General features: G+C 32.3%; 4 protein-coding genes across 5 annotated transcripts; 1 reads left to right on the top strand and 3 right to left on the bottom strand.

Moving 5' to 3' along the window:
- Window positions 1–35,842: 35,842 nt before the first annotated feature.
- LOC129946838 (cuticle protein 16.5-like) lies at window positions 35,843–36,510 on the bottom strand. The gene is made up of 2 exons (XM_056057195.1): window positions 36,356–36,510; window positions 35,843–36,292 (listed from the first exon to the last, which is right to left on the bottom strand). Exons 1-2 carry the CDS (start codon window positions 36,365–36,367, stop codon window positions 35,888–35,890), a joined length of 417 nt encoding a protein of 138 aa, XP_055913170.1. The 5' UTR covers window positions 36,368–36,510; the 3' UTR covers window positions 35,843–35,887.
- A 29,940-nt stretch (window positions 36,511–66,450) lies between these two features.
- On the bottom strand, window positions 66,451–75,180 carry LOC129947024 (actin-related protein 3). Its single transcript, XM_056057429.1, has 9 exons — window positions 75,042–75,180; window positions 74,890–74,978; window positions 74,548–74,728; window positions 74,256–74,462; window positions 68,052–68,159; window positions 67,691–67,982; window positions 67,382–67,626; window positions 67,230–67,313; window positions 66,451–67,159 (listed from the first exon to the last, which is right to left on the bottom strand). The coding sequence occupies exons 2-9, from the start codon at window positions 74,931–74,933 to the stop codon at window positions 67,064–67,066; spliced, it is 1,257 nt and encodes a 418-aa protein (XP_055913404.1). The 5' UTR covers window positions 74,934–74,978; window positions 75,042–75,180; the 3' UTR covers window positions 66,451–67,063.
- Window positions 75,181–77,537: 2,357 nt separating this feature from the next.
- On the top strand, window positions 77,538–89,728 carry LOC129947152 (syntaxin-7). The gene is made up of 6 exons (XM_056057599.1): window positions 77,538–78,071; window positions 78,179–78,248; window positions 78,384–78,528; window positions 88,252–88,512; window positions 88,587–88,742; window positions 88,808–89,728. The coding sequence occupies exons 1-6, from the start codon at window positions 77,975–77,977 to the stop codon at window positions 88,901–88,903; spliced, it is 825 nt and encodes a 274-aa protein (XP_055913574.1). The 5' UTR covers window positions 77,538–77,974; the 3' UTR covers window positions 88,904–89,728.
- A 5,306-nt stretch (window positions 89,729–95,034) lies between these two features.
- On the bottom strand, window positions 95,035–142,563 carry LOC129946223 (tetraspanin-18). Of its 2 annotated transcripts, none has more exons than XM_056056339.1 (7): window positions 141,790–142,563; window positions 111,684–111,759; window positions 111,372–111,470; window positions 104,062–104,190; window positions 96,259–96,333; window positions 95,903–96,190; window positions 95,035–95,816 (listed from the first exon to the last, which is right to left on the bottom strand). In XM_056056339.1, the coding sequence occupies exons 2-7, from the start codon at window positions 111,747–111,749 to the stop codon at window positions 95,664–95,666; spliced, it is 810 nt and encodes a 269-aa protein (XP_055912314.1). In that variant the 5' UTR covers window positions 111,750–111,759; window positions 141,790–142,563; the 3' UTR covers window positions 95,035–95,663. The 2 variants fall into 2 exon arrangements, with proteins under 2 accessions (XP_055912314.1, XP_055912313.1); XM_056056338.1 differs by having other exon boundaries at window positions 111,684–111,766; window positions 141,790–142,562.
- Window positions 142,564–144,179: the final 1,616 nt, after the last annotated feature.

Raw genomic sequence — 144,179 nt, 5'->3', positions numbered from 1 at the left:
TTCAAACACAACTGGTAAATGTCAACCCTTGTTTTCTTAAACTGCGACCAAATACATTAGTTTGCAAATGACAACTAAAGTTTTGATAGTTATCTTTAAACTGCAACAGTCGTATTTTGAAACAGTTTTTGTGCCAATTTGTAGCTTTTAAAGATTAATTTACTTTCCATTTTCAAGCAATGATGTACAGATTCAAGAACAATTTTTTGCAAAATCAACAATCTTCATTAGTGATTTACAACATAAACTTCTTGGTTTTCGTATTATCAGGGATATTTTTTCAATTGATGGCGCGCAGAATTACAATTTCTTGCAAGCAAATTGCAATGAATATACTCTAGTGAATAATAGTTTATAAAAATATATAGTAGAAAGACACATTTGAAAGATTTTATTGTTTTTAACTTATTTCTAGAAATTCAAATTTAGAAACTTAAAATTAAAATATATTATACTAGTATCATTGCCAATCGTGGTCCTTCTGAGATTTCATAAGCTGGTCATTCTTGAATTAAACCTGGAATTTCCTTTGTTTTCAAGGCTATTTCTTCAGAACGTTTCTTTTGTGTGGTCTTCAACTTGTGCTCCAATGTTGGAAATGGCGTGGATTATTTTTTAAACCACTTTTTGTCGTCGTTTTGGGGATATGTCTAACATATAAACAAAAATTTGAAAAATTAACAAAAACACAAAAACAATGTTTATACTTTTACAGACCTTTCCTTTCTTCCTCTTATTGAACGTAGGTAGACCTTTTCGACGAAGTCTAGCTTTGTAGTTTTAATTTTTTTAACATAATCTTTTTTCTAAATAGTTATATTTACTTTGGTTCATTCCCTAAAATCAAACAAAAAATTCAATCAAGAACATATATGTAGGTACGTGTTTTTTTTTGGAATTTTAAAAAGTAGTCAGATTTAAATTAAAATCCTTTTGAAAAGTGCAATTTTATGGCCAGGAAGAAAATGTTGCCGACCAGTGAAATAAATTAGTATAAGTATGAGCAAATTATCAGTGAAACTTCCATAGGCGAATTTGAAACTCCGAAATATATAATATTTTTAGGCATGACAAAGATTACTCATAAGGTTTTAGAACTTTAAAAAATAAAAACTGTACGACTCACTTTTATAACTTCTCAATGAAGTCTTTAAAAATTGTTCCTGATAATACAGACAAAAAGCAGTCAATAATATTTGATATAAAACTTTTTGCAATAAGAGAGATTGTATTTTGAATAGCTCGCTATTTAGGCAGCTGTCACCTTTAAACCTGTCATTTTCTTATTGTGTAATATATAAAAACTACATTATTGCTCATAATGTGAACAATACATGATTCAAAAATGTATGAAAATTGTTAAATATCACTACTGAAGTGGTGAATTTTTTACAATCATCGAGGTGGTGGTTGAAGGAAGTAAAAAAAAATAAATAAGTTCGTGCAACAGTCCGAGTCCGTTAATAACTAGGGCATCCTATGTGCGATTAATGTAGTCATTGATGGAGGAAGTTAATGAAAACCGTGCTCGTCGCATTAGAGCAATTAAAAATATTGATGCTGTAGTCCGTAGTTTCGACCAAAAACACTCTATATGCAAATATAAATTCTTCAAACATATCACCCTTCAAAACCCATTTGTTTACATTGTTGTATTTGTAATGTGGAAAATTCAACGAGAAAAATTAACGTGTTTTTACGTTTTACATAGTATCAACTACTAAATTTTGGAAGAAAATTTAATAAAATTAGAGGAGAAATCACACAAGATACTTAAATGAGTTTATGAGTCCGGTTTCCGGTTTAGTTTGGCTACCGAGGATTTATATTTTTATTTGATTATTTTTGGTTTTGACGAAAACACAAGTTTTTTGATTACTAGTCGATCTTTGGAATAAGGTATTCGAAAATCTTTATTACATCGTATTTTGCATTAAAACTTTGCACTTAACATAAAGCTCAGTTCATAAAACACTCTAAAGCTAAAATTAAGTATCTTAGCTGATTGGAAAACCTATAGCTGCAATATTTTAAATTCGGTCCGCTCTTTAAAAATCATAACTATTAAGTAAAATTTTGACTTAACAAAGAACAAAAGTTTGTCAGCGGTTTTAATTATATTAATTTTTTTTCATGGTCCGACTTATTCAAAGTTTGTAGTAAAAATTAAGTAATTTTTTCATTTTCAGTTTACGTTAACTATGAATTAGCTATCTAGAAATCATAACCTTTAAATCGATTAAATTTTAGGGATCCGAAAACTAAGAACTCATGCGCCGCCTAGTTTTGTTAAGCTATTGGAGTCGGATTTTTAAAATTTTAAAACTATTTAATCAATTAGTATAGCGCCTTAATAGTGCAAGTCATTGTAATAGTTAAAAATTACAATCTTTAGTGAATTCGAACTTTAAAATCGTAAATTCAGTTCAAGTTATAGATTGACTTCCTTCTTAAAAGTAAGACTTTGAAATTATTGCAATCTTTTTAGTTTAATCGACCATTCATTGGTTAAATCAACACTTTTATAATGTCCTTCAAAACTATTATTAGTATAATTTATAAATGTGTAAAAGTATTATTATTTTGCTGCTTTAAAAGTAGGTGTTTTTCGAAAATATACATGTCTTTTTGTAATTTTTTGTGTATCCTCTGCTTGAAGGTAAAAGCCATTAAGTAAAAAAATCATAACTTTTCAGGAGAGGAAAAAAATGGAGATACGCTCATTAAAAATAGGAAAATTATAAACAAAAAATGAATTTTCATATTCTCTGATTTGCATTTATAGCAGTTTTATTCACTTAGTGTCTTTTTCATATTTATGGGAAATGATTACATCGACACACAATGACTTTTTTTCGAATTTCGTAAAAATTGTACTTAGTGACTTTTACATCCAAGCAGACGATATGTTCGTATACAATTTCCTTTAAAATGCAAAATATTTTGTGTAAGAAGAACAAAAAGTAAAAAAAGATAGAGAGAGCATATTTTTCAATAATATATACAATTTAAAAATAAACAATATTTATATCTTTAAACATAAGTTCAGGTAGGTTTTCAAATAAATTGCCTCAAAATTTATATTCAAAGAGATAAACGTTAGTACTTTGAACATGTTTCAAATATATATTATTTTATTTTATTTGGACTTCTTTAATTTCTAACGATGTTTTAACAAAAATAACAATTTTTGTCTAAAACCAATGCTTGCCTTACCAAGAGCAACACACAATGTACTATACATATACAGTATATTATACACACATATACAAAATAAAAATTTTCTTCTTATCTTTTTATTTTCGTTTCGCATTACGAAAAGCAAACAATTACCTAATTATTTCGTAACACACCCCCATCAGCACGACACGACTTCTTCATGTTTACATTAGATTCAATAAAATTTTACCATTCTAATTTTATTTTTCATTTTTGTCCACTCATCAGCACCAACAGAGCTACTCTCTATTGCAAAAGGTGTGTACAATTATCCAAAACATACGAATGCAAATTAATCCCCCTTCAACACCTACGCCACTTTATAAAGAATGCTTGCGATTCCAAAAGAAAAAGAATTCCCAATCAATTTTCCACGCACATCCCGAGGGAAACTCCTACAAACCACATGTAGCTACGAGGAGTATTATTATTTTATTATTTGTGGTTTGTAGGTACTGACCAGGGCGCGTCCGTTTATCTCTATCCATCGTCAGTCATCAGTCTCTGTTCTACGATTCAGTTCCGCTACCTGTCAGTAGCAGCCTAAAATTCCTCAACTGGACCTATACATACCGTCTCGAGTCACATCGTAGTCGTAGTCGTCGCACGCAGTCCAAGAGAAATATGTTTTGGCTAAGTCCAAGGTTCGATTGGAAAATCTCAAACCAACCAGGAAATCCAAACCATATGAAAGAGATTAACCACCAAAGCGTAACCACATGACGCACGTTCCGTACCTACTAAAGATCTTCATAGACGCATTAAGGAGCATCAGAACCACCACTAGCACGACCACAAGCAGTATAGAAGCTGAACCGAACCGGGGCGTGCTGCACTCATCCTTATAGCGCGGTAGTAGGTAGTTTGAATCCGTCGTCATCATAATCATCATCAGCATCTTCTCGTCGTCTTTATGTAAACACAAAACGCCAAATAACCAAGTGAGTTTGAAGATTGAGTTTCTTCCCGAAACAGGCAAAGTAAAAAAAAAAAAACAATATATTCTAAGTCACCACCAAGTGAAGGGGTGAAACCGGCAGCCCCTTTTACTCCCATATATTCCAGCGAATGCTCTCGACACGGGATGCTAACGCCACGAAAGATATTCCGAGGCGCTAATAAATGCTTCTGGGCGTTGTGTTTACACCATGACTGTTGTACTTTTGCTCCTTTGGGTGTTCTTCTAATGTATGCATATTATGCAGCAAATATACCGAACCGATATCCACTTGCATCAGATGCCCTGCTGGGGTTGTCTAGGCGCTAACATATTCAGGTGAGAACAGTTCTGAAATGCAGCTTCTATATAAAAAAGAATCATAAATACATACATATGTATGTATATCTATTGAAAAGAAGAGAGAGCCCTTAATATATTTTAAACGAAATTCTCCTGCGGCGAATGCAGTTCACGGAACAATTAATTTATTTTACACTCTAAAAACTCACGCAGCGTATAGTATAGATATACTATATTAAAAAAAGAGGCTGTGATGCGACCCACACTGATAACTTCCCATCCCGTCTGGCGATTTGTCTTGCTTAAAACTTTAACAAGATATTCACAACAATATTTTGTGTGAGATAAATAAACATACATTCTCTAAATACTTAATTCTAAAAACCATTTCTTATCAGTTATTTGATATTTTTGTAGGTTTTCGTGTCAAAAAGTTGTCTGTTGAATTTTTCTAAGAAATTAATTACCAACAATATTTTGCATATGATGACACATTTTGATTTCAAAACCTATTTTTGCTACCGAATTTTTACCAATTTAAGAAGCATTTCGTGTAAATTTTCTAAATAAAAAATTACCACAGAATGAAATCATTTTCAAGTCAATACCAATATTTACGAGATATAGAGAACCAAATATCAATTTTTACCAATCACGAGTACTAATTTTTGTAGATCTTAATTTTTATGAAAAAAAGCTGACTGTCGAATTCTTACAAAAATTTGACGGAATGTCGAACTCAATATTTTTTATAAGACAAATTTCGTTAATTTTTAAAAAGATGGTTAAGTCGTACATGCTTAGAATTCTTACACGATAAAATTCTTTTTATATTACAAAACAATATATGCGTAATTCTTCAATTGTAAGTTTTCTTAAGTAAAATATTAATACTATTTTTTTTGTTTTTTACTTTCTGATCTTAATTTAATATAATTGTGAAAACATTTTTAAATTTCTTAAATTAACCCATTTTACGAGAATTCGATTTGATTTTGGGATGTCCAAAGGAAACAAAAAGTTCGTTTTTGCAAAACAATCGATTAATATTATTCATTTTCGAAGACATAAGATATTTAAGATTTATTTATTTCCTTTTTCATTAAACCAAAAGTTTTGTTGTCAAATTTTCAATTTAGTAAACAAAATTCATAATTTCAATGAATCACGATAATTTAAACAAATATGTAAACAACTCTTTGAAGAAGAAAAATTGGTATTTTTTTTTCGGCTTTGACTTAATCTCTGAGCAATTAGAGCAAAGCTCTGGGAAGATTTTATTCAGTCATTTTACTGTAATTTTTTTCCAAGTTGGCTCTTCTCAGCGATTCAATGCATTTACTTTTATACTGGGCAAATTGATCAAGATTTGAGCTGTGTAACTGACGTAACTTTTTGCTAAACGTCTTTTTATCACGATATGATTTAGATCGTTTAGATCGTTAAAGAAGAATTCTCCTAGGTAATTCTTGCATTTTCGAGCTAGAGCAGGGCATGTGCAGAGAAGATGAAGAACCGTTTCTTCCTCTTCCTCGTCCATACAGCTTCTACAAAAGTCATTTGAGAATACGCCTAGTCTCGTGGCGTGCTTTCCTATTAGACAGTGTCCGGTACCGGTTATGACACTATTATATAGCTTATATGCGATCTGCTTAGAGAGAGCAAGCACCTTGAACGTTTTAAATCCAGTGTTGGTCAGATGTTTTTTGTGGCTTGACACGTGGTGATGTTGGTCCACCTGGTGCCTGCCCTCCTCGCAGCGTCTTGCATTAGTAGCAGTTTACAAGTAGCGATTGGTATGCCAGTATGAGCCAAACGGGGTAGGATAGGCTGCACTGTACCGTTCCTGGGGAGTTCATCCGCCTTACAGTTACCTGGAATGTCTCTATGGCCCGGCACCCAGCAAAGGTGAATATTAAACTGTTGCGCCATCTCCATTAGAGATGATCGACAGTTATGGACTGTTATAGAGTTTGTAGAGACAGAGTCCAGAGATTTGATAGCGGCCTGGCTGTCGGAGTTTACTAAATATGTCAAGAGGTGTAAGGTAGAGCAAGGTGTCCAGTGCCGCAGACGGGGTCGTGCGAAGCGATCCGCTTATACATATGCAGGCTGAACGTTGGACTTTATTTAACTTATCAACAAGATTTTTAGTCGAAACCCAATTTTTACCAATTTTAGTATTAATAGCATTTCGTAAAAGTGTTTATTTCTTATATAAAGAAATACAAATTGGATGAATGAAAACAATTTGAAGCCAATATTTTTAATTTTTTAAAAGATATTTGAGGTAAGGTTTTGTTTAGGTTTTTATTTATTCTCCTTTGCTTTTTTTTCAAAAATATACTTGTTTGATATAGCGTTACAATATTTGTATTTAAGTCGCTAGACTTATTTATAAATTGCTATGAAAAAAATACACTAAATCAATTTTTCAGAGTCCTTTCTGCATCTTCTTGCATTATTAGCTGTATGACAAATTTTATTTAATGTCGATATTTCTGCCGGTGCTCACGCACGCACAGTCATCTCTCTAAAAATCTTTTATATAGACTCTAGAAAAATTTCAAAATTTCCAATTTGACAAATCGGACCGATTGCAAAAACTTACTATGGGAAGTTAAACTAGTTTTGCAGTACTCTCTGTTACAAGCATGAAACACCATAAAAGAAGAACTATATAATATTTTTTTTATTAATTGTAGTTTCATTTATTTGATCATAGTTTAATTTAAAAATTAGGTCTACTCTAAATGACCGACCTTAGCTTTAAGGCCAGCCTTTAAACGTTGTGACCTATAGTTGCACGCATTGTTTCTACTAATATATTTGAAACTTCTTCCGTCAACTCTATCTAAAGAGCTTAAAAATTCCTCTGAGAAGTCTTTTAAGCACGCTCTACAATTTTGACCACACAAAATAATCTTAATTATTGAAATATGGACTTCTCGAAAATCTATAATAAGATTCAATGTATTTTGCGATATTGCTCTTAATGCACTTTTGTGTTATCTTGGCTTTGTTTGTGTCATCAGAATCCTGTAGAAGCATTGAAAAGGATATTTTGTAAACCTTTTGCTAAACCCTCTATATACCACATCTCTAAGGTGAAACAACCGTTTTCAAATTTATTCCCAAAATTACGGTATGGGACATTTGACCCTATGGTTACGTTTGACCCCAAGAACAACAGTTAAAATTTGATACAATGATGTCGCATTAATGGAATTGTTTTCTTTTTTATAAATTTCTTAAATTTCATGCTTTTTTCTCGCGAGTCATATTAAAAGCCCTTTAAATGTTTCCACAGTAACTTTTTACAGTCGAGGTGTTAACAAATGATCTGATAGCTCTTTGTATGTAGATACTCCCTTATCAGCATTGAGATGGAACTGGTAAATATATGTAATTCTCTGGATATTATCTTTCTTTTCCGAAGGGGTTTTGGGGGTATACGTTCCCGTACTGTTTTCAAAAGCGTACAAATATGGGCAACGTGCGGACGACTACTTTTCGGGCTGTCATCGACTTTTGAATACATAGCAAACTGTCGGAGAACTCGATTCTGGAACATCATTGCGGTTCCCATTGATTTTAAAACAAGAAAATTTCGCCAGAGCTCATTCCTTACCTATGTTCTAGTTTTTTAAAAGCCTCATTCCATGGTAACAAAACCGAATCTGAAAGAAAATTGACACTTATTCATTGTTTGCTAACGCAAATATTCAGAAAAATAAGAAAACCATTTTATATCAAATGAATGCTTTGAGGAAGAAGGTCTTGAAGTTTTGTAAAAGAATTTATGGAACGACTAGGTAGACTCAAAGGGGATTTAAGACTTACATTTTTTAGAAATTTGATTCAGATATAATGATTGCTTGACATTTAAATCACATTAAGAAACTAGGTTTGGAGTTTAACATAGGTTTTAAGAAACTCAACAATATAGGCATTAGTAATGGTAATTGTAATAAATATAAAAATAAAAAATAAAATGCGTAAATTATGATTTCATTTTCCGATCTAATTGAATCAAAAAATAAATTTCAACTTCATAAAACATTTTTGTCTATGTTATTCTATCCAACAATAAATTAACTGATTATCTACCATCAATTTAACTCAAAACTAAAAACGTTATACTACGAGAATTTTCAGTTCTCGAATTTAAAATGTATTGAATTACGATCAATCAACTAAACAAATATACAATATTCAAGCAAATAATCATCGTTAAACGGTAGATACCAATGTATATAATTATTTCTAAGATATAATTTTTCATTTCGCTACTAATCAAATAGTTGAATTTATTAGATTTTGAAATGAATATCGGAAGCTAAAACGCCAGGAGATCCATTTCCATCAAAATGAGGCATAATTCAATTGAATTTGTATATACATAGTTTTGAGGTATGAAATAATAGTCATTTCTTCAATTCCGTACGATATTTGTATGTAAATTAGGTGATGAGGATATTATTTTCACCTTAAAACTGGGCCACCGTTTACTCATCAAGACCGCCATATTCCCAACAAAAAACAACGAATGTAATGACATGAAGTCACCACAGGGAGTCCAAAATATGCCCATATATTTTCTATAGTCGATTTTCGAATCGCTTAGTGGGATTTAATTTATTCGGTATTCCAAAATAAAATTTTCAAAATTCACAACTTGTATCTGAATCTTATATGTTGGTGTAGGATATATCGTAATCGGCTGAATGATGAGGAAAACTGTTTGTTTATGTGGTAAACAGATATGAATGTGAGAAAGCTGTGAACGGATATGCCACCTTGTTTTGGTTTGGAAATTGCATTATAAGTTTTAAAATTGTATAGTTCGATTTTGGTGTGATGGAGATAGTTCCCCCCCCCCTTTTCTTTCGACTTCGATATCGAAGCAATTGAATTTAAATTCAGTTTTCCATGCAGGTATTGATATATTTATTGATGAAATTTGTGATGTTATAAATTTTTGGAGAAGAAAAAAACATTTGTTTTTTTAACGATTTTGTATGTAAGTAAATATTTCAACAATTAATCAAGATGGAAAATTGAGAATGATAATGAATGGGCACAAAATGTGTACATAAATTAGGGTCAAAATGAGGTGAAAACTTAAAGAACACATATTGATAAAATTGGCCAATATTAGACTAACCTCCTTCCAATCACAAATTCTATATAGTGCACTCAAGAAAGATGGTTTGCAAGGCATCCCAAAATTACCTTACTTTTGATATTACGCAATACTTTGAAAAAAAAAGAATAAGTCCTAGTTTCTTAGGCACTTGTCAACATAAGTTGACCTCATTTTACTTTTCCAAACCATAATTCGACTGCTTACAATTAATCTTACTTTACTTGGCTTTATTTTACGACAAATTTCTCCAATTCGATCAAATGACATTTGAGCCTTATACATATAGTAAAAGATTTAATTTTTTTAATATTACACATGAAGTGTCAAAAATGACAACGACACTGGATCGATAAGTCAGATTTTTAAAAACATTTCGTAAAAGAAAAAAATATGAATAAGTTTAGAAAAGTATACGCCTGAGTGTGATTTTAGTCTTTAGTTTATACAAAAAAGTTTTCGAAGTCCTGTTAGCGAAACATTTGATTTTCAAATATTTATGGATAAAAAACAGAAAAACGCTCTATGGGTTTTGTTTGTAGGTATGTATACTTTTGTAGTTTTCCAACAACCTTGTTCTTGAAAACCAAATTAATAAAACGTTTTTTAATTAATTTTATTATTTTGTGTCAGACATAAATCAAATAAAGAATTTCAATAAATAAAATCAATAATCATGGACGAACTTTTATTAAAAACCACACATAACAATTATCTGAATAAAACAATACCCAACCAAAAACAAAACAAAACAAAAACTATATAAAATAATGAGATTTTAAAAACAAGAAAGAAAATCCAAGCGATAAAAATACGTTTTTTTTTCAGGAAAAACGAATTGTGTTTTTGAACATATCACACCCGCATTTAGTGTTTTCTCAAACAACAGTCTGATGTTTTTCTTATAAATATTTAAATATTTACATTAAGTAAACAAAAAAATGATGATGCTCTTCTTGAAAATATTTGCAGCAAAAATAAACCTAAAAAAATCAAAACAAAAGGAAAAAAAGTAGAAAATTCCTTCAAGTAGTCGACACAATGGCAAAAGCACTATATTATTATTATGAAAGAAGAGTTAAGAGTGACCATCTGTCTCATATTAAGTTTATAAATCTAGATTTTTGAAAGTGTAAGAAAATGGCTAAAAACTCTACTATTTCTTCATTTAGAAATTTTAATAAGTGTCTACATACTGTGTACATGATCTTAAATAAGTATCATACTTACTCGGAATACATAACTTTGACATTTATAGATTTCAAATTAAGAACACAAAATTAAAGAATTAGTAAAATCAAACAAAAGTAAAGAAAATGTACACAGTCAACGGGTTGGAGTAGATTTATTGACATTCGTAAAAGCAAATAGGCATTTGTACAAAAAAAAATGTTTTACTTTTTTTTATAAGATCGCACAATTCTCTGCTCAGCACTATCATAAAAGCTTTTCGGTTGTAGTGTCATTCCTTTTCCCTCTTTTAATATTTGTTTATTCAACACTTTAAGCCAAGTTTTTTGTAAAAAATGTCACTCTTTAAGGTGTGGTTCACAATATAATTTATTATTAATAAAATTTACTAATTTATAATCTTAAAACATTCTTGTAGTAAATGAACTGGGTTTATTTTACTTTAAAAAGATTGAATGGTCACCCTATAAATTCCCAAGCTGAATTGTTCACATATTTACAATGCATTCAAGTAGTATATTTGAAAGAGTGAAATTAAATGGGCCATTAGATGACTTCACGTAAACTAGCCACAGGCTGATCAAGCTAATATGATGCAAGTCATACGTACTGCATCACACATTTGTGAAAATCTATTTATGAGTTATTAGACGTGTATCGCTCAGTGGGACAGAGTAAAACTTTAAAAAATAGAAGGTAAACAAGTGTGTAATTATTCTGAAACCAAAAATGAACGAAATCATATGGAAGGATGTGGGTCAGTTCTTAAGTGTGGACATTTTTCAGTGTTGTTGGAATTTGATATTTCCATAATATAATTTTTGTTGTGAAAAATCACTGATTTTGTGAAAAGTAATACGGCATTTTACTGTTGCACTTCGAAAGACCAAAAAATTGCACCAAGACGCTGCTCTTAGTGAAATTACTTTTTACTTTAGAGTCGCGCTACAGTCCTGTGTGAACTATGACCTCACCCAACAAACTTCTCCATCTAGCTTGGACCTTAAGTAGATTTCTCCAGTTTCGGGCTCCAAGTTATGTGAATCCACTTTCCACTTGTTCTCCCCACCTGATCCGCGATCTTCCTCTACAGCGCTGTTCTGTAGGTGTGGATTCGAAGACTTTTCGGACCGGAGCATTGGTTCCCATGCGCTTTATGTGACCCAGCCTTCTTAGTAGCTGGACTTTTATCCTACTGGAAAAGTCTACATCAGTGAACAGCCCGTACAGCTCTCTCAAAACGACACAAGGTGCTTTCATCCGCTTTTGTCATATCCGATGCTACTGCACCGTATAGCAGGACGGGGATGATGAGGGTTTTATATAGCGACACTTTGGTCTTAGGCCAAAGAAACAGCGGTTAGCAAGATTTATTCTTTGTTTGATCTCAGCGGTGGTGTTGTTTTCTGCGTTAATAGCGGAGCCTAGGAAGACAAAGTCCTCTTCTACCTTAAAGTTAAGCCTATCGATAATGACAGCATGTACTTTGGTTTGCCCGCATTAACTGTTAAAACCATTTTTGCCGCCTCTGCCTCATTTCCCACAGAAGCCCCGTTGACATCACGCTGAGTTCTTCCGATTCTGTAAATTTCATCGGCGTATTCTAGTAATTGGACAGACTTTTGAAAGATAGTGCTTTAAGTGCTTATGTGTTAGCTCAGAAGTACGATGTCGAAATGTTCTGTTAAGTTGTTTCTACCCTTTATGGAGAAGCCTAAATTCTCCATGGTCATCCTGCACAAACGGACGAGTTTGGCAGGGATGCCAAAACTAGACATGGCTCCATACAGCTCGTCCCTGAAAATGCTGTCATACGCGGCCTTGAAATCGATGAATAGATGGTGGATGTCGATTTGATGTTCTTACTTCTTAATGTGAATGTTTAATCGACAGTGGTCTTAAACTAAACTGATAAGAACCTATCAGGTTATTGACGATGGGTTTTAGACGTAAATAAGAATATTAACAAAATAATGATGATGAGAAAATATTAACAAAACCATGACGTTTTTTCTACAGTGAAATATTTCTTAAACTGAAAAAAGGAAGATTTTTTTCGTTGCACCATGACAGATGATGAAGAATGAATTCATAAAAGTAACTCCAGAAAAATCGAATCATAGAGATACTTATATTTGGACGTTAGTTTGGCCTCTCGCACTGGTCTACATGTTTTTGTCCATGGCTATCAATCTGCACTTTTCCAATGAGTTATGATGGCGCTACTTCAATACTTATTTCAAAATTAATTTTTGAGGTTGTCTAAATTCATGAAATAACTTTTTTCAATAAAATTTGTTTTGGTTTTCAAAATCATTAGTCCCTTTCTTCAATTTTCGGTTGAAAAATGTATATTCGAAAAATATTCATATGTTGTTAGATTTTACCTGTTTTCCAAAAATCGGAAAGAAACCCTAAACAATTTTTGTTAAAACAGTTTTCAACAGAAAATTAGTATTAGAACTTGATCAAAAAGTTAAAATTAAAGTTTTGATTCGAAATCAGCGAAACTATCAAGTTCAAAGTATGCTTAAAACTTCATATAGACATAGAGTCATTGTTAAAAGATATATTGTTTTACTAAAAATCTAACGTAAAATAGAAATTTTAAGACAAGATTCGAATTCAGGATTTTTTACTAAAAGTTGCGCTCCACATAGTTTTACAATTGATAAGAATGCAATTGCATATAAATCTTTATATGACAGCTTTTCAAAATGTATAATGGGACTATAAAATCAAGTCCAAAAGTATGAAAAATGTGTCTTGTTTTAAGACGCTTATAAGGATAAATAAAATGTGGTCTGGTAAAAGACTCTTATAAGGATAAATAAAATGTGGTCTGGTAAAAAAATGTATTTTATTCAAAATAAATTTTAGATAACTTAATTTTATGTGTTAACAATACTGTCTCATATATTCCGATAGATAAAGTTACAGTGTTTATTTCTTAATATCTATAATTCATATGCTTAAAGTTGAGCCAATAAGGTCTGCCTATATATGTATATTCTCCCTTTTCGTTTATTAATGCGTTTGACCTTTTTTCTGCAATCCAAAACTCTACATACGAGTCTCCCTTCGCTATACCAATTATATCAACTATATTGCAACCTCTTAACGATATGGCTACCATTTGATAAAATAAATGTCGCCTTTCCATTTCCAGTGTGCTTCAGATTGTCATTCACACAGTGTACGTATGTTATGTACGTATATATTAGCTTCAAGAATTCAATTTCCCCTTGAAATAAGCAATTTCCTGCCTTGTCCTAAATAAACACACCACTATGACGACTTTGTCAAATCGATGGAAGATGGAACTCTAACTTCAGACCAAGCCAGCACGAGAAGAAAAGAAAAAAACTGTTAAAATAATAAAAACCGAATTCCGAAATGCAACTTCATCGGACCCAATATCCTACCACTTAATATGCACCACAATTATAGGACATTTGTGACAATGTATAGCATCAGTGCACAGAACTTCAGGCTGGTGGTAGAGACTATTAATCCATCTGAGGATATGTAATCGGCAGCCAGAATCATATCTGAAATTTAAACTCATCTATAAAAAAAATCCACTCTCAGGATATACATTTTTAAAATTAACGAGCCGAAGCGCTGTTGATCTTCTCATCAGCCCGTCTTGTGGTTGGATTCAATCTCTCGCTGCTTCTGCCTCTGCCTCACATATCATCAGTCAACAAATGAGTATCTTCAATATCACTCGTGCTTCGTATCTATGTAAATTTTGAACGACTTCCAATATTTTAATTTGTTTGTTCTTATTCAAGGAATTTAAGTTTTTTTCTGCGCCTTGATGGCGACAGAACGTCTAGTGGTTGAATACTTGGATATTATGGTATAGGCGGTTTTCATAATGAAGATAGAGTCTCTTTCTTTTGGATGTGTCCAGTAGATATTCTGGGTGAAATTCAATAGTTATATAGTGTTTTGGTACATATCTATTAGTTAAACAATGTCAGAATTGACCTCCATGAGTTGCCACCGCTGCACCACTAGTGTGGTCCTAGTGGACCATTATTAAATGGGGGTCGATTGAGACTTTTTCACTACTATACTTATGTAAAGAATGTGAAAATGGTGTTGACACAATCAATATATGTAAATAATTTTTAAGTTAAGCAGACAGTCATTTCTTTAATCTTATGAACATTATGATAAAAGTATAAGTAGAAGAATTCGTGATTTTTTTTTCAACTTCGTTCATAGTTATCACTGAACTTATCTTCAAGAAAATAAACAAATATTTTAATTAAGAGACGGAAGCAGTAAACTTTTATTTTTTTTTGGGCAAAGAAAATGTTACTTTTAATTTCCTAAATTTTTGGAGAGATGTGCATTGTTTAATTGAAGACTTACAGAGAAGCTTTTAAGAAAATTATATTTTTTTTTTAGTTTTGGGTTATAGCTATCAGCAAAATCCATCAGTAGAATTTAATTTTTAAATTTTCGAACATTAGGAGTTTTATTTTCAGCAAAACATAAATGCTAAGATAAATTCTAATATCAAGAATTTTTTTTGTCAAAAAGAAAAAATGAATTTATGTTAGATTAATTTGGAAAATATATTTTAATAATTATAATGGCATAATTTAGTTTTTATTGAACAGCTCGACTAAAAAAATTCAAAATTTTTTTACTGTTTTTATGGCATCAGTAAAAAAATGACTGGTGAAATCAACAGAAAGAAGGAGGTGCTGTAAGCTTCGGTTTCTCTAACACCTCTTATTTAATGATCTTTATTTATACTGATTTCTATGAAGAATCATCAATAAAACATTGCAGATTGCTCCTCTTTCATTTTTTACTGATGGATTTACTGATAGTAATAACCGGTCCTTAAGTGAAAGGTTACTTTTAATAGATGATACCAAGACTTTTCTCGTCTACTGTCATTTGGAGCTAAGAGCTCTAAAGATCAAAACGCCATGAGATTAGTGAGACAAACCGATTATACGTCCATATAAGAGCTTGTGGTCAGTACCGTAACTTGAGTCAATCGGAAGCTGCAATAGTTAAAAATGTCGGCTCAAAAAAACGGGGTCAATTCAAACACGGAATCCGAAGAACTGTAGTAAAATTTTGTTCCCGAAAATTCTTTGTATAAAATGCTTGTTTTTTTCCTTATACTTTTGCCAAGCTTTCAAAAAACCGCAACAATTTCAGATAAAATTGTTTCGAAAGAGCCAGCAATTATTAAAGTTTTTTAATTTCCAAAGACTAAATGTGCATGGAATTTATCTTAGAATCAGACAATATGTCCATAATAGAATATACTTTGTAAGATATAATATAATGCTTGTATATACAATATTGTTTACACCCGTTGTACAATTTGCTATCTTTTCTTTGCTTTTGTTTTTGATTCTATATAAGGTTTGGAGATCAGTAGTATTGATGTCATACATAAATGACAAATATTTAATATATAAAAAACATACATAATTAAAATCTCACAGCTTTCGGTAAATCTTATTTGTAAGTTTTCGCATATGACTGTTTATATACAATTTTTAAAAACTCTTGAACTTCACAAAGTGAATACAAATTTTTCGAAAGGTTTCCTCTTTCATAAACCATTTTTGGGAATTCGAAGTGGAAATATATTTCTCACACTTAATACACCTTATCTTCGAGTACAATGTAGTTTAAAAATTAATAGCTTTTTTTTCATTTTTCAATTGGGATATCTAAGAACCTAAACAAATTAATTAAAACGTTCTTCATTTGATGTAATAATCAAATCCAAAAAGAAGTTTAAATGAGACAAACATTACTTCAGTAATTATTATGTAAATATCTACATATATTCCGTTATAATTGCTATAAAATTAATGACTTGAGTCGAATAACATTTTAAAAACATATTTCACCTACTTTCACAAAAATCACTCATAAATCAATTAACAATGACGTTGGTCTTGGTCATTTCGGCTAGACTTTTGATTGAATCCATTTTCTCTTAAGACTTTCGCTTATCAATTTACCCAAATTCAACTTTAGTTCAACATTTTTAATACAGGTAGCCAAATAAATCGATCTTATCTCAAATAAAATAAGGAATACAACTATTTTATAAAATATCGAATTCAAAAAACCTTTTTTCTTTGCTATTTTCACAATAAAGTCTCTCTGCATTTATATTGTCAGTTTTTAACATATCTCATATGACGTAGCTAATACTCATCCCATTTTCAAAAACCAGCGCAAGCGTAATTTCGATTGAGTAATTTCATTATAGATGTCTCTAAAACTCCGTCGACTACGTCATTACCAATACATTTATAAACAAACTTAATAAATTTACCCCATATTGGCATTATTTTTCTTATAATTCCGTATAAATCATCATGATCATGATTATCAGTAAAGCGATTCTGCTGGCAATCTAAAAACAAAAGGCGGGGAAACAATCCAAGAATTTTGCCACGCCTTTCATAAATTTCCTGTTTTCCAAAAATTCTCTTCTTTAAAATATGTACACAATGACAACATTACTATACCAACGCTACGCGACGACGACAACGATGACTAGCGACGGTAACTGCGGCGGCCACAATATAGACCGAGACGCGACACTATACACAACACAATATATGATTCAATTCGATTTTCACCTTTTTTTTTATTAAAATTAAGTACACATTTTCTAATGACTAAAGAATACAATCGTATACATATATAAATTAAATCTGTTGTAAGAAATACGTCTTTTTAAAAATATATAAATCTGAAAAATTACTCAAATCATAAACAAACAAAAATGGTGATTTTTATTCAAAACAAGGATTTTCGAGGACTTTAAGAACTGGAGTAGGTCTCATACGATTTGTTCCAGTGTGAACTTTGGATTTTAGAGAAAAGAGATGCCTCAAATTGATTAATATGGTTTTAACTATTTCATGTGATTTTATTTTGTTTTAGTTTTAATCTGTTGCTAAAAAAATAAGAACAGCGAAATTTTAAACTGCTAAGTAAAAAGCATTTTTACCAATTTACTAAGCTTAAAAGATGATTTACCTAATTTTAAACGATTTTAACATCTTACTATCTCTTTACAATTTACTAAAATTGAAATCACAGAATGGCTACTCTAACTTTTAGCTATTTTAAAAATCCCTATGGCATCTGTACCCTTATTTTTAAGAGGAGTGAATAGAATGGTCCATTCAAAGGTTGGGAAATTGGAAAAAAAGTGTTTTTAAGGATATTTGCTTTGTTTATTTTTACGAACTGACACTTTTTAAACATATTGTGTTTATGCTCGTTTTTTAATAAAAGTCAATTACTAGCTAGCAAAACAAAAAAAAAAGATTTAACAGTTTTTTAATTTCCAAGGACTCAATGTGCATGGAATTTATCTTAGAATCAGACAATATGTCCATAATAGAATATACTTTGTAAGATAGCCAAATCAGGTTGGACTCCTTTGGTGAATAGCTATTTAGCAAATTGCTAATTAGCAAATTGTTAAAACCTTAACTATAGGTTGTTTAAAATTTTACGCTAGCGCTCCTAAAGTTTTAAAATGCTTCCTTAAAAACTACTCAAACAAAAATAAGGAACATAGTACCATTTTGATTGTCTTTTAATTAAAAAGTTATTTTTAAATGTTTGAAAATCAATTAACAAACTCTAGTTGAATTTGTAAAATTATGCAACTTCGACTTTCAGCTTCTTCTTTTAAGTCTTTAGTAAGTTGTATGATGTCAAAAACGACATGTAAAGTACAAAATTAATCTGATGGTAATATACGAGTAATATAGTAAAATGTTTGTTTTTCAGGGAATTACTATTTTCACATTTCAAAAAAATGGGAAAAAACAAAAATGTCAATTACATCAATTTAAATTCTTGAAACCATGAAACGTCGAGAAAATATGAACATTTTTAATTTTAAAAATCAAAATAACAGCAATAACTTCCAATAGGAAGTCAAAGAATTGATCTGTCAAGTCAAATCAATCATTCGTGACTATTTATATATGTATGTATGTGTTTTTAAAAAATCTGCAATGCAACACAACAAACATTTTTGTCTTATAGGCATTTTTGTTTACAGAAGATTTTGACCTTACAGATGTGACATTTTGTTCAAGTTTCTTTAAGCTCTCAATAAGTAATGACCTTATAACGTGTGTTTTTTAGAGATAGAAAACTTGAAGTAAGTAACACTATTTTAACTGGCTGCTATTTTAATAAATGTCAAGTGATTTATTTTTAGTTCGGTTTGGTATTCCAACATTAATAGATTGATACTTAAATGCTTACAAATTATAAGCGACTATTGTTTAAAGACTAAGCTTACTCTTGGTTAAATGGATTCATAAATATACAAAATGGCGGATAAGTGATGATAATCGTCAAGTGTATTTTGAGACACAGTTACATACACGAAAAATGACGTTTGGTGTGCTTTATAGTTTGGCACCACTGTCAATGGTGAACGCTATAAAGCCGAAAAAAATGACTTTTTATGTTATTGTAATCGGTCCGATCTGTCAAACTTTTACATTTCACGACCTAAAGTCGAAATTTTTAAGATAGATGTCTGTGCCTGCGTTTAAGTCCGTACGTTCGCGACGTTTTTTTCGTCGTCCATAGCTCAAGAACGAGTAGAAATATCGACTTCATCGTGGTGTTTTTTTTTACCATAGCAATTTAAAAAAAAGATGAACGTTTTGGTTGACTCTAAACATCTGACGAACCAATAACATCAGAGACTTAAATTAAATTGTATGTCATATATTATAACGTGATACCAGACAATGATAAAGTTCCAATCAACGTTTTTTTATTTAAAAAAAAAACTGAAAATAAAATATTTGCCACCTCGAAAAATGTATGAACAAAAAATTAATTTATCTTCAAAATAATTTTATGCAACGAAGAATAACGTTTTGAAATGCAATAAAATTTTGAGAAAAATTGAATTAATTGTTTTTTTTTTTTATATAAGAAATAAAACCCTAAAAAAACATTGCTAAAAGTTGGTATAAACATTTATTTTCGATTCAAATATCTTTTCAAGACTTTAAGATATTGGCTTCAAATTAATTTTTTCTTTTAAGAAATATTACTGTGAGCATTCATTAAAATTTTGAGAAAAATCGAATTGACAGTTTTCTTACAAAAAATAAAAACCTAAGAAAAATAAAAATTAAAAATATTGGCTTTAAACTTATTTTATGTCACAGAAAATATTGTTTTTGACATTCAGCACATTTTTTGTAAAAATAGTACGTAAATTTGGTAAAAATTGATGTTCGGTTCTTGATGTCGCGTGAACAATAGAAGATATTGACTTCAAATTAATCTCATTCATCCAATTTGTACATGTTTAAGAAACTCTTTTTCGACTAAAAATTTCGTTCACAAAAATAGATTTCGAAGTCATGTATGTATTTCATTATATGCTAAATATGGTTGGAAGTTTTTAAGTTATTAGGAATCATTCAACTGACAAGTTTTTTAACAAAACACGAAATCCTACAAACGCTTAAGCAAGACATATTGGCATAAGGGACGGGACGTTCTCAGTGTGGATCGCATCCCAGCCTCTTTTTCGTTTACCACGATGTGCAGGGGCTGTAGCTTCAAAAAAAGGACGCAACATGTCACACAGGACTTTGTGTAACTGCATAGTATCACGTTACGAACCCGGGAATCAGCCTCCAAGATCATGCGATTTAAGGTGCCGCTTGAATATTTTTTGTGAAGTTATGTGAAGTCGTTTTAATATAAACTAAACATATAAATGTTGTAAAAATATATCAAAAATTGGAGGTCTAGATTAGACTACGCCTGAGCCAGCCGTTGCGGTCATATGCCAGAACTCATATTTAAATTATAATTCCAAAAGATTATTCCTCTAGTAAAATAAATTGAATGTGAATTTAAAAAATCACCTGTGTTTGATTCCATTTCAAAGTTATACTCGTATGTATATTTGAAAAAAATTTTTGTTCGAAAACTATAAAACAACCGAAACAGACGAGGGTATCGGCAAATTTCGGTTCCAAATGGGTTCTATGTGGGTTTCTAAAAAATGTATGCATAGTATACAAACATAAAAGTTACATTTACTAGTATGTTTAAGAATGTATGTATCTATAAAGATTTAAGTAACTTGTGTCTTATCATTTTCTTAAAAAATGCTTGATCTTATTGGTTTTGAAATTTTCAAATACAATTATCTTACGTTCTTGGAGTGAATAGCTGTCATTTTTTGATGGTCGATTTTAAGCTGTAATAGAATAACCAAAAAGATTAGAGAATTCTGCATTTCTACAAGTGATATACTCAAACAAACTTTTTAACAACTTTCTTCTCGGGAAATAATCTAACGTATTTTATACAATTCTTTGGAAGTATTTCTTTTTTCAGTGATCGACATGGCATTTATATAGATATTTCAAATTCACCTAATTTAATTCAACTACAAAATTCTATAAATTCATAAGACACTAAAATTAATCTTCATCATGACGTATATTTTTAATACTATATAGCTAAAGCTATTGCCTATGCCTATGCCCTAGTAACACATTCCCACATTAAATTCCAGTTCTACTTTTTATGGTTCAGATAGAAAAGAAACTTACTTTTCATACTGAAAATAGCTACTCCCAGAAAATTGACAAACAAAATATCAAACGACCTTTTTGTAAAAAATCTGGATTGTAGATATTTTGTTTATCCAAAGGATAAGCTTCTGTTTTCTTTTGCTTCCCTTAATTGCCATGATGCGAACATCAGTTTTCCCCCAGGAAATTTTTTGAAAATTCATTCTTTATTTGTTATGCACCCCGACCGTCGCGTCTTCTTCATCGCATTCCACTTAATTTTTTAAGTTTAAAATAAATTTGTTTAGGACTGAGGTTTTAATATTGGTCCTGGTCGTGTGCATCATGTTAGAAGTTAATTATAAATAAAATATTGATTTAGTAAATGATGTGCTTGTTAAATGGGGATTAGTGGCTGAATTGAAACAAGTGGCATGCGGTGTCGTTTAACTATATACATAGTTGAGAGATTGATGGAAATGTTTATAGTGAGCATTATTATGCATTAAGGTCAAATAAAATTTGTTTAAGATTTGCGTTTAAATAAAATATTATATTTAACACTTAATAGAATGTATATTGTTCTTGAGATTGATAGTCACAACCATAAAAAGTTGTTCAATATTTTTTCCGATGTTTTTAAAAGTGCCTATGAAGACTCTTTTCAAACTTATCATAACTCGACTGTCGATAGTACAAATATTAGCTCACAAAAATCTAGAAATCTTTGGATCTTCTATACTTGGCAGAATTCTAAAACTTGACGAAAACCTGACGGAATGCCGTAATTTATGCCAACCCCATGTGTATTCTCTATTATTCCAATATTTTTAAGTGTTCCCGTATATTTTATGGAAATGCAAAAATATGCCTTTCTCAATTCAACCTAAAAAAGGGTCCTAAGCATTTTATCTTCAACTATCATCCTATAGCTAATTTATCTGTTTTAGTAAAAAGATGTAGACATAAAGTACTTTGGAGTTAATAGAGAAAATTGAACTATAAACATGACAAATTAATGGCTTAGATATCATCTTACCTCAATGATAGACATTATGGTGGTGACCTTAAAAATTACATTTCTAATTCTTTTATCGGAAATTCAGGTGTACGTTAAGGTATCCACCTTGGTCCGTTGTTATTTCTTAATATCATATCATTTTAGTATCTCACTTAGTTTCTTGAAATTGTTGCATACGTTTTGAGTCTTTATTTCACTATATGTGAAATTTTAAGTAAACCTTGAGTTTAATACTTTCATTGTTTTGAGAATTACGTTTCAGAATGAATATGCTTAGTGGCGATATTCAATCCGAACTTCTTGTTTTGAAAATTGTTTTTATATTTTAAATAAAGAGTTTTTCAATTGAGGCGGGTAGATTTTGGCTTCCCGTGGCGGCCATTTCGTTTTGGTGACATCATGGTAAGTTACACGATTGAACAGCACGTTCAACTGATAAAACTTATTATCATTTTACGGTAGACGTGGTGGCCCTTCACAGTCAACCTTTTAAAGTTTATTGGCCAAATTCGAGACAACCGGTTCAGTAAACAATCAGCCAACACGTTCGAGGAACGCAAGATCTTCAACTTGGCAAATTTTGAGTTGGGACTTGGGAAAGATCCAACAGACCCATGAGCTCAAAGTTCATGACCATAGACAACGCCGTTTGTTCACTGACTGAGCTTGGCATCGTTTGAAAGAGGACCACAATTTTTTGCCGAAAAATCATTTTTAGTGACGAGGAGGTTTTTGGATGAATGGCTCTGTTAACAAACATATGGGACGACACCAACCCACTAGAAATTCACCAGGTGATAATGCATCCTCAAAAAGCTACTATAGATTTTGGGCCGCCGGCAGCGCCGCGGTGGCGTAGTGAGGCGATCACTGTCAACTTGAAGCAAATGGACCTAGATGACATGTGGTTTCAGCAGCACATGCGCTACGTGCCACACAGCAAACCCCACGATTGACATTTTCATCATCTAACCACCCTTATTGAAAAATCCTTTATATTTCAAAAACTTGATATGGTAGAATTATTTAGACGACGGATTACCAGAACAAACCTACTTTTCTTGAGATTGATAGTCACAACCATAAAAAATTGTCCAATATTTTTGAAGATGTTTTTAAAAGTGTCTATGAATAGTCTTTTCAAACTTATCATAACTCGACAGTTGGTACAAATACTAAGCTCACAAAAATCTAGAAATCTCTGGATCTTCTATACTTGACAGAATTCTAAAACTTGACGAAAACCTGAAGGAATGCCGTATAATTTATGCTAATCTATTGTGTATTCTCTATTATTCCAGTATTTTTAAATGTTCCCGTATGCTTGTTTTATGTTAAAAATATGGATTTCTCAATTCAACCTAAAAAAGGGTCCAAAGTATTTTATCTTCAACTATCATCCTAAAGCTAATTTATCTGTTTTAGTAAAAAGATGTAGCCATAAAGTACTTTGGAGTTAATAGAGAAAATTGAACTATAAACATGACAAATTAATAGCTAGGATATCATCTTACCTTACTGATAGACAATATAGTGTCATCTTTAAAAATTACCTTTCTAATTCGTTTGTTGTAAATTCTGGCGTACCTCAAGGTAGTCACCTTGGTCCGTTGTTATTCCTTTATATCATATCATTTTAATACCTAACTTAGTTTCTCGAAATTGTTACATACGTTTTGAGTCTTTATTTGACTATATGTGAAGTTTAAAGTAAACTTTGAGTTTAATACTTTCATTGTTTTGAGAATTACGTTTCAGAATCAATATGCTTAGTGGCGATATTCAATCCGAACTTCTTGTTTTGAAAATTGTTTTATATTTTTAATAAAGAGTTTTTCAATTGAGGCGGGTAGATTTTGGCTCCCCGTGGCGGCCATTTCGTTTTGGTGACATCTGTCAAATCTTTTGTTTATTATTTAGTTGTTTATGCCAAATCATCATGGCAAGTTACACGATTGAACAGCACGTTCAACTGATAAAACTTTATTATCAAAATGATGGTTCGTCAACGCAAACGTTGTGCACATTGCGCCCATTCTTCACCTTTTGAGTTGGGACTTGGGAAAGATCCAACAGACCCATGAGCTCAAAGTTCATGACCATAGACAACGCCGGCCGTTTGTTCACTGACTGGGCTTGGCATCGTTTGAAAGAGGACCACAATTTTTGCCGAAAAATCATTTTTAGTGACGAGGAGGTTTTTGGATGAATGGCTCTGTTAACGAACATAGAGGTTCACCAGGTGATAATGCATCCTCAAAAAGCTACCTCTTGGTATAGATTTTGGGTAGTGAGGCGATCACCGTCAACTTGAAGCATATGGACCTCGAAGACATGTGGTTCCAGCAGCACATGCGCTACGTGCCACACAGCAAACCCCACGACATTTTCATCATCTAACCACCCTTATTGAAAAATCCTTTATAATTCAAAAACTTGATATGGTAGAATTATTTAAACGACGAATTACCAGAACAAAAATTACTATTAATCCGTTTTGCATTATTCTGTTAAAAAATGATTTAGAACATAGATTTTTTGATTATTTTATGAACTAAGTATTTCAGCTGAATATCAAAGAGAAAGTAATTATAGATTTGGAAAACCATCACCAATTTAATCGAAGAGAAACTAATTCATAAATGAACGTAGTCTAAAAAAGGTTTGTAAGCTTTTTTTAATTTAAAAAAGTATAATTTGAAAAACCTAATGTGAAAGAGTAACTTAAAAGTTGTATTTGGACTAAAAATATTGAAAAAGCTTTGTTTTTAAGTTTGTACAAAGGTTAAACACTTCCATCTATTGCTTCCATCTTCAAATAAATTCAATTTGAAAGTTCTTTAACCTAATTTATCCTTTTTTGTATTCTTAAACGCATCAAAATCATCAACACCATATCGCTTAAGTTTGAAAATTACGCTCAATTTTCGAACATTTCTCATTTGGCTGTGTAAACAAGCAATATCTTATACATGATCCACATGTTGACTTTTTGCTGCTGTGGCACTTCTATAATTTATTGTTAAATCGATGACCAAATATATGTCTATCCTATTATAGCCTTATGCCTTGTGTTGCCCTGTACTTGTGCTCCCCATGCCACATTGCAGACCTAATAAACTTAAATGAAATACACTTCTTCACTGTAATTTTGCCATAATTTGAAAATTTATTAAAAACTCCGATTTTAAAATCACTTTATTTTGCCCCGGTCTGGTTCTTGGGTGCAGTAGGCGGTGCAGTGCAGCACGGCTCTGAAGTTAGTGCCTAGTGCATCGCTGATATCAAAACACGCGGGCCGTTGCATTTTGGAATTCTATGAATTTATTGACGATGATGGGGGTTGGGTCGTGGGTGAGCAAGAGAATGTGACTATTTGTTTATGCAATTGCACCGGCGAGCACCGGAGATACATACTTATACTCACATAGGTGAATATAGACGTGGCTCTGCAAGGTAAGAGTCTTCGAAGCGAATCTTCTATTCAAAGGAGAGCACTCTCGAGGCCCATAAATCAACAAAATAAACAGGAAACTCATCAACATCATCGCACCGTCATCGGTTTTTTCGAGTTCGAGTAATTTGGAATTCAAATTCAGATTCGACCAAAAGGAATGATTATTCTTGAATGATGCCTCATTGCCTGCGCCCATTCTCTTTCTCTCTGACGATGATGCCTCAGCACTCGGCTTAAGGTTATGAATCTAATTAGGAATAATTTTGATCAGGTTTTCTTATGAAGATTTTCTTTCTGACTCGAAGACTAATCAGCTCCCCAACAGACGTTCTGTCGGCGTGCATGGCGGTAGCGCGAACTTTCCGAGAAAATTTTCTTAATCGATTGTTAGACAAAGGTGAACCTGAACAGTTACAGTTCGTACATACGTACATCGCATGGTTCTTGTTATGGAACAAGATGGTGCTTTGCTTGGTGCATCATCATCCAGAAGATAAATGCTTTATTATCCAAATTCGCTGGAACTAAGTGCGAGGCAGCATCTGTTTGCTGATGTGTAGATATGGTGTGTTTCTATAATGGGGGAAGTATTTTGTGAATGTAAACAAAATGAAGTTTTCGAATTTATAGTGCTCACGGCTCGGAACGGAACTCGAACTGAGGTAGGTTAGGGTGCGAGTGACTATAGAGTATCCCACGTCATTGTTAAAGAACAAACTCACCCCTGTCGATGTGCGGTTTTCGGTTAAGTCTTCTTGATACAACATTTCAATTTAATCGACTGAGTCAAGCATAAGAGTAAATTTCAGTTTATGTTGGGTTTTGGGTTGGTTTTAACTGAAGGGCTGTTTTTAGGGTGATTATACATTTACTTTATATGTATATGTACATATATTTGTTGACTAGAACGAATATTCGCAGTCTTGATGTTCTGTTTGAATAGAAGCTGTTTCGGTTCACAAGAGTAGAGGGGTTGATTGGCCTGGTCGCAATGAGGGTTTGATTGTTGGGCGCCATTTTTGTACACCCATTTTCAATGTCGGTTAAATAAACAATGGACTACTATAAAGAGCATGAACTTCCCTGTGGTTATATCATAAAGTGGGCATATTTTAGTATTTGCTTACGTATCCCTTTAAATTTTTCTCGTACTTATAGTAGAAAAAGTATACAAGTTAAGGGAAGTTACGACAAGCGGCATGGGTATTGGATTGACATTTGGGTGTGTTATTGTAAGGTTTTGCCTTGTCAGTTTGTAAAGTACTTATGAATACTGCCTCTTAAGATAAATAGCTAAATAGAGATAATAATTGAATAAGCAATTGAGGGAAAGAGGAATATTTTGATGAAACAGAAGCGATCTTTCTATAAGCAATCTGCAACTAAAAAAAACTTAATGTTTATAATATTTTCACTATTAATAAGACTAGTTTACCTTAATAATAAATATTTCTTTCAACTTCTGAAAATGGCGCAAATACTTTTCCCACTATATTCTGAAGAAAACGTATGCGTCACATATCTAGAATTTAACTACATAATGGCTTTCTCGGACAGTTGGGTTTCCGAAAAATAAAAACCCACGAAATAACTCCCGAACAAAATATGAAACAACTCCTGAGAAATTGTATAGTAATGTGGATTTAAGTTTTTGGGGACTAAGAATATGTATCCAAATTCGACTATGAAATTCAGGAAGTGCAATAAGGCTTAGTAGTTTCTCTTATTTAACTTTAACAAGGTAAAATAAGTCCAAATTATTTTTTATTTCACTTTTAACAGTTTGGTTTGTGCACAGCATAACAGCGAATTATAGAATTTGGGGGTAGGTGCGAGGTTGGGTGCATACGAAATTTAATTTACATTTTAAGAACCCAAAATAAAAACATAATATATGATGTTTTAGTCACTGTAATGCTGAGTGTTTTGCCTTTGGTGAAATAAGCTGGTCTTATATCTCAAAACAATTTGGCCTTATTTCACTCTGTCAAACCACCAACTGACCAACTTTCTAAAATGTGCGTTATTTCACTTTTGTAAAGTGTAGTTAGGTTTATTTTTTTAAGTTCAGCCGGCAGGCAGCGCGTTTGGTGTAGTGCATTACCGGAGGTCGAAACGTTCGACGTGACTGTCCCTTCTGGCTGAAAATATTTAAAGGAATTGTCTTAAAAATGTCACTATTCTACAAAAAATATTACGGTACGTACACATGACGCTATTTTGCACAACATGTTATCGAAAAATAGAATCGGTACTTCTTATGAGAAGAGAAATAAAAACCTGCTAAAAATGATACCAAACATTTGATTTCGACTTTATTATCTCGGAAAAAAAAGATATTTAATGATATTTTATTATATGCAAAATAATGTTTTTTTTTTATAAAATCCAATTGACAACTTTTTTGTACGATAAACAAAAACCTACAAAAACAAAAAAAAAAAAACGATTATAAGAAATTGTTTTTATTTTTACGACTTAAGTGTTATAAGAACAAGTAGTACCCGTGGCGTGGTGGTAAGTGCTTTGGACTGCCATGCCAGCGGACTTGTGTTCAATCCCTGCCTTTGCCATCTAATGTTTTTGTTACGCGTATTGCCTCCTGCAAAAATTGATCAATGCTCCAAAAGTAATTCTTGTCATGAAAAGTGCTTCCTCAAATTAGCCGTTCCCTCCCCGGCAACATTACTCACACACAGAAATGGTTGAGAGTTGTAAGTCACTAAGCCCTAGTTCTCAATTGACTGATGCGCCACCTAGTTTGTTAACATCCCATAGGAAGTAATTGTAATCGGTCCGATTAGTCAAATTGAAAATTTTGACATTTCTCGACCAAGGTCCCGAGAGTTTAAAAAAAGGTGCAAATTTTGGTTAAACCTAAATATCTCACGAACCAATATTGTTAGTTACTTGGATTAAATTTTATATTATATATTGTAACGTGATACCAAACAAGTATATATATTTTTTAAAATCCAATTTTTTTATAGATCAAAAAAACTGAACAAAAATTTGTCAACTCGAAAAATGTATAAACTAAAAATAAATTCATTTGCAAAACAATTTTGTGCAGCGAAAAGTAGCGTTTTTTAAAATCTCGTAAAATTTTGAGAAAAATCTAATTGACACTTTTTTTATAAAAAATAAAAACCTAAAAAAAACATTACACAAAGTTGGTAAACATTGAATTTCGACTCAAATATCTTTTTAAAAATTTGAATTGGAAAAAACTTTTGTACAAAAAATATAAAACTAACCAAAAAAAATTATAAAAGTAGGTAAAAATTTATGTGGAATTAAATATTTTTTTTTAAACTTTGAGATATTAGCTTTAAACTACTTTTAGCTCTTTTGAGAAAAATCTACTTAACTGACAGTTTTTTTTTTACAAAAATGAAAAACCTAAAAAAAACAATACTAAGACTTGGTAAAAATTTACTTTCGAATCAAAAAGCTTTTCAAAAATTAAAAATATTGTCTTCAAACTTATAGAAAACATAGAAAACATTGTTTTCGTTATTCAGTAGTTTTTTTTTAATCAAAATCCACCAGCTTTTAAAAATATCGACACACGGGCACAAATTTACACATTTATCTTAGTTTTATAAGAAACAATAACCTGGTGAATGTAATCCTGCAAAAATACCGAGACCTTTAATGTACTCGTGTTGATATGCTTTTGCATAACGGTTTTGGATGAAGTGAAAACTCATCCAATATTTCTTTGATTTCCTTATTCGTCAAAACAATAAAATCTACCTGAAGCTAGGATTCACTAATGTAGATGGCTACAATATCACCACCGATTAAAATCACAGCCTATACGGAACTAGGATTTAAATGTCCTTTCCAAGCAATACAAATACTCCCACACAAAATTGTCTCACTGATTTGTCATTAATCATCATTCAGTTACAAAGCTCATTAAATTTGTATGGAAAGATAAGACTCCTAAAGCAATTCACACTTCCGTACTGCCGGTCTATACATTTCCCATCTGGAATATCGATATCCTAATAGAATAAGTCAAAGCAACAAATCATCTCCATATCACTCTCATTTAGGGTCTTGCAGGTTAAAATCTACCACATTATCCCAACGAGAATATGTGCAAAGTAAATTACAATCACAACATCTTCGCCCTTCGTTGCGTCTCGTCGTCTTATTGTAGGAATTTCTGAAAAAACATTTAACAACACACACACAATTGTTCCCGATGATGCTGAAGAAATTCGGGTTAACCAAATACGTCGCCATATACCACTCTCTCCCTAATTTGACATATTGTCGAGATGCTGTAGCTGTCAAATGCAATCAAAACTCCTCATCAATGAACTTCTTCAATATGTGTATGTGGTCTTATATCCGAATGAAGGTTTTTTATTCTCCATTCCTCGTTGGTTGTTCATCATCTCCAAACTCCCATCCCGCATTTAGTCGAATAAGAAAATAGTTGACTTTTCATAAACAAACAAACAAAAAAATCCAAAGATTCCAACAACTAATAGACAAAGATTGTTAAAAGGAGGTTTATTTGTGTCGAGCATAACGAGCGACTCAGTAGTCGAAGAGGAAAATAATTCCATAGCCAAGCAGACAGTCGAGCTACCAACAAGCTGCGTCATCTCAAACAGTAGCTGAAGCTGAAGCATTTAGCTGTGCCTGGATAACGAAAACGACGTAGACGTAGACATGTGTTTCATGTGCACTATGCACCATGGTTCCATTTGTGAAAGATATGACTGTCAAAATACTTCTGTCAAATATTTAGTTCGTTTTCGTTGAGATTGCCTTGCCATAAGCCTAGCCAATTTTGTGTGCGGGTATATGATATGAGCTTTAGCATATGTTTCGGTCAGCCTACATAAAATCCAAACTGACATTTATAGCATTCAACACTTTGTTGAGCAACCAAATAGTGCGAACGATTAAAAAGGTGGGAAAGCTGTCAAAACTTCACGCGTTGTACATAAATTAACAGCTCCTAATAAAATCTACATAATTTGCTGTTATACTTGTTGCCTTCAATCAAAAAAAATATTTTTTTTCCCTCTCGTTATACCAACAGCCTATAGCCTATAGCCTATAGATACAGACTAAGAATATGTATTTTTAATTTGATCTTCCATGTACATCTCAATTCCAAGTGCTTGATGCTTGTTGATTGGAATAACAATAAAAGATAGAAAAATAGAAAATGAGATCGAAAATAACATTAAAATCCTGCTACGCGGTGCTAGAGTGATGATGATGGCGATGATTAGCACGAATGTTGGAAACAAATTATGATGATGTCGGTGCGTATGATGGAAACAATTTGGTTTGATAAAATTAATACTGCTGCTGATCTGTAGACACTAGGACTAGACTCTTGAACTTTCTGCATTAAAAAAGTATACATAAGTGAATTTTAACAGTGCCGTATTTATAGAGAGAAAAGAGGTTTGGATGCGACTCATAATAACTTCCAATCCCCTCTGTCGATTTGTCTTTCCTTAAAAAGTTTAGTAGACTTTCGTGTTTTGTTAAAAAAGTTAGTAGCTGAATTATTCTTATAAACAACAATATTTTACATATAATGAAATAGTTTAAGTTCAAAATCAATTTTTGTCAACGGGATTTATTAGTCGAAAACCAGTTTTTATCAATTTTAGTAGAATTTCTTAAAAGTTTGTATTTCTTATGTAAAGAAATTATTTTGAAGTCAATATCTTCGATTATTCACGAAATATCGAGAAACGAACTTAAATTTTCACCAATTTTACGTATTATTTTTTGAAGATTTTAGTTTTTATGAAAAAACTGATTGTTGACGCCAATACCGTAAATTTTAGAAAATATATTTGAGTCGAAAGTAATCTTTTACCAATTATTTCTATTTTTCTCAAAACTTCACTGAATGTTGAAAACAATATTTTGTATAAGATAAAATTAGTTTGAAGCCAAAATTTCTAGTTTTTGAACAGATATTTGAGTCGAAAATCACTTTTTGCCAACTTTTAATAATGTTTTTTATGTTTTTATAAAAAAAACTGTGAATTCATCTTTTCTCAAAATTTTGCCAGATTTTAAAAACTTTATGTTATGATTTATGAAATAATTTTGGTGGCAAATATTTTTTTTTGATTTAAAAAAACCTTTGATAGGAATTTTTCCAAACATATTCTTGTTTGGTAGCATGTTACAATATTTAATTTGAAATTTAATTCAAGTCTCTAGTGTTATTGGTTCGTGAGATATTTTGGGTTAGCCGACATTTTCACCTTTCTTTAAATTGCTGCTCAAAAACCAAATACTCAATTTGTTTGAATTTATTTAAAGTCGATATCTTTACTGGTTCTTGAGCTATGGACGACGAAAAAAACGACGTTAACGTACGGACGTACGTACACAAGAACGCACAGAAATCTCTCAAAAAATCTTTTAAATCAACTCTACTGACCTTGAAACGTCGAGAAGTGTCAGAAATGAATTTCCAATTCGTCAAATCGGACCGATTATATAAACATCACATGGTAAGTTAAAAACAAATCCCCAGCAAATGTGATTGACGGCAGAGCTGTGAAATTTCAAGAAACTATACTATATGGTACTGTAACTGGTTCTTGGAGATAAATATCATTTTTGGGAGATATTTGTTCATTCGCATCCTAATCATGATCATTACCTAGGGAGCTAAATGTAGTCACAGAGATTTCGACTTTTAAACTTCAAGTCGAAAAAATTGTTGAGACAGCCAAATATTTTATACAAAAAGTCGGACTTTTTAAACGCAATCGACAATATTTTCGTAAAGTAACTAATTATTCTATGAAGAATAATTGACCTATTTGTCTTAGACATAAAATAAGTTTATAAATACTTTGGAAATTGGCTTCGATAGCCTAAGCCGTAGCCTAGCTGACAAAAATGACTTTTTATGAGTAAGCATTGATAAAAAATTGTGTTTAAAAATTAGAACCCATCATGGATTCAGACTAGATAAAATAGCTTCCCTTATGTCACCATATTTTACTTAAGGTAAAAATTCAAAAGAAAATGGGCATTTTTGACTACATACTTCCCACAACTAAAATGTATTTTTCTGTAAAGCGTATAGCTTATAGCCCTTGTACAAACATAACACAACAGGCCTTGTATTGACACAAAGCTCTTAAGAAAGGGGCATTAGCAGTTTATTACAAAAAAATTCTTACTTTTAACAATTTATAATTGGTTTTTTTTTTAAAGATATAAAATATAAAATAAAACAAGTACATATGTTTAATGGTATAAAATTAAGAAAAGAAAAAAAGGGATGATGATTTATGTATTCTCCGTTATTATAAGCATTCTGTAGTGGCAGATAGCTCTGACAAATTTGACAAGGTTCACCCAATCTGATCCATTTGAAATTTTAGTCGTTTCCATACTGATAGGGATGTTTTACCAAAGCATACTCTTCTTTGCTGGTTAAAATTTGGACACACACTGATTAAATGAATGCAACCTTCTTTAGCTCTCAAGTTACATAAATTGCAAAATTTGTCAAAGCTTCCGTTGTAAATTTAATTGTAGAAGCTTGCATCTTGATTTAAAAATTAGGGAAATATCTTAATAGGGGAAAGAATCTTGGAAGTAGTTCTTGTCACACAAGTTATAATTAAGCTGGCTATAGAGTAATCTGCTCTTCGATTGAAGGGCACTTTCAATCATCTGATTTAGGTTAGTTTCTTCAAATTTTTGGATAAATTCGTAGAACTTCGCTTTCATCTGCACAATATTGTTAGGATTGGTCTGCACAACTTCTCCACAGGATCCAGAAATGTTTTCCCATGTCCTCATCTACCAGTCCTTATTCCGAATTTCGTAGAGCATCATTATCTTACATAACCGAGTTTCCCGTAGACTAAATACTTTCATTGAATAATCAGCCTGTAACTTTAGACTTAAAATAAAAAGTTTTGCAGGCCTATTTCCAAATTAATTGAATAGTTTAGTATGCTGTTAAGGGAATATTGAATATTTGTTTAAAGAAATTTTTCAATTTCTTCGTATTCTTGAACACCCCATATTTGTGCCGCATAACAAAGCGAAGATTTCACGACTGCATTGAAAATATTATATTTTGTTGAAAGTTTTATGTGATCGTTAAAGAAAATCTTTTTCCAAGTAACATTAATTAAGCTTTGTGAAGTTTTTGCTTTTTCTACAAGGTGCTTCCTATAATCCAGGGTTATATTTGGTAAAACTCCCGAATACTTGTATTCTTTCGATATTTCTTAATGACTTCCATTAAGTATCCAGGTATTCCTAACTTCATTCCGATTGGATCGTGAAAGGACCATTACTTTCGTTTTGTTTGTGTTGATGACTAGACCCCATTTGAAACAATAGTCCGGTAGACGATTTACCATCAATTGCAGGGTGTTTGCTGATTCCAATAAATAAAATAAATAAAAGATTAGCGTTTGTACGTCCGTTCGCGAAGTTCTTTTCGACGTCCATAGCTCAAAAACCAGTATAGATATCGACTTCAAATACATTTTTTTATATTGATACGAGTAATAATGCAGAAAGATGCAGAAAGGAGTCTGAAAAAAATTGAGTGGTGGTATTTTCACCATAACAATTTTAAAAAGGTGAAAATTTTAGTTAACCCAAAATATCTCACGAACCAAAAAGACTAAATTTTAAATTATATATATTGCAACGTGATACCAAACTTGCCCATTTTTAATAAATCAAAAAAACGATATTTTACGACCAAAAAAGGATATTATCTTAAAACGCAAAACAATTTTGTGCAACGAAATATGTCGTTTTTGACATCTGTTTTTTTCAATAAATTGTATACAGTTTTTGTTATAAGAAATTAGAAACCTAAGAAAAAACATTACTAAAAGTTGGTAAAAATTGATTTTCGACTTAAATATCTTTTCAAAAATGTGAGATTATGGCTTTAAACTAATTTTATATTATAAGAAATTTTATTGTTCTCAATATTAGGTTCATATTTGAGAAAAATCGAATCGACAGTTTTTTTACAAAAAATAATAACCTAAAAACAATATTAAAACTTGGTAAAAATTTACTTGCGGTTCATGTCATGTTTTCAAAAATTAAAATATTGGCTTTAAACCAATTTTATCACACAGATATTTTTCGATTGTTTTCGACACTCAGTAAATTTTTTATAAAAATCCAATAGCACGAACATTTGGTAAAAATTGATGTTCGGTTCTTGATATCTTGTAAACAATATAAGTTATTGACTTCAAATTAAAATCATTCATTAAGAAATGCTACAAAATTTTGTAAAAATTGGTTTTCGGCTAAAAATCCCTAAATCTAGATTTTAAAATCAAACTATTTAATTACGAGTATATGCAAAATATTATTGGTAACTTAAAATTTGTAAGAATAAAAGTTACAACATTTAACAAAACACGAAAAGCTACAAACTTTTAAGCAAAACGGAATTTGTGGGTCGCATCCCAGCCTCTTTTTAACTTATTGATTTTAAACAAATTCTTTCTTATCTTACAACTTTTGCAGTTCAAAGTCCGAGCAACGTCAACTGGGTCATGCAATTCTTACTTTTGATAGTCAGCGTCCATCCATGTACATTTTTAGTAACAAATAGTATAGCCGCGGAGTAATGGTTATCCTGTAGGACGGTAATAACAGCAGGCTCATAACCCCCGTTCGACCCCTAAAGCTTTTTTTCACGGGTACTGCCTCTTGCAAGGAATTGACAAATCCTCCAAAAATACCTAATTCTTGTCATAAAAAGTGATTTCTTAAATTATCAGTTCGTACATGACTCTCACTTAGGAATGGTTGAGAGTTGTAAGTCCCTAGGCTCTGGTTCTCTACGAGCTATTGCGCCACGTTATTTATTGAATTAAAAATATATACTGCAATATTAAACTGGACTGTGAAAGCACAAGAAAGATATTTTAAATGTTGATGTAGAATAAAATAAAAGCCTCTCTTTTTGTTACATTTAAAAAACCAATAAATTAACTTTTATTTAAATTTACTTTAAAAGAGTTGATGCGTAAGCATGGCCAGCATATGCTGGATGCGATGCATAGGCAGCTGGGAAAGCGTAACCAGCTGAGTGGTGAGCAGGATAAGCAGCATAGGCAGCTGGTGACGCAGCGTATAGACCGGGAGCGGTAGCGTATGCAGCTTGACCTGGGGCAGCTGCGTAAGCTGCTGGTGAAGCATAAGCAGCAGAAGCATATTGGTAAGCAGGATAAGCTACAGAGTGATCGATTTGGTGAGCATTGTAGCTGGAAGCGTATGGTGCAACGTAGGGAGCACTATATCCAATTGGGGCAGCATAAGCTGCTGCATGATGAGCGCTGTATGCAGCTAAAGGTGAATATCCAGGAGCAGCAACGGTAGATGCAATCACAGCCATTAAACAAAGAGTGGTCTAAAAAAACAACAAAGACGAACGTTTTATAAAATGTTGGTTTTGATATAAATGAATACTTACAAATTTGAACATTTTGATTTTGAGTTTTCGTGTTTATTTTGTGCTATGTTAATCTAGGAACTGCTTCTCGGATGAAGTGAATGTGAGATGTGACTGTCAACTGTGATGCGAATAACTTTTATATCAAAATAAAACCTAAATTAATTCATTAATCAGCTGTTGAGCTAACCATGAGTTGATGTATGTAGAGCTCAATTAATTTTAGTCACATATTCCTCATCGGGTATACTTTCGATTAAGTGATGTGCTCCGTCTGAATGGCGTGGCGGTGCATAATGAGTGGGTGTTCACTTGGTTACATTACCACATTGCGTTTAATTTGATACCGATCGGTGGAATAAATAAGTCGAATACGATTATATGCTGAGATGTTACGACTTCCGAACGAGACAGAATTCTATACCGCCGGTGTAACCAGCTGACTATCTGGCTGGCTAGTACAGTTTATGTAATTTCGTTTAATTCATTATTGTTTTGTAACTGTTGTTTGGTGTACATATGATTAAATAATAAAATACAAGAATTTCACTTGTGTGACTCTTTATATGCAAACATTAATATAGCATGATACATTAGTAATTGTAAGTACTATAAAATAATCACACCTTTTTAGCTTGTCAAGCAATATGCTTACAGAGGTTACAATAGAATATATTACAAAGGTTTTGGAAATGTTTTGATACAAAATATTATACAGGGTGGTCCTATGTGGTGCTTTATTTTTAAATCTTTATTTTGTCAGTGACAACTTTTTTGGCTGGGAATCTTGACAGAAAGTGGAGAATGTATCTCCGCAGAACGATAGTTCGTAATGAAGCTTTAATAGAGTTAGAGGTTGGATTATGTCATGTAGTCATACAATTAGAAACATTACTTTTTTGGGTACAATTTGGACAGACAGTAATGGGTTATCCATTTTGCGGTTTCAAAAGTATAGCGCTGGACATCTGTCGAACTTAGTTGTTAAACCAATTTTCATTTACAGTTGAAAGTCTGACATTTCCGAAAAAAGGATCGCACAACGCATACAAATTGTTGAAACCTACTACAAACAGTCACATATCGTGCTTTAAGAGGAGATTATGCGGTTAACATAATCGTCGGCAAAATGTGTGAAGAAATTTGAAGAGACTGGATTGCTGTAACCAATACAGTCTCTGTAAGACTTGTGCATCATAGTTTCGCTCGTAACACTGATCGCTACTGTTAGTGAAAGTGTTGCCGAAGATCCGAATGATTTCTTCGTTTCCTTGTCATTCTCAGAAATTAGGACTGTCTTACGGCACATTATGACGTATTTTACACCTACATCCATATAAACTCCAACTCAAAAACAACTGAAGTCACCTTCTTAAGTAATTAAAGAGAAGCCATTAAATAAAATTAAATGGTGCAACAGTAAGTTCAGGACCAAAGTTTTAAGCTGAATAGCATGACAAGAATTACTCTTAGAGGATTTGTAAACTCCTCGCATGAGGCAGTACCCGTGAAAAAAACTTTAGATATCACAGACAGAGATTGAAGCCAAGACTTCTGGCACGACAGTCCAGCGTACTAACCATCATGCCAAGGGTACTACGAAGACAGGCCATTACATCCACAAAAAGTCACTATTAGGTGCTCTCTTTGGTCCGGAGTTGAGATTGGACCTTACCTTTTCAAAAATGACGATGGAACTACTGTCACCGTCAATTGGGAGCGTCAGGTCATATGATAACCGTCTTTTTACGATTAGGAGAATATGTGGTTTCAACAAGACAGTGAGACATTCCACATAACTCGAGAGAATATGGCTTTCTTGTCGTGACGATATCAACGGGCCACCAAGATTATGCGCTTTGTCACCGCTTGACCTTTTTTTGTGGGGCTACACGAAAGACCGTCTTTATGAAGATAAACATTTTACATTCGTCAAATTATGGCTGAGATACTGCCCAATATGTTACAAAAAGTGGTCGAAAATTACCTCCAAAGAATCGATGCTTGCAGGTATTCATTTAATTGATGTATTGTTTCACACATAATGTCAACATTGATACTTTATAATAAAAGAAAAATATCATAAAAAAATATTGTATATGTGTTTTTTATTACATTTACTTTTAAAACCGAAAAATGGATAACCCTGTATTTACTGTACCATATTGTTCTTTTGAATATTTCATATACATTTTAAAAGGGTCAATTAAGTTTATTTTCACTTGATGTAAGACTTTATAAACAAATATACATATAACCGGAAATCCAGAGACTAGAGCCTAATTTTTATTTCAAATAGCCACAAAATAAAACTAATTGCCAGCCTCCTATCCGATTACGTATACGTATTTAAATTGACCGTAAAACCGGAATAAAACAAAAGTACTTTGACGTTCGACCCAAAATGAATTCATGCATATAAACAAAGTGTATGTTGCCATAGTAAATATAAAATACAAGTAATACGATCGCACCAAATCGATACATCATTATAATAAAATTGACCAAATGACCGGACGGGTCCTTCAAATATTATATTCATCCATCCCAATAATTGCGGCCACTCAAGAAGGTTCCTATCTTATGTTCTATTTGGAGGAAACAAGGGCTTCGTTTTGTTCGATAGCAATTATAGTTTTTTTTACGAAGTGCCTGTCGCCCATGTGTCTAGCGAGAAATCTTACCAGTTTTGAACCTATGTATATACGACGATATTTTTTAGCCACTTGACTCTGACTATAACAACAACAAAAAAAGAACATAAACTCTGCGCGGCGCGTCGTCATCATGAAGTGCATTACAATTTTTAAATATGATTGCATATAATTTTGATCCCTATTCACTTAAGAACTCTTAAAAGTTCTCAATAAAACACTGCCTTTACATTTCTTCAATATTTATATAATACTTCAATTAACGATTCACTTTTCTTATATTTGAATCCTGAGACCACCCAATTAAAATGAAATTAATGAAGAATTACACACTAAGGCAAAAAATGTATAGAAAATTTAAAAATCCGTGAAAAATCCTACACTGAACCTGGAAGATCTATAATCCTGATTTGGATGCTCCGAACTCTGATATTTCTGAATCTGGGAAGAAGATCAACTTCTCCCCCAATTCCCATCAGTTGGCCATGTACCATGAACCTATTTGCTACAATAATTCGATGAGGGAACAATGCGAAAATTTCCTGAAGGTTATTTTTTTTTTTTTTGAAAATGAGAAACAGTTTCTCATGTATGCTACCCTTATCAAGAGCAAAGCCTACCTATACATAAAGGTTATGTAGGCCCTTGTTCTTTTATTGTTCATTGCAAAATGGCATTAAGTTATTCCGTGCAATTGCTATTGTTGCACTTTTCTTTTGCGATTTGGGATTCTTTGTTTTGCCAACTGTCAATTGTGCAATCATTCTAGCTAGCTTTGAAAAATAAAGGGCTGTTAGAGAGGGAGAAAATTAAAAAAAAAAGAAAAGATGATCCGGTTTTTAGTGGGATTTCAGATTAATTTTCTTCGTTTTTTGTCCGTACATATACAGAACTAGATGTATCTTTAATCTTGTGGTGCTGTTACTTTTTCGTACTTCATATGATGAGCTCCATATGCTGGGATTAGGCACTATTTTTTGTCCGAAGTCACATCGATTTTGAAGCTCCATATACTGATGATAAGCGTGAAAATGAGAATTTATAGATGTTTAAAAAAATACTAACTAAATTTGCTGATCCTGAAATTGTATATGAGACTTGTGGTTTGATAAATAGGGACTTTGGAATTTTTCATATAAAAGCATCATAACCTTTCCCTGAGATCTTCAGAAAAATGATTTTTTCTCATGAATCTTAAAAAATTATTGAGTCTTATGATACCTAGTTTTTGAATGATTTCTTAACAGTTACAGGTGAAATTAAAAAATGTTTTATACACGATTGATCTTTAAAAAGGATTTATTTTAGGAACGGTGGGAGTTTTTGAACTCTTTTCGAAGCTCAAAAGACAATTCCCCCTTCGAATAAGGTACTATTATGTGTTTTTTATTTAAACCGTGATGACACAGATTCTATAATTTTGTCATTTAGTTATTATAGGATTCGCCCCTTAGATCAAAATCATTATGGTTTCATGCAGTCTCAGAACATGTATATCTCCACATAGTTTCATAGCTGCAACAGTATCAAATCCAAAAACATCCAAGAAGAAGATTTGAGATCACATTGGATAGTTTATTTCTATGTCTATCTATGTATAATAACATTTTATAGCCGCAAGGGTGTCTCGGGACAAAAATACGGACAGCCAGACTAAATCGCTCAAGGCTCATCACTCCCTTTTTTTATTTTTTTTTATTCGTTCTTAATGCTCTTTTTCTTTTTGATATACATACATAGTTTTTCTTTCCTTTTTTTGGATGGATTCATTATTCGTCCTCGTTCTCGTGATGATGATGTCCTATATTTACCATCATCGTATAGTGATGTGATAATTTCATAGACACATTATACAGGTATGGGTGGTCATGGATTTTCAAAATGTGGATTAATTTTATATCTCTATTGAAATTCAAACACGTGTATCTGGATTGAAAGATACGAGCACAGAGAGAGACGCTGAAAAAACATCACCACATAACGTCAGATTGAACAATGGAACATTTATATGTAGAAAAAAATTCAGCATTGTCATGATGGGGTAAGATTGTTGTTTTTATATAAAAAGAGACGTTGCCAACGATGTTTTTATTTTACTTTAAGACGACATTTTAAATAAAAACAAATTGTTAATTGTTATAAAAAGAAACAGATTATTTAGCTATTTAGGTTCACTTTGGCTTAAAGAATTTTGTCGACAAATGTATGTTACAGTGTTGCAGATGTATAGGGTGTTTTTTAGGTGCATGCGAAGTTGATATCTATTGTTTGACAGTTGGGAAAGTTAAACTGTGTTGAAATTTCTGCTCAGCAAGGTTTTTGGCAGTTAATCATTACTCGTAATATTTGGAGTGAATACAATCCCCAAAAAAATTAAAGAATCACCTTCCATTCTGTAAAATTTAATGTTTAGACGATTTACACGCTGAGCATTATACCGGTTTGTATTTTTGGACATTTAAAAAGACCTACCGATTAGGTGAATCATTTTAAGCGCTATCGAGCCATGCGGACTGATCAATAGTATTTAAAAAAAAATTCATAGCTTAACGTTTGAACGATGACATTTTCTGTGAAACACTACATCATTTAAAAGACTTTTGAGGTAATTTTCTACCACTTTATGACATTTATTTGGTGGTATCTTAGCCATAACTTGAAAAATGTCGGTTTTTAAGTGCTCAACAGTTAAAAGGTTTATCTAAATAAACATGGTCTTTCGCGTACCAGCAAAACACAAAAAAGTATCGGATAACCTTTGAGGCCAGTTGATAACGTTACGACAAGAAACTACGCGGCCAGGAAATGTCTCTTGTAATACAGCTATATTTGCTCGAGTTGTGCGGCATGTGGCACCGTCTTGTTGAAACCACATATTATATACAAGTCGTATTCTTCTAGATCAGGCCAGAAAAGTCGTTTATAATATGAACATAATGCTCCGAATTGACGGTGACAGTCGTTCCATTGTTGTTTTCGAAGAAGAAATTAGCTCAGCTGTGGAACAAGGAGCATACCAAATAGTGATGCTAGTGATGTTTGGCCAGAATCACCATTTTTGTAGTAAGTTTGATCAATGTTCGTAAATGTCAGACTTTCAATTAAAAAAAACAGTTTGACAACTTAGTTCGACAGACAGTCGAGTTCCATCTTTTAAAACCAAAAAATGGATTACCCGTTATAACATAAAATTTAATTCAAGTCACTAGCGTTATTGGAGAGATATTTTAACTGAACGTACGAACTCGCCCGCACACAGATATCTCTCTAAAAAATCTTTTATTTAAATTCTAGGTACCTTGAAACGTCATGAAATGTCAATATTTTCAATTCGACAACTCGAACCGATAACAATTGCCTCCTGTTTGAAGTTGTTGAGTCATTATTTTACTCTTGAGCTGTACGTTGAAAAATATGTAAAACTCACTTGCGGAGTGAGTACGTTTTTTGTAAAGAAATGTTGATCGAACTGAAGCAGACCCGCTTAAGCCGTACACAAGCTTGTGCAAAAAGTTCTTGAGACTGTAAGGCTGGCTAGTGGACAATACTCATGGTTCCTCTCAACGTACGGTATGCCCATACAAAAATGTGACTGATGTACAACGGAACTCTCTTGACCCCTTAACCCAAGAAACGTCCACTGTGGTAAATCAAAAACATTTATACAATTTCAAAAAGCTAAATTTTATTACATAGTGTCGATGCTAAGAGATATTTGATACTTAAATTCCACTATTAAAGTAATACCATTAAACATCGACTAAAATTTTACTTAAACTTTTATGTGCGTATCTACGTGACATGAATGAATGTACCTATATAAGATATACTAATTTGTAAAACACCGAAATTAAAACTTTCTAAATACTCCACATTTCTATAAAAACACATAACAAAACAAAAAGAAAAATCATTATGCCAGCACAAAACTTCTTCTATCACTTCAAATGAGGAAGTTAGACATCACGCATAAGTCACAGTGATCCAATTCCTAATGCATTCATGCCTGTCAACTGACCTGTCAGTTGGTGTTAAGCACATGTTCAATTAGTGCCTTGACATTCAATGTCGGCCTTGATTGATGGCGTCTAATACTTTAGCGCTGCGTATATACTCGAATACATATTGAGGAGTATAGGTATCATCGTTTCAAACACACTCTTTTAAAAGCAACAAGAAAGCCAATTTAGCTGCTGGGCTTGGGAGTTTGTAGAGTAGACAGAAAAGATATGGCAAAACTCAATCTACAATTGCAGTTACATCTTTGTATATAAAGCCTATAGCACTATCAGCTTGGATTTTTACGGGTCGGCACATAGTGAGCTGCGGCGACATAAGGTGCTGCTTTTTATATAAAGCTACCTTGAGACTACCGCGAGCGAACGTAAAACAAAATCAGCTCCATGATAATACCAAAGATTTTATATAAAAGGTTATATTAGTCAATGATATTTTTCTGTCGTTTAATAATGGAAAGTTCCTGTTCAATAAGTTGCACTTGCAAATCCATACATTTTATAAACTTGCAAGAAGTTCTTTTTTGTTTCCATTCAAAGAAGAAAAAAAGAAATTAGGAACCACATACCCGCTATAAGACTCTTTGCAACGTCGATGCCAATGATTTAACAAAATTTCGTCACCTAAACTGAACGCCTCTTCTTAAACGGATCTTAACCCTCGTAAATATGATAAATGGTATTCGTATTCAGCAAATTTATCAAAGAAGCATACTTGACACACCTCGCATCATCACAGAAACACCTCATCAACTTATCAACAACACTGTCCGATCCTCGAAAAAATTCTACACTCTTTCGTCTTCTTCTCCTCCTCCGATGAAAGTGAGAAGTCGATACAAAATGATCCTCACCGATGAAGATCACATCCGATGGCTATATGCACAACGTCTTTAGGTCTACCTATATATTGCTATGACGATGCTGGAGACGGTGATAATCAAGCGAGAAGAAGTCATTTTTAGCCTCTTGAATCATTCTTGTCTCGCTTGCTATATAGTTGTGATGCCACCCAGACCCATCAGCACACTCTAGCTCTTGGCTCAAAAAATCAAGTTGAAGCGATGGCATTGTTTGTTAAGGAGTCGTGAAAGTGGCAACAATTTTACGCGTGCCTTCCTCCACCTTCTTGCCTTTGGGTAGAAGTCTTGTATATGTATGGTATATTTTGAAGATGACATCAAGTGGAAGATTGTGAATGGAATGACGAATGAACGAGATGACGAAGTCGATGTGATGATATGTGGCAATTGAGATTCCAAATTAATTTATAAAATATCTTATGCGACTACACGACCGAAAGTCGACACCATTCATACTCAAAGTACGGTTGGAGACGAGTCTTTGAGTTTGGACATTTAAATACATACAATTTAAAAATTCAATACTAAGTAAATCTTCTTCCATCTTAAAATAACTACCTATACCTACGTCACTTCGGTTTCGGTTTATGGTGAAGAAGGTTGAATTATGACTTAGCGGAAGATCCTAAATAGGCGATTTAAAGCTGAGATTTTCATCCAAAAAAAACTAAAAGAAATATTGGAAAGTTGAGGAACCTAGAATATGCATTATTTCCCTTCCTAATGTGTCTGTCATACTCTTTTACTATCAATTTGCTTCAAGGCAAATAAAATACTAATATCATCGTAACTATCAACAAACTATATTAAACCCAACAAACTTTTCAACTTTAAAAATAAATCAAAATTAAACCAAAAAACCAAACAAAAAAAAAGAAACTCTGAAAATAAAATCAAGCAAAGGAAAAATCCATGAGAATTTTATCATGTGCACAAAGTATTTTAAATATTGCCGAAAGTTTTCCCTTAAAATTGAAAATTCAAAAACGATAAGAGAAAAAGAATATTTATGTTTTTTTGAAGGGAATAAATTTATTATAATAAGAAGAAGAACCAACAGGATAAGTTAACTTTTGATCTTACTGAAAGGCATTTTCGTTTGTGAGAGTCTTGGTTCTTATGAATAACCGTGTCCCTTTTGGTAATATTAAAAAAAGAGGTAGTACTCTGTAAAAGATTTCCTGGATTTTCCATATTTCGTAAACAAAATCACAGTCAAAAAAACAGCGAAAAGCAACACAAAAATAAAAAGGGTTACAATATACATAAAGGTAGCCCCATCATATACATATAGACTGGGGGTTCAAAAGGAAATCCTTTTGATGGAAAAATAAAGAAAATAATATTGATTATATATGTAATATTCTATATATGTATGGTTGAAGGTACCTCGACTCTTTCTTCATTTCCATGAAACCCTTTTAGCTGATGGACGGATGGATGGATGATATGATTAGCCTTTGGGCACTTAACTGATGTCCATTTGTTTTCGTTGGAAATATTTTGTTGTATTCAGGTTCGTCGCTGTCCACTTTCCATCACAAGTTCATCGCATTATACTATAGGAGGGGCACCACCAAGGTAAATTGAAATGTTTTCAGTCTGTCACCCACGAATCGGTGCAATTTTCTCCTTGAGGCATATTTCGATTGAACAATATTTACAATCATAACACGCGAGTAATAGTAAAATGAAAATATGAACATAAATACGTATAAATGTTGATGTATGTTTGCCTTCGTTATGTTGGGTTTTAATTTGAAGATTGAAAGACAAGGTTATACTTATAACTCATTATACTAGCATTTTTAAATGGGTTAAACGAGTCTTTGATAACGAGAATTTTTGCATCTTAACTAATGTTTTCTTTCGTAAAATTATTTTACATATTTATTGTAATAATATTTAAAATATTGAATTTAGTGTTTTATAAATAATAATTAAATTTAATATTTATTTAATCACAAAAATGTATCTAATATCGCATTTTTGAAAAATGCTTGGTTAAAATGATTGCCAAGAAGGTGCGACTCAGTATAAAAGTTTATCATTGGTTCACTATGGCGTATGATTATTGTTGTCTTTTGATTTTATTTTATTTATTTACGAACTTTAGACCGATTTAAAAAATCAGAAATGGGTTCGATTTTTGTAATATTATTATCCTTTAAGGACCTTTGTTATATAAACTTCCCATAGGAAGATGTTGTTATCGGTTCGATTTGTCAAATTGAAAATTTTGACATTTCCCTACAGTCGGAATAAATTTCTTTTAGAGATATGTACGTGCGTGCGTGTGTGCGTACGTTCGTACGTCCATACGTTCGGGGAATTTTGTTCGTCGTCCATAGCTCAGTAGAGATATCGACTTCAAATTAATTTTGTTATGTAGATAATAATGCAAGTGCTCTCAAGAAAATAGAATGATTTTTTTACCAAAGCAATTAAAAAAAAAGAGGCTTGGATGCGACCCACACTGTTAACTTCCAATATCGTTTGTTGATTTATCTTGCTTAAAAGGTTTGTAGCATTTTGTATTTTGTTAAAACAAAGTTGTCAGTTGAATTATTTTTAAAAATTTTAAAATTACCAACAATATTTTTCATATCCAGAAACAGCTAAGTTTAAAAATCTAGTATTGTTAAATTAATTTTTAGTCGAAATCAAATTTTTACCAACTTTAGTAGCATTGCTTAAATTTTTATAAATTGGATGATTAAAATTAATTTGAGAGATATCAAGAACAAAACATCAATTTTTACCTAATTTGCGTGATTTTTTTGGAGATTTTATTTTTTTATGAAAAACGGACTGTTGGATTTTTGAATATCGAAACAATATTTTCTGCGAAATAAAATAAGTTTAAAGTATATAATTAAATTTTTTTAAAAGCAAATTAGGTCGAATGAAATTTTTAAAAAAGTTTTAGTATTGTTTTTTTTATGTTTTTATTTTTTGTAAAAAACTGTCAATTAGATTTTTCTCAAAATTTTACTGAATGTTTACAAAAACATTTTTTAAAGATAAAATTAGTTTGAAGCGAAAATTTTGAAAAGATATTTAAATTGAAAATCAATTTTTACTAACTTTTGTTAATTTTTCTTAAGTTTTTAATTTTTTGTGAAAAAATTTTCAATTCGTTTCATTTCAAAATTTTAAAAGATATTGACAACAATATTTGTTGAATGATAAAATTAGTTTAAAGGCAATATCTCAAAACTCAAAAACTTTTATAAATTTTTTATTTAGGTTTTTATTTTTTGTACGAAAATGTTAAAAAAATATTTCTTATCAGTTAAAATTAGTTGGAATCCTTAATCTCAAATTTTTGAAAAGACGAATGAGTCGAGGTGACAAATTTTTTCTTTCAGTTTGTAGTGCTTTGGTATCACATTACAATATATAATAGGGTTAACCAAAATGTTCACCTGTAGTACCCGTGGCATGATGGTAAGTGCGTTGGACTGTCATGCAAGGGGTCTTGGGTTCAACCCCTACCTGTGCCACCTTAATTAAAAAAACAAAAAATTCGCGGGTACTGCCTCTTGCGAGGAATTTACAAATCCTTCAAGAGCAATTCTTGTCATGAAAAAGTGCTTTCTCAAATTAGCCGTTCGGATTCGGCCTAAAATTGTAGGCCCCTTCCATTCCTGATAACAGTACTCGCACACAGGAATGGTTGAGAGTTGTAAGTAACTAGGCCCTAGTTCACAACGGACTGTTGCGCCACCCAATTTAATTTAATTTAATTTAAAATGTTCACCTTTTTTTAAACTACTATGCTAGTCGATATCTGTTCTGGTTCTTGAGCTATGGACAACAAAAAAACGCACAGACATCTTTCTAAAAATCTTTTATTTCGACTCTAGGGACCTTGAAACGTCGAGAAATTTCAAAATTTTCAACTTGACAAATCGGACCCATTATAATAACTTCTTATGGGAAGTTCATAAAAGTTTGTAAAAATTGATTTTCGAATCAAATATCTTTTCAATACTATGAGATATTGGCTTGAAATCAATGTTATCTTATAAAAAATATTGTTTCAACATTCAAAGCAATTTTATTTTATAAGAACTATTGTTTTCAACATTCGATACAATTTTGAGAAAAATTGAATTGACAGTTTTTTTTACAAAAAATTAAAACATAAAAAAAAATACTAAAACTTGGTAAAAATGTACTTTCGACTCAAAGGATTGGATGTTAAATTAAGAAGCGTTTTTGAATCTCGCTCTTTACGATCCGGGTTTTTTGCGTCGTATAGCCTACTAAACTATACAGTTCAACTAAAATAATTATGAAAATAGTATACTATGTTATTTTTTTTTTAAAGAATACTACTTTACTTTATATTATTATTTTTGATATCTTATATTTGTTAAAGGATACCAAAAAAATTAATTTAAAAAATGTCTCCTTTTATTAATATTAATAAACAATATTTTTAAAATTTTGATTTTGCAATCAGAACTAGTTGTTTAATTTTTTTAAAATCAAAAAACGGGATTATAAAAAACGGTGTTACGGTATTATAAGAAACGGGATTACAAAAAGCGGTATCATAAAAAATCGGTATTATAAAAAGCAGGATTTTAAAAAACGCGTTTTTAAAATCGGAATTTTAAGAAACGCGAATATAAAAACCGGGATATCGAACCCAACCTCTTTTTTCTAATTGTAATGGATTTTGAAGATGTAGCTCAAGTTTTGGCACTTTGAGACTTGACTCTTGAGTACAAACTGCATAGGGACATCCAATGTTATACCTTGGAAACAATGAAATCATACTATTATGTTACAAACTGACTTTAGAGTTCGGTACGACCAACTTTACTCCGAACTAAAGAAAATAGAAGACGATGTACTATACAAGGAAGTATTCTAGGTCCAATGTTGTATCTATTATAAAAAAGAAATATTTCAGTGCATTTCCACGTTATCATGGCCACTTTTGCTGACGATGCATTTGGACACAAACTGCAAGAAAAAGTTCTTAATGGAATAATAACTGGCCCATGACAGATGTAAAATGGTTACACAGAATGGGTTAAAAAACACGCTGCATTACAAAAATAGCGAGTGAAAAGTTATACCAGCTCCGAAATGGAGACAATATGTTCACATATTGACAAGCCTTATGAGCTGGTTGTCGAAAAGCTATGGGAACTTGTTACAACTATCACAATCACCGTAATGTGATTGTCCTGATTAACATTTGGATTTAGTGCGGTAAGAGTTCCACCTTTTCGAATCGAGCCTTGAATAGACACAACATTTGTATTTTTTAACTTAAAAAAAAAACACAAACTAGTTTCAAAAATAAAGTTTTTATCTTATTTCCACTTACGATTTACTATTTAAGTATATCGCTTATACCATATTCCTTAATTTTTGAACGCAGCTAAATCTGTATCGGATGTATATATGTATCTATTCCGTATAGTCTTCAATATTATTACCATACACTGCTGCATATAAATTGAATTATTTCCAAAAGATGTCAACACGTGAACCACATTATCTCTGTGGCCGCAGGCTAAGCCTATAGGCAAATAATTTAATAATTTTCCAACCCTTCACCTTGTGAATTGATATGTTGTGAAGATTACTTTTGTTCTGAACAACAATACCCAAGACAATGTTCGTTTCGTTTATCGCTTCGTTCGCACCCTTTCGGTTATTGGTTATTGTCGGGGCTTGTTGTATAAGCCTTTTGTAACAAACATAAGGAATTAATTAATTTTATCCTTCCAATATGTAGGCCCTGGTGGAGATTTTGCATTTCAATTTAACATTGCATCAGTTTAGGTCTAGTTCACTTATGTACGTACTACGTTCGACCGTGTCATTATGTATTTGCATTACAAAGGCATAACAGAGAGTCAGAGGCAAATAGATATCCAAGACTAACCTAAGGGTTGTAAACAAATCCCCATTGTATCTATTATTAATTTTCTTTTTATATTCTCACCTTTTATTTTGAGATGTTCCCAGGAACATCAATTAAATTTTCACCGGAATTCCCAATCAAAGAGTTCCGTAGGGATTTGTAAACAATCAAACAGCTCACGCAGATACTTTAGAACTTTTAATATTTATGAATGAATGGAAAGATACTTTTCGATTCCGACAAACGCGATACGCGGGCGGTTGAATGGCAAAAATTGTTTCTTCTTGCACTTCAGAACAGATCCCAATGGCCAATTATGATGATGTGGCAAGAATGAAGGTGATTTTACGCGGGGGAGATCCTAGAGGTATTTAGGTGATCGCACTTTTTGTAAATAATAAACGCTCGTCTTCGTCTATATGATCCTAATTTTCCTCTTCTTGCTTTTGGTTCTTGGAATATCATAGCAATCGGTCCAAAAGTCTTTGCTTCAGCCTCGTAAACAAAAGTTTTTTTTTTAAACTCGAGTTGTTGAGAGTGTCAAAGTATGCTGATTGCGGCTGGCGGTATTCTTTGATCCTCATCGGAAAACAGATGGAGGTAGGTGATCTGAATTGAGACGTGCTCCAACGCCTCTGCCATCGTCACATGGTAGATATTCTCCTTTTTGTTGGTTAGATTTGGCAACGATATAGGGGGTGATATGTTGTATCTACATATACCTCGAGCTAACTATATTCGGGTATTAAAATTATGACTGTGGTGTGCTGAAGCGTCAAATGATCACGCAGGCGAATTTGAGTGAATGAATATGCGCTTGAATGGTTTAATGAATGAGCGGTTGGGTGGATGGATCAATTGGGTGTGATGTTGCGAATGAGGTGCTAGAAATATCTGCAGATATACCGGCAGCGTTTGATGTTGGCAAACTGTTTTGGGGTTAATATTTTTTTCTTTACACAGCCGTATCATTAGTTTAACAGATTAACAGAAGTATATCTACATACATGGGTACATATGTATATTTCAGAAGTTTAGACAGTAAAAAAATATATTTTTCGTCAAGTGTAATGGTATGAAGCTGATAAGTGGGAATTATCTAGAACAATTTTCAAATAAAAGGTAAAGAAAAATAAATTCAAAAAATTGCAACAAAAGAAACACTTTGTAAACTTAAAATTTCATAAAATAAAAATATAATGAAAAATACTGAATAAATGTAATTGAAATTTAAATAACAAGATACATAGTTTGCAATGCTTATATAAAATATATTTTTAAATTTCGAATTTTGGGTTTTTCTTCATCTTCTCCAAGCTAAACGTAAAAATAATATGGCATACGTTTTTTTCTGTCATGCATCTAAATTATTCAAAACTTGTTATACAAATTATGAATATCACTGTTAGAAATTCTTACAATGTTCTAAAACTTTATTTTTGCAATAAAAGTCTTCTTTCAGGGTTATATCTCTAAGAGGTAATTACAATTGGCTACCCAGATCTTCTGATTTAAAACTTCCAAACTTTTTTATTCAGGGCCATTGTTTCAATATCTCAGAGATGATGTGAAGTTATCGAGAACATGGAACCACAAATGTAGTACTTTACAATTTATCAATTTATTTCTATGAAAGATGGTATTTGTTTTTTTAAAAGCTTATATTTCTTTTGTAATTATTAGAATTACATTATTTTTTCTTCCTAATTTTTTTATTTTGCAACCTGCATCATTGCATCTAAGTTTGACTTAATTTTATTGTTTTTTTTTTGACTAAATTAATTTCCTGCTATTTTTTTGAATAAGTTGTTTTGGTAGATTATATTTTAAATTTACAAGAATATTATATTTAATCAACAACATGGGCTTATGTAAAAACGATCGACAATTACTAATTTACTGGTATTTACATAAGTCTATTTACACTTATTATTTCCAAGCTTTTCACTAACTTTCTCATGATATAAAAACATGACTGTTTTCTTATCTTGAAAATAGGTGTTATATAGTTAGATTCAGAAGTTGCTTTTAAGTACCTTTAATTGCCAAATCAGGAGTTCCCCATGGTTATCATTTAAGACCACTACTTTTAATCTTAGCTATAAAATAATGCAGCCATTTGTATAACCTACAGTAACATCTTCATCTATCCAAATGTATAATGAACTCTTTAAAATCATGAAATCTCCAATCGATCATTTACCAGTGCGAATTTACTTGCATGCCTAAATTTTGAATTATTGAGTCAAACCTATTTGATTTTATTATAAGAAAGAAAATTCTTAAAAATAAACTAAATATTAATGTACCACGCACTTTAATGTTGTGCTAATTTGTCTGTAATTTCAATTGTATTATTATTTTATCTGTACGAGTATTATATTATTAAATATACTACTTTAATGTATTTATAAAGTATATTTTAATGTAGTTCTTTCCTGTATCACTTTATGCCTGTTTTTTTTTTAACGGTTAACAACTAACATTATATCCATATGAAAACCGTATATCACCTAAGGTTCAAAGATGTTTTGCTTTTAAACAAAGCGCTTTATTTGTTGTTAAGTTTCAGTGCAGGTGGTCACATAATTAAGCCATTACATTTGAAACAGGTACTTTAATATTATTCCTTGTAGATATTTTATCAAAATGTATTAAAACTGTTTATTATAAGGGAAATGTATAATTAAAAATTAAAATATTGGATTGATAATTTATGGGAAAATTGTCAAATACTTCAAAAAGAACAAAAATGTTATGAAAGTAATCAAATTACTAATTTTTGCTAGAGGTAAAGTTAGAACCGCAATTCAATATTTAATAAAATGCACGACTGGGTCGCACGAACTTGCTCCTGTATGCTAAGAGTCTGTTTAAAAAAGTACTTATATAAGATTTAAAAATATAATTTTAAAATATGTTTGTCTTCAAAGATATTAATGCCATCTGATTTGTCAAAAAAACCGCACGATCCAAAGATCGATATGAAAACCATAGTACTCTCACGAGCAGAAACTTTTAGGGCGACCAGATGCCGAGTCGTTGGGGTGGCATTGGTATCTAAAGCGGAGAAATTCAGCGGGAGCGAGAGAAAAATATTATTTCTATTTACATAAGCAGCCAGCAGAATAAGGGAGATAATTAATTTTCGACCCAAAAAGTCTACAAAATTTCCTTCATTCTATTTGAGTCTATCCTTGTATATGTCTTCACATAAAGAGCTTCCATATGAAGGTTCATGAATTTGTTTTTGTTTTATTTATATCAATGCACTTTATATAACAAACAAAATGGCTTAATATTGTATTTAATAAGGGGATGAAACAAACTTTTGCATGCAAACGTGAGCTGTTTAGGATCTTTTACCGATATTTGTTTTTATTTCCATTCATAAGTCTGCTTTTACTTGTGTACGATCTTGGATATGAAAAACGGATTGTATTGTATATATTATGTATAAAGCTACGATGCGATTCATATAGATTCAACTTGTTCCTTCAAAGCTTTTTTCCTTTAGATAGCTTTATAGTAATTTTATATTAGAAGAACTAGGATGGAAAATAAATAAGATAGAAAAGAGGCAGACCATGAATGTTTAAATTGTAAGGCGATCGCCTATTGGTTGTGTAGTTAGGTAGCAGGTAGATGTCTAAAACGAATAAAGAATAGCTCATTGGCGAGCTTAGCTTTATGCAGATAGAATAAGGACATGTTTATTATGATAACGAAGGAATTTTATTGGTAGCTAGAAGGTGGATACTACATTCCTTCATTACTACAAGTGTTCAGCGCAAACATGGAATTTTTACGTTCAGTTTATTTATTTTGTTAAAGTTTAAAAAAAATAACAAGCATACGAACAGGTACCAGAATTTGCTATTCATGTGTTGTTTACAGTCAGGCTTTTGTGCGTTTTGGATTTTAGTTAAGAAGTGACACGTGAGCAGCAGTTGTAGAAGTTGTACGTAATACCTTTCAAAATAGGTATAATATGTGTACCTACGTTGAAAAAGTGATTCTAATAGAAAATACATATACTCTTTCTGGCCCGTTTCTTTAACTTGTACTACGTATTTATTCTTTTATATAGACTAAGGCAAGTTAAATATGTGTGAAAGAACCTTATTCGTAAAGAATAATATTTTAAAATCACATATACAAAGTGACCAAGATATTACTTCTTGATAGACTCTTTAAAATAGATTGATTAAATATATCATATAAATGTGTACCAAATGCATTAATTTGGATGAAAGATAGGAATGTATTTACAATTTGGCAAAATAATGCGCTCTTTCGGGCTCATGCACAGTTAGATAATAATTTTTAAAAAAAATATTTTAAGATTCAAAATTTTAATTGAAAAATAAGTTTGTCTTCAAAAATTTAAATGCCATTTTATTAATCAAAAAAAAGTTGATTTTTTAAATTTTTATTTTGAAAATCGTTAGAGCGGTTTTTTTTTTAAATTAATTTTTTATATATAAAATTTTCCAATTTTGTTCTAAAAATATTTTTGGAATGCAGTTGTTTAGTGATTGTAAATATACGTCTTATATTTAAATTTCGTAAAAAATTGTTGACCCGTTTTTGAGATATAGAATTTTGAAAAATAAAAATTCAATATTTTTTTAAAAATCCAAACAATTAAAAATTATCTACATTTTTGTTAATCAAATATTGTTAAGGCAATATAGGAGCTTATTCAGAAAAAAAATTATTAAAATAAGTTCATAAGTTGCTGAGAAAATTAAAAAACAAAATAACGGTTCTATGAGCGGTACCTTTCCTGAGCAATACAAAAATATGATTTTCTTATAGAAAAAAGCCAAGTCAAAAAATAAAATTTTAGAGAAAATTAAAAAAAAATCTATCGGTTTGTTTTTGAGAAAATTCGAATTTTCGTTTTTTGACCAAAAAAATTGTATGGGTGCCACTGTTAGTTTTGATCTTAAAAAAAAAATGAAAAAAACGCCTAACGCGAATTTGCTCAAAACCTTAACTTCCAAGTTTGAACTCAATCGACCCAATGGTTTAGGCTGTAGGAGCGTGGACAGACAGACAAAACCGACCGGACGGAATCGCGGGACCCACTTTTTTCGACTTCTCTAACATCGTAATATCATGTTTGATTAAAATCTCGAGTTCGAAATTTTGCACGAATGCAAAACTTGCCATATAGTTCCTATATGTCGCAAGTAAAAAAACACCGCTAGACGTAGCCCAACCTGTCACAAAAAATATTGATTGAAGAATGAGGTTTGCTAAAGAAGCACCTTTAGAAAAGTCCAAATTTTTGGAATTTGGTCGTCTGGAACTACGAATCCAAGTTCAACGTTTTTGGCAGTGACGGAAGACAGAATGTGAGGCATCCACACAAAAAAACTGTAAGACATGGAGGGTTTTCGGTGGTGGTTTGGGTAGTTTTATATCATCAGGAGTTGGTCCATTGGTGCAAATTCATGGAAATATGGCAGGAAAAATTTACAAGGAGATTTTGGACAGTCATTTAAATAGGGATTATGCTGACAATTTACCGTTAGAATGGATACTTTAACAGGACAACGACCCGTAGAATTGCTCTCTCTCTCTCGGGTCGTTAAATCCTGCTTTAAATCAAATTCAATCCAAGACCTGGAGTGGCCTGCTCAAAGCCCGAATCTGAACATAAAAAAAGAAGTTTCGGCTAGAAAACCTACGAACAAGGATTCTCTTTGGGACATTGTTAAAAAAGAGTGGTCAAAAATAACTTCATCCAAGTTTTCATTCAGAAGTAATAAAACAGAAAGGATATTCAACTAAATACTGCAGCTGCACAGAAGGTAAAAAAGTTTCCTCAATAGGGTTAGTTATTTATAAACGTACTTCATTGCAGATGGCTTAATCACATGTCCACTTCCAAAATCGATTAAAACAACATACCATTACTGTAATAAGTTTTTCAAAGGTATTTTTAAAAAATAAAATAGCATTTGAACTTCTAGTTACTAAATGTATATTTTGCATAAATAAATTAATTTATTATTGTGTTAAGTTTCTTTATTTTTAACGAAATCTTTTGCTATACAGGTTCCAGCAAAAAAACCTTCCATATTTTTAGACGTTTATATTTAAAACTATTTATAGATAAAATGGTAATATTTAAAACTTAGATTATTTTATTAATTATAAAATGGCATAAAATTTAATTTAAAAAATTCAATAAAATGTGTCTGTTAAATTTTTTTTTTGTCATTGCCTTTTAAAATATGGGAGATCTTTTTCCCTAACCAATCTTTTTGCCGGACCCTGTATATTGATGGCTTAGCAGCATGACCACGACTGTACGTCTTCTTTTTCCTTCAGGTTACATAGACAACAGATTTCTAGCAGATCACTCCTATCTGCTCTGGTTGACAGTTGTAGTAAGAGAGATCGAAGTAGTTAATGTTGCATAGATTGGGGTTCTTTGATTTGAATTCCTGGCTTTTAATTCAAGATCAGATCTTCATTAAATAGCTTTTACTTTTTAATGCTTCAATTTCAATCTCATGCTCGCCTAAATATCATCACTTTGGATGATCTATCTACCGCAATAGTCAGCTAGCCTCTTAATATTAGATGAAGCCAATGTGGTGTTTCTGCAAGTGCAATAATATCAACAGCAAACATTAGATGGCCTACTTACGTTCGATCTTCCAACATAGAAAACTTCTTCGATGGACAAGGCAAATAGTAATGGGTTAGATTACAGCCTTGTTTCACACTGATTTCTACCTCAATATAATCAGATAGTTTTCAGCAATTGAATAAAGCTGAAATGTGTTGGTATAAAGGTTTACCAAACTTTAATGAAATTTATTTCTTATACAACTTGAGCCTTAAAACCCTTCTATCTATAGCATCAATGGTTGCTTTAAAATCTATAAAAATTAGTAAAATCTTTGTTTTTTGGCTATGCAGATCTCAGCAATATTGATCATTTTTTAAATGCAGCCTTTGTGGAAATCTGCTTGATTTTCGCTTAAGAGGCTATTTTCTTGCACCCGGTTTATAATCGATTGTACAGAACTTTATTTAGGATCGGTTTTTTCTCTTTTTTTGTGAATTGGTTTTTAGAATTTTATCTAAGAATCTATAAATTGAGCATTCTGAGGATCATTTTGTTGAGAAGGAGTTGCGAATTGGAATAGTTATTCCTTGATATTTCTTGAAAGTAGCTGCTTAAATCTCGGGCATCAACAGGTATTGTTATATTTTGAGGGACTTTGTTGTTTAATTCTCGTACTAGCTTCAGAATTTGGACACTTTTCCACATTCGAATATTGTGTCTAACATTTTGCGATACTTTCGTTTAGTCTTCTTTGTTTGTGAGCTCTTTTTTATGCTGGAAAATTCTTTGTCATATACTATAGTATTTATTGATTCCCTCAAATTCAACGACATACCATAATTTTAAAGAATCACACTTTTATTATGCCTCTTTAGCTGCTGAATTTTTTCATTTATAAAACTCTTTTTGTTTTGTAACGGAAGCATAATTAAATGAAAGAATTCACCAAGGAGAAAAATACAAGTAAAAGACCTACCCCGATGCGTGATGCTCAAATTATATAAACATCATAAATTGCTAATATCCTTGATGGCATCTTCCAGATGCAGAATTGATTTTTTTGTTTATTCAATTATTTATTCCTCATCATCTTCATCGTCATCATCATCGTCAGTCACGGGTAGCGTTGCGTCCTACTGGAAATATAGATATACGAACACCTCTATATGTTTTTAGTAAAGTATATCAATGTCGTTTTGTACTTGTGCCTTGAAGAGAAGCAATTAAGTTGGCTAATTTATGCAACCGGACAGTAAACAGTTTCAAAATAAATATTATATCCACCCACGTACTGTATTATATTATATATCTATACCTATACCTACCTTAAGGCTTATAAAATATTGTGTTGATAATCCCAAACGGAATTCCGTTTACTCAGTTCAATTCAGATCGATCATCAACTTATTTTCTTATTTTGTGATTGAATCTTGAATGAATAGAAAATTATTAGGTCTTGAGAATTTTTAAAATGCCACGATTAATTTCGATCAATAACCCAAGGTAGATTTGGATGACTGATAGGAATGTGATGACAGTTTTCATCAAAAAGAGGAAGTACATATATTTGAAGATCGTAGGTAGGTTTGTAACATAACCAACAGCAGGTAGGTCACGTCCAATATTACAATTATACATTTGGCTTTGATTGTTATAAACACAGCGCAGGGCAGCGGTCATAAGTACGACCGGCCCACCTATGGTTTGTTTGTACACCGTGACGTTCCCATACCTACCAACGTCTTTTAAGTGTACCTTCCCTATATTTTGAGTAACAATGCGTATCTGTGCAATGTAACAACTAAGGTCTGACGAAGAAGAGCCATCAGATCAAAAACACATTCTTCGACACCAGACTACCTCTATAAGTGACAAATCCTCCGAGATTATTTCTCAATTATTTTATTTATAATGAATCAAGGATCTTTATTAAAGCACGAATGCAAATTGTAAAAGGATCCAATGAATTGACCTGCCACTTGATTAGAAAAAAGATAGATAGAAAAAAGTGTAAGTCAAAATCTTTCTTTGTGCTCAAGCCACTTGAGTCAACAAAAAAAAAAAATATCAGTTTTTAGGTTTTCATTTCTTATAAAAAGAACTGTCAGGTGCATTTTTCTAAAAATTAGTTGCCAAAAATGTTACAAATATTTTGTAACACATTATATTAGTTCAAACCAATTGCTTTTTTTTCCAAAATAATTCAGTTCAAAATCAATTTTTACCAAATTTTAGTCGTATTTTTTTTTGTAAAAAAGGCACGTCGATTTTTCTAAAAGATACCACCAAATATCAAGAACGATATTCTTCGATACATTTTAAGTTTTTGGAGGTAACATCATTATTTGTTCGCAAAATATTTTGTAGACAGGTGAAATTTATTCTAAGCCAATATACTAAATTTTTAAAGAAAAAAAGTCGAAAATTATTTTTTACCAAGTCTTAATAATGTTTTGTATATGTTTTTATTTTTTTTATAAAAAAAAACTGTCAAGTCGATCTTTTCCAAAATTTTACTAATGTTGCCAACTTTATTTTTATAAGATCAAATTAGGTTGAGGCCCATATCTTTAATTTTTATAAATACAGTGATGGAAAAAATAATAGCAAACAAGTTTTGTGCTCATTTTTTTTTAACACATAAAATGGTAAGTATTTGTGTAGAGTACGAACTAAAAACTGCACAGATAGATTTTTAATAATATATTGCTTAAATGCAAACATTTTTTTTTAATATAATAATAGGAAATAATGATGAAAAGTAGATTTGTGATTATGATGTTGTTTCATCCTGGAAAAAATAATAGAAACAAAATTAGAACGGTACTCTTTTTGTAGCGAGAAAATAACTTAATGGCAAAAGTATTTCAAATTATTTGAGTATTTTGTAGTGGCACTATTATTATTAATAACTGCCTCCACTGTTCTCCCCTTCGATTTCAACAATTCGGCACATTTCTCTACAGGTATGGAGTAATATTCCCTTTGAATTTTCGACCACAACTTGTATTTCTTTTTGGTTTTACAATCTCTGATCCTTCGCTTTAGGATGCCCCATAAGAGTTCAATTGGGTTTAGGCCGGGGGATTGTGATGGCCATTCCATAACATTGTTTTTTTGTTTTGTTGTAAGTATTTTTAAGCCAATTTTAAAAGGTGCTACGGGTCATTATCCTGCATGAACTCTCTTTTGATTGGTACATCCTCTTCAGTAAATTTTAGCATAAATGAACGCACATCTTACCCTTGATCCAAAATATTTTACCTACACCATATGCTGAAAAATACCCTCAAATCACCCACCACCGTACTTCCTGTCGTCTTTGTTTATTTTGAGTTAAACTTTTTGTCTTTTGGCCTTCTAACATACATTCTTCCATCGGAAGTAAGCAAATTGATCTTCGTTTCATCCGACCACACAACGTTAATCCAATAAAAACGGTGTAAGTCTTTGTTTGCAAAGGGAATTCTTTGTATACCTAATGGTTTTCTTGGTTGAAAATGACAATTTTCGTGGACTTCTAACATCAAGACTGGCTTCTATAATTTGGTTTCTTATTGTTCTAGCTATCACTGGTCCGTTTTTGAGTTGTCTTAAAGAAAGAAATGGTTTCTTCTTACATATTCTTACCTATAGTTTATCAAAACTCGAAGAAGTTTAGTGAATGTAAAGTTTCAAGTATTTTTTTTTTCGAACAGTTTTAGGTTTTTGTAATTTCAACCATCACTTTTCCAGCTTGTCCTAGTTTTTTTTATCACTTCGCGTTCAAAATGAGTAAAGTGTAATTCAGTACCCATACTTATTAAAGTTATAGACGACTTTTAAAAAATTAAGTTAGTATCGAAAATAAAATATTTGACAAACTAATAAACAAACTCAAAAACCCTAAAAAAACACGCTCTCAGTTTTCCTGAGAGTCCTTTCTGCATCTTTCTGCACTATTATCTGTAAAACAGAATTTATTTGAAGTCGATGTCTCCACTGGTTCTTGGGATACGGACCACGACAAATACGTCGCGAACATACGTACACACGGACGACCCAAGGGACCTTGAAACGTCGAGAAATGCAAACATTTTCAATTCTACAAATCGGACGAGTGCCTTCAAGCACTCGTTCAGCTTTTGTTTTGGCGGCTTACTGTCAGGTGTCAAACGTTATTGTGTTTTGGTTTGGTTTTCATTTGGATGAGGGAGAAAAAATGTAAATGTAATTTATAATATGGTCACCTTTTGTTCAGTTAATACTAGTCTTATAATTTTAATGTGCGTACCATCTACACACCCGATAATGCCAGGAATACCATATTTCTCATAAAAATGTTGTTTACTTGCAGTTTTTTCGTCTTCCGTCATTGTAAATGATATAAATTTTGGGCACAGAATATTTTCCATTATTGGCAATACTTTTGCTAAAGTGACCGATAAAGTTAGTTGCGCCGTACTAACAAGGAAATCCTGTCTGGTTCCTCTTTGATATCCACCCTCTGCCAGAAACCGAAGTGTTGCAGCTAATTTCAATACATTTGGTATATATGTAGATTAAAACTTGGAAGGTGTGGATCTATCTCATCCAATACATATTTAAACGCTTCCTTGTTCAGACGAAAAAGTTTTGAAAATATTTTAGGAATTTACTTAAATACAGAATGAACAAAAGGATTTTCATTTACTTACGTGGAACTTAAAAGGCTCATTGGGTCAGATGAATCTCTTAAGAGTGCCCTTGTTACACGCATTTCTCCTTCGGATTCAGATTCATCTTCGCTTTCAAGAAAGTAATCGTAATTAAAAAACATTTAACCGATCCGAATGAAAATTTAAACTTAAATTATCCAACATTCACATTTTGACATTTGTAAATATGTGTGAAGTTAGTTACGTTTAAAAAAATACCATTTTTCATTTTTGGCATTGCAACATTTTCTTGATTCCATTTTCGTTTTTCATAATCGCTCTACGCCATGAGTTTCGTTTTTCTGCCGCTCGTTTCGTATTTCATAATAAGGGCCCTGTTGAAATTCGCACCAAACAGTGACTAGTTTTGGTGTATCGGTTTTTCAATGTATGCATGCGGGTTTTTGCTTGTTTACATACTCGCTAAGATCAAAATGAGCTTCATTTGAAAAGATGATTTTTTTTGTTGCGTTGTTCAAGCGTATACACAACCATATTCGTTCAGCGGAAGTATAAAACCAGTTATCTGTCAAATCAGTCATGAGCTAAGTGTTACCATTCACAAAATAAGCAATAGTTGAAAAAAAAGTTAGATGGCGGACCCTTTATTTAAGGGCGCTTTTTAGCTCTACAATGTTTTTTACATGCATTTTTCAAATTTGTGCGACAGAGCAACCAAAACGTACTTTAACGTTAAAACTCTAAAGATAACCATATTTCGTAGGCCATAAGTGATACACATGATGTATACGTCGATTCGACGTAGGTTATCTTTCTAGGGTTAAGATAATGGGCGCATTCACAAAGCTAGTGGCTACGTAGTCAAAATTCAACTATGTAGCTTTGTGAATGCAAAACTACACTACAAAGCTAGTCAATCTGGAACTATCATATTATTGGAAAATGCATATATATAAAATAAGAAACATTTTTGATTTGATAACTTTAACTTATCTTTTCTGTTTTTAAATTCAATAAAATCAAATTTAAGACACAATTTGAATGATTTATATTCGTATTTAAATACTGAACGATTTGTTTTATTTTGAATTCGTGTGTTTTTACCGAGCAGCTGATTGTGAAACGTCAAAATCTGTCTCCACTAACTTTATAACAGAATTTTTTACACTACGTCGGAGAGGAAACTTCAACTACTTTTGTAGTTAGATTCAGCCAATCAGAATCTCTTGACTACGTAGCCACTAGCTTTGTGAATGCGACCAATGTTTTGTAAAGAACAAATTCATCAAGTACAATATCGATAGTATCTATAATATCAGTTTCAAAAGACTTTTCGCGTAGTTTGCTTTTTTTTTTTTTATAATTAGCAAACACTAAAAGGGTTTTTTATACCTTTAATATGCCAAAGACACAGTGTGAGCATTAGGAAAAGAGGGAAGGGTTGGATAAGAGGTGTCGGTGTACATTGGTTTTAAATTTCTGAACATTGCAATGACAGGGAAAGATAGAGCGTGGCAAGGCGTTCCACATTCGCGTAGTACGGCTAAAAAAAGAATCTCTGTACTTCATAGTACGTCCGAAGTTGGGCTCAAGGGTAAACTGATGGGCATTCCTAGAAGCGCGGGTATTACGGTTAAATGTTTAAGGGGAGGAATGCAACTGGCTATTTCACTAGAGCATAGTCCGTAAAAATAACGGTAAAAAAGGGTGAGACAAGAAACCTTGCGTCGATTTTCGAGTGATGTAAACGAGTTGATGATGTTAAGGTCACCAATCATTTTAACAGCTCTTTTTTGAATACTGTTCAAGAGGCTTAAATAAGTTACTGGATCACCAGCCCAGAGATGAGAGTTATATTCAAGTTTCGGACGTATATAGGTTTTGTAGATTGTAGCCAGATCAGACGGAGAAAAAAATTTCTTGCAACGTCTTAAAAAACCTAGACATCTTGCGGCATTTTTGGCAACATCGCGTATGTGATCGCTCCACAATAGGTGGTTGCTGATGCACATTCCGAGGATGTCAAGATTTTCTGTTTCGCTGATGCAAGTGCCACTCATAGATAGTGGCAAAGACGGTTTATCTCGCTTTAACGAAGCAAGACAGCATTGCGTTTTCGAACCATTAAATTCCACACGATTTTTTATTCCCCATTGTGCAATGCTGTGTAAGTCGGAATTTAATGAGCTAATCATATTTTGTCGTTGCAGTTCCACATCCGAAGAGGAGGGTTGTGAGTCTGGAAACGAATATGAAAAGCTAAGAGTGCTATCGTCAGCGAAACAATGTATTGGATTAGAAGTAGCAGACAGGAGATCATTTATAAAAATGAGGAAGAGGGTCGGAGACAAAACGGAGCCCTGGGGCACACCAGCGTTTATTTTATGAGTTTCAGACTTGAATCCGTCCAAAACAACTTGTATTGAACGGTTCGAAAGAAAATTTCTAATCCAAAGAAGAAGAGATTCGTCGATACCGAAAGCACGCATTTTCGATAAGAGAGCAAGATGCCAAACTTTATCAAATGCCTTTGAAATATCAAGTGCAATAATCTTACTTTCGCCAAAACGATGTAAAGATCTGTTCCACTGTTCGGTGAGGTGAACCATGAGATCACCAGTGGACCTATTGCTACGAAAGCCGTATTGCCGGTCATTAAGAAGCTTTAGTTCCGCAAGATATTTCTTAAGCTGATAATTAATCAGCGTTTCCATGACCTTAGAAAGAAGGGACGTTAGTGCTATCGGTCGGTAATTTGTGGGAGAAGAAGATTCGCCTTTTTTTGGAATTGGCTGAACAAATGCAGTTTTCCAACTACTCGGAACGAGCCCAGAAGAATAGGATAGATGGAAAAGCTTACGCAGTGGTTTTGCTAGCGTGGAAGAACACCTCTTCAGAATAATAGCGGGGATACCATCTGGGCCAGCGGATTTATGAATGTTGAGATCTTTAAGAACTCTCGCCACAGTTCGAGTACGAAAAAAGATTGGTCCCATAGAATCATTTACGCGTTCAAGAACTGGAGGAGTCGTGACACTATCTGGTAAGGTGGAATTTTCGGCGAACTGCCTTGCAAATAAGTAGGCTTTATCAATAGAGCTAACTAAAGGAGTGTCATTGACAACAAGCGTAGGAACCGAGGAAGAGAAAGAATTCCTCATGTTTTTTACAAATGACCAAAAATTCTTACTGCCTTTGGGACATTGCAGTATTTTTCGCCGTAATTTTTGGTCATGTAAAAATTTGGTCCTTCGAATATAGGCGTTGTAGGCCTTCCTGGCTTGCTTAAACTTTTTCCGGTTATCCTCAGTTGGGTTGGCTTTAAAACACCGGAAGCTCACCTCTTTCTCCTTGATAACCTCTTTGCAGCTCGAATCGAACCATGATTTAACCTTGGGTTTAATACTTTTAACCCTATTCGGGATAAACGTTTCCATTCCCAAATGAATCATACTAGAAATCATGGGCCCTATTATGACTCGCGAGTCGCAAGAAAAATTTAATAAATGTGACTATTTGGTATTACCGTTTGCGAATCGCCTAGTTGACATTCGCTCTCCATTACCACTAGCGAACATTCGCTTTTATCTGTCAGAATCGGTCGAACTGTAATTCTTCGTGACTCGAAGAAATTTACTGTTAAATTTGAAATCGGTGGTTGTTTGTTTGTTTTATTTTGTTTTGAGAATAATTTTTGAAAATAAAGTAAAATGAGTCGAAGTAAAAAAAGGTAAGGCTCAACTTTCCATTACCGCAGCACGAATTTCGACTCGCGGTTTTTTTTATTCGATAGATATGTGCAAATAAATAATAACTATAGCAATTTTAGAGCGAGGAAACATTTATTTCTATTTTTAATTAATTTTTAAAGTTCACTTTTTTCCATACAAAACACTCAAAAATGGTTGATTTTGACATTTCTTCCCTGTTTTTTGTTCAGTGTTGCCATACTTGTTTTTTTTTTCTTGGTAATTTCTTTTATTTTAGTGCTCAAATGGAAAAGTGCTTTGCATATACCCAAACTCGCACCCACCCCAAATCCTGTAGTGACCCCAAGCAGGGGGGCTATTAGTACGCCGCGCCGTGCTATCAATTAAAAAAAACTTGTTTTAGGCTCAAAAAATGCAATACAAAAAAGTAGGGTTAAGTCCGAAAAAGAAAATATTTTTTTTTATGACCTAAAGTTGTTTCCTCGCCCTAATATTTAAAACATGTTCTATTGAGACCCCTATCTAACTGTAAAAAAAAAATCAGAAGGAAATTCGTGCTGCGGTAATGGAAAGTCGCCCCAAAGGTAATGAATGCTTAAAATTAATGAATGAAATCAAGCACTTCACTTAGAACTACTGAAACTGTAGATTGCGCGAGACCCAGCTCAAAGTCACTTCCCACACCATTTTGGTAGCTTCCACTGCCGAGAAAACACAACGCACATGCAAGTTTTATATATGGTGGAATTGCAGAACTTTGAGTAGTTTTAAATCCTGGTGTAATGATGTTTAAAATATAACCAAATGCATGCTTATTAACGCGATAAAATGACACAAACCTATAAAAAGAACAATTGAATTAAACTGAAATAGAATTCACGATTTTATTCTTACAAATTATCTGGGAGTTGAAGTGGGTTGGAGTTGTCCCTTAAACTTCTTCGTAATCTACACAGCAATACTTTCTCCGCTCTTTCGTTTTCATCTTCATCTTCAAAAAATAAATCAACACTGCTTATCATATTTTGTTTTATTTATTTTACTTTTTTCCAAATTGTAAACAATATATCTCATCAACAATAATTTTCAGTTTTTGACGTTTCACCGAGTCATGACGTTACATATTTCACTTCTTAAAGTTGGTAATATTGTTCTCAAAAGCGAACGTCGAAGTTCGCCTTTCATAATACCACGACTTAAGCAATTCGCCAAATCGTTCGACTCGCGAGTCATAATAAGGCCCCATATCTGCACTGGAGTCTACGTCGCTACCGAGGAAGCATAGCGACCAGTTAAAGATCCTGAAAAAATTATTGAGACCGTCCCAGTTGGCTTTCTCGTACTGCCAAACGGTTCTCTTTGGAGCTCTTTCTTTAACTGGATTTGTTTGACACGAGAAATTAGCAGATATAACACTATGGTCCGATGTGCCTAGAGGCGTCAATACACTGATTGTGTACTTATCAGGATCAGAAGTGAGAAACAAGTCAAGGGTATTTTCTGCTCGACCGTTAACGTCTGATATTCGAGTAGGCTCATTGACAAGCTGAGTAAGATGGTTAAACTCAGCAAAAATCTCATACTTAAAAGTATTGTTCTACAAATGATCGATCTTTTGACCAAATCAGTTAAGACAATTTATCAAAATTGCAGTACATTCTATTAACCTGTCCATTGTATTTCCAATTCTTGTTTTTATCTTTCAAACTTAAAAAAGTGCATCAAGAACTTTAAAACAAAATAAAACAATATTATTCATTAATTTTGATTGACCTCTTTTTTGTCTTTTCTCTTCTCTTCGAATCGAATCACTTTATTGCAATATTACAAATAATTTCATATGGGATTGTTCTTTTTGCTTAATGTTTTTTAGTTGTTTTTCATTTTATTTTTTTTTTGTTAATTTGTTGCGCGAAGTAGGTAAATATTATGGTAATCAATTTTATTTTATTATTTTCAATTCTAGTTTTCTTTTTAATTTTTTCTTTTAATAACAATACACGATAACGTCCGATTTACAACTCTATTTCTATCTATTTTTGTTTTGCTTTTGTGTGTTGTGTGTCCTGTCTACAAAACTGATATAAAAAACAATTATTTATGAATTATTGCTTTGTCTTCATAGCAATAATTTTTTCTTTCGTTTTTTTTTGAAAAAGTATTCTTTTTTTTTTTAAATTAACAAACATGACAACATAGAGTATTTAATTTTAATAAAATACAAAAAAGAAAAAAAATAGGAAAATACTTCAACGGAATGACGGATCAATTTTAGTTTTTCTTGATTTAAACGAAATTTATGCAAATGCGGGCGGGCGGTGTGTTTTGCAGGAAATGTAGGGAAACAATATAAATGCACCAAAATTATGTCATGGTTCCAAATACTGGATTGTGACGGCAAATACCGGGACCGTATTCTTCGTAGGCAGCCTTCGTGTGACAGACTTGGTAGAATTCGGGCTATAAACAAAAACAACGTTATTATAAGAAATGCTGGACATACAATCTGAGTATGTATATGAATTTTTACCGTTCCAGCGAGCATGCTTCCGCCGAACCACACCGCGTATCGCTGCATGTGATGCGTGATCACTGAAACATCAATTGGTTTTGGCTAAAGAAATGAAACAAGAACGATATTATTTATGAAGAGAAAACAAATGGAAAACTTTATAAATTTACCTTAATTCGTCCCTCACTCAAATTCTCGCTAATTCTTAGCCGTGTGTCTACAGATCGCTTGATATCTCGCTGCAGTCTCCTACCAAAGTCTTTAAACATTGTAGATCCACCACTCAGTACGATATTATTGTAGAGCGGTCGCCTCACATCAATCGGACAATTTTGGATGACATTGTCGACGATTTCCGACAGTGGAATTGTAAAATCCGGATTTGAGAATTCCGGATGGAAAAAGATCTCAGGACCTATCCAAGGACAAACAGTAGTTGTTAAAATTAAGAGAAAAACTTTATTTTATTTATTAAATACCTAAAAACCTTTCGTAGCCCACGTCTACACTGAAGGGTTGTTTGGATACGGCATTCATGCCAGTATAGTTGCGAATCCATTTTCCCGGTTCCGAGTCGTACTTGGCAAATTCTTTGGCGATATCGGGACAAATGTAGCAGTGTTTTTCTTTGATTGCTTTGGCAGTTTCTAGACTTTGTTCCGGTGGTATACCGACTTCACGTTCACGCAGAAGACTTTGAATGAACGAAGTAATATTGCGACCAGCAATTGGAATATGTTTAATACATGAACCGATGACGTAGCCTTCAGCCTAAAAATTAATTTCATTTTATTTTATTAACTCAGTTTAATGGTCAAAAAATGTATTTGAATAACTTACAACAGGAATGACGTGAGTGACACCATCACCACTGTCTACGACAATTCCGGTTAAAGTTCGTTCCTCTACGGGTCTGGATGCCCAACTTGCTGCTAAAGCCAATACAGCCTGTAAAAATTAATATTTATTTTTTTAAGGAACTTTTTAGTTATGGACAAACATTATATTAAATAAAACTTCAGGGTGAGACTTAATTTTGTTATTATTATTTTATTCTCTATAACTTTTTCTTATATCTACGGATTTGCAGGCTTATGAAAGGTAAAAATGCAAAGTGTTATCAAAACTGTTCTAGATATTTTTGAAGACATTAAAATTTTATTTTGCTCGTTACCAAAATTTAAGTTATGGCTCGATGACACGATAGGTTGACACAGGCATGTCACCATCGATATTTGAACACATATCGGTGTGCAAAGAAGCAATTTTTATAAATGTCCATTGACACTGAACTTGATTTTATGATTAATAATTCGGCCTTGAAACGTCGAATTGCTGCATTTTAATCTTTTTTAAACAGTTTTTTCGATTCGATTTTGATGGATTTTAATTTTTAAGACATGTACATAGTTTTTTTAATGAACATTTGTTGTGGGCTGCTGTGAAACAAACTGATGACATTTACTGGTCATAGAAATCTACTGATTCGAATCCTCTGGAATTTGTTTCTGTGGTTTTATTTCAAAAGCAAGAGAGGTCAATCATCGACGGAATAGAGGACATAACCGTTAGCATGAATAAGTATAGACTTATGATGACTGTTTGTTGACTACTGAAAGGGTACAACTCTTTTTTGGGAGACCGACGACGATTGATCATGACTTGAACGAAATGTGATTATAAGAAATCAGGCCGCACGACATGACCAATTATGGCTTAATTGAAGTCGCGTATTTTCAAAGATTTATAGATTTGATACTGTTAGATACTTGTTTCGATTTTATTTTTATTTTATGAAAGATTTTTCCCCCAAACTCAAGACTCAATAAAAAAAAAATATTACTCCAATTATGATATCGTCTGAAAAAAACTCAAAATAGCGGTCATTCAAAAAATTAAATGTAGGGTCACTATTACCAAAATATTAACAAGTCCACTTAAAAAAGGTCAATAAACACCTGCGAGCTCTTCAGTCTGGCGTTGAAGAAATTAATCCGTGACATTAGCACTTGAACTAGAGGAATAATCAAATATTAGTGAAATAAATAGGGTTTTTTGAACTTGTGGGTTTAATCTTGAAAAACATTTTTCGGAGTTACATTACAAACTTTAGCCATCCTTGGTACATGAAATAATTGCGTTTACTGCGTAACAAAAGACATAAGGTATCTCAAAACTCTGTCTCCAATCAACTTTTCTTTTTATGTTGAACTCTTTAACTAACTTAAGTCTCTTTTTAATTTTGTATATGCTTGTTATGTTACTGAAATGGGCACCTCTTTGAAAGAGAATCCTAAAAAAATTTGGAATTTAGTAAACTCAGAGAAAATCAGATGGCTTTCCAGTTAACTTCACTTGAAAGAACCTTTCATTAGGTAAAACTGTTGATAACTGTAACAGTTTTGCAAAAAATTTCCGTAAATCATTTGTTAATAGCCCTGTAGAAGTTGATGAAGTATATTTTCATAATCTTCTTTTCGCAAACTAGCTGTAGTCACATACCTGTGCTACAGAGTACTGTCCTTGATCTTTTATCAGCGTTGAATGAAGAGTGTTCAGCTCGTCCCGATGGTATTCCACCGATAGTATTAAAAAGTGTAGTAATGCGCTAGTTGAACCCCTTAAGTTCTTATTGAAACTTTCTCTAAAAACAGGCAAATTTCCCAGTATATGGAAGAAGTCATTTCTAACACCAATTTTCAAGGTAACAAGTCGGATATAATCAACTATAGGCCCATTGCAAAGTTTTCTTGCATTAATTAAGTGTTTGAACAAGCTGTCTGTGAAAGTGTAGCCTTATTAAGTAAGAATCTCATTTGCGAACAACAACATGGTTTTGTGAAAAAAAGATCAACCGTTACTAATCTCCTCACATTCTCAAACATACGTTTAAACGCTTTAGAACACTGTGTATTCACTGACTTTTCTAAAACTTTTTACCAACTTAGCCACGGAATTATTTTATTTAAACTTAAGGCTCTTGGTTTTCCACCATTTTTCTTATCTTGGATTAAATCATACCTTGAAAACAGATCCTATGAGGTAAAATTTAGAAATTGTCTTTATCTTGAATGTATTTTGGGCATTCTTTTGAAGATGAGGAATGTTTTTGGAGACAGTTAGCACCCATTATTCTTGAATAGGTTTCAGGATCGGGTGGAGGGAGGGTGCAGTTGACGCATACCTTAGCTCTAGTGCATCTTTTAGTCGTATGACCAAGAAGTTGACAGTTTCTGTACCTCATTGGTGAAGGAACATATTCCTTTACTTTTGCCTTATACCAACCTATTTCTACTGTTTGGGGTATTTGACAGAGATCAAAAGTGAAAACTACTAGACCAGTGGGTTTGACTTTTTTTGTTAATTTGTATATTACAGTTACGCCCTGGGGTTTCGTTTCTGATTCTTCGACATTTTTCAACCACGGCGCAAATACGATGCCTTTAGAGGACTTCAGTTGTTTGTGAAGACTAACTGTCAGGGAATTTGGTTAGACTTTGGTTCTGAGGAATTTATCGGCAATTTGTTGGTTTCTAGCTAACAGGAGAATGCTTCCGTCTTTTAATAATGATATGTTATCATATTGCGTGATAATAGCATCAATAAACTTTCTTAATACAAAGATACTTACAGACAAAAGTTTTTTCATCATTGTTAGCTGTTATAAATACGAATTTTGGATTTTTCACATTACGCACAATAGACAACGCGGGGTATTTAACCGGTAATGATCGTATTCTTTTACAAATTCACTGTTACGAAATTCACAGAAAACGTATTGAATCAAGTCAACATAATTTCATTCGCTTTGCCTTAAAGGGTCTTTCTTGGGATGATCCTTATAACCTGCCTCCCTATGGACACCGTATTCATCTTCTTCAAATGCAATCTCTCCATTAAAGGCGTGTTAATAATGATTTAATATTTCTTCATCAACTCATTAATGGAGACATTGATGCACCTTATTTGCTATCTTGTGTACATTTGAATTACCGAGGCGGATTTCTTTTGATTTTATATATATTGGCTTCCATAGAACTAACTATGGAGAAAATGAAGCTTAAGTCGAATGAGCATTTTATATAATTTAAACTGTTTATCGATAGATTTAAATTTAAATAAGGTGGGATTAAAATCATTGTTTAGAACCAGTGCTCCACTATCGTAAACTTCTTTATTTTATCTTTTTTTTCTGTTTTAATTTATGTTAAATGTTAATTATGTTTTATATTTTGTGTGTTAGGCTTTAATTGTATTATTATCTTACTAACAACTAACACATGCACTTATGGAGAGCCTCTGATCGTTGTTTGAAGCTTACTACTTTCTTAAATTCTGAAGTGTATACAAAAAAAAAACCGCATGCAATAAATCGAGTAATCATTCGACATATGAAACGGCATTTTATTAACCTAAAAGCCATATCATTTATGTGCAGAGTAGTGTGAAATGTAATGTAATCATTGTTCCGTTAAAAACAAAAAAAGATGAGTGTACGATAGGGTGTCCGATTTCTTTTTTGATATTTTATTTGCAATCGTTTCTTTTCAAATTGAATTTCGACAACCAATTATTAACAATAATGTGATTCAGAGTAAATAATTAAAACTGTAGTTTGAGGCCCAAATACGCCATTTTAAAACCTTCATCAAATGTATTTCGTCATTAAGGAGCAAAAAGATATGTGTCCGGATTGTTTTTTAACCATCTGTATATATATTTCTTTCTATAAATCCCATCGCATAGTAAAAGCCCTTTATTTCTTTCCACAATAAGTTTTAAGAGTCGAGTTATTAACAAATAATCTGTAAAGTTTAATGGGTAATGCTTCCTAAACATAATAGAATAGGTACGGGTGAATGCATCCAATTCTCTGGGCATTATCTTTCTTTTCTGAAGGAGTCTTAGTAGTATAGTAAGATATAATGCTTTCATAGGCGTACAAATATAATCAACGTGCTGACACTCCTTTTTGAACATATTTCAAACTGATGGAGAATTTGAATCCCTAATATATTCCCCTTTTCGATTGAAATCCTGGAGGAAGGCCTTACATTTTTTATGGCAACTATGCTTTATATATCTCTTCTACTCTGAACGTGGAACTTGTCGAGTTTTAGAAGCTGAGTAAGGTCAATGATTCTCGAGAATTTTCTCCAGATGAGTCCTGAAACTAAAGGACGTTTTTAAACCTCTACCTTCCCTGAATCATCATCCTCTTCCCACATAAACAAGGCATACAAGCCAACGTTTATGTCACCAACTCCCATCCCACCTCCCACATTGTAATGGCGTAAAAGCTAGACAACGCTCCTATCTCCGATACTCCTTCTAACTCAAGGTAACCTATCTGAATTGCTGTTACCGAATCCTAATCTTTTCCTTACACATCAGAATGATGTTTTTAACACCAACTGACTCCACACCCTATCTCTTCCTCTCCAACCGCCTCTCATCTTTATTGGGCTGGATCTAAACGACCCGTGCCGATGATCAGCCTGGCTGGGGGCCCAATTCAAAAATAGCCCAGTCTCTAACCGAGTATCCGGATACCTGGCAATCTCCGGATTAACTAGCCTTATCTGTATATGCGAATCTCTGTCTGTGCAGATGGACCTCTTTTCTTCGCAACTCGTGGGACCAAGATGAACAAAAACAAAAATGAAAAGAATGATGACACCGGTATCTCTTCAAGACCGGGCGGCAGTTTGCCGTATCTCCTGCGGCCAACACAGAGAAGAGAGTAGTGGCAATCCAAGGACACTCCTCTGCTGTTGGTAGCAACGAGAGTAGGAAGGTAGCGATACCTAATTCCAATAGTGGCAGGGTTGTGAAAAATGGCCCTACCACTACTAATGAGAGTACATCCAGAAATAGAAATGGGAAACTCTCAAAAAGCCTATGTAGACAAAAGCGGCAAGCGGCGAGAATCCTAAAGGCCTTTGGTGCATCATTGGGGGCTAAAAGGACAATGAAACAAACCACTCGCGTCGAATGGGCTAACAGCGTTCTTGATGTAACAAGGACCAATAAAGACTTTACGTCTAAACGTGAAAGGTCTCTTGAAGGGGCCATACCGAGTCCAAAAACGGCCTCGTGAGCACAACACCAGCACTCCCCTCAAGAAACAAGACAGTTTTAGTGACGTCACGAAAGGCAAAGTCGTGGTTGCGTTCATTGTCGATTCATTATGGTACAATATCGGGTGATCGTTGGCAACTGGTCAAGGTTAAGCTCTCGGGTGGCTTTTTAAGCATTTTGAGAGAACTTCCAGCACCACTTCCTTCCATAGGCGATGGGGGTTTGCCTCAAGGTCATGTCAAACTTATGGTTTATGGCGACCAGAGGAGACTTATACAAACTCGCTGTCAGCCAGTTAGATGAAATTTGGCCAGGTGCGAAGCTGGAGGTTGTCGCTAAGGAAGACATTCCTAGACCAGAGCCCGCATTTGGATACAGTCCATCCTTAATGGAGACTGAGGACGACCTTAACATGATCCTTCTAATCGAGGACGAACTCTTGGGTTCATCCTCAGACTCAGAGGATCAGAACAAAACGGTGGTAGAAGTTGTTCTGTCTAATTGTAGTCAAAAACACTTCTTCTCCGTCTGTTACGAAACGGGGAAGACTTCTGATCCATGAGGCATGGATTGTGGGATCCGTTGTTCGATGACTTAGGACTCTTCGGTACTAAACACTGTCTGTGACAGATAAAGGTGAACCTAGATCTTGCATAGGAATTTGAACTGCTTAAAATATTTTTTAGTAACCACTTCTAGATCACTTGATAAATACATACAATTCTGTGCTGAATGTCATGACTGTTCGATAACGAAACGACTTTTACATTTCCCCTCTTACTTCTCATAAAACCATAACCGTCTCACAAAGTTTTCAAACACAAACTGATATCTTATCATTAAAAAAAAAAGCTTTTGATATCAAATTCTTGAAATGAAAAAACACAAAAACAACTAAACTCTTACTAACAAACTTATTCTTTTTTCAATACACACACACCCTAAAAAAATATGAATATTTACCTGAACAGCAATATAGAGGCCCGGGACATTGAATGTCTCGAACATAATCTCAGCAGTGTACTCTCTGTTCTCGGGAGTGTTCAGAGGAGGCTCTGTCAACAGGAAGTGATGGTCTTCCGGTTCAGCCCGCAAGTATTTAAATATGCACTGTTCCAAAAACCTTTCCATGAGATCCCAATCCTCGACCAAACCATGTCTCACTGGATACTAGAAAACATTGTTAAACACATTGTTGTTAATAAAACGATCGACAACAAAAACAAATCTGACTCATGTTTATGTGTTGTCTTACCTTGACTGAGTAACCGGTCGCATCGAAAGCCTCGTCACCAATGAAGAAATCCAAATCCTCAATACCCTTAGTCACTCGCCTGGAGCTCTGATCACCGATGCGAGCCGATTCCTTGATCGCAATTGCAGAAGGTATAATAAATTGTGGTTCTTTGTTATTGGCGAATCCCAGCTTTGTGTAACTATTTTATCAACAAAACATTCAAATTAATAATAATACAATTTGTGTACTTTTTATTTTGCTTCCATTTTGTTAAAAAAAGAAAATAAAACACACGGCAAAAAGTATGTCAATTGTTGTACACACAAAAATCTGTAATCACACAAAATCCATTGAACTTACCCGGTTCCCACATCAATTACGCATGCTGGTAATCTTCCTGCCATTGTTCTTTGTATTTAGTTTATAACTTAGTTTAACTTGGCGAAGTGCTAAATTGTTTAATATTTAATTTTTAATGCAAATAAGCGTAAAATTTCAATTTAAAACCACACCTAGAGATGAATGTGTCACTTTTTCGTTTATCGAGAAAAAGTCGTCGGCTGCAGTCGAGATAAAAGAAAAAAGTTTTTAATTTGGATAAACGATGACAGTAAAATGTAGTAGATTTTCACTATCGGTATAACGACGAAAAAAAGAACAACGAAATAAATTTTAACGAGAAATTGTAGAACTGTTCGCTTTGGCAATTTGTCGGCTTTAGATTTCTTAATTTATTTAAAATTGTGTTTTGTTTTTAATATTTGATTTATATTTTTAAGGTTTTTTAAGAATGAGTGGAATATAAATCTTCACAAATGAGTCCATATAAAAACAATTTCGGAAAGAAGTAAGTTGATATTTGAAAGTCAAAGCTAAACAACTGTCAAAAGAAAACTTTTATACAAAAACGAAATTTCTGTAGTAATAAAGGGTGACTTTTTTAGCTATTATTTTTTGCCTACACTAGTACTGTGTACTGTTAAACATCTTCAGTTTGGTCTTTAATTTGTTCTTCATTTTCTCGGAAAAAAAAACTTTTTAAATGTGATTATCTGCTTACCAATGAATGGAAAATTTGAAATTATTTCATGTTGATTTATTTTTTATGTTGATTTTTATCCATATACGTACATAGATATTATGTTTGTGCACTAAATGGAAATTAAAAAATAAGCAATCTGTCAAAGTGGCTGTGGCTCGGTAGAGTATGCCGACAAATTTGGATTTGGCTCAATGCCAATGGGCTTTGTGGTGTATATTCAGCCTTGGACCTAATAGCCTTTTTACACCAAACCCAAAAAGTTTTCGAAAACCCGAAAATCGTTCACACCGAACATCTACACGTTTTCATTTGACATTTAAATTTATTTAACACCGGCTGTCAAATTTTGTATTGATGACAAAACTTGTGAGCAAAAAGTTTTGTTCTTCTCAAATTATTTGAGAAAATAAAATGAATTCTAACCAATTCAAATTGATTTTAACGTAACACCAGCTCGTCTCGAAGAAGAGTTTCAACTGAAGTTCTGGGGACGGGTGGAACGGGCTCACGACATGAACCAACAAGAACTACAAGCTCGCTTGGCTGCAGCATTCCTCTTTGTTTAGAAGAAGAAGAAGCTAATTGTCTAAAAGATATATCAAAGAATCAACAACAAACAAAACTGTTACAATAAAAATTAATTTTATTTGAAACATTTTCTTTTTCTTTCACAACAAATTCAATCCAAAATGCTGATCTTATGACTATTGCTTCTGCTGGCCAAATGTCCCTTCAAAATCGCCATATTTTGTGGCCGTCCAAACAACTTATAGGCTGGGTTGAGAAGATCCGAAAAAGAAAAGGTCAATTCCTATGTAGTTCCAGATTCGTACAAAAATAACACCCATCCAGAGCGATCACTGAAGCTGTTATGATGGGCTGCAATTTCTCCAATTTCTCTTTGGTTTCTTCCTTTGAGGACTCGCCTGGCTTGTCCAAAGGACTGAGGATTTTCTGATGTTAGTATCGCTGTCCATCAAGGGGCGATAGCCCGCTGCGACATAGCCTCCACCAAAAATGTTTTTTTATACTTATCGCCTTTCTCATACCTCCCAAACCCTTGTAATTGAACCGAGATACCGGAAAGTCTTTCTCCAGGTAGTAAGCGAAAACGTCGAACATATTTGTGGCAACGAGTTCGAAGACGCATCCTTTGGAAACGTTATTACGAACTTAAGCAAGTCTCCCTCATCCTTGGGGTCGTAATGGCAGTAGCCATAGTGAATCCCGATCGCTTAACAAAGAGCGTTTTAAAATCTTGAGGATCATAGTAGAAAATGCAGTACCGCAAATAGTCACCAGCCTTTTATTATCGACGTTTTTTTGTTTCTACGCAGCTCCCCCAAAGTTTCCTTTTTTTTCTCTTCCATATTCTGTAAATAAAAAAAGCAATTATTCTTATTTCGTAAGGAAATTGTATAAATAATGTTATTTACCACTTATTTGAAATTCAGTTGAAGTAATGATATAAACTCACAATCAATATTTTTAACAGGAATCATAGTCCGATTAAACAATCCCCAAACTAAGCAAAAAATGGATGTATGTGTTTTTCATCAAAACCAAATTAAATTGAATATAAAAGCTCAAGTTTATTAAATGAAATCGATGGTTCAAGGGAAGCACGCAAACGAAACGTCTGAAATGAAATTTCTGTCAATTTGACTTTAAACTTTTTTTTTCAACTTTAACCCCTTGACGTTATTTTATCGTATTGAGTTAAATTTAACATACATGTTTAGAAATAGTCAAAGTAAGTTTTGAATCACCTTGTTAGAGTGGTAATAAAAAGATCAGTGCCAGTTCCCGTTTGGTACCCACCTTAACAAAATAAAGAACAAATGATTCAGTGCACATCTTCTCCCAGCTTACCTTATTTTCACTTTTAACGAAACATTCCAGCACTGTCGTCATATTTTGACATTTGCCTGGAACCACAGATGTGTCATCAAAGCGAAAAGAACAAAAAAAAAGAAAAACAAAATAACAGAGGAAAAGTCATCCACGAAATTTTCTGTTCTTCTCCATTGTTACGGCAAAAGTTTTTAATTCTAATTAAATTTATACATTTTGCGATTCCTTTTTGATCCCTCCTGAAAAATATAACACCTTTCATCACAATAAAAAACAATCGCAAGCTCTCAATGTGTAAATTGTGAAACGTCTCCATTGTCCATCATTTGTGTGTGATATCAATAAATTATAATTTTCTTTTTTCTTTTTTTCATTTGTGATTTTATCGCCCTACGCTTCTTGTCCACCCCTTTAGAAAATAAAAAGACACATTCCATCTACGTAGAGAGAAAGAAATTCACGATACGTATTAAGTTATTAGTCTTCTTCGAATTTATTTATCTAACTTGTAAAATCGCAGTCCGCAGCGCTAAATTCTAATTAGTCAAGATGGATATGCATCCAGTTGAGAATGGGCTTACGGAAATTGATTTCCAGCGCCTGGCGCAGACAATCGCCACCAGCATACAAAAGATTTTGCAAAATGGTGAGAAACTCGACTTGATAGCTCTCTGAGGAGCTGCCTTGCCCTAATCATTGATGGTTCAAGGACACCTTATTGACCTGGGATTCTTTTTCTTATTCAATTTTCAGTTTCAACAATGCAACGGATGGTTAATCAAATAAACAGCCCACAAGATTCGCCTGATTTGAAAAAACAATTGTGAGTGACAAGAACAAAAATTGAAAGGCAGGCTGAAGAAAGTCAAGGCCTGGGTCTTTTTGTTTGACCTAATGATTCCATTGGCTCTTATGTTGGATGTGTTTTTCTTATGTGCTTCTTTCTTTCTCGTTGAAGGCATCAAATTATGACCTACACGCATCAGCTGGTCTCTGATACCAACAATCAATTGAAGGAAGTCGAAAAGTGCAAAGAGCGTCATTTGAAGATTCAACGCGATCGACTTGTGGATGACTTCACTTCGGCGTTGACATCTTTTCAGGTGAGTTATCTTATTACGCCGCCGCCGCTGTCATGAAAATGAACAATTGCTTTGTTTAAAGGTATTAAGGTTTCACTGGTTGTTTGTTTTTCTTATCTCTCATTTGATACCTATCTAAGATTTGGTTTTAGTTTATATGGGAATATAAATAAACGTTGCACAAAATTAGATTGATTAGTTCTTGAAACGACGATTTAATTGTTTTAACTTCAGTAATTAGATAATTTATTGATATGAATTTATAGTTCGTCACATCAAGTCCATCGATTTTAAAATTTGTCAGAAGAATAGTCTATTCATTCTCATTCACCTCGCTTATTTTAATACTTCCATCAATACACAGCAACTTCTGTCAGTGCCAATAAGACCGGGACTATTTTCTGGACCTACTTTAAAATGTTTTAAGGCCCAAAAAAACAGACCTTCTTAGAATTTGCTTTGATCCCAGTGTTATTAGAATTGTCTGAAAAGATAGCCAACCATAATAATAACTTTCTTTTCCTTCACTGTCGCCTAACATAAAATGTAATACGAAGGACTTTCCGAGCTGGTTCCTTCTCACTCATACGAGCTTGGTGTCCAACCCACCGGAGTCTTGCAAGCTTAATTTTTGTCACAATATCAGCTTCGAGGTAGATTGCATACAGTTCTTGATTGTAGCGTCTCCGGAATCGTCCTTAATTATATAGGTTAGGTTAGGTTGGAGTGGCTGTCCAGATGTCATTGACGCACGTAGAGCTCAAGGGTCCATTGTGATACCACTAATGAGGTTACTCATGGGAGAGTAATGAACTTAAACAAACCATTTCGTACTTTTAATAAAGTTAGAGAGGCGTTTTGTGTCAATCGTTGCCAGTTCACTGGTATTATCGAAGAAGGGATTACCGAGAAAGTTGTTCCTTCTAATGGAGAGTGCTGGACATGTACATAGAAGGTGTTGGACTGTTTCCTCTTCCTCCTCGTCCATGCAGCTTCTACAGAAGTCATTTGTGTAGACCCGTAGCCTCAGAGCATGTCTTCCTATGAGGCAGTGTCCTGTTATTACTCCAATTGTAGAGCTTATACTTTGTCTGCTCAGTGATATGAAACCTTTTGACCGTTTTAAGTCTATGCTTGGCCATATTTGCTTGGTTGCGAGGCAGGTGGTACTCTGTGACCATCTAGCATTTGTTGATTCTAGGCATATTGTTTGAGAAGATATTTGCATGTAGCAAGTGGTGTTCCTATGTTATGTTTTTGTCTAACATTAGGCAGAAGTGTTCCGTTTTTGGCGAGCTCATCGGCTTTGCAATTTCCCGGAATGTCTCTGTGGCCCGGCACCCAAATAAGGTGAATGTTTAACTCATCTCATTCAGAGATGATCGACAATCGTGGACTGTTTGAGAGTTTGTGGAGACAGCCGCGAGAGATTTAAGAGCGGCTTAGCTGTCTGAGAAGATTACAAGATATAACGTTTTCTTTGAGCGTCCTTATATAAAGACCAAACAATTCTCCGCAAAACCGTCCTCTCGAACGCGCCTTAAAGGTCGCACTTATGTCTCATATGTGAGTACTAGCAGAACTATCATGCTGTACAGCAGCAGCTTAGAAGTTATGTTAAGGTTTTTCAATTTAAAAATCTTTGACCAACCGCTCATGTATGCTGCTGCTGCCATTGACTCAAGGTTTATGAAGGATTGAACTGCTTCAAATTCATGCTCCGCTACCTCGTTTTAGTGAATAGTTGTTCTTCTTGCAGACTTTGTTTTTTCTTCACTTATGTGCAGACCCAGATTTTTTACCGCGTACTTGTTCGGTTCTCCCGGCGATGTCGTGTGCGTAAGCGAGTATCTGGGTGTACCTGGGGATGATGGCCCTCACATTTGTTGACGGGTTAGAGTCACGGATTGTTTTCTCCAACGCCAATTTGAAGAGGAAGTAGGCCAAGCCATCCCCTTGCTGAAATCCATTGTATATATTGATTGGTTTGGATAGCAATCCAGCTGTATTAACTTGGCTCTTTAAATTGGTCATGGTCAACCTACATAGTTGTGTCAATTTGTCTGGGATGCTGAAATCTCTCATGGATATCCTGGTTTTGCTATCGCAGGCTTCCTCAAAGTCTTTAGATAGATGGTATGGTTTTAGTCTAGTGACGTACAACTCTCAACAATTTCTGTGTGCGAGTACTGTTTTCATGGATGGAGAGGACCTACAGTTTTAAGCGAATCCGAACGGCTAATTTGAGATTTAAGACAAGTTAATAGATACCAGAAGGTGAGAACTAACAAAATGCGGTAGTGAAGTCTGTAATGGAGTTTATACGAAATCTACTATGTTTAAGTTCGATAGATGGCTTTGAGGGCTTCTCAGCTTAATGAAACCAATTAGAATTTCCTTACGAGACGTTACAGACTGTTAATGTTAGTATGTTTGAGATAATTTAGATCATTGTAAAATAATTCTTCTAGGTGGGTCCTATGTTTCCACGTTCCTACAATTCCTCATCTATACAGCTTAGGTTAGGTTAAAGTGGCTTTAGATGATGGAATCGGGCACACTTAGGCCAATTAATGCCCATTGTGATACCACGTGAATCTTGAGGATTCCTCCTAAGCTCAATGGAAGCAGTTTGAGTCTCTTACGAAACGAAAAAGGTTGATTATTCTAGGTAATTTTTGCGTTTTCGACCCAGAGCAGGGCATGTGCAGAGTAGATGAAGAACTGTTTCTTCCTCTTCCTCGTCCATACAGCTTCTGCAAAAGTCATTTGAGCATACGCCTAGTCTCCTTGCGTGCTTTCTTATTAGACAGGGTCCGGTTATGACACCTATTATCGTGCTTATATGCGATCTGTTTAGAGAGAGCAAGCACCTTGAACGTTTTAAATCCAGTGTTGGTCAGATGTTTTTTGTGGCTTGACACGTGGTGATGTTGGTCCACCTGGTGCCTGCCCTCCTCGCAGCGTCTTGCATTAGTAGCAGTTTACAAGTAGCGATTGGTATGCCAGTACTTGCCAAACGTGGTAGGATGGGCTGTACTGTACCGTTCCTGGCGAGTTCAACTGCCTTACAGTTACCTGGAATGTCTCTATGGCCCGGCACCCAGCAAAGGTGAATATTAAAGTGTTGTGCCATCTCCATTAGAGACAGAGTCCAGTGATTTGATAGCAGCCTGACTATCTGAGAAAATACGGATATCAGATGTGATATCACGTTTTCTTTAAGCCAGGACAAGACTTCTTTTATCGCCAAAAGTTCCGCCTGGAACACGCTACAACGATAGGGAAGGTGGAATGAGAGACTTAGTTTCAGTCGTTCAGAGTAAACACCTCCACCAACCCCTTCTTTTGTGTTTGAACCATCTGTAAAAAAATTGATTGACTCGTCTTCCAATAATGTCCTATCCTCCCGCTCCCAGAATGATCTGGAAGGTATAGAAATCTGAAGTATCTGTCGAACTGCAGTTGAAGGATGGTGTAGTCTGTGTGCTTTGGAATTGATTCTAAATACCTAAAAAATACGGAGTGGCCAATGTTGTTGTTGGTCCACGAAGCTTTAGCTATTTGTTTGCTAAATATATCAGGAGGTGTTAGGTAGAGTAAGGTGTCCATTGCCGGAGATGGGGTCGTGCGAAGCAATCCGCTTATACATAGGCAAGCTGAACGTCTCTATACAGCTTATGCAAAAGTCTGTTGAGAATACGCTTAGCTGTGTAACGTGCTTTTTCTACTAGACAGTGCCTGACACTAATTATATGCAACTTATATGCAATCTGCTTAGAGAGAAGTCCAGAAAAGCCTAAATGTTTTTCGTAGCCTAACATTTTAATTACTCAAACGTGGTAATATGGATAATGTACCATTTTTGCCGAGTTGATATGATTTACAGTTTAGTTTTGTATGGCCAGGCACTGCTGTTCCCTTTTCATTTAGATGATCGACGGTTATGAAGACAGATCACAGTGATTTAATATCGACCTGTCTATTTAAGAAAATCCGGATAAATGAGACCCATAAATTTAGCTTCATATGAAAACATTATTGCGATACTTTCACTAAAAGGAATGTTAATATTTGAAATCTTATATTTGCTGTTGAAAAGGACTGAATCGGTTTTGTGTGAGTTAACACCTGATGCACACCGATATTCCCATTGAATTTACTTATTCATAGCGTTTTATAAGAGTTCTCTAAAGGTGTTACGAAGCTTCCCTGGTAATCATATAGCCACGTCATCCCCGTAGACAACGAATCTACGTCGGGTACAAAATTCAGCTACAAAGTTAGTGCCCACTGGTTTTGACGTTTCACAATCAGCTGCTCGGTAAGGACAAAAGAACTCAAAATGAAATTAATCTTTCGGAGTTTAAATACAAATATAAATCAATCATATTATATTTTCTACTTGGTTTTATTGAATTTAAAAAGAAAAAAAACTATTTAAAGTTCTGAAAAAACCAAATGTTTCTTATTTTATATATGTATTTGTATTTGTCATTAATAGACAGTTCCGCAATCCGCAGTGACCACAGAGAAAAAACTAATCGAGAGAGCCAAATTTCCTCGTCTCGTCTCCGTCCCTTTGAAACCTCTTAAGGCCCTACTATAATAGGCATAAGCTAGCATATGCGCGCATAAGTAAACGTGCGAATACAAAGAATCTCAATACGAGTGAACATAATGGAGTCTAGTTCCGTTTCGTTCAATATTTCTCAATTTCGTTAACTTAAGCACACTTAAGGCCCAACTATAATAGGCATAAGCAAACATAAGCTTATGTCAAAAACCCAACGATAATTCACTTAAGTTAGCGAAATTACTGCATATCAGATTTTACTTATGCGGCGAGCGACTGGGATCGCTCTTGCTTAAGTGTGCTTAAGTTAACGAAACTGAGAAAAATTGAACGAAACGGAGCTAGACTCCATTATGTTCACTCGTATTGAGATTCTTTGTATTCGCAATTTTACTTATGCGCGCATATGCTAGCTTATGCCTATTATAGTTGGGCCTTTAAGCAAGAGCGATCTCAGTCGCTCGCCGCATAAGTAAAATCTGACATGTAGATACGTGAGCAAAATTGCATTATGGTTATCCGCGTAATTACACAAACTTAAGTGAATTTTCGTTGGGTTTTTGCCATAAGCTTATGTTTGCTTATGCCTATTATAGTTGGGCCTTTATGGCTGAAACACAAACACGCTTCAGCTTCGGCTTCGCCTGACGTTTACGAGTTCAGCCATAGGAATTCAATGCATGCTATCACAATGGAGCTTCGACCAAACAAAATATTTGCTCTTTGGAGGGATGAAATAATAGAAATGTCATTCAAAGCAACCTCGAAGCAGGCCTAACGTAACGCAGACGAAGCCGAAGCTGAAGCGTGTATGTGTTTCAGCCATTACTCTCATTTTTTATCGCGTGTTGAATTCGTATCGGTGTGTACATGTTTTCACCTCGAAGAGCAGAGAGAATCGAGACATTTTATATTTCTTTCTCTCTCTGGTTTTCACAAATTAATTCTAGCAAACAATTTTCGTTTGTCAAAAAATTACGGTAAACGTTAAAACGGTAGATTGTGGTGAATTTGTTTTTCTTTTCTCTTTCTTTGAGTTACAGATAGATGGCATTAACAACCAAAACCGGAAAAGATGTGTTCAGAAAGAGTGTATAAGAAGGTTAAGGTTTTTTAGACTAGACTTTATTTGTTTTGAACAAGTACATGTTTTTTATAAATGTATATTGTGTTTATTTCACTAGTAATACCTTAACTAATAACTTAACTGCTGTTTTTTCTAAAATATACTGCATTGAATTATTTTACATCGAATTAATTATAATAGGTGGAAATAATAAAGGTCTACAGTTCACCGGGAATATTTATATAAAATATCCATATCTTCTGTAATTGCGGTATCAATCGATTTTTTCTGAAACTTAGTGTTACGTAACATTTATTTGCTATGAATTAGTCTTTCAGCTGTTTTATACACCAACAAAAATAATTATGAAATTTGGCTGCGATAATAATTACTTGAACACAACATTTTCTTTGTTTATAGTTATTCAGGTTTAGCCCTTAACTTAGATTTGCATTTATTTATGAATAACCTAAAAAGTTTAGCAAACATCTACATATGAATAAGCCACAATGCACTTTCAGAAAAACTGTAGTTAGAACTTTCCCTCACACACTTCTCCTTGTTGCTATATAACTGAAAGATAAGATATAAATAAATAATAGAACTGGAAAACTTATAAAAATGATGCATAAGACTTAAATTTTGGTTGAAGAACAAATTTTTATATTCTCTTCACAAAACCACTGACCTAGCGAGAATACAAATACTTTTACTTTTGTACAAAAGTACTTTTCGGCTTAAGTTTCTGCGTTGTTTTATTTTAATGATCCATGTTAACATTCTTTAACTCTCGTTGTCAATGTTCCAGCAACTCTCGCAGCAAAAATTAAGTCGATGAACTGTGAAAATTGAAACCAATCTTAGTTTTTTTTTTGCATTTTTCAACGGTCTGAGCGAAAATTAAACGCATAAACGCAGCTTATAATAAAACAAATAATAGTTGTAGTGCTTGCAGAGTTTTATGTTTCTAGGTCCTCATTCTCACCACCTAATCTATTTTAATTACTTAATGATTAAAACTGGCTTCAAATAACTAACTAATATTTGTCTAAATGCGTAATTTAGAATTGTTTCTAAATCTTCATTGTTCTGGCACCTAACAAGAGTAATTGATTTCACTTCATATTCGAATGATAATACTTCCAAACTAACACAATGAGAGTACCAAAAAATTGTTCATCCACAATTTTGAATTTGCTTTGAACACCTCTGAACAGCATTGCATCCCCCATTTATCGAAGGTGGACGCCATTTTTTTTTAATGTGGGGAGTATGCACATCTTTATGCATAAGTATTCGTTACCCACATTTTTTTTATATGGAGTTAATACATATGCAAGTTTATGTGCAAATCGCAGCTTGTTGGCAAAAAGAGAGCAACCGTCGAAGTTGCTAGCCACTAGCTTTGTGAATGCGCTCATTTTTTTTTATTATATAGTGGAAATCTGCCGAACAATTCAGATCTGCATAAATAAATCAATTTATTTTGCCCATTGAAATGCAAAAAAATGTGGTCGAAATTTGTACACTACGTCGGAGGGGAAATTTCAACTACTTTTGTAGTTAGATTTAGCCAATCAGAATCCCTTGACTACGTATGCACTAGCTTTGTGAAAGCGACCAATGTTTAGATGCAAATTTGACAGCTGTACTTCACTCTTTAACACGTACAAAATGGCTGCGTTCAATCTCGTGGTGGATAGGGTATCTGGATGGATAGCTGTATCGAGATAGCTTACAAAAAAATAAAATCAACTTTCAGCTGTTCACAAAAAGCAGAAACATTTAAGCTTCGAAGTCAAAATAGATCATAATTACCTTCTAAAATTCGGAGGCAAATAGCTTCTTCATCGTCTATTATGTACAGAACATCCTTAAATACAACTTGAACTCACATTTCGTATCTTTTTGTTTACCAACAAATACAAAAACGGTGAAATCAATTTTCAAGTTTCTTCAAATTCAACCATGTGTTAAATCAGCTGATACCTACATACCCCAGAAATTCTTGGATACCCTTGGATTCATTTTTTGACATATAATGTTTTTGATCGGCTGTTATTTTGCACGTCTGAGATTGAATGCTGCCAATGCTACACTAAAACAATTACAACAAAATAAAATAATCCCAATCGTGTTCCATGTGCTATGAAAAACAAATCAATTTTTGGCAGAAATCTGAATTTACCGATGGAACACGTCATTAGTTTCTAGTACACTGCCCGACAACCGATTAGCGCCCCCTATGCTTCTTATCTTTGAAGCTTTATATCAGCCAATCAAATAAAACATTTGAAACGAACTTTTAGCCCATAAAAGTTTGTAACATTATCCTCGAAAATAAATGAAAGTTTCGGTACGATCTCAATAAATAACATTTTAACAGAATTTTAAAGAATTAAATAAGAAAAATCATCTTTTTTTCCGGACATTTTCCATTATGTTAAGGTCGGGCGAGTATGGCGGCCATATCAGAAAGGGTACTTTTTGGAGCTCAATCCAATACTTTACGACCTTAGAGGTGTGGATAGGGGATACGTTATAGCTCCCCATACCATGACACCACCAGCACAGCGGTGCAGTCGACCTAAAGTATTCTCTTCCTTTCGAAGATCAGGAAATCGGGACCCTCAAAATTAAATTTTTTCTCGTCTAAAAAGACGACAAGCTGCCACTACTTCGTCCAGGACATATGCGCTCTGCAGAAATCGTGGAGTTGCGTCTTTCGAAGTTGGTTAAGTGGTGTTTTTTTTTAATTTTAAGACGCTTTAAATGTTCAGCATTGGAAATAACTCTTTGCACAGTCCGCACGCATGCTTTTAGACCGGTTTTTTCTCTAATCTTGGCTGCAGAGTCGTGTGAATTCGATGCGTGCCTCAAAATAATTCTCTTGTCAGCTGCTGTAATGACAGAAGATGGCCGGCCCTTCATATTTTTTCCATAGCTATGCGCATTTCTTAAGAATGAGGAACTAACTTTGCGGCTGCGGTTAATTTGTTTGGAAATTTGATGGATTGATTGACCACACTCACTATAAGCCTTTATTTTGGGCCTTTCGGCTTCATTTAACTGTTTTGCTTTCCCCATTTTAACTAAATTTAATTCAAAATTATTCAAAATAAACTAATAATAACTAAAAAAAGAAAAACACGACTACCTTCATGCAAAAATTTAAAAAAAGCGTAGAGGTGCTAATCGACTGTCGCACAAAAAATACCTTAATTTTTGTCACATTTGACGGAATAAAGCAAAGCAAAATAACGGTTCATTTCCAGAAAAGAAAATGAAAAAAAAATATTGAGCATTATACATATTAATCGTTCCGAGTTACTTGCATTTACACTGAAAGATTAGAGGGGGCGCTAATCGGTTGTCGGGGAGTGTATCTGATTGGCCAGCTTTCAAAAAAACTGCGTGTTTTGTTAGATTATAAAAAGTCTATTTATGAAAAATTCAAACTTCAAACACCTAATCTCAAATCAAAAAAAAAAATCAAATGGGGTGGCGCAACAGTCCGTTGTGAACCAGGGCCTAGTGACTTACAACTCTCAACCATTCCTGTGTGCGAGTACTGTTGTCAGGAATGGAAGGGACCTACAATTTAAGGCCGAATCCGAACGGCTAGTTTGAGAAAGCACTTTTTCATGACAAGAATTACTCTTGAAGGATTTGTCAATTCCTCGCAAGAGGCAGTACCCGCGAAAATTAATTTTTTTAAATTAAGCTGGCACAGGCAGGGATTGAACCCAAGACCCCTTGCATGACAGCCCAACGCACTAACCATCATGCCACGGGTACTACAAAAAAAACACCTAATCTAGCGTTCAATTTTATCCTAGGTTTTGGTACGAAACTTCTAAGTTTGAAATATTCTTATTTTTATACCCTAAATAAGCATTGGAGGCATTTTGAGCATTAGGAAAAAAGGAAAGGTTTTTTTTGTTAATTCCTGTAGTATTTTTTAACATAGTGATGTTGTCAAAAGGTAACCTGATTCACTAAGTTTAAACTTACATAAACATCTTACATGAGATTTCTATGCACTAGTTATCAACTATAGTTTTTGCATGTAAATGATATATATTTATTTCTTATTCCACAGGCTCTTCAACGCAAAACAGTTGACATTGAAAAGAACGCCGTTCGACAGGCGAGAGCAAATAACTATAACATAGCTAAACCACCTGGGTCAAATAGTAATGGGAGCGCAGGCAGCAATGGCAGTCAAAATAACAAATCATTCTTTGAGGATAACTTTTTCAATCGCAAAGGTTCACAGAATCAACAACAACAAACTCAAATGCAAGAAGAGATCGATTTACAAGCCTTAGAGGAACAAGAACGTGCAATTCGTGAATTAGAAGTAAATTTCAATTTCAAAAAAAAATAAAAGCATTCTTTTTATTCCTTTTCGTCTTCATCTGTTTTCTTATTTAGGATAATATTGCTGGTGTAAATGAAATCTATAAGAAACTCGGTGCTATGGTCTACGAGCAGGGATTGGTTGTTGATTCGATTGAATCTTCAGTGGAACAAACAAGTGTATTCGTTACATCAGGTTCAGAGAATCTTCGCAAAGCTAGCCAGTACAAGGTATGTTCTCTTTATATTCCAATAGTAAATACTTCATTGTTGTTTTTTTTTTTTATCATTTTTAGAACAAAATCCGCAAGAAGAAGCTTATCTTGCTGTCCATCCTACTTGCAATTTTCATAGTTATTGTTATAATTATTTCAATGAAATTTTCAAATTAGTAGTAGAAAATATAAATTAAAAAAATCTCTTAAAAGGGTGATGAGAAATCGCAAACAAAAGACGTCCTTTTTTTGATCCCTTTAAAAAAGAATGAACAAAGATAACTAAAAATTCAATACACTCCAACAACAAAAACAGAACAACAACACGAAACATATTTTACTAAAAGCAAAGAATAGAACTAGAAAACAAAAAAAGCAACAACTAGAAACATTCAATTATAATGATTGTGGTGAACACAGGAATTTAAACATTTAAATTATATTCCCCTGGGTACCTATTATTTATGTATGTTAAAAATTTAGTTTTATATTTAAGCAAAACAAAAATAAGAAACAAAAACGCATGTATGTATAAAATTATTCTTCTAAAGATAAACAAAAAACACTAACAATTTAATGATTTTATCGTCCCCATCCCTACCTAAAAACTTTCATCGAAAACCGCTTGAATGAAAGTAAAATAAAAATAAGTTTGTAGTCGGTTACTCATTCACACTTTGTTGCTGGTGATGTGTGCGATCTAATTATAAATAAAATATCAACTTTATTAATTTGTAAATTACATTATATTATTATTATGATTATTATTATTAAATATTCCCCCTCACGTTTAAAGTAAATTTTGACAACAAAGAAACAAAAAAATACTTATTTTGATTTAATTTTAAGAACACAAAATGAAATAACAACAAGATTTATGTTGAACGTGAAAACTATAAAGAATTATTATAAAAATTAATCTCTAACAAAAACAAAAAAAAAAAACAAATACAAAAAATTATTGAGAATAAAAAGAAAACCTACCAAATTCAAAAGAAATCATTTGTTGTTGTTTTTTTTAAATGGATTGATCATGATACAAAAGTTAAATGATTCTGAGCATGTTATAAAGACAGTTGGAACTTCCAAAATTATAAAATAGAAGTAAAAAATAATATTATTGCACGATTAAATAGAAAATAATTTCAATTAAATGAGCGACGAAAGATAAAGTAAAGGATGATGGTAATGTGCATTCTTAGAAAAGAAATAGAGGACTTCATTATTATCGGTATCGGTTCAACAACTCTCTCCACCTATCCTGATCAGAAACCGACAAATTCATCTAGTAGTCTATCTCAAGGCTTAAAGTATTTAGCATCCAGCAGGCATTTAAGCGTCTACAACGAAAATTACCAACAGGTCAGAATGCCTTCAAGCCTTTTCTTTATGTTCTTATGCTTATAATGATTAAAATGGCACAAACATTTACCTGTACAATTTTGCATACTATCTTAGGGGGGAAATGCAGGACATTAAAAAAAGTTTAGGTGGAACAAAATCGCCTAAAATTTCAAAATACTAAACTGTTTTGCCAAAAGGTACATTTTAAAAAAGCATTTAATTAATATTAACCCATTTTAAAGCTGAAATATAAACAAAAATATTTTTTTTTTAAATTCTCATATCATTTTTATTTTCCAACCGATTTTCAAAATTATATTCTTGAGAAAAATACAATTGTTTTGATGTATAAAACCTTACAATGCACCATCATTTCAAATGTTTATGAAAATAAAAGAGATGTCATTGCATATTGGTTTTGAATTCCTGAATAATATAATGACTGGAAAAGACAGTGTGTTGTTTAGTATTCCACATTCGCGTAGTGCACTAAAAGAAAAAATCTCTGTACTTGACAATACCACCGCAGTTGGGCTCGAGGGTATATTGATGAGTTTCCCTAAAGGCGTGAGTATTACGGTTGAAATACCTTAAGAGGAATGCAAGTGGCAATTTGCCCAAAGCATAATCCATTAAAATAAGGTTCGAATGGGTGAGACAAGACTCCTTGGGAACGGTGTTCCCTACGTTCAATACCGTCTAAGAGACTTAAGTACGTTGCAGGAGCACCAGCAGTTACGCTCAAGCTTTGGACGTATATACAATATACATACGTCTAATAGATAACAGACAGATCAGAGGGGGAGAGACATTTCTTCCATCGCGTCAGGAAATATCTACGAGTAACTTCATGTTTGGCGTCATCGAGTATATGATCAATCCATAAGAGGTGGTTGGAGATATATATACCAAAAAATTAGCGTTTTTCAGTCTCCTTGATGCAAATGAATAAGTGGTAAATTATAATCTAACGATAGAAGGTTTTATTGAGTTTCCGACAAATTAATTAATAATGTTGTCTTCGCCAGAATTTAATGACATACATTGCTGTTGAATATCCTCATACGAAGCTCTGCTCCTCTTAAAACATAGCAAGTAAATGATAAGAAATTCCAGATTTAAGATCATTTATAAAAATGAGAAAGAGTGTTGGAGAGAGAACAAACCCCTAGACTCCGGCACACCATCATTTATTTTGTGTGTCTCAGACATGGGTGGATCCAGAATTTTTGTTCAGGGGGGTCACACACTTAACATATACAAAAGTTTTTAAACTTAAAAATTGTAAAGAGAAAAATATTTGGTTCCTGTAATTAAGGAACTAAATGCATTTAAGTACATAATTTCCCTAAAAATTTAATAAAAACAAATTAAGGCAAACAAATAAGTTGGGAACAATCTTTACTTACAAATTACACGTTTCAGAAACTCTATTTACTTCAGTTCTGAAGGGATTCAAAGCTTTTATATTAATAGATATGAAACGTTTATTATGTTATTTAATTAGACATAACATTAACAAAAGATTTTATTTTTGGACATTTATAGTTTCAGAGCATGCAAAGCAAATTCATTTCAAAAAATAGATTTCTTTAATTTTTTAAGATGTTAAAAGTTTTCGTATTCAACAGAAAATAAATTTTGAAAGAAATAAAATGCTCGACTGATCGCTAGAACTTTCTTATTTTCCCCAAGAAATCTATTTAAAAATATTTCCTATATTTTTTTATAATTAAAAATGTACCTGAAAAATAAGTTTTTTCTTAAAAATGTTAATTTTTTGGTATGTTATTTAGTTATTTAGCGTTTATGTTGAACCCTTTCTGAGATATCGAGTTTTGTTAACAAAAATTAATATTTTTTTTTAAATTTAAAACACAAATAATGAGATTTTTGATCAAAAATCATCATCATCATCATCATCAATTTGATAATTTGATCATGAGCGGTACCAAAACAAACCAAATAAAGAACAACATTTGTAAAAGTTTTTAAAAAAATTGTAGGGGTACTGCTGTTATTTTTTGTATTCAAAAATGAAAAAAAAGCTAAACGGTTTGAAACCTTAATTTCCCAGTTTGAACTCAATCCACACAATGGTTTGGGCTATGGGGGCCAGGACAGGCAGACAGACGGATGGGATCGTGTGACCCACTTTTTTTTACTTTTCTAACACCATATTGTCATGCTTGATTTAAAGCACGAGTTCGAAATTTTGTACAAATGCAATACTTGTTCGTATATGTCGCAAGTACAGATCACTTCAATGTTCACTATTTATGTGCGTCAAGAAATGTAAGATGGAAATAAAGGCTTATAGTTTTAGGAATTTAAAGGCAACTTAATATTTAATGAAAATCCTTAAACGCTTAAAGACACCAAAAAAACCATCAGCACCCTACATAACTTTAATGTATGCGAGAAAAATCGGCATTGAACCAAAAATTAAAAAAAAAGATGTCGAGTGTGACCCTCCTTGGCTATGCCCGAAGGAATCCATCAACACTGCACTCGCTCGATTTAAAAAAGATTCAACTCCGAAAGAGGTATATCTGCAGCATTTTCATGAATTAATAAATCCTTTCATCAGAAATAACTGGAATATCCTCTTTGCCGATGGCTCAAAGTGTGAGGTAGGTACCTCTTTCGCAATTGTTGACTCAAACAACAATCTAATCTCTTCAGAAAAGCTACCACCATTTTTCTCTGTATTCTCAGCCGAAGCCTTAGCGGTTTTAAAAGCCACGCAAATCGCCCGCAAATCGAAGAAAAAAAACAGTGATATGCACGGACAGTCTTTCAACTTTAGCCGCCATCGAAAACGTCAACAATCGATCATCCTACATCGGAAAAATCAGAGACAACGTCATCAAACTTGAAAAAGCGATAAAGATTTTTTGGGTGCCAGGTCACATCGGTGTAAAAGGCAATGAGCACGCAGACAATGAAGCCAAAATAACCGCTAGGAACAGAAACTTAGAAAAATAATAGATTGGTCTCGTTATCATCACCACTATTCTTCCATTAACCAAAATTGCAGCCCAGTTATCTACCCCACCTCTACGCCTGCAATCATCAACAAATGCTTCACCAGGTTGAGGATTGGACACACCCAGCTCACCCACAGTCACCTACTCAACAAAGATCCCCCACCCATTTGCCACCTCCGCCAACTCAATATCCAGCTGACCATTAACCATTTAACTACAGACTGCCCGAAAATCAATGAAATTTGTAATAAACTTTTTAACTGTAATCTAAAAAATCTCCTTTTGGTTCCTTCCGAACAAAACATACAAAATATTTTCAAAATTTTAAAACTTTTAAATCTTCACCAGAGTATTTAACATTTATTTATTAAAAAACCCCTGCGGGGGCGGTCGCAGCTGCAAATTTAAAACATCATAATATGAAAAAATACTATTTTAAGCATTTCAGCTAGAAGCCCTGGTAGCTTTTAGCTTTTAAGTATTGTTTTGTACATTTATGTATAGTTCAATAAATAATAATAATATTTAATTCAAATTCTAAATTGCGTAAAAACAAACATTTTAGTTGTTGTCGTAAATTACTAACAAATTTGTACTAATAAAACTTAACTGTATAAGCTTTATGCCTCATATAACCTCTCCCCTTGGATGGTCCATCAAACAAAAGTTGATGAATATGTGCTGCGTTACTGGAATAGGGCTGAATTTCCGATTCATATTATGTTCTTGGTCCAGTCCTCAGTTATAAGTAGTAATTTTAGCAACAACGTTTAAGGAAGTAAATACAAATTTTGTTTTCATATAAAAAAGTACTCGTATCCATTAACGCAATCCGATTAGTTTTGAATTCAAGGGAATTCCTACGAAAATAAAAAAATGATCTCCCAGGGGGCTCATGACCCCTACGCTCCCTTGCTTCCACCATTGATCTCAGGCTTGCTCGAAATGTAATTTCTAAACCAACGTAGGAGACATTTGTCAAAACCGAAAACACGCATTTTCGATAAGAGAGCCTCTTGAAATATCAAACACAATAATCCTACATTCTCAAAATTAATGTAAAGTTTTATTTTACTGTTCGATGAGATAAAGTATGAGATCACCAGTGGACCTATTGATATGAAAGGCGGCAATTAAGCTGAAAATAAATCAGCGTTTCTATAACCTGGAATTGAAGGTACGTAAGTGCGATCTGTTGATCATTCGAGAAGGAGGAAGATTAGCCTTTTCCATGTTTTTTTTAGTACTATGAACACTGAATAATTTTTTGGAAAACTTCTTTTCTTAATCTTGATTTCTCCACCAAAATTCTGGCACTCTCACCCAAATTTTGAGTTGGGCACAAAATTTTAGCATTTTTTATTTTACTTAAATTGAAAATATGGACCTGGAGGCCTTATGGTTATTGGAAGATGGCCCGTCGGAAACAATTGAAGCACTTGAGGCGAATATCATCTATGTAAGTAAACTGTGAGCTACGGCCAGGCACCATTATCAAGTTCTTGAAGAGTTAGAATGACGGAACGCGACGCTCCGAAGCAACCCGAGGCATCCACTGTTTGTTCTTACTTGAAAAACAAGTTAATTTTGTTAGTTTTATTGCATTTTGGAAAACGACATTTTATCAAGCCTAACCCTTTTTAACAATGCCGTTTAATTGAACCTCAAAATTCAGCTTTAATATACATATTTCCTTTAAAACACTAAAGTCGTGCTCATACAAACCTTATAAAAGAAGATCTTCATGACAAAAGAGCATAATATTTCTTTTAATAAAAAATAAAAATAATTTTTAATTGGTTCTGTATATTTATTAGAATAATAAAAAACCAACAATCCATATATTTTTTTTATAGAAAATTCAATTTTTTATTAATAATTTATATAATTTTTCATAACAATATAAAAAAATCAATATTCTTATTATTTTACAAAATTTTCTTACAAAAATGTAAAATCTACAAAGAGTATATATCGTTTTGTAAATAATAATATTTATTTGTTTAAATTGAATATAACATTTAAATATTAATTAATAGAAAAATATCTATTCATAACACTTATGACCTAATTATCTTACATAAGATTTATTATATATTTTATTTTTGAAACATAATCACATATATTTCTTATGTTGAATACTATGATAAGTAAGTGTACTTTTTTCAATTAATTCAATGTATAGTACACTTTCTCTTTTTTAGATTAACCTAAATTATGAAAAAAACAGAGTTTGATTACATAAAAAATAACAACTAAATATTTTCTATCTAAACTACTTATTGTTGAAAAATAAAGTAGTTAGAACGTCGTCAGAGATAGATAAAGAGTTTTGTGATGATCAATCAGCGCAGTGATCGTTAATATCAAAAAATTATCAAAATTCGAGTTTTAAAATATAGATTTTAATTTTTTGGGTAACATAGTGTACCTTTTCTGGTATATCTCTAAATTATAGATTGTCAATTTGACTTAACACAAAATATTATGTTCTCTATGTATAACAATTTTCAAATATCAAGTTAGATAAAAATGGCTACCAAAAGAGGTTTGTTTGTTTATGTTTCGATGGTATAATAAACAATCTAAAGTGACAAAATTATCTACAGTCTCATTCCATGGTATTTTGCAATGGATTTGCAAAGACAAAATGCGAGGAATATTGCCAAGAGCTGGACGATGCCAACTCCAAGAAGGACTCCGAGAACGATTTCCTTGTGAAGCAAAATCCAGTCAATGAAGGCATTATAGCAACCCTGGAATGGAAATATTTAAATATTGTTAGTACTTTTTTTTTTTGTTTTTAAGAGCTGAAAATTCCAATGATGAAAATTTTACTTACATTTTCAAAATAACTATTTCCCTCGGATGGATTTGTCGTGCAATTTTCGTCACGTGGTATCGACTTGGCAATGTTAGTAAGGACACAACATGCTTCGGGAATTGTACGATTTTTCTTATTTGCTACCCAACTTTCAGATGATTCGAAATCACGGTAATTTTCAACACCGCAACATGAGAATGTTCCCATCATTTGATCCCACATTAAAGTCACAGCATCGGTATGTTCGCCAGTTGAATAATATTTGGTTATGGTTGATTGTAGGAATGATTTTGTTTCACTTCTTGCCTAAAAATAGCATTTTCGATAATTGCAAAACATTATGATTAATTTGGTTAGATATAGAATTATCTTACTCGATCTTTATAGGCTGAGGCGAGTCCTCCAACGGTGAATTCGGTGACCAAAAGCAAGATCATAAATACGCCATACTGAAATAAAAATTTTAAAACATATAATTGTAACTTTTTAATGTATGATTATTTAAATAGTACATACAAAGTTTTGAATAAAATGCTTAAATGTTTAACTATTTATATACTGAAAAATAGGATGCTCCTTTGACAAAATTTGCTCTTGATAATGATATTTGAAATCATATTGAAATGTTGCCATATCTGGATGTTTCAAGTCCCTAGAATCTAAATCTATGATTCTTCGAGAAATATATGTGCAAGCGTACGTACATTTATACTCCAGTAAGCAGAGATATCAATTCAGAAAAAAGTTTGGTTTTACAGAAAATAACGTCAAGGTTGCAATCATGACTTTTTAAATATATATGAATGTTTTTTTATTGTAGAAAAAAAAAAAAGTGAAAAGTTGGGTTGAACTGAAATATCTCGCGCACTAAGAATGGTTTCAATTAAATTTAATACTATACATTGTGAGGTTTTATAATTTTGGGATGAACTTTTTTTTACAAATAAAAAAGTTGAAAACTTGTGAATCAAACATTTCATGAACAAAAATTATAATTTTATACAGTGAAGAATAATTTTTTGACATCGGGGTCGAATTCCTCAAAACAACTTTTTGCACTTGTAAAATTTTTAGTAAAGTTTGCAAAAATTTGCTTTTCACCATGGCCGGATTAAGGGGAGAGCAACTGGGACAGAAGCCCCGGGCCTAAACAAACGGGGGGCCCCCACAATAGAGACTTCGGAAAATGTTTGTTTCCAATTCCAACTAGTAAACATCTTTTCTTTTTAAATCTTCATCGGTTTTCGGCGAAAAAAAAGCCTGAAAGGTTCCGTTCGTTAACCTCCGGGGCCTGCGCTCCTGTTTATTGCCCTGCTTTCCACACAATTTTAAGAGGTGTAATTTGCAAAAAACTTTGAAAACAAAACATGTGCTTCTTCCACGAAAACTTTAAATTCTGTTTTTGCTAACCGAATTTTAATAAGTTATCAACAGTTTGCAGAGAAAATGATCGCAAATTCAAATGCATATTGTTATTACTTTCGAAGCTTTCAAGATGTTAAGACTTGAGTTTTTGGTTGATGACGGTGAAGACGTGGTCGGAACAAGAAATAACAAAGACCGTATTAGCTTCCCGGTACTACAAATAATATAATTTTAAAAGAGTGCTTCCGTTTAAAGCAAAGTTGATTTCTTTTTAAATAAAATTGAAGACAAAGTAGTGCACAATAGGAAAATGAATTATTACTGTGCGTGCATTTTCAAAATGGTTCTTGTAAAATCAACAGCCTGCAAAACCTTTAGTAAGAAGAGATATCGACGTGATAATAGACGGGCTGGACCATAAATTTTACTGTATAAGTGCAAGTTGGGCAGCAGCGTCACTACCTCAAGGGTGTTAAAAAATTCGGATTGTAAGTCTAAGATTTGGCAATTGATGGAGACCAATTATGGATTCTGTTGTTTGCGGTGATAGTAGTTATTGCCTGAAAAACTAGTTGATACCACTACCACGTCGATAACCCCCTGAAAAGGATTTCAATAGTTGCCAAATAAAAATACGGCGAATAATTTAAAACAGTTTTAGCTTTCATTAAGAAAAGAATTGTGTGTTAATTTTATATTATCGACTGAGGCCTATTTATCTAATGTGTTAACCTATAAAAAAAGTATATATACAAAATAAATACATATGTACATATCAAGTCATTGAATAATTTTATAAAACAATACTTCATTATTTTCTAAATTGCCAAATAAAATGTCCTTTTTCTTTAATTACATACAACACTGTAAGTTTTTTTTTAAACTTATATTTCGCTGCTCATTTAGAAAGGATTATTCAATGCTTGTGGAACACTTTGCACAATCGCTTTCAAGCGAGAGCAATTTGCAAGAGAGTAAAGACTTTTCATAAAATGTAAATTCTTTGCAAAAATTTACTAAGTGCCAAGTGACTCATGCAAGGAATATTGTGGTACGGACACACTTATCAATTTGCCAAAAAAGTACAAAATAAAAAGTCGATAGGTTTATTGTGAGTAAAGCCCTGGTTCAATTCATAGGAAAACTGAATTAATGAACAGATACAAAATAAAAACCTTACATTGCTTTTCGATTCAAATATCTTGGGAACAGATAAAGGTATTGACTACAATCGTATTTCATCACATACAAATTTCGTTGTAAACTTTCAGTACCATACAAAAAAAATTAATATTTGTTTTTACAAAAATTTAGATCCTACCAGTTCCACAATAAATTCGTTCAATGTAACGAATACCTTGACAAAAAAGCTTATATTCCTATATTTCGAGAATGAATAAAAACCTTCACTTCATACTTATTTCATCTCTTTAAACATCAACTACCAAACAAAGTTATCAGTATGGGCCACACTTCGGGCCTTTTTTTTAAGTAAAATGTTTCCTTATAAAAGATTTTGAAGAATTATTTATGAATGAAATATAAGTACATTGTACAGCATGGAATTAACCACATTGGCAATTATCTCCAATATTTAAAGCGGTCGATCCATTTTCGGAATATTGGCCTATCATCCTAATTGGTTTATTTAAAATATTCCCTATCAAAAAACCAAGTTAAAGAGTGAAACAAAATAAGTGTTTGTCATTTTGTTCAATAACTTCCAAAAAGTGTTTATCATTTTGTTCTGAACAATGTTATCGTAGAAATTTATTATCAAAATAAATTTTGCGTCGTGGCTTAATCCTGTTGCGTGGCTTCCCAGAATGTGCGATTTAACACCGCTGGGCTATTGTTTATGATCCTATGATAGTCGTTTGCTATGCAGTCCGAGACAATTGACGCTTTGGTAAAAAGTATCCGGAGCTTTTATGCTGACATAGGGTCCCAATTTTATTTACTCGAGCTAGCCGCACATTCCCAAAATTATTTTTAAGACAAAGTGGGTAACCCTTTTTTTATAATAACGCTAAATTCTTGGCCATAACGTAAAATAATATGTACGTATCATCTTTAAACTTATGTATCAACATTTGGATAAGTAGACTTTTACGTTCTTATCATTTTATCGCAAATGATTGACTTTTAGTTATTAAAATACAAGGCTTCTTACAAAAAACAAAATCAGAGATGAACCGAAAAAACAACCAAAAAAAATGTAACTATCTACCAAGTTCAAAGGTAATCTAAGTTCAAGGAGTTATTATGAAAGTATATTGTCAATGGTAAGACCAACTTTTACGGTTCGTTGCCACTGCTAAAGGCCAATGTATTTTTATTATCTAAAACTTCAATAGCTCCGAAAAGTAGCTAGGTACACAAAAGCCATTGCAATGTCTCATGTTTTTTTTTATCTTCTTTAGTTTCTGAGATTGATTGGTGTTGTGTACAAAGCTGATTGTTGGAACGTTGAATTTGCTGAGTTAGCTACTTTAAACTACTTATCTACTGCTTGGTCTTGGCGTTTTCAAACAAATTTAATTTTTCCATTCGATAACAATCATAAGCTTCACAATGTTAACAACGATATGGATCGAACCCAAACAACGCCCATTAACTCACCTATTGTTTGTTTATCTTTTTTTTCTTATACCTGCCTGAATAAATTTAAAAATCTTTTGTTTAAATTTTAAAATAAATACAAGAAAAAATGCAGGATGCTTCATCAATCAGATCTCCCATTGCACAATTGTCAATACTAATAATACAGACATTATATTACCTGAAACATAACCATTATACTTCGTCTTCGGTGGGTCAAGTCAGGTGGATTAAAATCTAACTTTACAAAGGCTTTTTATGGTGTTAAAATTAAACTCAAGCTCACAAAAACTATTTCAAACAGTAAAAAATTAAAAATAAACCATAATAAAGAAGATTTATTATAGCTTGTTTAAGAAATTAGCATATTTATGACCATTAATTTGTGTGAACGGTACATTGCCGTCGTCGTCGTCGAAGTTTGTTATTTTTGCTTTTAACAACTTGTTGCGCAACTTTATAAGTTGTATACAAGAATAAGTTATTAGTTGGAGTCTTCGGCGGGCGCGGCGATGTTTTGCTAAATTTTGAAATTGGGTTAAAATTTTGAAAGCCATTTGTATGATGTTATAAAACTTAACGTGCATCGGATCATTGATTTCAAGGTCATAATATGGACTTATTTTTGATGGCCATGGGTGCAGAACTCAAATGCATACTTAAACTTTACCTAAAGCCACATTTGTATCGCATTAAACAGCAGAAGTCAAATTGTTATTCACTCGGTGAGTCTTTTATAATGATACTTTTGCTTTTGACATTTGACAATAAGGGCATTGAACTAGTATATAAAGTACGCACATAATTTAGTGTTTAATTTTTCTGTTTGCTGCTTTTTTTGACATTAAGATGTTTAACTAGCCATTAACATTTCAACAAATGACAGGGCTAGATAATTTTGTAACAATTGAAATCGACCTACACTTTTTTCAAATTATTTATGAAGAACGTCTTAAATTTGGATTTAGTAAAAATAGAACAATTTAAAATAGATTTGTATTATGTCATACCTTGGTTGCGAAAAATAAGCTTCGTGACCGGTAAATCACTTGAATATTAAATTTATAATGTGAGATGATAACTTCATAGAATAGGTATGCGTTTGGATCGTAATCTGTTATCATGATTTCACGAATAGTTAATTAGTAAAATTAGCAAACTGTTTGGAGGAAATTGAATGCATGACTGGGTCACGCAAACTTGAACTTATTGAAAAGAATATAGGTTAAGTTGAATAAAGTAAACCTTTTTATTTTACTACTTTGAAAACTTCCAAACATTTTAAAACTTATAATTAATAAAACTTGCAAATAATTGTTTAATTAGCTCGTTAGGGGTAATCCTGGATTAAATGACAAAGTTAACTAAAATTTGTTTTGGGAAACCAATATTTGAATAGTTGTATATTTGAAACTCAAATCTCTTAAGTTTCAAAAGGTGATAACCAATGATCAATGACGCGTAGCATTATTACAATAATTACCTTGTCGTGCCATAAATTCTGTTTAAAACTTCAAGAACTTGTTCCTCACGACAACGATTTGATATAAAATGCTTATCATATTTTTCTAAATATTAATATTAGTATGCAAATGTCAATTCGGTTTCAATTTCGGTTTTGTTACCATGAAGTAATACACTAAGCAAATAGAATTGTAATCATTTCCTAACATAGGTTAGGAATAAGTTCTTGGGCAATTTTCTTGTTTTAAAAACACTGGGAACCACAATTATGTCTAGGAACCAGATTCTTCACCAGTCTTTAGTAATTTATAACAGCTTAAAATGTAGTCGTTTGTGCGCTGCCTAAATTTTTGTGCTACGGGAGCGAAACTACTTAAACCCCTTCGAACGTGAGAGATTAATTCCAGAGTATTGGATATATTCCCCAGATCCATTTCAATGCTGGTTAGCATCTAAACAAAAATGAATATAAACGCTCTACTGAACATTTGTTAATACCTCGACACGAGAATAAAAAGATTTTGACCGTTTATGCCAAAACGATTCAATTTATGCCACAACAATATATCAAACAAAAACTCTTGTTCTAAGGCTTAAACATAACCATCACCAAGCTTCTGTAACGGTTTGATTGAAAGTCTCACTCCAAAGTGTCCCATTTCGCCACCATTTTTGGGAACGAATGTGAAAAGTTGTATACCATACAGATGGGGTAGAGGGCTTGGTAAAGGGTTTACCGAATACAATTTTCAATGGAGATAGATGGATTCTTTTGCAGGATTTTGGTGAGGCGATCAGAGCCAAAATAACAAAAAAGTCCCTCATTGCAGGTATTAGAGAAGCTAAATATTGGTTCTCAGAAAGTCTAAATTATAATTCTAAAGATTTTTTTTATGGTAAGAATTGGAGAGATGGTCTCAAAGACTTCTCACAGAAATGTCACTAAAGGTCGATGGACCTTTTAAGACTGGCATTAAAGCTTAGGTCGGTCATCTTTAGTGAAATTACTTCACATTTTTACTAAACTTTTCAGAAGTTTGTTTTTGCTCAAGAATAAAATATTTTCATACCTAATATTATTGATTTCTATGCCACAAAATAAAGCTATCATGGACGGACTATGGTTTATGGATTTCTTGGCATTGCATCTTTCTATATTTATTAATTCTATAAAGGTTTGAAATATCAACACATTGCTTATCTATGACTACCATATCGATGTTTACTAGCGAACCGTAAAAGTCTTCCGCCTTTTTACTATCAATTTCAAATATGGATAAAAAGAATAAAAGAAAGCCTATCCCTATATATTACGTACAGTACGAGTGTGAGTCTGTAAAGAAATAGAGACCAATAGACCGTCATAAATCACCGGTATTGCACAAATATGGAGTTCAAGATACAGTATCTATTGCGTGCACTATTATTGCAATTTTTCCGATATAGTTAGCTACTGGCCAAGTTAAGTTAAGTCAAGCCAAAGCCAGCCAGTATTTGTATCATGATATTGTGTTTATAAGGAAATGCACTTGCCTTGCATAAGTCAAACTTAATTTCAAGAAAATAGCCACAGAGAAGAGATTTATGTATAGAAATTGCCAGCTTACGGGACGCAATCCGCAATGCTGCATTCACCAGAGTGCCATCTCCACTTGTATTGGTAGATATTATAAAATAAAAATGCATTCACAAAGTGTCTTTCTTTTCAAAAACTGATGGCAATAATGGAGTGCAGGTGTACATTTACATAGAGCGTAATATCTACTAGTGTTAAAGTTTGGAACCCAGCCCTGCCCTGCCCTGAACACTGACCAGTCTACTCCAATGCCCACCCAAGTGAGACGAACACTAGTTGGGTTTCAATCCTTTTATTTTCCAATTAATGTTGACGTTGTCTGGGTCTGGTACTGTTGGTGGCTAAAGTTGCTGTTAGCAAACGGTAGTGTTGTGGCTGTGGAGAATGGAGATTGGCTTTGGGTTTGAGTTCGTTCATCTTTTTGCACATCACCACTATAGAGCACTACAATACCACTTGGTGGCTGACAGTGAAAAACTTCTGATGACTGAAATTCGAAAGGTAAATTGGAAAGGGACGATGGTCAAGTATTGTTGCGTATTTATTGCCCCATAAAAAGACATCAACATCAGCAATGAATAGGCCGAAAGTAAAGTGTGCTCTACGAACCATGGATTTGGATATTTTTATACCGCCGCACCGCCCGTGCGAATGTAAGTTCCTACGGGCTACTACAGCTTTACGGAACAATAAAAGGTGGAATATTGTGAGCATAATTAAAATCTCAGATGAGAAGCGGTTTTAGATGGCAACAGTTCATGTATACTGGTTTCAAGTTATGTAAGCAAGTTTGGTGACCTGATTCGGGAGTCGAGAATTTATTGCTGTAATTATGAGTATTTTTTTGTATAAGCGATTTTTAGTTAACGAAGCCTATGTAAAATGTCAGTGGAAGAATAATGATGTTTGTCGCAGTTGTGATATTAATGATTGGAACAATATTCAAGGTTATGCGCATAAGAGTATGTAAGCGATAATAATAAATCAAGTATGATAACAAGTTGTAGTTTTTTTTAAAAAGATATTCAAGCAAATATATCAAAAGTTTCATATTTTTGTGAAGGTTGGAGAAGCAGGCCTCTCCAACAATTCGATAAACTGCTAAAAAATTCAACACCTATGTATGTACCTTTAGAAAACAATTAGAAATAACTCTTTTTTTAAAACTTACCGTAGTCAGCAGACATTTGGACTCTCGTATCGCACCACAATAACCTAAGAAACTTAATACGAACATTATCGCTCCGCATACGATTAACACGTAGGCCATTTGTTCTATCACGGCTGGCTGGGTAAATTGCTGTAAATGAAAATGAAAAACAAAATTTATAATTAAATCCAATTAGTTGATTTAAGTTCTTGAAGTATTTTTTATTTCTTGTGTCTTGGAGTAATTAACCCCTAAGTTAATAGCATTAGTATATTGTTTCGTTGTTTTTTTTCATTTGTACATTTTTTCCTTTTTAATAACTAAACTTTCAAAATACAGTGGTTAACAAATAGTTTACATTAAATTAATTAACGACTCATCACAATACGAACAAAATAAAATTGCACTTGACGAAACAAGCTAAACTAAGCTAAAAGCCATGAAATTTCTTGAGCGGGGCCTACTTCGTAATTTGGGAGTTAATACAATTGAGGTTAAGTTCATTTCAATTGCGAGTCTTCTTATGGCAGTTAGTAAAATGGTAAAAATTGATTTAGTAAATTATAAGACTTGTTTTAGTAAGTTACTAACATAAGAACAAAATGTTGCTAATTTCATTTGACAAAATATGGCTACTTTTAACTTTTAATAATTTTCAAAATTCACATGACTTCTGAGATTCTTATAAATATTTCAAATTAATACCTTCATAAGATTGGTTCCCAGATTGGGGTTTGCATGTTTTGATGTTTTTTTTGTTTGTAAAAAGATACATATGTCACTGTTTAGACGTATTCTGATTCATTCATTTTGAATAAAAGGAAATATTGATCTTACAACTTTGAATCTTAAGTTTTTAAGATTTTTTACTAGAAAAAGATCAATTTCTAGTAAAATGCTCATACTGTGAGTGTTTTTACATCGACTTTTTAAGCAGTAAAAATAATATAAAAATGGGTTTATGCAGGCATTTTAATTTAATTTCAGTTCATCAAAACACTGAAGTATCAAAAAAAACAATTTTTTTTTCAAACTTAGAAGAATATTTTGGGTTTTAGTCAGAACTCCATTAAAGCACGGTAGAATAGTCAAGAAAATGGTAAAAGGAGTAAAGTGGGCTAAAATGTGAAACTAGTTTAATTTTAAATAAAATCAATAAACTGTTTTTCTTATATCTTAATTGAACAAAAGTAATTCTCACCTCGAACATTTAAGTAATTGTATGAAACGAAAAAGATAATGTTTTGGACATCTTTTTCGATTCTTGTCAATCGAACTAAGGACTTTTTTACAAAAAAAAAACATACAACAAACTCTAATAAAAGTTATTTAAAATTGATTTTCGACCTATATTCATTGGCAAAATTAAAGATATTGGCCTTAAATTATTTTGCCATGTTGAAAATAGTTTTAAATGTGCAATCTTTTTTTTGAATACAAAAGCAGTTGATTTTTTCATACAAATTTAAATCTACAAAATAAAATACTACATACTAAATATTTTTGTATTGCTAAAGAAGGGTAACCCCAAAGAACCGTTATTTTGTTTTTAAATTTTTTCAAGTACTAATCAACCTGTTTCAATAATTTGCATTAGCTCTTATATCGTCTTAATAAATTTGATAATCAAAAATGTCATTGTTTTTATTTTTGATTTTTAAAAAAATATTAAATTTTTGTTTTTCAAGAAAAAAATTAAAAATTGGTTTTCGAATAAAGATCTCGGGAACAAAATCAGATATTAAAATCAAAGTTATTTAATTATATTGAAAATATTGTTGCTAACTTTAAGTTATTTTTTAGAAAAATTCAGTTAACGATTTTTCTAACAAAAAACCAAAACCTACTTTGAGAAATGGTTTTCGACTCAAGTATTATGATAACAAAGGAAAATATTGCCTTTTTTATCTCACACAAAATGGTATTATTAATATTTTGTAAAAGTTTTAGAAAATCTGACAGCAGTACTCGCCTACAGTATTGTTTGAGAGTTGTCAGCCACTAGGCTCTAGTTCTCAAACGGACTGTTGCGCCACCCAATTTATTTTTATTGTATTTTAGAAAATCTACAGACGAGCAGGGTCGCATCCTAGCTTCTTTTTTTGTTTTTATTTTTAAAAATCCGAACCTGACGGAACTGAAGAGTGATTGTCTTTTTAAGTTGAATTCAACATTAATGAATTAATCAAGTCTAGTTAACTGATGGTAGTTTTTTTTCAGATTCAAGCGAAATTCTACTTACAAATTTAACAATTTCATAATGCAATTGCAGCAATACATAAATCCGTTTTGAAAAGCTACAATCTATTAAGTTTCTCTTTTAAAACTGCAACTGGTTTTCAATTTAAAACACTGAAACACCAAGATTAATGTCAGCTATTAATAATAACACCAATAATCACCAAAAGTCACTCAGCTCAACACATCACGATTATACGGCTTCGATTTATGCATATCAATTGATAAAAGAAACCGCACAGGCCTCTGAACCCCTATAAATATTACTGTCACATCGAAAACTATCAATGATTCAAAATTGAATCGTATATGCAAGTAGATACGCAACATTGTTTATGTTTACCATCAAAATGTACAAAAATTGTTGCTGCGGTACCCCATGCCAAACGCCAAAAATATATACTTGAAAACATTATCCAAAAAAGGTGCGGCAAAAAGACGGCCATGTGGTGGTAATAAAAATTACCATCTTAATAATAAATAAACAACAACAGCAAAAAGTGAAAATCACAATAGTCTGTAGTTATAATAATAATTGAGTGTGCATAGCACATGCATTTCAATTTTTAAAAAACAAATGATTTTAACGTTGATCTATTGTTTGACATTGAGGAAGCACAGGTGGCGTTGCAGATAGTTATATACCTTGCACCATAATATGTGATGTCTGATATGAAGAGGCTAGAGGATTGAAACGCGAGAAGCTTTTGTGACTTGTAATTTGTAAATTCAAGAAAATGAAAGTGACGAATCATCAAACACTGGTATTGTGTAGGCATGAGATTAGTTGTAATTTATGCAGTTGAATATTTTACGAATAACACATGTATCCATTACAAACAATACAAGTAAGGTGTTTTTTATCGACTAGGTCGCACGTACTTGGTGTTATAGTTCATGCGAACATTTTTGAAATTAATCCGTCGAGACATGGGGTCGTCCAACAGAAAGACACTTTCTTATTCTTATGTTTGCATATATGAAAATCATATTTCTTAAAACAAGGATTCCTTACTTATATAAAACTGTACTTCTTTTTTAAATATTAGAAAATAAATCATTTTTACCGAAAAATGGTTTTAAATTCAATGAATTGGAAATCTGTGAGAAAGTTCATTGAACAAAAAAAAAAAAAAAAACAAAGTACACAAAAGTAAGGTTATATCAGGCCTTGAGTCCAATAGGGACCTTACTGCAATTTTATCGAAAGGTTGTTAATTTAGAAAATTTTAGCATGTACCTAGGCACCATCATTTCTAGATACATAATATTTTGATTCTCGACTTCTTCTCATAGTTGTAGTTGTTGTGATCACATTTTCAAATTTTTAACTAAGTATAGAATATTTGATGCTTTTGTTTGAAACTCTTAGCTATGCCAATTGCTTTACATCAATGCTAATAATAATAACACTGCTGAAAGTGAATACAAATGTTAAAATTCGACCTAAGAAAAAACGTTACTAAAAATAGAAAAATCTTGTTGTATGTAGGACAGATATTCACAATTTGTTGCTATTTTTGAGTAGTCACCCTGATAAATTTTTAGATTTTTTTGGTCACTGGTTTATAAAATATCAAATTTAAAAAATATGCTGTTTTTTGGATTGGGCTCCTTACTTTTTTAATAAGTTAAAATAAAATTCAAACGTTTAAATCGATAAGAAGTAGTTATTATTATACGCCCCTTATCGGACCGTTAAAATATCAAATTTTCCAAAATATCGACAAATACAGCACATTTGGAAAACACGTTTAAGAACTTTAAATTAAAAAATCTCAATACAAAATAATTTTGAGCGCTTTTCTTTGAAAATTCGATATTTTTTGAACCAGTTATCAAACAATTCTCAAGATTTAGAATATCCAAAATTATTTTGTTTGTTAATTTGGAGTGGAAAGCCCAAAATACATGGCGTAGATTGTTAAACTCTCAAGAAAACTATGGGTTCCCTAAGTCATATGAATTTGAAAATTTTAGAAAGTAATATTCTTCGTTTTTTTCTTTTTCATCTTATAACTGCTCTTATGACTTTCTGCATATTGTTTTACCCGGCCCTAATATCAATAAATTTTTGTGATATGGAAAAGAGGCTGGGACTGATAACTTCCTATCCCGTCTGTCGATTTTTCTTGATTAAAAAGCTTGTAGGTTTTCGTGTTTTGTTAAAAAAGATGTCAGTTCAATTATTCTAAAAAATTAAAAAATACCAACAATATTTTGTATATGATGAAATAGTTTGATTTCAGAATTTATTTTTACTAACGAGATTTTTAGTCGAAAACCCGATATTACTAATTTTAGAAGTATTTCTTAAAACTTCTTTTATAAACAAAAACAAATTGATTGAATGAAATTAATTTGAAGTCAATATCTTTTATTGTTCACGAAATATCAAGAAGCGAACATTAATTTTTACCAATTTTGCCTAGTATTTTTTGTAGATTTTAATTTTTTATGAAAAAAACTGACTGTTGGATTTTAATACAAAATTTACTGAATGCCGAAAGCAATATTTTCTGTGCGATAAAATTATTTTTAAGAAAATATTTTAAATTTTTGGAAAAATATTAAGGTTGAAAGTAAATTTTTACCTAGTAGTATTGGTTTCTATTTTTTTTTGTAAAAAAATCTATTCGATTTTTCTCAAAATTTTACCAAATGTTGACAACAATATTTTTTATAAGATACCATCAATTTCAAGCTAATATCTTAAAATTTTGAAAAGATATAGGAGTACCAGTATATAGATTATAATTCAAGTCAAGTCGCGTTATTGGTTCGTTAGATATTTTTGGTTAACCATAAAATGCTATGGGAAAAATACCACCCACTCAATTTTTTTGAGAGTTATTTATTCATTATTATCTACAAACGCAAAGAGATGGCTGTATCTCTAACAATCTTTTATTTAGACTCCAGGGAATTTGAAACTTCGAGAAATGTCAAAATTTTCAATTCGAAAAATCGGACCGATTAAAATGACTTCCTATGGGAACTTAGAAAACACTGGATATTGAGGAAAAAAGTGAACAATACATGATAATGATGTCGATTTGTTATGAACTTCAGAACCTTCTGTCTCATTCTATGGCATCCACTGTGGGAAGCCCTATACATTTTTTTTTAATTTAAGTTTTTTTTTATTTATTTTTTCTCTGTGGAAAACGAAAACAAAGTCAAAACCTTGTTATTTTTTTACCATATTGTAAAAATAAAACCAATGATGTTTCTTTATAAACTTTTTCAAATTTACTTAACTTTGATCTACCAAAAATAATGATAAATGTAGATAAGCCACTATTATACTCAAAGCCTCATGTTTATATCAACGTATCTTGTAAGTAGTGTCGAATTTAAAATGTCAGAAATTAATTTTACAAAAACTTTGTAATTTTTAAATGCTCTTTGCTTTAGTTTCAATTTTAAGCAATGTTCAAAATGAACAGCAATATAAGGCACTTAAATTATTTCGGATATTTCTAAAATCAAAAGTGAAAGGGACCTGTGTATAATATCAAACTCCTTTTTTACTATACAAATTCAATATCTAACCTTTAATAGTTTGAGTACAAAAAATATAAACTATACAATGAAACACAACTTAAAGAGAAATCACATGAACATGATTGATGAATCTTTATATAGAATTCTGAATAAAACTATCAGAAAATCTCATTGTATTTATGTATTGTATTTTTTATATTATCATTTTTGCTAAGAGATACTTCAAAATTAGTTGAGTAATAGGCATGCCTTTTTTTACCAGAACCGACCTAAAATAAGAGCCCTACCTATTCACAGAGATATGTAGATTTCTAGTCAGCCATTCACAGAAACATCTGTTTTGTTGTTTGTGATAGATGACACGAAGTTTCCTCATAACTTTAAGGAATGAATCATTGCTGAATATAAATTTATTATCACTTCTTCAATATCTTAACAAATACAAAAATTATATCAAATAATACGTTTATTGATACTCATCGCCATACCCTTAAAAGTAAAAAATGGATTATGCTTTAAAGATAGTTGCAGATGCATTTGCATAGAATGTTTCAATTTGAGCTGTGGGCGTGAGTAAAATCTACAGCCTATGCTGATGAACTTACAAAAGTTCTCCAAAAATATCAGTAGGAGAAGTTTTGACGATATAAAAATTTAAAAAGTGTCAACAAATTTAACTGATACGATGGAGTTTATAAAGCGCTATCGCAGACACTATATGCCGGAAAATGGGAGCGGGCTGAAAAACTGTACGGTCAAAATTTTGCATTATACTGTATGGTCATAATACGGTATGATTAAAATTCTCTCAAAATGCTGTATTTCACAACATCATACAGTATTTTGTACATACAATATTTTTAGATACAGTATTTTAAATACAGTATTATGATCCATACAGTAAGCGGGTCGAAATGCGGTATTTTAAAATTCTGTATGGTCAAAATTCTGTATGGCCATAATACTATATGGTTAATATTACGTGTCTCCAAATACTTTTCATTTAAAATACTGCGTCTGAAAATGCTGTATTGATAAAATACAGTATTTTGAAATACAGAATTCTGATATACAGAATTTTGAGATACAGTATTTTGTTTCACACAGTATTTCAACCCCAACCCTTAAAACCTCATAATTTATTCTTCTGGCAAATTTCTACACTAATTTTTTGACTTTAAAGGAACTATCAAATATTAGATTTTTTATCTTGAAAATAGATATCTTCATATTTCTCTTGTTAAAACATTTTAAATTAGTGAATGAACATTGTTGGTATTTGCTTGTTTTTTCAATAAAGTACGACAAACTACAATACAAATAAATTGAATTATGGTTAGTTTTACATTAAACGACAAAAGGGGAATCATTGGTTTAATTTAACTAAGGTTAATGAATTTAATAAAGCAACAACATTTGTGCGTAGATGTGATTTCAAAGATTTTCTAGTTCTTAACTTTTATGTAAAAGGTAAAACGAAAAGGAAAGGTCTGTCACAATATTCGGGTGTGATATCTGAACTATTAAGAGTAAATATAAAAATAGGAATTATTGAACTGTGTTTATATGTTTAAAGTTATGCTTACATAGATATCCTCATTATCTGCCATTTTTGTCAAAGCAATTAGGGATGCTTTGTCGACAGCCAGCCATATTCCAGCACTTAACACAATTGTGCCAGAGACCTATTATGAAAGAGAAAAGGGAATATTTATTTAGTTATAGCTTATAGACTATAATATTTCTTAAATTTATTTCATATATAAAACTTTAAATTTAAAGTATTTTAAGCACTAGTAAAATATATTAAAAACATTGTTTAAATTAAGCTTAAATATTAAAGTTTCGTAGCAACAAATAGTAATAAGTTAAAGAAAAATGATATTTTGTATACTTACGAAGAAGAAAAAGTTAAATATACAAAGTATATATTTGGCAATCCAGAGACCACAATCCGCACTCATGATGCTTAATTATTAATCTGGAATAAGAAACAAAAATTCAAATCAATTATAAAAATGTCGTCATTTATGAATAATAAAGAATAAAGTATTTTTTCAAAGAATTTAGGGTGAGGTACATATAATATAAATTAACTATATGCGTAGTGAAACATTCACCTACGCTGCATTGCGTACATAAATAGGAAGAACAAAAGATTATGATCATTGTGTCTTCAGTTGTTTTTAATTGGTTAAGTTTTCATTTTTTTTGGTACAATAAATGAGAATGATTTTTAAATGCAAAGTATGTGTCTTCCTACCTAAGTTTTTGGAATATTTATGTGTGGGTAAAACTAATTGTGAAGCAATTATTTAAAATTAATGTATAGACTTTCATATTAACAATCCAGTTCACAGCTTGATAAATATGATTCATTACCTAGGGCCAATTATATCTATATGACATATGAGAAGACGGAAAAATGTTTTTTCTCATCATGGCGCGGTGCGACAATCTTCTTCAAAAATTTTACTTGATTTTATCTGTACTGTGAAGGGAAAAATTTCTTTCAATTATTTCTCGAGTCCATTTTCGGTTCTGTACTGTGAAAATAATGTAGTAAAATAAACAGACGAAGAATATATCTAACTTCTTAATCGTGGGAGGCAGATATGAATTTCACTTCATCATATTTGCGTATATATAATTCATATAACTTATATAATTAAAGGGTGACCCAAAATTAACAAGAGGTTATAATTTATCAACTTTGACAGCTGAAGAAAATATTTGACAGATAATAATTTTGTACACCTCTCAGCGACGCAGACTCCACATTATCCAATTTAACATTACAACTTAAAATCACACTACAACACAATAACCTGTTGTCATTTGACATTTAGTCATCTGTCATTACTATTAAGTTTCGTTTCATATTTAAAATTCCTTCATAATCTATCTCAATTTCATTAAATCATCTTAAGTTCCTGTTAAAATATATAATAGACCAGCTTCATCACGTAATATCCACTATGCTCAGGTGAAGGGGAATAGTTTAGTCGTTTAGTGCATTTGTGCAGCATTTTCAGAAAAACAAAACTGACCGTACAGCACTCCGCATTATATTCTATCATTCAACTGAAGGGGTGTTACGTTGTAGTTTGGTCTGTGCTGCTGCCCGCTGTGCACCTAAGACCATTTGGTGCAGCATAAAACAACAACTTAAAAATGTTTACTTTTTCTAATACTACTCCGAACACAAAACTTACTTTCACTTTATCCGATGGTTAAAAAGAAAAACCCCTTTGAGCTTGACTTGATGTATTATTAAAGTTTAAAGATACTTTTCTTCTTAAATGTTTAAATTTAAGCTTATAATAGTTGTTAGCTATTCCATTGGGCTCTACAAGTTTGAAATAATGCGGATATTGCGCTATTGGGAGAAAGAAAAAAAAAAGACAAAGATACGACAAGAGTTATAGTTAAATGCAATGCAATCAGAAATCATTGTTAGTTTTGAGTATCTTAAAGTATAGGTAAGGTATAGGAGATTCGCTTTCAATGTGAAGTCGCAATGTGCACCGGTCGTGGCATATAGCGATATTGAGGTGTTGTTGATTACGGCAATGATTGAGATGAATACTTAAATTAAACAATAAACACTTAATTTGGAAAAGCGTGTAGGCATTTTAGTATTAAATAACATAATTTTTGAGGTTTTAAAAGAGAGACAGTATTAAATATGATGAACACTTTCTCATAGATAAATCATCACCCAAAAAATTCAGATTTCGAAAGTTTAATGCCTTGATAATAACCATGTGCATACAATTACACACAAAAGTAATAAATAAACGAGTTTCGAGTTTCAAGATTCAAGATTTTCTGAAAATGTTGATTTTGTATCAATGGAATTATTATTTACACATAATTTAAACAAACATAACTTAAATAAGTGTTTGTAAATTCTTAATAATAGTTTATTTAAATGTTTCCTAGGTCACACTTTTTTACCGTTATTTTAACCTGCTATTCTTATGTCATTTATCCAGTTTTTTTTTGTGCGAACTCTGAATTACTGATGGTCGTTCTTCTGCCGTGCTTTGCGAATGTTGAATGACTTTATTTTCTAACTCATTCTATTGGCTCTCGAAAATTACCCCAAAGTTTAAAAAAAAAAACTTTATAATAACCTTCTATTTCCATTTACAGTAGTCGTTGTCGTAGGTTTCATTTCAGGAGGGGGATACTTTTTATCATAAAAAAATCAAAAGCTTTTTCCGAACAAAAATTCGGGCGTAATTTCTTCCTGCATGGTTTCCCATGTCTGAGTATAGAAAATCTGTTTTAATAATACTTCTCAGCCGTTATAAAGGGCTTACAAAATAAAATAGAAAACGTTTTATTGTTGGTTTTAATAAAATCATAATGCATAAGGATTTTCATTACCAGTGCTGTAGAAATTATTCACATGGTATAGGGTTCAATGTTTTAACTGGTCCATTTTTTCAATATTTTCGTTGAAGTACAAATGTTTTAATATAAAACATTTACGAGCATGGCTTAAAAACTCGATTAAGTAATTACCATTCGAGTTTGTACAGTTATCAAATGAGTTTCTTCAGCACGAGAGATGCTCAATATTCATAAAAGGTATGTTTCGGAATTCCCCTTATCCGACCGTTTGGATCCCGGATTATTAAAATATTTTCATTATCCTGAGTTAACAAACAATTTTGTAAGGCTTCAAACTTGAAGTTCCATTTACCAAAGTTCAAATAAATTGGGATTGTTAGTAAATGTTTCTTGTTGATGAAACAATCTATTATAACTTTGTTTTCACTAACTTTATACTTAATTTGATTTTTTGTCGTAATATTTTTAATTCCACATAAAATTCTCCCACTAGCACAACCCTGATTAGTTTTTCTTTTTGCTGGAATCGATTTAAGATCGAAACCCTAAAAACATTTTAGATATTGAATCTCTTTACCCTCTTCTACAAACGTTTCTAACAAAATAAATAAATCATAGTTTAAAATGAACTTAAAAAATTCTGGCATTAATAATTTGTTTCTAAGACCTGTAACATTATAGCAACATATTTAAATTAAACAAATTTGAAGAAGTTGAATTATTGTGGCAGACGGCATCTGAATGCTAGGTTGATTTGGTGACTTATAGATGGCTCCCTAAGCGTATTGGTATTGTTTTTGAAGTTTAGATCAAAAAAGCAAATTGCATCTTCTCCGAAGGTTATTTTGATAATGACAGTTCATCGTTTGTTGTTATTCGTAGACCTTGTAAAGAATCGTAGGAAAATACGAAATCAGATATTTTTAATTTCGATCTTTCATTCGGATATTCGGATATTCGAATTCCTATCAAGAAGCTTCGATTTCAGTTCAATAAGTGTTTTTCTTTTCTTCCGGCATATAAAAGATTGTTCTCGTGAACCACAACTGCGGTACCTTTTAACTTAGGTGCAGCATTTAAGATTTTTTGTGCAGTTGCTTTGTCACAGAACTTCAATATCATTGAAGTTTTATTGTTGTGCCAGTTGATGAATTCTTGTGATTTCTCATACTTCAATTGTGTATTTACATCTATGTAGATCGAGAAGGCTAAGACAAGTTTGTTTTGCTTGACTATCCTTGTCAGTTTTCTCATCTGGGGGCAAATCCAATACAACCATTTCTTTATGCGGTTTTTCGTGTAAAAATTCCAATTGTTTTTCAATAGCCTTCAACAGCAGCTAAACCTCACGTAAGGTGTTCATTTTGAGACAGCAATAGCTGTAATTCGACGGAGATAGCATATATGTCGTCGTAAGTTGAAATATTTTTCAAATATTTTGTGAGGCAGCCATCAATAAAAGATTTCGTTAATTTGCGATAATGTGCTCATTTCTGTGCTTTTATTGAGATTCTTTTTTCATGGGGTAGATTTTTTGCTTGATGGGGATATTTCCCCCATTTTCGTGTCGATAGCATATACAATTAACTCACACAGGCAAAGAATAAGATGGCTTCTGACTGTGCGAAGCTTAAATAAATTTATAAATCCTAACTTTTAAAATACTTTAAAGTATAAAATAGAACAACAAAATCAGAACTTTTCTATTGGTGGATGTTCTTTTCTTAATTGAGACGAGTATGATTAAGTGAATTCTATTTTTTGAATTCCGTAAATTACTCATAGAAAAACATCAATTAGACATGGATCAGCAGTGACTTTTATCAAATGACAAGTTTTGTGTTTCAAATGTATTAATTCAATTCACGTGCGTGCCCAGAAAAGATGTAATTTAAGCCACAAAAGAAAAATAATTTTATTTAAAAAACTAAAACAAGTTTATGTAAAACATATATTATTTATCAAACAATTAAGTTTTATCATAATTTAGAGAGTGAACTGTTAAACAAAATTATCACATGCTTACACAAATGAGTACTCATGAAAAGGGCTTGTCTGTGGAATAAATATATGAGCAGAATTCTTTAAGTCTAAATGAAACTACTTGATTTGAATATAGCTGCTTTAACTAATAGATGGAGCATACCTCATACTCATTATTCAAATGTATTCAATTAAATTGAATCAACAATGAAATAATTACTCCACTATTAACAGTAGTTTGTATGGTTACTTCTTTCACGATGCAATTGTGCCCACTTTTCTTCCATTTTATTGTTCATTAGACACACATCACACATAATGTATGTTTCTTTAAAACGTCTCATAAAATGATTTATTGCTTTTCATTAGGATTGCATTTACATCTGTCACGCATGATGTTGAAATAAGGTAGGTACAGTATTTACACATTTATCAACATCAGGTTTCGTCACGTGATGGTTTGAAATAATATGACTGCTTTTAAATACCAATACTTGTATCACTTGTGTCAATATTCAAAAATCTTCCCACTATACATATTTTCATTCATTTATTAGTCATTGTTTAATAAATTGCAATTTTCAATTACCTTAGATAAGAATAACTAATACAAGTTATTCTGATACATGTCAGAATCGAGGTGTCATAACTTAATCTGTTGACATAAACCTATCTAATTTTTTTTTTCGAAGAAATACCCATTTTATTTCTTAAACGTGGTTTTAGTTTATATTGGAAATGTCGAGTTTTTAAACTTTGTTGTTTTGAGAACAACTTGGCCAATGTTAATAATTAGGAAAATCAACGAATCTGTTAAAAACTGCCAGGTATAAGTCTCAAAACAATATTGAGAAGTAACTTTAAAGATCTGAAAATAGGAGTCAAAAAGATATACGCAGAATAAAATTGAGTACTAATTGAAAAAGGGTTTATACAAATAGAGTCCACTAGAAGACAACAAACTTTTCGAAAAGGTAGAAAATTTTTGGAATTTGGACAGATAGTGAACTTACCACCACCAATTGATTTAATCTAATAGAATTTTTTCTTACAGTAGATAGTGAGCCATCTTAAAGTTTCTTTATAAACCAAAGGACATTTTGACATTACAGCTATTTCCCGAGCAAAATTTTGATAGAAATTCAGTATTAAGGGGCAGGTTCAGAAAACATAAGGGACTTCATGTGCAGTCAACTTCTCTTTGAACGTAAATTTTGACCTAGACAACTTGTTAGTTTTCAAGTGTCATACATTTTACAAAACTACTGAAACTACAAAACACTCCTCAGCCAAGTCCATCACTATTTTTAATTTGTAATGTAAAGGAATATAACTTATTTCTTTACCAACTTCACAAATAACCTTTTTACATAAAAAATTAAATGAATTTGTGCAGAAAATAAATAAATCATAGATTAATAAAGTTCAGCTCTCAATTGAATGAAAAAACATGATTGACTGTCATTTTGACAGAAGTACACTTAATTTGATAGTTAGGGAGTGTTTTCTTTACCTACTAACTTTCCAGACAGTTTTTATTTTAGTTGCCTCAATTGGAAAGTAATTGTTTGGCAGCTGGCCAATCAGATATCAGAAACTTGCTGCCCAATCTTCGCGGAACGAAATGATTCACCTTACGTTTTAACAACGTTAAAATATATTAGAAATATATTTCCAAAGTGAGTACAAACAATGATTATTTTGAAAAATAGTTTTTGTGTAAATGAAGCATTCACAACGCCTTCCGAAAGCAGGTCTGTACAAATAGATCATGAGACTGGAAAATGCTTTTACAATTTTTTTTTCAATATCTCTGATTTTTCTCTAAGAAGTTCTAATTGACTCAGAAATTCAAAATAAGCGGCGAATCGTTCCGTAATTACTTAGAAGGGCTTGAGTAATAAATTATATTTTTCTAACGAGGTGCATTGGTGTCGATTGTCATATTCAAATGAATTCTATTTCTAATATATTATTACACGAATGGCCAAAAGTTTGAATTTTAAGTAAATTAAGGACAACCTTTAGTTTTTGTGAAAAAAAAACAGAATAGGAAATTAGGGGCCGTCATTGATTTTGAATCATGATTGGAGTTGATTTAACTTACAAGAGACTACTACCATTTCCGCTTGCATTTATTCAGACCAAATGGAATCACATTAAACGCATGAATAAGTAATGTCAATTTAATTGTCATAATAACTTTACTCTTCTTTTGTGTTCGATTGAACTTAAAATGTATACAAACTTAACCATCCATCTCTAAAAACAACAAAGGTTATCGTCCGTCAATACAAATTATTGCCTTCAATTATAGACTGCATCTGAACAATACAAAAAAATCTGCACTCTGCACTTCATCGTGCAGAGGTCATCAAATAATTTTTTCTCAAAATGGGGGAAACGCTTTAAGTGAGGGATCAATTTCCAGTCACTGCTCAGGCTCATCACTGCATCATCGCCACCCCAAACATGCCCATATTTCCACACTGACAACACACGATCATTGATCTTTACATTTGATTACATGAAACAGTTTGCATTCAAATAAATTGATTAAACCGTGAAGGCTGTACGTTCATAGCATACGAGTAATAATCCACCACCCAGGGAATTAAAGTGTTGTGGGAATGATAATTCCATGCGGATCACTGACAGACAGTATGCGCGCCTTTCGAAGAGGCTGTTGCTTATATGACGTGGTTTGGCTTTTGTGAATGACACGCCAAAATCTCAAGCTCTGGAGGCTGACGATGTAATTCAATGTGCGTTTATTTATTGCAATTTGTCAGGATTTGATTTAAAATTTGCCAATTGCCGCATCTCAAATGCCTGTGGTGCCACATCTCCGATATAAATGGCAGAGTTCAGTAAAAATAGTGTAGGTAGGTAGGAAAACCTAGAGGATGTGAAACTTGCTTGCGTGAAAAACAACTTGTTTGATCATCCATTAGTGTTCGATTGCGAAAGTTTAAAATATTTGTTTTTTAATTTTGTGCAATATTTTGTTGACCTCTGTGACTTGACTAGCATTTAAAAATTGTAATGGACTTTCAATTTTTAGTTAGTTGGTGGGTTATTGTAAGTATTTGTTTTAAAATGTTATCTAATAGGCAAATACAAGTATTTATACTTTCACTAAATCGATGCCTATAATTTGCTTTTAAGATTTTCTTGTGCTTTTATGCAGATAAAATTATGTAAAATTATTGACAGGGTAGCAAGTTTTAAATGTTTTAATCCTAAGATTGATTGTCAGGCTATATGTGTGACGTTATAGAAATGTTTTTCGTAATAAAAACCAGATCAATGTTAGTAATGCCCGAAATAAATCCCCCTTGAAACAATTGAAACAAATGGATGGGTAGTGATCATCAAGATAAAGATGCATATTTTTCATTAAGAAAAGAAAAATTATTTCGTTAAAAAGAAAAAAATATAATATATAAAAGAGCAACGTACATTTAAGTCATTAAGTGCTATGTGTCATAAACGTAACATACTTTTAAAATAGACTTTTAGAAAAAAACAAGAGAATTTTCTCACTATCATGTCACTCAATTTTTTTTTAATTCTAAAACTGATTTTAAACTAAAATTAAATGCTAAACCACTGTTAAAATTTGCAGCGGAAAATTTTGACGGCTTTCTACATTTTTTTAACTAGTTTTCGATACGGAAATGTACACATAAACGGTTTTTAAAACGAAAAATTTCCAAAATAAAAATGATCAATTCCAGAATATTTACAAGTATTTCCGGAATAATGTGAAGGTATTTCACATTTTTACTAAGGGGTTAATTATTTAAACATTCCTGAAATGTGTTAAATTTTTTAAAAAATCGTTTTTACAAAAAATAAAAACATACACAATATTTTGGTAAAAACTGATTTTCGACTCAAATATCTTGGCAACAATCAAAGAGTTTGACTTCATACTAAAAAACATATTACGCAAAATTGGTAAAAGCTGATGTTCGATTCAAATATTTTGGGAAAAGATGAAGGTTTTGACTTTAAAATTATTTAGGTTTATGTAAAATTTAATTATAAACGTAGGATAATATTTTAAGAAAAATCTATCGGTATTTTTGTTTTATAAGAAATTAAAACTTTCAAAAAATTCAAAAAAAATTGGTTTTCGACTTAAAATATCGGGAATGAATTTATTCTCTTTTATACAAAATACTGTTGTTAAATTTAAGTTAGACAATTTTAACAAGATGAAAACCTACAGAAATAACAAACAACTGATGTGAAATTGTTGTCGATCCAAGTATTATGAGAACAAACAAAGATATTTCTTAAAATGTTTGTACGAATATCTTTTACAAAATATTATCATTGATTTTTTTAGTTTTAGATTATATTGACAGATGGAAAGTTATCAGCGTGTACGCATTTCCAGTCTCTTATAAATATTTTATATGGTTATTTGGCATATACATTACCGAGTCGAGAATTGTAAGGCACAAGACAAGTTCTCTACGGGCTGCTGCGCCACCTAATTTATTTGTTGTAAACTGGGCAAATCCATGTATGGTATGGTAGAATCTGACGGTATCATTGGAATAAGTGGCAACAGGACGACTTTATTTAAAAATTTACAGTTAAAATGTTGCTTCAAGAATGTTCCGTTGATATTTTTTTGCAAGTAATATGAAGCATTTGTCAGTTCGACAAAGCGCCATCTATTCAGTCAACAGATTTCGGCATCTATAAGAATCGTTTGGAACTAACAGATAATTTTGAAAGTCAAATAATAAACAATCTTTCAAGTTGGATCAAAATCCACACGGTGTACAAAAATGGTTAAAATCGGTTGAGTAGTTTAGAAGTCCATCGCGAACAAACATCGTGACACGTAATTTATATACACATACATAGTCAGTCCAAAAAGTATCCGTACAGCAGCTTTTTTTGTTGATTCTGAGATATAATATTTTGTATTAATTAAGTATTTTGAAAATCACAATATATATGATAAAAAGGTTAAGAGGTTTTATCAGGTGCCCACAATTTTATAATGTTCATATCATCAAATGAAAACAAGTTTTATTAATGCCTTACTCAAAAACACACAAAACTAATTTAAAATATTTTATTTTAGTGAGTTAAATTCATTTTCTAAAATAAAAGAGAATTCTGTGTGACCTTCTGCTTTACTTTTGACAGATAACTTGGGGGAGAATTTCGCACTTGTCCTATAAATTCTATCAAATATATTTAACAAAGAGAAGATTTTTTTCTTATAAATAATAAACTGCTTTTAAAAACTAAGTTTCCATTTTTCCGAAATTTTATGAAGATGTATAGGTAATCATTATGCCTATCCAGCCATAAACGTATGGCTTCTTTTACCCAAAGCTGAACTCAATCACCATGAGTAGGTAATTATAGCAGCTTAACACTAATTAAACACACAATTTTCTCCCCCACATTCTTCTATAAATTTAAGCCTATACCAAAACCCGTAGAATACCAAAGGGTAAACAATGTAAAGTTTATCTTTTACAACTGAATCAACCGGTATCCCAATCCAGATCCAACAAAATACCTTCATACCCAGAAACCATAAACCAGGCTATATCAAACGTACAAGAAGTATCAAAATAAATAGAACTCTTCCTCATTAGCATGTCATGTGCTGCGGTTTTTAACACACGGTTTATATGCAAGTAAGTATACACCTATGACGGAATGGTAGGTAGGTATAGGTTTATCGTCGTCGTCACTTTGTCTCCAATAATATTGTGAAGGTACGTGTTCGTCTTCGAATGCTTGACTTCGACAGAAACTTATGCTCTTTAGCACAAAGAATGAACATTTTCAACAAATAATGCACTATATCTAGGTCAAATAAAATGTATCGTGCTACTTTGAATATACTATACAAGCTCTCTCAGAAGGCACAATAATATAAACAAAAACGTAAAAATAAAAACTGAAAAAACGCCGGTTAGGAGCTAAATTGTGTCGAATGGATTTTTCCCAAACCACCAAGTTTAGGTTTTTGTTTTTTTTTTTGTTGTTGTTTTTTTTAACAAGAGAAATAAAGGTATTTGTACATTAGCGACGAGCGAGCGAAGATATATTTTATGCTACAAGTTTCAACTTATTTCATTCATGAAGAAGCCACAAACAGTGAAAAGAAAGATGGAAAAAAACAAGGTTAAGAAGCTGAGAACAGCTTTGTCGAGGTAAATATTTATAAACTTTCATGTATATACATCTATAGAATTCTGATGAAGTATTGAAACCTGTAACTTGCACATAATAACAACTCTTTAAAGGGAAATTCTAGCACGAATTATATTTATAGGGTCTTCTAACTACTGAATTTTCCCTCAATTGCTTGTCATGTACATATATTGAGATAATAGTATCTTACAAGGAGCTATATATGACATTAGGCTATTAAGACTTTTATTACGCGTTATTATACATCCATTATTAATCCTATTAAACAGTATTCAATTAATTTAAAAAAAAAAGATTTGTGGTACACTTGGGCGTATACGAACTATTGTTATTTCTATAACTAACTACTGTACAGCTATCGGTTCTATTTAACACAGTTGATGAAAATTTACATTACATTATATTTTCTTAGTTCTTCTTGTTTTGGTAATTTGAAAATTATAAACCATAATTAGGAGATAATTATAGTGTTTTGCAATAAAATGAGTAATCAATACTTATTTATATCATTGTAAGTAAAAAAGTATCCAACTAAAAAAACTATATAGTTGCAGCACGATGTCCTTTTTATGAATTATACAGCTGCATGTCGTCAATAAAAATTTGAATACTATTTTTGTCGTCTTGAATCTTGATACCAATCTCAAGGTGCTGCGTTTTCTACTCTGTACATTTATGTGCAGAGTAGTGTAAAATGTAATGTAATGTAAAAGTAAAGTCTTAAGGTTTTACATAACAACGTCTTTGTGACCAATTATTGAATTCTAACAATTTTCGTTAAATCATATGTCCTTTCATTTTGAGTAATGGCTTAGTTTTTAAATGTCAAAAGTCACAAGATGACATTTTCAAAAGTTATATAGCTGCCCATATCCAACCATTGAAAATTAAAGCTCTTGTTCGAAAACTCTCTATGTATTTTTATATAAACAACTAATCAACGTTATTACAACAGGTTATCCATTTTGGTGTTTCAAAAGTTTAGTGCTGCAATTCGACATCTGTAAAACTAAGATTTTAAACCATTTTTTTTCTTTCAATTGGAATTCTGACATTTATGAAAATAGATCGCTTACAATTCGCATATCGCATAAAAATTGTTAAAGCTTTCTACAAAAATAGTGATTCTGCCACAGCCACATATCGTGCTTTAAGAGAGGAGATTATGGTTAACATAATCGTCGCCATAACTACGCAAGCAATTGGAAAAATTGTGAAGAAATTTAAAGAGACTGGATTGGTTATAAATATTGTAAAGCCTTGTGTATCATCGTTTCGCTCGTAACACTGAAAATATCGCTATTGTAAGTGAAAATGTTGTATTTGGATCTAGACCTTCATCCATATAAAGAACAGTTCACATAACGATTGAAGCCAGCTGACCATTCACACGTTGTCGTAGATACGTCGAATTGGTGCTTGAACAAAATTTTCTTTATCGACGAAGCACATTTCTCACTCGGTGGGTATGGTAATAAACAAAATTGTCATATTTGAGGTTCTGAGAATCCTCAAGTAATTGAAGAGAGGCCATTAAATCCACAAAAAGTCACTGTTTGGTGTGATCTTTGGTCCGGAGGTATGATTGGACCTTACTTCTTCGAAAACGACGATGGAACGACTGCCACCGTCAATTCGGAGCGTTATGGTCATATGATAAATGACTTTTTTGCCTGCTATTGAAGAATACGACTTGTGGTTTCAACAAAACGGTGCATACATAAAAGTGGTTAAAAATTACATACAAATAAAGGAAACGGGATTACTGTATAATAAAGAACACTTGCATTGAAGTTGTTGTTGGTTTATTTATATTTTTTCTTGATTACTTAATTCCTTAATTCTTCAAAAGCAAATTGAGGCCTTTCTATCTAAAAAAAACTCACTGCCCAGCCCTTATCAATCTGGTTTTCGGAAGAAACACAGCTGTGTTACCGCACTTTTAAACGTTACTGATGACATTAGAAAAACATTAGATAAAGACGAGGTTACGTTTCTAGTTTTGTTGGATTTTTCGAAGGCTTCCGATTCCGTTAATCATGTCAATCTATGTAGAAAGCTCAAGCAAAATTTTAATTTTTTATCTAGTGCAACTTAATTAATTCTGTCTTATCTAACTGTTAGGAAGCAAGCAGTGCAAGTTGCTGACACCCTGTGAAATTTTTTGCCGAATGCCACTGGTGTACCACAGGATTCCATACTAGGTCAGCTTTTGTTTTCTGCTTATGCATTAGTAAATCGCAGCTCTCACTTGTATGCTGATGACGTTCAGCTTTACTTCAGCTGTCCACTTGGACTTATCGAACCCGCAGCTTTCTGCGTCAATGAAGACCTGAAGAAAGTGTCGAATTATTCTTTGTCAAACAGACTTATATTGAACCCTTAAACATCTAAATGTCTTGTAATTAATAGAAAATCTCTTGAATTTTCTTATTTTCCACCGTTTGTTCTGAGTAATGCTTCAATCGAATATGTGGTTACATCAAATATTCTTGGTGTAACTTTTAATCGTCTTTTGACTTGGGATGATCATATAAGTGGACTCGTTGGTAAGGATTATGGAGTACTTCGTTCGTTAAGGGTTACACAATCTTTCACTTCATTAAAAACACGTTTTCTTCTCTCTAAAACCTTGGTAATTTCCATCTAAGTTTATAATTGTGAAATCTATTGTAACTGCAGTTTCACGAGCAGGCGAAAACTTAATGTAGCTTTCAAGTCAGTCGTTCGTTATGTTTTTGGATTACCTAGATATGATAGGATATCTGATTTTGCCTCGCATTTACCAGACATGCCTTTCGAAAAATATATAGAACTTTGTAGTTTATCGCACACCAACCACAATATTGTTTTGACAGAGTAAGAAGAGCCACCTCAAACAGATCTCATCAGCTAATTATCCCTCCTTACTCATATTTAACATTGAAACGTCAATTTTTTGTAAATTCGTTTAAGCTTTGGAACACTTTACCTCGTAGTATAAAACAAAATCTGAACGCAACAAGCATTAAAAGAGTGCTTAGATCTCACTTTTCAATACAAACATTTTTTTATTATCTCGGCTCAGCATTTTTGTAAAATAAGCTTACAGCTACTTTATAAGATTTTAAATCTTACTGTTGCTAAGCAATTACGATATTTAAATAAGTACATAAACAAATGAAATTAATACAATTTGTTAAGAACCAGATAGTGATTATAGAGTCAATTTTGGCTCGTTGGAAGTCATCCTGAACTCTGAAGGAGTCGTGATTTAATTTTTGCTTAGTAATATTAATCTTGTCATAAGGAATGTTAATCGCAAGTAATTACATGGATCAATAAAACTAGCCTACATTTATTTTATTAAATCAAAGTTTTCGTTTTAAATAATTGTAAACGCTTAACAGCCTCAACCAATTCTCCAGTGTTATGGTACTTTACGTAATTAAAACAAAACACAAGTAAAATCATCATCAAAACAAGCTTTATAAGAAGTAATAGGCTCATTACCAATTATTCATATTTTCATCTCTAAAAAGATACTCTGCTTATACTGAAGTCCCCTGTAGAAGTTGTTTTTTGTTTTCTATTTAAAAGAGGAAAAATTAAGCGTGAATTGTGCCGCCCCCTTTTAACTTGTTCGAAAGGTTAAGTATTGGTTTCGAATATAAAACAAATTGAGCTTTTTAATGACCGGCCTTCTACATAACTATATTATATAATGTACTTTGCTTCATAGGAAAAAGGAGTGCCATACGAATGGTTCTTTATAAGTTTTATTTTCAAGACGGGATGAGAACTTATGGACACTGGACAGCACGGGGAAATTGTTGGTCTTTCGTAAAGAAACATTATGTTTGTTATAAAATTAATTGTGTTCAAAAAAATAACATCTTTTGTTTGACAAAATAAATTACTCTCAATCATAAACTTAGTTCAAGTACTTACAACTTAGTCGTGAACTTTTCTTCTACTGCAATCACACATCTCAATATTATAGTTGAACTTAGAACAAAAGTAAGTTCTATTATATGATTAAGTACTTAATATCATGTACGAGTGCTCATAAAAAACAATAAAAACAACGAACTAATACACAAAGATGATGACCTAATATAAGTAAATTGTTATAACACGGGTACAGTACAGTGCTTGTGCCTGTGCTTGGTCCGTTGCCGTGACATTAGATACTTCATATCCGTTCAAGCCGAGCGAATTAAAATGATATGATGAGGTATGTCGTATGTACCTTGTATGTATCTTTATGCATCACAGAGTTGAGAGTATTATGTAGGCCTGATGTAAAAACAAAAAAAACATCTTTAATATCTCATATAATAAGAACAAATTAATCAATTCATCTTCGGACACATCAGTTTAGTTGTATGTTAACATTGCTGTAAATTGTTTGTAAACAAAAACAAAAATGTGACTGTGAAATTCAAAGCACGTTTTCAACTTATTTATACTGTATACAGAATATATCTAATTTAAGCGACACGACATTTTTGATTTAAAAATCGATGGAGTCAAAAAATAGACATTCCATAACATTATGCAGAATAAAAGTGTGTGTTTATGTGTGTATTTTGATTTAAATTAAACAAGAATCGTTTTTCGTTCAAATATTTGGGGAAATATTTGAAAGGAAAATTTAATTTGTCTGAAAATGATGTTAACATTTAATTCTTTGAACTTTTACAATGTTATGGTTCAATGCGGAGTAGGTTATTGGCTTTATAAGTATGTAGGTAAGTCCTTTGTAAACTGATGGTGCAAAGCGACGAACATTTATAGAGTTTTTCAAAAACTCATACAAATGAGACATTTTAAGAATGAAAGTTTTTGATTTTTTCATTAAATCAAAGTAAATATCATGAATTTAACATGTGAGTAATAACCGGGCCTATGTTTAGAACATTATTAGGGTTTAATACTACAAAAACAACTTCATTGAAAGGTAAATATATTCTGTACATTTGAAAATTTGTTTGATTTACACGTTTGTATGTATTTGGTATTATGTGTGTAGAAACATTCTAAATGATCATATTAAAGTGTGTTTTACACTTGTACTGTCAATTGTTACAGTAACATTGTTTTTTAATTTATAAAAATTGTTAATTATGAACACGAAAATAGCGTATATTGTATATATATATGCATAAGTGTAGACAATACAAGATTCAGTTGAATAAACATCTTATAAAAAAATATGAATTTTATTTCTTCGGCACTCAACATTGTTTAATTCTGACTAACTAAACTTCAAAGACAGTTTTTCTTTGATTGATGGTATGTTTTTAATTATTATATACATTTATTCAAATATTATTATTATATTCGAAATTATTAATAAAAAGAGTTACGCGACACGTTCGGCTTCTTTAATCAGAAATGAAATACAAATCTTCACCTAAACCTTAAAAAGTGGATGTTTGATTTAATTTTAATTTAAAAAATGTCTGTTAAAATAAATTTCCAACAAGTGCCAAAAAATCGTAAAAATGAACGCATATTATTATTTATTTAAAACAACGTTGTAATGCTTTGAGTACATAGAAACAAAAATGAAAAATGATATTATTTAAACATATTTGGATCTTAAACAAATAAACATAGGTTTAAAAAAAAAGGTGGTCTACAATTTAAATTTATAAGTTTTAAGCACTGAAACTCAGTTTTATTACAATATTCGTTCATTACAAGTTCCTTAAGCTTACTGCTTTATTGAGTGTGAAACATTGATATTTTAAGGTATATGTAGTTGTTTTGTTATAAATGAGAAAGTAAGTATTGAACTTTAATATTAATCCATAGCTTTTCTGAAGGACAGATAGCTTCAAGGACCGACCATTTGTTGGTGAATGTTTACAATTATTGGTCGAAAATCATTGTTACGTTATTCGGGCACCATCCTAAATATGAGAATTATACTCTAGTTTCGGACGGATAAAAGCATTGTAAATTACAGCCAGATCAGAAGCGCTAAAAACGCAGAGAAAATTTAAATACTTAGCAGCATTTTTGGCGAGTTCAAATATGTTATCACATCACATGATATGGTTTGTGTAGCACATACCTAGAACTGAAAGTTGATATGTCTCTTCTTTGCAAGTTTCCAATATGGTAGTGGCATTGGGAAAGGATTTTGCTTTTGCGAGGTAGACAGCATTGAGTTTTCGAAACATTAAATTCTACACGGTTGATGTGAAGATTAGAATTTAAAGATTTTATCAAACGCTGCAGTTGGTAGTTCACATCATAAGGACAAGAATGAGAACCTTATATAATAAGCTGAGAGTACTGTCATCAGCAGAATAATTAAGTAAGTTAGAAGTTTCAGACGAAAGATCATTAATAAAAATAAGGAAGATTGTTGGAGACAGAGCAGAACCCTGCAGCACATCAGCGTTTATTTTGCGGATTTTTGATTTTGAACCCGACCAATACTACTTGAATTCAACTGTCGGAAAGGTAATTTATAAGCGAAGAAAGAAGAGATTAATTAATACCAAATGCACTCATTTTCGATAAGAGAGCTTGATACCCAAGGCCGTCGAGATGAATTGCGGCCCTGAGACGAAAAAATCTCGGGCCTAACTTCAGAAACAAAAAAAAGAAAAGAAACATTATAAAAACAGAAACCGAAATAAATATTTGTCTTTTGTTTTATGTGGCCGGGCCCCTTATTTGGACTTTAAAAATTTTAAAAATAAAATAAACTTGAAATTAACGTTAAATGAAATAAAAAAAGCGAAACAATTTATTATAACTTTCTTGCAATAGTTCAGAGTTACGACAATCATAATCAGGGGCCCAGATCGGCAAGCTTGTGTCTGATAGATTTTTAGATAGCATGCAAATAGGGGCCCGTAGGCGAAAGAATGAATGATTTTAAATTTTCGGGCTTCTAAAAATAAGTGGTAATAGGTATGTTGATGATGAATATAGAAAAATGGGGTGGTGCAACAGTCCGTTGTGAACCAGGGCCTAGTGACTTACAACTCTAAACCATTCCTGTGTGCGAGTACTGTTGTCAGGGACCTACAATTTAAGGCCGAATCCGAACGGCTAGTTTGAGAAAGCACTTTTTCATGACAAGAATTACTCTTGAAGGATTTGTCAATTCCTCGCAAGAGGCAGTACCCGCGAAAATTATTTTTTTTTAAATTAAGCTGGCACAGGCAGGGATTGAACCCAAGACCCCTTGCATGACAGTCCAACGCACTAACCATCATGCCACGGGTACTGATGATGAATATAGAGTATATTGAAAAGAAACACTTTCCGCATTGCTTTTAATTTTTCGGGCCCCTAGAAAACTCCAAGCCCGTGGGGTTACCCTCCCTTCCCTCCTCTCATCGGGGCTGTTGATGCCAAACTCTATGAAATGCTTTTGAAATACTAAGTGAAATAATCTCACTTTCGCCAAAAAACTGAAAAGATTTGTTCCAATAGTCGGTGAGATAAACCATGAGATTAGCAGTGTACATTTTGTAACTATAAAGCCATACTGGCTGTCATTAAGAAGCTCTAGTGCTTCAAGACATGTCTTAGGCTTAGAATTGATCAGCGCTTCCATGACTTGCAAAGAAGGAAAGGAAGTACAATTGGACGATAGTAAGAGATAGAGGAGGATTCGCCTTTTTGAAGAACATACTGGACTAGGTCTGGCTACGAGATCCTACGATATTCTTGCTACCCTCATCTCGGTCTTATCAAAATCGATAAATTTCAGTCTCGTTTCGGTATCGGTTTCTGGTTTAACTAAGTCTAGCTTTGGTCTTGCAAATTCTAAAATCTAATTAGTAAAGTCTACTACTCTACTACCCAGATCTCTATTTTGCTTATATGTGAACTCCATCGGTTATTTAAATAATAAGACTTCCACTAGAAATCGAAAGTCAAATAAAAAATCAGTGGATGGTTTAATTTTGTATCAAAAAGACCACAATTTCCTCCAACAAAAAACGTTTCTATGTTAATTAATTCGTAATTATAATTTAAGGAACGGGTAGTAGGTACTAGCTAGGCGTCTTAAGGTACAGATATCATCACAAAATTTACATCAGACAAATTTACATGATATGAATTTAAATGTGATCATATACTCTATGGTGTTTGTTTAGATTTTGATGATTGAATTATAAATATCAATAAGTTTTTAAATATTTTGAAAGATTTAAAATATAAAAAAATACTCACATTCAATTTCTATATTTTCATAACAATTAATTCGATACACCAAATTTTTTGACCCGAGCGTGATGCTTGATAATTGATACTTGGTCTCTTCAACCACTAGAAATACACACTGCTATTAAAAAAGTAAAATTGTTGAAATCTTTACGTATTTGAGAACTCTTCAAAAATGATTAAAAAAAATCTATCTCTCCCTATTTCAAAATGAGTTTGGCGTTGAACCGAACTATCAGTGGAATCTAATTTTGTTTCAATGTCCTGAGGCTATACTTTGCCATTAGTTAGATAGTTATTATTTGATAAAAAGTAAATAGAAAAAAGCTTTCAGGCTCATGTCTAACATGCATGTCTCAATACAATTTTTTAATAATCAGTTTCATTTCACACGTTGTTTTTTATTATGTTTCATAAATTTGCTATCATTATCTTTTATAAAATAAATTTGTACAAACCAGTATATCAGTAAATAAAATTCCATCCAATTCTGATGAAGAACCATTATTGGAACAAGTTTAATATATCTGTTTGTCAACTATTAATAAAAATTCCCAAAATTCTTTCAATTATTAATTTTTTCTCTCAAAAAAAGAAATGTATTTAAATAATCATAAAATTGATTTACCTATTTTATAGCTGAATTAAAAACATCGCAAAATATCGTTTAATAATGTATATTTAGTGACGAAAAAAACTAGAAAACAAAATTATCAGGTTCTGCAGCTGGACTGTTATTTTTGCGACTAAGTCATAAAATAAAACTCGCAAATTTGCAAACTTGAATAATTTTCTGCAACCGGTAAGTAGATACTAGGTAGAGGGTACATAGGCATAAACAAAGCCAACGCTTAAGCTTTAATTCCATCAAGAGTTACGATTACGAAACTTGAATTAAAATACAAAATAACAAAAACAAATTAAATAAAAATAAACTCTGCTGCAGATTTATTCCATCGCACAACAATTTTATTTTTTTAAACTCTGCAATTTTTGTTTTATTTGCAGATCTTGTTAGCCTTGTCAAATGTCATGTCAGTATATCAGTTTAGGAATTCCGACTTAAATAATAACCCCCTCTATTACATTGATGATGGTGGACTCATGGTCTAAAGAGTACGAGTGTAAACGTATATATATTTGTATATTAATTAATCGAAAACTGGATCAGAATAAATTAAATTGCCAATGGTTTAGGCCAAATTAAGTGGTCTGGTCTAGTTGAACATTTAATGTAATTTGTTTGATTTAAGTTTCCGAATTAGTATGGAAAACTATGTGGTAATTATTTTTCTAAGGTATAAAGTAATAGAAATCTTTATTTTTGTTTATATATGGAGACAAATTTAAGATGTTTCCTTAATTGGATTCAATTAGAAGATAAGAAAAGATGTTGCTAACACCACTGACCTTATTGTATAAAGAAAAGAAAACTCTTCAATTTTAGAACAAGTAGATATTGCCTTCGTTTTGGAGTGCGTATGCTTCCCTCTGGTATCAACTCCATAGTAACCAGTAAATATATTAGCTTACCTTCTGCTAACAAGGGTATACACTATACATACATATATACTGCCATCGATACTATAAGTTTAACTCCAGTTGACGCTCGTACATCAAGGAAATAAACAATAAGTAAAATAACCGGAGGTTCGTACATTTTCTACCATCTTTTGGTTACAGTCAAAATTATAAAAAGAGATTTAAAAGTTTATTGAACTCATCAAAAATTAGGTTGGGAACTCTAAGCTCGTGAGGATTGCAGGATTCATATATTTTATAAAATCAAAGGTACAATCAAGCATTTCATGTTTTTAGGAGTATTAAACATGAATTTCTCCAAAATGTTTTCTTAGGCTAGAGGCGTTTATCGCCATGATTCAATTTCAAGGAAATTAAGAAATTACATACATATGCATGTAAGTGCCAAAAGGATATAAGTCACAATATTCTTAAATAATGGAAAAAACTTAAATTTTGAGTTTTAACAGACTTAGAAGTCACCGGGTAAAACACAAACGTTTAGTTTAAGTAAATGTACTTAATTGCTTACAAATCGAAGGAACTTCCTTGTATACTCGTATGAAAATATTCGAAGCAATTAAGAAGAAAGTTATAAGCATGGAAATTAAATTCTAACTATTTGCTTAGTTGCTGTTTTTACGATTTTTGAAGCCCAACACCGTTACACCGTTGCTGTCGACTTTAATTTGGAGTAATACATAATACTTAATTAGAGCTTCTTAACATTGTTAACTTAAGGTTTATATGCATTTCTTGAGAAAAGTGGAAAATCTATCTATTTTGTTTTTTTTTTTTTTTTTTGAAAAGTGCGTAAGTAAACAGGTTAGAGGTTAAATTATATTATTTTTTTATTTAAACTTGACTATTTAAAAAAAAATAAGTTTATGAAAAAATATGTTTTTTTTTTAATTTTCTGGGTGTTGTTGGGTGTATTAAAATAAGAAGAGGATCACTAGCTATTTCTGACAAAAATAGGATTTGCTATTTCGCCAAATTTTCAAAATCAATCAATATTATGCTCAGAAATATTTAAGATAATCACGAAAAACTAGTTTGTATCAAAATTAAACAAATTGTTAACTGTCGGCTGAACATTAAACTTTCAAAAAATTGCTACTGCTTTTTAAAAAATTTATATGAATAATATTTAAACTTACAAATTATATTATTTTGACTTTTTAAAAACTACAATATAGATTAAAAAAAATAATAATAATCAAAAATAAAAACTGTATAGTCAACATCAACATTAAGTTTATATATATTTTAAAAATATGTGTACAAAATTTAAATATGTGAGTTACATATTGAGGTTCTGTTATTTTCGGTCATAAATATTCTGAACGAAGATTTTATGGGCAGTGAAACATGTTACAGAAGAAAGTTATTACTTTCAAATCATTTTCTGAAGCTTTAACAATTAATAGGTAGCTGGTTAAGTCCTTAGCATATACAATTTGAAGCCTTACATAGGAAGTTATTTTAATATGTCCGGTTTGTGGAATTAAATTTGTTTACATTTTTGCACTTTTCAAGGTCCCTATAGTTTGAATAAAGTGTTAAGAGAGTTTTCTGTGTTAGCGTGTGTAACTACGTTTACACGTCTGGTCCGTATTAAGTTTGCGTTTTTTTACTGTAACAATTTTAAAAAAGATGAAAAATTGTGTATCAATCAAAAAAAAACAGAGGAAAAATATTTGTCAACCCGAATACTCTGCGAACAAAAAATATTATATTACCTAAAATATCATTTAGTGCATCAAAGAATAACGTTCTTGACATTATAAATATCGAAATTACAGGTTTTTATAAAAAATAAATAAATACAAAATGACTACTAAAAGTTCTTAAAAATTTAATTGATCCACTTGGCAAGATTTCAAGAAATAAATGAAGGTATTGACTTCAAAATTATTTTATTGTATGCAAATTTTTTCCGCAAAATTTTAAAAGATTTAGTAAAATGTTTAGCAATTTACTAAGCTGAAAAGATGATTTACCTAATTTTAAATAATTTTAACACTTTACTATCTCTAAACAATTTACTAAACTTTAAATCACGGAATGGCTTCTTTGAGTTTTAGAAATTTGCTTAATCCATATGACTTCTGTAAATTTATTCTTATAAGAGCAGTGAAGGAAATGGTCTAGTTGGGAATTCTAATTAATAGGTCCGTTTAAGCATATTCTTACGAATTGTACATTTTTAGAGATGTTTGGGTGATCCTTTTTGAATAAAAGGCAATTAGCAATTTACTAGTTAGCAAAACGAAGAGAAAGATTTACAACTTTGGACTCCTTTGCTAAATTGCTAAAGATTTAGCAAATTGCTTGCAAGTAAATTATTAAACTCTTAACAATAGGTTCTTTAAGTTTTTAAAATAAGACGATTTTCTTGCAAAAATGCAATCGGGAGGTTCTTTTTTAAAAAGAAATAATTTTTTTTTCAAAAATGCTACTTAACCAGGAAAGGTATTAAGATCAAACTTATTTTATCAAATGCAATATATTGTTCTTAACTTATAGTTAATTATTTTTACAAATCCAACTGACAACTTTTTTGTATTACAAAAAACCAAAGCCAACAAAATCAGATAAGACACGGTTTTCGACTAAAGTATTATGACAACAAAGAAAGATATTAAAAACTGTTGTAAATTAACAAACCACAACTTTACACAAATTAGTTTAAGCTCTTGACAAAAGCTTTAACTTCAAACTACTTTAACATTAATTCAGTTAAAAAAAATAAACGTTAGAAACCAACTAAACCAAAGAATCACAACAGAATAATGTATTCTTTTGAAGTTAAACACTTGTAGTAAATTTATTTAATATATTCATATAAAAGTTATTTGCACTCGCGTATTCATTATATTGTAAGCAGAAAACCTGATTAATAAATCCAGTTATGTAGACCTACAAGATACTTAATTGATTTGATACTTGTTTCGGTGTCGGCTATTAATCGACAACAGCAATTCTATCTTCTACAAAACCCTAGCCCTGCTGGTTCGTTTTATTTATATTTGTTTTTAAAAATATAACTTTTAACGTCCTTAAAATAATTTAAACTTTCATAGTTTCTCTAGAAGCAAATGTGCTAAAAGCTGCTAGATAAAGGCTGAAATTTGATAATTTAGGTGCTCATCTAACAATTTATAGCTTTTATGACAAACAACGCTAGACTAGCTTCACCTTCAACAGACTAATGTATGTTAATAGGCAATAGAAAAATTTAATCAATAATTCATACTTATTTAACTCATCAATAATGACAACATTTTCAGCCTCACTTAAAGCCTATCAATTTATGCACTGCTTATATAAGATCTTATCATAAACATTGACATTTTCAACCCATCATAGTCCTACATGTTTATTTATAGATTCGATTTAGTCACCTGGCTAAAATTCAATTAAACTTACTTTGAAAAAATAAATAAATACTAGCTAACCTTGAAAGTTAAAGAACAAAAAACGTGCAATTAATATTAGCTTCTTATCTAATGAAAACAATACGAGAACGCGAAGCAATTTCAATACATCAAATTCGCCAATATTGTTATAATTTTTTTTATTTTCCACCACCTGGAAAATTTGTTATTAAAGCAAGTGTACAAATTATTTACTTTTCATATGGTTTATCATACTTTACAATCTACATAAATTTTGCATGTACAAATTTTGCAACTTAAATATTTAAATGTCATGCTTGACAATAGAAAAATCCATCAGCAATAACTAGCTTCCACATTTACATGTTTTTTCTTTTCAAATCAAATATTCAATTCACGTGATTTTTCTAATGGGTTATTTTCTCCAAACATTAATTCGACTCGAAATGGAAAGGGCCATAAATAGTGATGCTTTTAAAAAAAAGTATTTGTCACGCAATTATTTAGCGCCAATAAAAAATGGCAACAATAACAAATTGCCACCTATAATTAAAAAATGATGAACTTCAAGTTAAAAAAACAAATTCAAATTATAATTGTGCAAAAATTATACATACTAATCATAATATTATGTCTTTGAATGTTAATGTGGGATGTTAGGTTCATTAAATTCATTATTTTCCATTTTAAGCGAAAACCAAAGTTGAATGTCACCTTAATTTGCCAAAATATTATAAATTATTAAATTTTATATCGACAAACAAAAATATATGCATTAAATTAATGCAATTTTACAAAACATATGTGAAATATTTCGTTCAAGGATTTTGTATGGTGATCTATTTGGTAAAATATATTGATATTATTTAAAAAACAAAAGTGATCAATTACGATCATCTTTCTTTTCCAAAAGATATACATAAATAGTTTAATTGATGAAGATAAGTAATATTTCAGAGATCTTACAATATTATTAGTATTTAGAGAGATTCCTTACTTGGGATTCAAAATCAAACTTATTGTTATATGATACAGGATAGCCCAGGTCTCTTGAATAGGTCTATTTCATAAGACTTGCTTTCAAATAACATGTTTTTTTTTAGTGAAAAAGATAAGTTTTAATTGCAGGCTTTACATTTTTTTACACAAATGCAATTTTTTTTATCAGATATATTTATTGTAATGCAGTCAACGCTGGTGTCATTGTCTGAATTTATACCGGTGCTTAGGTAGACAAAGTCCTTAACTACCTCAAAGTTATAGCTGTCCATGGTGACGTCTTTGTCGTTATTCAATGTCCTTTATTGATGACAGCATATCAATGGTAATTTTGTAGGTATTATCTTTTTGGCAACGCTGGTTTTAACAGCTGACGCACGTTTCGTGTTTTGTTTCACTGTCAAACATCTTCAGTTTGGTCTGAAATGTAACCATGAATCGTTTTACAAACGAACAACGCTTGCAAATTATTGAATTTTATTTTCAAAATACGTGCGAGCTTCTTCCATTTTATAGTCGGTTTAATCGAACCCACTGAAGCTGCTATTCGGGCTATTGTGAATAAATTTTGCTCCAAATTTACATTGTTGGACATTAAACCACCAACACGCTTACGTAGATTGCGAACTGCAGCTGTATCGGCAAGTCTTAATGATGACCATCAATTATCGATTCGTCGCCGTTCGCAATTGAGCCTATGTTACTCAACAACGTGGAAAATTTTGCGGAAGGATTTAGGTGTGATACCTTTCAAAATACAGCTGGTGCAAGAATTGAAGCCCAACGACCTTCTGCAACGTAAAATTTTCGGTGAATGGGCTCTTGGAAAGTAGTGTTCAGCGACGAAAATCATTTTTGGCTCAATGGTTACGTAAATAACCAGAATTTTCGATTTTGGAGTGAATATCAGCCAGAGCTACCAATGCATCCAAAAATAGTCACAGTTTAATGCAGTTTACGGGCTAGTGGCATCATTTGAATGCGCTATGGATGTGAAGCGCTACCGTGAGAGAATATCCAACTATTGTTTGCCTAATATTCAAGAGCTTGACTTGCATGATATGTGGTTTCAACAAGACGGTGCCACACGCCAAGCACGAGCAACAATGGGCTTATTTAGAGGCGAGGTCGTGAACATTTTATTTCACGTTCGGGACCGGTCAATTGACCGCCTAATAGTGCGATTGAACACCTTTAGACTAATTTTTGTTGGGCTGTGTTAAAACTTATGTCTTTAGTCTATACATTCAAGCCCGCTTTAATTGACGCATTGGAAGACAACATTGAAGCATTTATTCGGGAAATACCGGCCGAAATGTTGGAAAACAAGAAAGAGTATGCCAAAATTGGACTAAGCGGAAGGACGGATTTGAGGCGCAGTCAAGGTCCACATTTGTATGAAATAATCTTTAAACATTAAGTTATATGGACCGTACTATCGATTCCAATAAAGATTTAATTTTTCTAGATTGTGTTTTTTTTTTTTTGAAAAACTTTCCTATAGCTTTTAAAAATCGCCCTTTACTTGTTCTTGCCTTCATTGACCACTTAGCATATTTTCTCCGCTCATGACCGCTCTACTGTCATCACATTACGCTTTGATCTTTCAATTAAGTCAATTTCATCTGCGTATCCGAGTAATAGTATGGACCTTTGGAGTTTTGCACAATTCTCTCCAGAACGATGTTAAAGAAGTCGTCTTACAGTGTATCGCCTTGTTTAAATCCTTTTTTAACATCAAACACATCGGTGAGATCTTTTAAAACCTAAAGCAGGGTGCATTCTCCATCGTTATTAGAGTTAACAAAAGGAGTGTCATTGACAACGAGCGTGAGAACCGAAGAAGAGGAAGAATTAATCATGTTTTTTACAAATGACCAAAAATGTTTACTGCCTTTGGGACATTGCAGTATTTTTTGCCATAACTTTTGGTCATGTAAAAACTTGGTCCGTCGAATATTGGCGTTGCAGGCCTTCCTGGCTTGTTTGAACTTTTCCCGGCTTTTTTCAGTACGGTTGGCTTTATAGCAACGGAAACTAACCTCTTTGGCCCTAATAACCTCTTTACTGTCACTATCGAGGAAGCAAAGTGGCCAGTTAAAGATCCTGAAGTAATTATTGAGACCGTCCCAGTTGGCTTTCTCGTATTGCCAAACGGTCCTCTTAGGAGCTCTTTCTTTAACTGAACAGTTTTGACACGAGAAATTTGCTGATATAACACAATGGTCAGATGTGCCTAGAGGAGATAGAACACTAACAGTGTATCAGGGTCAGAGGAAGAAACAAGTCAAGAGTGTTTTCTGCACCATCAACGTTCGATATTCGGGTGGGCTCGTTGACTAGCTGAGTTAGGTGGTATAACTCAGCGAAGATTCATAAAGCCATGAAGAATTGTGTACATTGAAATCGCCCGTAACAACGATTTCAGTGCGAGGATATAACGAAACAATTCTTTGGATGGAATCAGACAAAGCATCAAATTCACGAGAAGTTGATACTCTGTCTAAATTTGGGGTTCGATAAAGGAAGCAGTAGTGAATGATTTGCTTATTTACGGAGAATTTAAACCACATATAATTAAAAAAGGAATTGGTGCAAGGACCATATTGTGGTAGGAGCTGATAAGCAACATCATTCCTAATGTATATGGCGAGGCCATGGTGGGAAAAGAATAAAGACACCAAGCTATACCATGAATACAAAATTCAGCAGGGTATGTTTTCTACCGACCAAATTTTGCAGATGAGTTGAGTCGAGTCCTCACCTGCTGCTTCGAATAATTCGGCAGTGATGCCGTCAGCTCCAGCAGCGTTTCTGGACTTCAGATTTGATATTGCTATTTTCTCTTCATCGAGGTCGGGAAGACGGAATTCTTAATTTGTGTCGCCTAGGTTGAATAGTTCTATATCCCTTAAAGCGGAATTGTCGTTGCGTTATATAATTTTTAGAAGTGCTACAGTGGACGTCCAGTATAACGAATGATATAATGTTCGAGGTCATTCTCTATATCGAGAGCGTTCGTTATATCGATCGACTTTTCCATTCAAAAAAATTTAAGTAAGTGGTTGATTTATTAATTTTATTAATAATTTTGGCACACGGAATTTTATTGAAATTTCCTTAAGTGAAACGCCTTTGTTGCACTCATCAATAATTTTGACTTTTTCCTTTAATGAAAGCCGAGTACGTTGAGATTTTGTATTCATTTTAATATTTTGTACATAAAACTAAATCTACAAAATTATTACGGAGCGTTTCAACCAGACGAGACTTTAAACAACAAAAACACTATTTAACTGCTAACATTATCTTGCCGTCGTGTCATTGAAGATGTGTGTGTAAGACCGTACATAAAATCCAAAACTGCATAGCGATAGACAAACCCAAAAATAAGAATTCTAACAAAAATGTTTTAGTAGGCGATGCGAAGACTAAACGAAAAACAGAAAGCTTGTTATAGTTTTGAACCTTTGGCGCACACACATACATATGTACGAGAATAAACTTATGTGTTGACATAAAAATATATGCACAGATCACAATGGCAAGAAAAAAATCATTTTAAGGCAATATAATATACGCGTTCGTTATATCGGATAGCAAATTTTTATCATCGTTCGTTATTTAGATATGTTAATGTTAATTTCAAAAGCGTTCGTTATATCGCAAATTCGCTATATCGGGCATTCGTTATATTGGACGTCCACTGTATTTCCATATTTTCAATAAGATAAAATAAGATTGCAAAGGATATATGATGTTATTTTTTTTTAAGTATTAAAATATGAATACAAAAAGTGAAAAAAAAAATTAAAAAATTCTTGGCGCAATTATCCGTTAAAACCATGAGATTATATAATGTTTAACCATTTCTGTGTGATAACAATGATATAGGATAGAGGTTATCAAAGTTGATAAACGTTAACGGCAAATTTAAGGAAAACGAGACAATTGCTTTTAAAGGTTGTACCATCGAAGAAAATCTGTTTGGACACGATAATAGAAGGAACGTAGATCTTACCCTACTGGTTTTTAGCTAACTTTTCGATAGTCTGGTAAAATGAAATGATGATGATAAAATTAGCAAAATATTGTAAATAATTTTAAGAAAACAAAAAAAAGTTTGGAATTTAGATTGATGATGAGTATTTATGTAAACAATAAACTTATTGATCTCGGGGAAAATTTTTCATTGTTCCGATATACTTCTAAAATAATGATGAGCTAATTTTTTGTTGCGCCCATTTAAGTACATTTTGTATGACACATTTTTCTTATATGAATTATTCCAATTGTTTAGATCTCGTTTATTTAAATAAATTTTCAAAAAATATAGCAAAGTCAACATAGGTACAAATGGAATTGTCAAACAGATCAGAAAAGTAAAAGTTTTAAGACATAAATACAAATTGAAAAAAAAACGTTTTAAATATTTTACAATAAGAAAAGTGGTCTAATTGAACAAATTTTATTCTATGTTCTGTCCTGCACTACGGGTTCTTTTTCATCTAAATTGTCATTAGACTTAAATGTGCAATGGAGAGAATAAACCTCCAGAATTTTCTGCAATCTTTGTTAAATAGGTAGAATTCCTTTACAAAATTTAGTTAACAACCTTAGGCAAATTTATTGAAAAAGAATTTTGTAAATCATCCATAGCTAAATGGATTTTCAAGTTACAATGATAGTTGCACATAATACTACTTGCATATATTTATTTCCTTATTTACAAATGTAAACATATTCCAAAAGTTGTCTAAATCCCGGATAATAGGAATCAACTTGAAGTTGGACATCAATTGCAAAAGGTAAGGGATCAAGTAAACAATTTTTGTTGAGTGTCTTAAAAAAATTAAGCCATAGTGTATCTTACATCTACTTAGTCATATTCATTAAAATGTAACTTTATTAATTATAGGTACAAAATTACTTCTGACTCCGATGATCGAGTCATGTAGGTTGTTGTTCTTCTTTTTTATATTAACAGCTAGTTTTTATTCGACTTTCATCATCACCATCATTACTATAAAAACAGTGAATGACAAATGATTCTTTCAATTAAACACAACCCACAATAGTGACATAGGTACTTAGTACCTACCTACTTTATATATTTAGAAGAACATATAAACAGGGCAAACAATTCGTCTTCCTACAGATTTTTAATATGTAAAAATGTAATCATGACTTAATTTGTATTGTTTACACCAACTCAATTCACTTGTCATGCTCCCAGATAAATGGTTCTTCTTGGTAACAAACAACCAAATTAAAAAAGACCTAAATCAGATTTGTATTCATTAACCGCCTTCCAAAAACAAAACATGAATGCACTTTACTGTTATTTCTTACTTACCACTCTTGCTTTTGTTGTGAAAACGAAAAGGTAATAAGTTCACGATAAGTCTTTAAATATTCAAAACGAACTCTTCAAAAAAAATCCACAGAATCCACAATAGGGTCAAAACTGTTTACAGCATTCCACACTCTGTCCTATTTTCCGGATACTTTCTACGAACTTGCAATTAATTTTCCCAACGATGACACTCTTGATGGAAAAACAAGAAGCACATCAAACTTGTCTATTTTATAGGAAAAACGTTCAACTTAACAGGGCCGCACTGTAGATTAAGTTGGTAGGTAGGTATAGAAGAAAACAACTTGCAACAAACCGGACGACCGCGCCGAGAAAGAACGTGTTCGTATGTTTGTGTTTTAGGACGAGACGTTAGGATGATTCTAATCAAAGACACGACTTGAGGGAATTTAATATAAATTTCACTTTGCGAAATTTTCTCACGTGCTCAGGTATAAAACACACCAATGTTTGTTTCTTGCCTCCCGATGGTTCCGGCTTAAAAATGACTTCCAAACAAGTTTGTTAAAAAACGAGAATTAAAACTGATAAAACTTTCTGCAAAAGCTCAAATTTAAGTTGTCAAAAATATACGAAAAACTCAAAATCAAAAAATTCAAAATATAATTTAACGTATAAAAATTATAAATAAAATTTGTTTTCAAAGTGTCTCGCTTCACGAACGTACTTATCGCTTCTACTTTACTCCAACAGCGGTGAAAGCAAAGTGACAAAACGAAAATGCAAATAGTGCAAAACACCACCAATCCACTCCACTCTAGTTGGGTCCAACACTCAACAGACACCACATGAATGGAGTCGTTTTGGTTATAAAGCCAAAAGAGAACTCAACTTTAATAGCTCCCCTTGAGTCCCAACGCAACAAAACGCCAAACCAAACCCAATGCCCTCAAGCTCCAAACCGAAACCACAATCATCATCAGTCAACTCACCAAACACCAAATAACCCTTCTCAACTTCATTTGGCAAAGTGCTGGTAGTGAAAGTGAGAAGAAACCTAAACACAAGAAGAAGATTCACCTCAATGAGCATCATCGCATTATCAGATCGGAGAGGGAGATGGATAATTATTTTTTAGCTGTTGGAGCAGATTATGGGGCTAGGGGCTAAGCTAAAGCTGGAGCTCATCATCATCATGGGATTAACGAGTAAATGAGTGTGAGATGATGAGTGAGTTTTTTGATGAGAGGGTATGATGTGGTGTGGTGTGGTGAGATGATGATATGAATATGCATTTTGCTGTCGTTGGTGTTGGACGTTGGTGCATGAAATGAACATCAAACCTCACCTCAATCACCACAATGAGTATTTTTAGCTTGGAGCACCGAGAGAGTAGGGAATGGTAGAGAAACAAACTCAACCAGCGTTGTTATATATAACCTGTTGAATGAAGTTTGTACGTTTGTAAAGCTTGAATAGAGTCCACACGGTTGTAAAAAAGAAGTCTTTATTTTCAAGAACAAAAAATTGTTTATTTAAATTAAAGCAGGGATAACATTTACGATTTTCGTTTAGTGCGAAGACGGTAGAGTGTTTCATTTTGTATAACTTACTTATTTTACGAAATGTTCTTTTAAATGTAGTTTTAACTTGTCCTTTAATTTCTAATTCATTTGCTTATGAATTTTTTCTAGTAATCAATTGATTATTATGCATTAAAAAGGAGCATGCCCAACTTTAACTATTTGAGGAAAATCAAACAAAAAAGATATTTTACAAATACCTATTTTAAAATGATATGAAACTAAAGAATTATTAGTACTTTGTTATTTGAAAAGAAGGAGGCCATGCATAAAATGCGATATTTATGGTTACTTTTGTATGATTTTGGCCTAAGTGCTAGATGTCTAAAAATTAGAAAAACCGCGATTGTAATTTTTTATCGTGAAGGAGATTTTTTTTTGTAATACCATCATTTCTAATGATATTAAGGCAAATAGTGGATGTTAACGTTCATAAAATATAGTTGTTCAAAAATTAGATAAAATACGTTTTTTTTACAAAAAAATCTACAAATTAAAACTGAAATAACAGAATAAGACAATTTGCCAGAAGGTATTCCATAACTGTGGAGTAAGAAGATTGGGCCAAAAGAAGAAGATGCCAAGTCTATATTAGGCGGGAGGGGTAGTTTAAAAAAAACAGTTGACATACAAAATCAAAGATTGGAAATCGGCAATACCACCATTATTGTGATATAACTTTTTTAAAAGCCAGAAATTCATTCATGCAGTAACTTTTTTTTTTTTGATGTTCAAATGGTAGACATGTGCATTCAAGAGGACACAAGCGTCCATAGGTTTTTTCTTAAAACCAACCTCTGTCTATCAACTCCTACTCTCACCTCCACGTGGTGAACATCGGGTGCC

This window comes from Eupeodes corollae, chromosome 2 (genome assembly GCF_945859685.1).
Source record: "Eupeodes corollae chromosome 2, idEupCoro1.1, whole genome shotgun sequence".
Taxonomy (NCBI): domain Eukaryota; kingdom Metazoa; phylum Arthropoda; class Insecta; order Diptera; family Syrphidae; genus Eupeodes; species Eupeodes corollae.
The sequence above is the reverse complement of the archived record's forward strand: the minus strand, read 5'-3'. Positions and strand labels throughout refer to the sequence as shown.

Bases quoted from the DNA above. Each gene is read 5' to 3' on its own strand.
- LOC129947024 (XM_056057429.1), bottom strand. From the start codon at position 74,933: ATGGCAGGAAGATTACCAGCATGCGTAATTGATGTGGGAACCGG. The intron at 67,627-67,690 runs GTATTTAATAAA...GTCCTTGGATAG, and splicing joins GGGCTACGAAAGGTTTTTAG to GTCCTGAGATCTTTTTCCAT. The intron at 67,314-67,381 runs GTAAATTTATAA...TCATTTCTTTAG, and splicing joins TGAGTGAGGGACGAATTAAG to CCAAAACCAATTGATGTTTC.
- LOC129947152 (XM_056057599.1), top strand. From the start codon at position 77,975: ATGGATATGCATCCAGTTGAGAATGGGCTTACGGAAATTGATTTCCAG. The intron at 78,529-88,251 runs GTGAGTTATCTT...CTTATTCCACAG, and splicing joins CGGCGTTGACATCTTTTCAG to GCTCTTCAACGCAAAACAGT. The intron at 88,743-88,807 runs GTATGTTCTCTT...TATCATTTTTAG, and splicing joins GCAAAGCTAGCCAGTACAAG to AACAAAATCCGCAAGAAGAA.
- LOC129946223 (XM_056056339.1), bottom strand. From the start codon at position 111,749: ATGAGTGCGGATTGTGGTCTCTGGATTGCCAAATATATACTTTGTATA. The intron at 111,471-111,683 runs GTAAGTATACAA...CTTTCATAATAG, and splicing joins TATTTAACTTTTTCTTCTTC to GTCTCTGGCACAATTGTGTT. The intron at 96,334-104,061 runs GTAAGTTTTAAA...TTTTTATTTCAG, and splicing joins CCAAATGTCTGCTGACTACG to TATGGCGTATTTATGATCTT.